Raw genomic sequence first — 143,089 nt, 5'->3', positions numbered from 1 at the left:
TTTTGATGGGGAGTACATTGAATCTGTAGATTACTTTTGGTAAAATTGCCATTTTTACTATGTTGGTCCTGCCTATCCATGAGCATGGGAGATCTTTCCATTTTCTGACATCTTCTTCAATTTCTTTTTTCAGGGACTTAAAGTTCTTGTCATATAGATCCTTCACTTGCTTGGTTAGTGTTACCCCAAGGTATTTTATGTCATTTGTGGCTATTGTAAAGGGTGATATATCTCTGATTTCATTCTCAGCCTGTTTGTCAATTGTATATAGGACGGCTACTGATTTTTTTGAGTTGATCTTGTATCCTGCTATGTTGCTGAAGGTGTTTATGAGCTTTATCAATTCCTGGGTGGAATCTTTGGGGTCACTCAAGTATACTATCATGTTATCTGCAAATAGGGAAAGCTTGACTTCTTCCTTTCCAATTTGTATCCACTTAATCTCCTTATGTTGTCTTATTGCTCTGCCTAGAACTTCAATGATTATATTGAATAAGTATGGGGAGAGCAGACAACCTTGCTTCATTTCTGATTTTAGTGGAAGTGCTTTGAGTTTCTCTCCACTTAATTTGATGTTGGCTGTTGGCTTGCTGTAAATTGCCTTTATTATGTTTAGGTATGTTCCCTGTATTCCTGATCGCTCCAAGACTTTTATCATGAAGGGGTGTTGGATTTTGTCAAATGCCTTTTCTGCATCTAGTGAGATGATCATGTAGTTTTTTTTCTTTGAGTTTGTTTATATGGTGTATTACATTGACAGACTTTCGTATGTTGAACCACCCTTGCATCCCTGGGATGAATCCTACTTGATCATGGTAGATAATTGTTCTGATGTGTTCTTGGAGTCTGTTTGCCAGTATTTTATTGAGTATTTTTGCATCAATGTTCATGAGGGAGATCGGTCTGTAGTTCTCCTTCTTTGTTGTATTCTTGTTTGGTTTAGGAATCAGAGTAATTGTAGCCTCATAGAAGGAGTTTGGTAATGTCCCTTCTGTTTCTATTGTGTGGAACAATTTAGAGAGTATTGGTATTAACTCTTCTTTGAATATCTGGTAGAATTCTGCACTGGTCCTGGGCTATTTTTGGTTGGGAGACTTTTAATTACTGTTTCTATTTCCTTAGGGGTTATGGACTATTTAAATAGTTTATCTGGTCTTGATTTAACTTAGGTATGTGGTACCTATCCAGAAAAATGTCCATTTCTTTTAGGTTTTCCAGTTTTGTGGAGTAGAGGTTTTTGAAATATGACCTCATAATTCTCTGTATTTCCGCAATGTCTGTTGTTATATCCCCCTTTTCACTTCTGATTTTGTTGATTTGGATTCTCTCTCTCTGTCTTTTGGTTAGTTTGGATAGGGGCTTGTTTATCTTGTTGATTTTCTCAAAGAACCAACTCTTTGTTTCATTAATTTTTGTATTGTTCTCTTAGTTTCTATTTTATTGAAATCACCTCTCACTTTGATAATTTCCTGGTGTCTATTCTTCCTGGGAGACTTTGCTTCTTCTTGTTCTAGTGCTTTCAGGTGTGCTGTTAAGTCACTAGTGTGAGATTTTTCCAACTTCTTTATGTGGACATTTAGTGCTATGAATTTCCCTCTTAGCACTGCTTTCATAGTGTCCCATAAGTTTGGGTATGTGGTGTCTTCATTTTCATTGATTTCTAGGAAGTCTTTAATTTCTTTCTTTATTTCTTCCTTAACCCATTAGTGATTCAGATGAGCATTATTCAGTTTCCATGAGATTTTAGGTTTTCTGTAGTTTTTGTTGTTGTTGAAATCTAACTTTAAACCATGGTGGTCTGAAAGAACACAGAAGGTTATTCTAATTGTTTTGTATTTGTTGAGATTTTCTTTGTGGCCAAGTATGTAGTCAATTTTAGAGAAAGTTCCATGGGGTGCTGAGAATAAGGTATATTCTTTCTTGTTAGGATGAAACGTTCTGTAGATACCTATTAGGTCCATTTGGGTCATGACATCAGTTAAGCCCTTTATTTCTCTGTTAAGTTTCAATTTGGGAGATCTGTACAGTGGTGAAAGTGGGGTGTTGAGATCTCTCACTATTAATGTGTGGGGTTTTATATGTGGTATAAGCTTTAGTAATGTTTCTTTTACATATGTGAGTGCCCTTGTATTTGGGGCATAAATGTTCAGAGTTGAAACTTCATCTTGGTGGATCTTTCTTGTGATGAGTATGTAATGCCCTTCTTGATCTCTTTTGATTGATTTTAGTTTGAAGTCTATTTTGCTGGATATTAGGATGGCTACACCCGCTTGTTTCTTAAGACCGTTTGATTGGAAAGTCTTTTCCCAGTCTTTTATTCTTAGGTAGTGTCTGTCTTTGAATTTGAGATATATTTCTTGTATGCAGCAGAAAGATGGGTCATGCTTTTGTATCCATTTCTCTAAGCCTCGTTCTTTTCATAGGTGAATTAAGTCCATTGATATTAAGGGATATTAATGACCAGTGATTGTTCATCCCTGTTATTTTTGGTGGTAGTCTGTGTGTACTTCTCTTCTTTGGGGTTTACTGCTGTGGCTTTATCTATTGCCTGTGTTTTCGAGTGTGTATCTGACTTCCTTAGTTTGGAATTTTCCTTCTAGTGCTTTCTGTAGGGCTGGGTTTGTGGATAAATATTGTTTAAATCTGGCTTTGTCTTGGAATGTCTTGTTCTTTCCTTCTGTGTTGATTTAAAGTTTGGCTGGGTATATTGGTCTGGGCTGACACCCATGGTCTCTTAGCCTCTGCATTACATCTGTCCAGGTCCTTCTGGCTTTCAAAGTCTCCATTGAGAAATCGGGTGTTATTCTGATGTGTTTGCCTTTATATGTCACTTGGCCTTTTTCCTTGGCTGCTTTTAATATTCTTTCTTTATTCTGTATGTTTAGTTGTTTAATTATTATGTGGCAAGGGAACTTTTTTGGGGTGTCTAGTCTGTTTGGTGTTCTATAGGCTTCTTGTATCTTCATAGGCATTTCCTTATTTAAGTTGGGGAAGTTTTCTTCTATGATTTTTGTTGAATATATTTTCTGTGCCTTTGAGTTGGTATTCTCCTTCTTCTATCCCTATTATTTGTAGGTTTCGTCTTTTCATGGTGTCCCAAATTTCTTGGACATTTTGGTTCATAACTTTGTTGACTTTAGTGTTTTCTTTGACTGATGAATCCATTTCTTCTACTTAATCTTCAATGCCAGAGATCCTCTCTTCCATCTCTTGCATTCTGTTGGTTATACTTGCATCTGAAGTTCCCGATCATTTACTCAAGTTTTCTATTTTCAGCATTCCCTCTGTTTGTGTCTTCCTCATTTTTTCTATTTCCCTTTTCAGGTCTTGGACTGTTTCCTTTATTTGTTTCATTGCTTTTTCATGATTTTCTTTCAGTACTTTATTGTTTTCTTCCAGTACTTTATTGTTTTCTTCTAATTTGTTTGTCCTTTCCTCTAGTTGTTTATAGCATTCTTCCCATTTTTTGTCTTTTCCTCTACACAAGCCTCTACCTTCTTCATGATGTTATTCATAAGGCTGTTTTCTTCTTCTTCTTCCAATTTTTGATGTTCAGTTCTAGATGTTGGAGGCAGGCTAGTTTCTGGTGATGCTGTATTGCTCTTCATTTTGTTGTATGTACTTCTGCCTTGACGTCTGCCCATCTCCTTGTGGTTCCTTCTTGGTCTTATCAGCTCACTTGGTTCAGACAGAGCTGACAGATTTAGGAACTCTCTCTCTCTTGTCCAGATGGGAGCGCTCTTGTCCAAATGGGAACTCTGGGGCAGGATGGGAGCTCTTATCCAGACCAGAAGTCCGGGCCATGATGGGCACTTTTGTCCAAACAGGAAGTCCGGGGCAGGATGGGGGCCCTTTCTGGTCCAAAAGGGAAGTCCGGGGCAGGATGGGAGCTCTCTCTCTCTCTCTCTGGTCTCTCTGGTCCAGAAGGGAAGTCTGGGGTAGGATCCAAATAGAAAAATTTTAAGAAAAAAAATATCACAACCAGTAATCTGTGGCTAGGCAGATCCTGGGGGAGAACTGCTATTATTACTCCACCAAAGGTCCACAGTATTAAACACATTCCTTACTATAGTACTCATAGATAAGAATACATCTCAACCAACATTAGAGATGCTTCCTTTTGCAGTAGATGGTGCTTAAAACAGAAACCCCCACATGTCAAAGTGCAGAGAATGGACTACAGAATGCTTAGTACTAAGTGGAACATCAATATCTCACCCCCATTTTTTCATGGCTCAGTGACTATTTTAGAAGAGGTGCAGAAAGATTCTAAGAGTCAGAGATGGTCCATGGCTACAAAGAAGCAGTATTCTCTGAACACTGCAGGGCAGATCACATATGAAATCACAGCAGTTATGACAGCATACATGAAGCCCTTGCAAGCTCAAGGCAAGCAAAGATAAAAAGCAATAGTGAGGGGACTTGGGCATGGAGTTTCACCTGTATCTGGGGAGTGTTGACAATTAATAGCTTTTTGCAGATGGCCAGTCAGGTTTCTTTAACAGCATGGCCCCATGTAGATGGATAACAATCCAATGAAGCCCAAACATGTAAATTTTTGTGGGCAGCATAAATTGGACTTGATAGATGTTTCATTTCTGAAAACTGAAAAGAGAACAAAAAGTTGTGTAGATATGGAAGTGGGTAAGGTTGAGGGGTTGGGCAGTGAATATGTTCAAAAGACATTTTTCAAAATTTTACAAATATTAATAAAAATGAGAAGAAACACAAAGAAAAGAGTCAGGATAAAGTAGTCTTCTTTCATCCTTGAATTTGTAAAATACAAAGAAATATTCTATGAGCTGTAAAATTTGTTATTTTCCATATACAAAACTATTCATAAACTTCTTCATGTGGAAAAGATAATATGTATATGTGACTTCACCTTGTTCTTTCTACTTTACAATAGTGGACCAACAAAATCAAAACTGTTTTTCCATCGTGTGTTTTTCTACCTCAGCCACTGCACACTGCATGGAGGTGCTGAAAATTTTGGAGGAAGGCTTTCCTAATTAATCAATTTTTCCTAAAAATATACTTACAGAGTTGCCCAAAGAGTTGCTTAGTTGATTCCAGGTCCAATAAAATTGCCACACACTTTAACCATCACAAGAACACAGTCAAAAATAAAAATAGAGAGAAAGTCTGGTGAGATTTCATGAAAAATCAAATCCTGACCCTCAGGTTAATATATTGACCATTCATGAGTTTGGTGACCAAAAAAAATAGAGGAATGAGTTGAGTCAAGACACTGATTCAAACATTTCTTATCATGCCCTGTGGCATATACCTATACCAAGCTCTACTCTTCTGTCAGATATGGACTCTGGGAAGGCATGACTGGTCACAGTCAGTAATTGCTATGATTAGAGTTTCCAAGGGTACCACTTGTGCTGCATGAAGCAAGAGGTTCTGGGCAGTAGATAGAACCGGCTTGCTGTGGATATAGAACTTATGAATTGTTGGTTCCACTTTGAGAATTATTGGTAAGAGTCCCAAATCTCAGACATTTTAAAAGGAAAATGAAGGATTGAATATGTTGGGATGTATTCATTCTAAGGAGACCAATTGATAAGAGAAGCTGACAGGTGGAGGAAGAAGGCTTTGTTTTTGATTTTTCCCAGTAGGATGGCTTTTAACAGCAGACCAAAAATGGCAAATGAGCAGGACATTGCTAGAACATTTGATCCCAGGACCTGTTTCCCACAGTTCTGGTTTACACCTCATAAAAGTCACAGCTATCTGACTGCATAGCTCTTATTTAATCTAGAATTCTATCTATAAGGACAATGTGAAACTGCCACATGAGAGTCATGGTTTAACACAATTCTTACCAAAGCCCAAAGGAACCTCCAATATCTTCAATGAAAACTATATGAACTGTAGAAATCATGGTGTACAATTATTGCAATTCCATCCATTTATATATCAGCACTGTTTCCCTGTGGCCAGCACCCCTCCCTTTCTTTGCCCACCTCTGGATCAACAACACTGCATCACACACTTGAAATCTGTCAAGTGTCTGTTAAATGCTTTTAGTGTAATAAATAAGTGAGCATAGGAAATGAAAATTATGTTACCTGAATGATGGTGGCACATGTCTTTAATTGCCTTTTTCTAGGAATCTTCACTGGGTTCATGCTGATATATTCCAGGGAACTTCCCTTACACCAGGTTTCTACCTCAACTTGGTATGACCACCTTTCCAGTTGGCTTTTTCAGCACTCTCCTTCCCACCAAATCCTCACCTGATCCCTCATGTTTCCATCTCCACCTTCTCAGTGTTTTTATTGGTGTGAAGAGACACAATGACCATGGAAACTCTTACAATATCTGAGCAATACTCCTTTGTGTATATACCACATTTTTTTTATCCGTTCTTCAGTTGAGGGACATAGAGGTTGCTTCCACATTCTGGCTATTACAGATAAAGCTGCTGTGAACACAGTTGAGCAAGTGTTCATGGTATGATTGAGAATCATTTGAGTATATGCTGAAAAAGTCGTATAGCTGGGTCTTGACATAGATTCATTCCCAATTTTCTGAAAAACCACCATATTGATTTCCTAAGCGGTTGTACAAGTTTGCACTCCTTCCAGCAATGGAGAAGTATTCCTTTGCTCCACATTCCCTCCAGTATGAGCTGTCACTTGGTTTTTTTATCTTAGACATTCTGACAGGTGAAAGGTGGAACCTCAGAGTCATCTTGATTTGCATTTCCCTCATGGCTAAGGATGTTGAACATTTCTTTAAGTATGTCTCAGCAATTTGAGATTCTTCTCTTGAGAAGTCTCTGTTTAGATCTGTGTCCCATTTTGTAATTGGATTAACTGGTTTTTTATGTCTAGTTTCTTGAGTCCTTTATATATTTTAGTTTGTGTATCAGGGTGACTGTGGCACCCTACAATGAATTGTGCAAGTTTCATTCTGTTTCTATTTTGTGTAAAAAGATTTAGTAATGTTGGTATTAGCTCTTCTTTGAAGCTGTGGTAGAATCCTGCACTGAAACCATTTCACCATTTTTTTTTTGGTTAGGAGACTTTTAATGATTGTGCATATTTTTCTTGGGTGATATAGGTCTATTTAAAATGTTTATTCGACCTTTATTTAACTTTGGTAAGTGGTATCTATTGAGAATTGTCCATTTCTTTTAGATTTTCCAAGTTTGTGGAGTACAAGTTTATGAACTATTATCTAATGATTTTTTTGGTTTCTTCAGTGCCTGTTGTGGCCATTTATGTTTCTGATTTTTTTCAATTTGCATATTCTCTCTGCCTTTTATTTAGATTGGTTAAATGTTTCTCTGTCTTATTGGTTTTCTCAAAGAACCTACTCTTTGTTTCATTGATTCTTTTTTATCATTCTCCTATTTTACTGATTTCAACCCATTGACTATTTCCTGCTGCCTACTCCTTTTGGGCGTGTCTCTTTATTTTTGTTTTAGAGCTTCCAGGTGTCCTGTTAAGTCACTGGTATGAGAATTCTCTAATTTCTTTCTGAAAGAGCTTAGTGTGGTGAAATGTCCTCTAACACTGCTTTCATTGTATCTTACAAGTTTGAATATATTCATTTTCATTGAATTTTAAAAAGTCTTTGATTTCTTTTTTTATTTCCTCCTTCATCCCGTGTTAATTCAGTGGATTTGTTCAGTTTCCATGAGTATGTTTGCCTCCTGTTGTTTCTGAAATCCAACTGTAATCCATGGTGGTCTGATAGCATACAGGGGCTTATTTCAATTTTTTTGTATATCTTGAGGCTTGATTTATTTCAAAGTACATGATCAATTTTTTGAGAAGATTACAGGAGGTACTGAGAAAAGGCATATACTTTCGTGTTTTTGTGAAATACTCTGTAGATATCGGTTAGGTCCATTTATGTCACAATACCTGTTATTTTCATTATTTCTATTTTAAGTTTCAGTCTGGAGTATGTATTTTATGTGAGTGAAGTGATAAAGCCTCTAACTATTAAGGTGTAGGGTTTGATGTGTGATTTACGCTTTAGCAATGTTTCTTTTACAGATGTGATGCCCTTGCATTTAGAGCATAGATCTTGGTTAATTTTTCCTTTGATGAGTAGGAACTGTCCTTCTACATTTCTTTTGTTTAATTTTTGGTTTGAAGCATCTTTTGTTAAATATTAGGATAGTTATATTTGATTGCCTGTTAGGACCATTTGATTGGAAAATGTTTTTCCAAATCTTCACTCTGAGTAATGTGTATCTTTGCTGTTGAGGTCTATTTCCTGTGTACAGCAGGAGGATGGATCCAGTTTTAATATAAATTCTGTTAGCTTGTGTCTTTTTATTGGTGAATTGAATTCATTGATATTGAGAGATATTAATGACCACGGATTGTTTGTTCCTGTTATTATTTTGTTAGTATTGTTGCTGTGTGTGTGTGTGTGTGTGTGTGTATTTCCCTTCTTTGGATTTAGTTGGCGTTAGGTGTAAAAAAATTTATCTATATTTACATTACTATTGTCTATATTTACATGGGTGATGTTAACTTCATGGGGTTGGATTTTCCTTTTAGAACCTTCTTTTGGACTGGATTTGTGGATATATATTGTTTAAATTTGAATTTGTTGTGAAATATCTTGCTTTCTCCATCTATAGTGAATTAAAATTTTCTTCAGTATATTAGTCTGGGCTGGTGTCCATTGTCTTTTAGAATCTGTAAGACATCTGTCCTTTTTGGTTCTTAAAGTATCCACTGAGAAGCTGGATGTGATTCTTTTTTTTTTTTTCGAGACAGGGTTTCTCTGTGTAGCTTTGCGCCTTTTTCCTGGAACTCACTTGGTAGCCCAGGCTGGTCTCGAACTCACAGAGATCCTCCTGCCTCTGCTTCCCGAGTGCTGGGATTAAAGGCGTGCGCCACCACCGCCCGGCTAAAGTACGTTTTTAATTGAAAGAATTACATCACTTTCATCCTCCCTTTTTGCCCTTCATCCCATCACTTTCATCCTCCCTTTCTGCCCTTTATCCCCCCCATGCCATCCCTTGAAGCTTTCCCATGCCCCGTCTCTCAAGGTGATAACCTTTGTTCTTTGTTATTATTACTTTATATTTGTGCCTGTGTGTGTTCATATATGCAAATACAATCTGATGAATCAGTTCTCTTGTGTTGTTTGTGTGTATATCATTTCAGAGTATCAATACCACATCTAGAAAGTCTATCTTTACAGCAACTGGAGATCATCACAAAAATCCTCACTGGGACACAATTCAGAGATCAACAGATCATGGGGATTCCATCCCCATCAGATACATCTACATCACAGCTCCTGATTCTATGACACAAGGGACATCGCAAAAGAAGGAACAGAAAGAATGTAAGAGCCAAAACATCAGGATTTCAACAGTGAAATAATTTCTCCTAGAAATGGCTTGATTGTTTTTCTAGAAATGAACAAGATCAGAACAATGCGGTATCAAAGAACATATTAATATGGAAGAGGAAACTTTTCATGGTGTCCCATGCTTAGACAGGGAACTACTGTCAACTAATGACCACTAGAAGAAGGAGAATTAGTTTCTCTAAGAATGAGCCTCTGGAATATTTCAGATAAGTGCAATGCCATTGGACAAGCTAATCATCATTTTACTACTACAGGAAATGCTATTGTCTCTCAACCTATTAAATTCTGGAACCAATGTATATATTGTATTTCCTATTTTGTGATCCGAATTGTTGAGATTAAATTCTACACCAACTTATACAGATTTTATTTGTAGTAATTTCTTGGGTTTTTTATTGCTTTATTTACTTACTGAGTGTGGGGAGCACACCAAGAAGTTAGGTGGAGGTCAGAGAATAAATCGTAGGAGTAAATTTTTTCCTTCCACTATATGTATCCTGCTGATTAAATTTAGGAAATCAGGCATGGTAGCAAGTGGCTTTACCTACTGACATATCTTATTGACCATAGTTTATTTATTTATTTTTGAGACAGGGTTTCTGTATCTTGTCCTGGCTTTTGTGGAGCTTACTATGTAGTCCAGGTTGGCCTCAGACATTAAAATTATGCAGTCTGTACCTGCTAAGTGCTTAGATGAAAGGCATTGGCCACCAAGCCATCCCCATTTATTTATTTTAACACAAGGTTTAGTGTGTTCCCACCTGACCTCTTAGTCCTATGGTATGTAGCTGAAGATTAATTATATTGACCTGCTGGTCCTCCTGTCAACACCTCCAAAGTGCTAGGATTTGGGGTGTATACCATCATACCCGGCCTTTGGTGGCTAATGTTTGAAGCATGTCTCAGTCTTGACTCTAGGTTAACATGCAATTCACTAGTTATCACAAGATGGCCACAAAACAAAGGTAATTCTCCTGCCTCAGCCTCCCTTGGGTTTGGATTACAGGTATGTGCAACTGTATGTGTAAGATTTCCTGTTTCATGGCATTGATAAGTAATATCATTAAAATTAGTAGTTAATATAAGACCGCCCTTCTATTTAATTTGATTTCATTTAATAATTGAATAATCTCATGCTTTATTTCCAAAATATTAAAAGTTAATCAAAATGCAGACATGTTTCACAAAAATTCCAAGAATCCCTTAGAGGTTTCCATTCAGCCTCCTTGCAGGCTGAGGCTCATTACTTTATGTTGTTTCCAATGGACTCTGGGTTAGTTACGGCCAGACCAGTATATAGACTGGCTCCTCTGGGACATCCCCTGCCTGCGAGGAAGGGGGTGCAGCTGTCTCCTGTCTGCGTGTCATGTTGAACAGCTGGGCATTGGTCACATCCTGGGCCTCTTCATATTGTGCAGTCTGGAGTAGGAGAGAGTGAGAGGAGCAGTTATGTCTTGGGGGAACATACAGGGCTAGGGAGGAACAGGACTCACCCGAGTGTCCATCAGTCTGTCCTTTTCTGCTTGTCCCTCTTTGGTGTCCAGGACTTCTCTTGACATGACAGGAGATAGGACAGCTCCTGCCCTCCTGAGACGGGAGGGTTTCACCTTGGCATGTATATCACCCAAGGGGCCTTCCTCAGTTGGTCTCTGTAGAACAGAAGTAGCAAGGTACAGATAGTGTATCCCTGTTCTCCTTGGCATCTCCTCTGGTAGGGTCTTCACAGCATGGCCAGACTGAGCTGGTTAGGCTTCCTTCCTACAGCTCCGGCTTCTAATCCTGACATTCTAACCCTTGCTGTCTTGTCTCCAGCCACACAGTCCAACTTCTATGGACACATGTTGATGTGGCGGGAAAGATGGCTGGCTCAGTTGTTAAGATCACTGGCTGCACTTGCAGAGCACCCAGGTCCCCACAACCCACATGGTACTCTGCAATCATTTTTAATTCCAGTTCAAAGAATGTGACATGCTTTTCTGACCTCTGCAACACCAGGGGGACATGTGGTATACAGATATGCATGAAGGCCAAACACCCATACACACAAAATGAACTACAAATGAAATGGTTCTTCCCAGTTCTTTGTTCTGCCGAGTCCCCTGCCTCCAGTTGGACCCTCTCAGGGGTCTGTCTCTGTGGTCTTGACCATGTGGGTTTCCTCCTCAAAAGACACATTTCAGAGGCCTCCCTTGTACTTCACACTGGCCCTCTGTTCCCACATACTCCACCCACTTCTTCTGCTTGGTTTCCCCAAACACTTGGCACTGCACACTCTCTGCATTTATTACCATGTTGATTGAAGGTGATGAGGGAGAGTGCTCTTTTCTCTAACTCAGATCTATGCAGGGAACGGTCAGGAGGGGCTTTCTTGTGAAGCTGTGTCAGTGAATGTGGGTATTGGGGGGGATCTGGATTACTTAGTCCTGTGACCACTGAGTTCCTAGGTGCATATTAACAACCAGACTGATGCTGAGCAGCCAAAGAGGTGACCTGAGGGACAAAGCAGTTGGTCCCAGGAAACCAAGGGAGAGTGAGGCCAGAGCACATGGGAGGCAGATGTTGTTTGCAGAAGGGAGTTGTCACCTGTGGGTTTGCTGAGGGCTTGGCGGGGAAGAACAAATAAGGACTCCTGGACTAATCTGGGCCCTAAGTCCTTAGCACTGCCAATAGAGACAGGGATCTCACCCATCGGTCCAGCTCCACACCATGCTCAGGCTGCATTTTCTCCACTGAATCATCTGTCATAGAAGAACAAACACAATGTCTTCAGAGCAGAGTCTAGGGCTATCTCAGACCCCTGGTTTCCTGCACGCCCCAGGTAGGACCAGAGAACAGGGAGTGTTTGGATATCCCTTAGTTGATAGTGTGAAGTTCAGGCCCAATTAGCAAAGACCCCAGAGCCTCTCCACCACCCCTGCAATGCTGAGTCCTCAGACATTTCCCTCCCCAGGACCCTCTTTATCTCACAAAGGTTTTCTTCCTGGGTGGCAGCAGCTGGGTTGGATCTGGAGAGACAAGAAGATGTCAGTTGTCAGTGAGGTGTTTCAGGCAGGTGGGGGACGATGTCTCGTGCCATGAGTTACCTCTTCTGGGGGCCTCTGTTCCTGGTTACTGGCTCCGCAGCTCCTGCAGGAAGTTGCAATTCTGTCTCTTTCTGGGCTGAAAGAGAAAGAAGAGTCTGATCTAGGAGGATAGTAAGCTCCAATCTCAGGCATATTCCCATGTAAGGAAGGAAAAGAACTTCATAACACAGGCATGAGTTAGCAAATGTCCCAGGACAGGGTAAAGCTCACAGAACATCTAAAATCCCACAGGTTCTGAGAGCCTGTGTTTCCTATCTGAGATCAGTGTGTCTAAGCTACTGCTCCCCCATTAGAGGTTTCCATAGTGCTAGTGTCCTGATTCCCTTCTTAGATGACCCACAGGGGAGCCTACCACCACCTGAGACCCCAGAAATCCACACCCTACTCACCATCTTTCCTGTATTTGCCCTGTTTTCTTTGCCAGAGGAGGAAGATGAGGATGAAGAGGGACAGGAGGAAGGCCACAGATGCTGCAATCAGAGCCTGCAGGTACGTTTCCAGTCCTGAGGCATGGCATAGGTGACATCATGGAGAGGATGCTTGCTGCTTACCTGAGTACCCACATTGTGCCAGGCCCATGCTAGACCATTGCACCCACCATTTCCCCTCCTCACAATCATGTAACAGGAATTGTCTGTTTTCTATCCAGCCAGGTGACCTGCCTCAGATCACCTGACTGGAAGAGGTAGAGCTGGGAGTTGAACACAGGGACTCTGATGTCCAGCCATGTTCTCCACACCAGAGCTGAGGATCAAATGCTGGGAAGGAGGAGCTGGAGTACACTGCCCTGGCCCTGAGCCCCACACTTGCACATGTCCCCACCACTGTGGGACAGCCCCACTGCAGAGTCAGGTTCTGGAGTCCTCCTCTATCAGGAAAGACATCAGTACAGGAAGACAGACCAAAGCAGACAAAAACTTAGACATGTGGGCCAGGATTCTCAGCTTTATACTCAAAGAAACAGCAGCCATCCCAGAAAAGGAAGGGATGGGCCAAGTCGGTATCTCCAGAAGCAGCTGTATCAAGCCTATAACCAGCTATTCCCCATCAGATTCCCACCTTCCAATAGAATATTTAGCTTTCTGGAATCTGACTCCATGCAGGTGAGAGTTTCATTCTCCCAGTCTTTGTGCCGGGATGGGGAGGTGAGTGTCTGGGTTCCCTGCTTTCCACCTCGTCCTCCTCCCTCATTCTCTAGGCTGAGACTAAACTTCTGTCTCTGGATGCCACCTTTCAATAGAATATTCAGCTTTCTGGATCCTGACTCCTTGCAGGTGAGAAGTTGATTCTCAGAGTCTTTGTGGCAGGATGGGGAGGTGAGTTTCTTGGTTTCCTGCTGTCCACCTCCCCCTCCCCCCTCAATCTCTAGGCTGAGACTAATCTTTTCTCCCTGGGTGCCACCTTCTGTAGCCTAAACTAAGTCTTGTGTTTCTGGAGTTTCATTTGGGATTTCTGCTTGTCTCCCACACTCAAGTGTTGAAATGACAGGGAAATGAATATTTCCTGGGGTAAGAGCTGTGAGGCAGCCTGGGGATGGAGCATACTCCCTGCACTGAGGTGCCTGATACTCACCAGCTCTTGTCATGGGCATTGAGGGTCCTAAGAAACAGAACAACAAAAAGACGATGTTTAGATGCTAACCCAGGGGTCCTAACTCTTCTCACTGTCATATATCTGTCTTAGAACCTCCCCATGATTCTCATGCTGTCTATCCTAACCTAGATTGCAGTAGAGCATGGAGTGGACATTACTTGAGAGACCATCACTGGCATCCACTTTTCTACTAGGGAAATTGCCTTCTGACTAACCCTTCCTAATGTCTGCCAAGTCAAGAGCTCTCTTAAGGTTTGAATTGTGAGTCAGACTGACAGTTCAGGGCAACCTCACCTGAGACAGTGAGCTCCACAGGGGCACTGGCATATGACAACAGGAATGGTGATGAGTTTCGAGAACCATAGCACCTGTAGCTTCCCGAAATGGCAGAGGTCACAGCACTCACGGAGAATTCTGCCTGGAAGTGTTGATCTTGGAACTTTGATTTTAGTCGCTGGGGTTGATAAACTGCCTCCTCCTTGTACAGAATGAAAGTATTCACATTTTCCCTTGACCAACACAGAAGGGTCACATTGTCTCCTGGATGTACTGTAGAGTTAGGCTTCACTGAGAGGAAAGGAGTGAAGGGAAGCTGTCCTAAAGAGAAGAGGAATGATGAGAGGTTGCCTTCATTGTTCTGAGCTGACACCACTCGTGAGCATCCCCTGAGTAGCAGGGATTCTGTCTCTTTTCTCAGATCGAGCTCCTCTCCTGCTGTCCTAACTCTGCATCAGTTCCTGCATCATTTCTTTGTCCCTTGTCCCAGCCACCACCTCTTAGGATCCCCTTGAAAGTCTATGCAGAGGACGTTACCTGATGAAATCTCCTTGGTTGCTCACCTGAGATCAGAATGTCCAAGGTGTCCCTGGAGGCTGACCACTCAGAGGAGAAGTTGTGTGCACCATAGCATATGTATTGGCCTCCAGTAGAACTGTTCACAGAGCCCAGTGTGAAGTTGGCCAAGGAGAGACCAGCCTGAGTCCATTTGTGATGATGCTGGGTGAAGTTAATTGTGCCCACCTTGTACAGAGCAAATCTGTCATAGTTGATGTCAGAGCAACACTGCAGTGTGAGACTCTTTCCAGGGTCCAGGATATGGCCTTGGTGACTTAACAGGGAGAGTGTCTTGGACAGCCCTAGAGGAAAGGTGACAGGCTAAGGACTGGAGAGCAACTTTTTATCAAACTCCTATCTGCTCTCTTCCTGTTCTGCACAAGTCGCTGCTTCTCTCCAGCTATGGGGCTCTGGCTTAGAAAACAGATTCTTCCTATAGTCCCTCTCTAACAGCAACTTTCCAGGTCGATAGTGTCCTGCCAAAGACTCAGGCTATCAACTGGTCAAGGATGGGGATGGCTCACCTGAGACGTGTATTTCCAGAGGGTCACTGGGTAGTGACCAGAACTGTGGGGTAACCTTGTAGTAACCATAACATCTGAATGTCCCTCTGTGTACTGGGGTCAAGGGACCTATAGAGAACATGGCTTGGTAGTGCCCATTATGGTGTATATACTGTGAATCCAGGGAGCTGGAGAACTTCTCATCTTCTTTGGAGAGAATAAACTTGCCATATGCCTCCAATGAAACACATTGGAGAGTCATGTTTTCGCCTAAGGTTGCCACAGGGCCTGGCAGAGCTAACAGGCTTGGTTTGTATGTGTGGATTCCTAGGAGAGAAGGAGAGAGCCTTTTACATGAGCTCACACTGCCATAATGTTCTCTCGCACTAGGATGTAGGAAGGGAATGCTCCTGAGGGCAGAATCTGACCCTAAGACTCTGACTGTCCTCTCACCTGTCACCACAATCTCCAGGGTGTCACTGGGCTCTGTCCAGCCAGCTGAGCTGTAACAGTAACAGCGATATTGTCCCCCATGTTGCTGTGTCACAGAAGGGATGGAGAACTTGGCCTTGTTCTCAGGCTTCTCTGGGGTCTGTGTGCCCAAGTATTCTGGGCTCCCCTCTTTATGCAGAACACATATTTCTGTATCCAGGGTCCCCTGACACCAGATGGTCACTGCACTTCTAGAGGCAATCACAGAGCCTGGCTCAGCCTTGATGGTGGGTTTGTGCACGGTCCCTGTAAGGAAGCAGGAGAGAAGGAGGTGGTTCTGGTTGAAAGTGGCACAGAGAAGGTCCCACTTGTAGATGGCAATTAGGTTGATACAAAGTATCAGAATGTTAAACTCCTGAACCTCCTGGGCTTTTCTGTCACCTTCTGCTTGGAATCTGTATCTCTGGTCCCTCTGTCTGCTCTGATCTGCTTCTATGCACTGAGGAGCCCTGTCTCCTCACATACACCACACACCAAGGCCTCCCTCCACACTTCTATTATTTCAACAGCATTCTCTGGAAAGGTTTTGATTCCTTACCTGAGAACAGGAGTTCCAGGGGATCACTAGGTTCTGACCACACCAGTGGTACGCTTAGGTTATTACTGTAGCATTGGAATGTCCTTCTTTGACTGGAGTTCACAGAACCCACAGAGAATAGAGCCTGGAATCGTCCAGTTAAGGAATTATACTGTGAGTCCAGAATCCAGGAGAGCTTCTGTGGTCCTTCCTTAGTCAGAATGAACCTGTCACATTGCTGCCATGAGTCACATTGGAGGGTGACATTCCCTCCTTCAGTCACCACAGGGCTGGGCTGGGCTGACAGACTGGGTTTACTCTGTGCTCCTAAGAGAGATGCTAGAATTGGATTAATGTATAAGGCCTCATTATCCTCCAGGGCTGTGAGGAGTGAGGACATCCCTGAGAGCAGACTCACTTCTTGAGAGTGAAGCCCAAGGATGGCAAAAGTTTTTTCCTCTCACCTGTCACCACAAGCTCCAAGGAGTCACTGTACTCAGACCATTCATGATGGGTCCGATAGCGACATTGATATCTCCCTGCATGGTGCTGGTCAGTTTTTGTGATGGAGAATTCAGCCTTGTTCCCAGACTTTAGGACAATCTCTGTGAACTGTGTATATTGACTTCCTTCTTTGTACATATAGTACTCTTTGGCTCCTGTTGTACCCTCACACAAGAAGGTCACATTAGTCTGTTTGGAGACCACAAGTTCTGGTTGTGCTCTGAGTACAGGCTTAGGGAGGGTCCCTGAAAGGAAATGAGAAGTTAGGACCCAAGGCATCGATTCTCAGATTGAAAGTATCAAACACATCACACTTCATTCAATCCCATGATCAGCACACAAGTCTTGTTTTTTATCCTCATTGCTCAGGCATGTCTCCTGGGTAATAGAGGTATAGGCAAATCAGGACAGCTGCAGATACTCACCAGTCAGAACTGTGGTCCCAGGGCATAGAGTCAGTCCTGGAAGAGAGTTCCCAGTGAGAAGTTGGTCCCTGAACCTTAAGCAGTTCCTCCCCTCCACAGAACCTCCTGAGACCCTGGGTTTTCCTGATGGGCCAGTGCTAGGCTGTGAGACAGGCTCGTTCCTTGGCCACTGTATCCCCTCCCCATTTTTAAAACTCACCGAGGCACAGCAGAGCTCTGAAGGAGAACATCATTACATCTGCTCCTGGAGGCTGCAACTGTGCTTATGGGCAGAGCTACAGAGTCTGCCTAGGGGGACAGGAAACTAGTGTGGCTTCTGGAGGCAGGCCCTCCTGATGACATAGCTGTACTTCATTGGTCCGGCAGTAAGGGGAGCCTTGCTCCTCACACACAAGGTTTTGACTTCCACAGTGCTGTGTCTAGGACAGGAACTAGACCCTCTGCAATCAGCTCTGACTTAGAGAACATTCCCACAACCCTGCCAATGTCGGCTGCATCTGTCCTCATCACACTCAGGTCCATACTGTAGCCATCAGGTGTGAATATTTCAAATAATACTCACAAATTTAAATGTGGTTTTGCCTTGTTGCTTCTCACATTTTTAGTTGAAATGCTTCCTCCTTTCCAACATTTTTTAAATGTTTCTTAGAAGGGTCTCAATGTCTATACCTGCATGGAATGCATTGGATAATCTTCTTCATCCCAGTCTCAAAGGCTGTGTCACTATCGAGGACTATGGGGGTCCAGCCCCTCGATAGTCCCCTCCCAGGGTCCGAGGAAGGCTCTATCAACCAGCAGAGAATCTTTAAGGTCGGTAAATCAGTCTACGCACACAGAGTTCTTTGGTCCATTCGCTTTAATTCCTCTGGCATAACATCCTTTATACACAGCTTCAGTTCTGTTCTCATGTCTAGCTCCTTTCTTGCCTGATTTCTCTATATTTATCTACTGTCCCCTCTAAGTTCTATCTTAATTCCTTTGTCTAGTTCCGCCCCTTCTAGGTTCTCATCCATCTTGTTCCTTCCCATATCATCTCCTCTCCAGTCTCCTTCTCTCTCATCTGGCTCTTCCTCATCTTCCATCTCGTTCCTCTAGTACTCTGCTGTAGCCCTTCAATCTACTTCTCTCCCATCTCAGTTTGTTCCTCTCAAGTTCTTACCCATCTAGTTCTTCCATTCTCTTCTCTTCTTCCTGTCCTCTGCTTTACAGTTATATATCTCCCCAAAATCACAATCCTCCCCTCCACCCAGGACACTCAGCCTGAACTTCCTCAGGCAGTGATTGTCCGCTATCAGGATCAAATGGAGGGTTGATAAGAATTACAAAGAGGGGCACTAGTTGTTAATTACCATTTGTGACCCAAAGGGGAAGTGACTAATGAATTAACTAAAGGCTAAATATGGGTAATATCTAAGAAGAGGGATCTTACGTGCACAACTATAATCTTAAATGTGTTTGGTAAAGGATGTTAAAAATCTATAAGTTGCTAGGTCAATGGGAGAAAATAAAACTGTCTTCTTTTTTCCTGTGGCTCCTATCTGTCCAAGCTGTCTGCCGTTTTTCTGCAGGGTGGGGGAAAGTGTGCTCAGTCTCTAGGCAACCTGTGTACAGCTAGATGCCCCTGGTGATAGTTAAAGGGAGATCTGGAACTGGAGGTAAGATTTGGGAAAGGAGGAAGTTAAGTTTAATTAGCACATCCACCAGGCCTTCTCAAACAGGTAGCCTGGATGCTTAAGTCTGTTCTTAGAGAGTACAGAGGTATCTCTGATAAGGTACTTTCCTCCATCCGGTGATGGACCTGGCCGGATGCTACCAATAATGATAATTACAGGGAGGCTTGAACTGGGAGTTCTGGCTGAGCATAGCTGTTAGCACAGAAGGTTATCTAAATATTCCTAGAAGTGGTTAGGTAAGTAGTTAGAGGTCTATAAAGTTAGTAAGGCTGTAAGAAAGGAGGGGTCTGAGCTAAATTGTGTAAAGCTATTACTTAATGTCTACCTGACCTAGGCGGTGTCCCCTTGTGGAATTTACCTTAAGTCAGGAGACTCGCCTATGGGTTGTTATCACTGTTAATCCTCGGAAATTGGGTGACCACCTGGGTGATGTCTCCTTTAGTCCTTGAAAATGGCTAGGGGAGATATCTGATTCCAGAGAAAGCCTTTCCTGAGGCTGTTCTCCAAATGCCTGGAATTTGTATGTCTAGAGAGTGATCAGTCCACATTGTTAGCCCTTCTTAGGGAAAAATCAATTGGGAAAACTATGAAGGCACACATGATTTTCATAACAGAATACAGCTGATATATAACAAGCCAAGTAACACCAAAAACTCCTTGGGATTTGGCTTCCTCTGGAGGAATTCCCTGATTCCTCCAGGTAGTGACTTTGCCATAACCAGCTGAGTTCTTCTGATATATTCCTGCGGCCCGCAGCACTGACTTCCTAGCCACTGACTTTTGTGGTCTTTCCACTCTCCTCTTCCGTGGTGTGCCCTGAGCCTTGGGTGCGGAGTTACCCTGCGGATCCACTAATGGAGGCTGGACACTAAACAATGGCTTGTCCTCTGCATTCTGATTGGCTGTGTCTGTCACAAAGAGAGATTTCCTTGATGAGGGGTGAGCACTACACTTATCTGTAGGTGTAAGGACAAATATTTAGAAATTATGCTGGTTTAGTACAGTGGAATTGTAGGCTCTCCTCTAAGATCCATGACCTCACCAGCCCTGAGTAGCTGGCTAGGTTTCCAGTACCAGGCCTGACTTCCCTCTTGAGGAGTAGACCTTAAGTCCATTATAGAGCTGATGGTTACTGCCAGGGTATGAGTGTTGCTACTGTACCCTTAGGGTTATTGTGACATGGTGGCCATTGTTGTAGTCCATAGGCACCATAGGTGGGCAGAATCACTGGTTGCTTCTGTCCCATGGAAGCTTGCGTGGCCCCTTCTGGTACCATGGACGCTGCTTCTCGTGTGGAGAGAAGGCTTTCAGTTTTTGTGTATGGGTGTTTTTGCCTGCATATATGTCTGTGTACCTGCAGAGGCCAGAAGAGGATGTAGGCTCCTCTGGAACTGGAGTTACATATGGTTGTGAGGCATCTGTAGGTACTGTGAATTGAAGTTGGCCCCCTAATAGAGCAACAAGTACTTTTAACCACTGAGACGTCTCTTCAGCTCCACCTTCAACTCTGTTAACTAAACAGACATATATACACGGAGATGTTATCATTTTTTAAAAAATATATATAATAAAAGGTTATAAGTTTTCTGTATTTCCTTTGCTTTGTAAAAACTTACAGTAGCAACCTAACTCAAATGAGTTCACTTAATCTTTGGGTGGATGGCTGTGGTGGTTTGAATAAGTATAGTCTCCATAAGCTCTTATATTTGAATGCTTAGTCATCAGGGAGTGGCACTACTTGAGAAGGATCAGGAGGTGTGGCCTTGTTGGAGGAAGTATTCCTGCAGTTTCAAAAGCCCATGCCAGGCCCAGTCTTTCTCTGTCAGCCTAAGGATCAGGATGTAGCTCTCAGCTACTTGTCTCACACCATGCCATGCCTGCCTGCCTCCATGCTCCCTGCCATGATGATAATGGGCTGAGCCCCTGAAGCTGTAAGCAAGCCCCCAATTAAATGCTTTCCTTTATAAGAGTTGCCTTGGTCGTGGTGTCTCTTCACAGCCATTAGAACAGTGAGTAAGACACTGATATTCTGTGCTGCTTAATATTCTATTGGGAGATGTACCTCAAATTATTGATGGATGTGCAGTTTGATCCTAGGTTTATGGCTCCACAAAAATGGCTGTGATGAAAATTCTTGTATGTTGGTTATTAGGTGCCAGTGTGCTTATTTCTGAGGGGTAACAGGAGTGAGATCACTGAGGCAAAGGTTTATATATTTTGAATGATAATGGGCCCTGGTAGATAGAGGGCATTCTCCATGGTCTGTATTGGATTCATAACTTCCAATGTCAGAGAAGAGCATGTTTGGTAACCCCATTACCACCAGCTACAGGGGTTAATATTCTTTTCAACTATTGAAATTCGATAAAAAGTGATTGCTGGGCTTTTCATTATTATTGATTCATTTTTATAATTTTCTTTTATAAGTTCACCTTGAATATGCACACAGTAGTTATGACTGGGGAAGATTAGGAGGAGCAGGGGCTCATTGTGTAGCTCAGGCTATCATTGTCTAGCTCAGGCTAGCTTGGGTGCTGGGTTAGAGACAGACTTATTATTACATAACAGGAAATAAGTATACTGTACCCAGGTTTGATCCTTGGAAGCCACATGCTAGAAGGAGAAAATGGATTCCTACAAGTTCTCTGCCCTCCACACATGCATATTCCACATATACTCCCACCCCACACATGTTCTGTTTTGTTTTTCTAACTTAAAAAAAAAATGAAACTTTTCCCTGTTGAGATATTGTTCACCTGGTGGGGCAGGTGTGGATCCACGAAGATTCAGAGAATGCATCACTGACGAGCTCGGAGGTAACAGACAACAACAACAACTGCATCTGAACCAGAATAAAAGGCCTTCCCTGAAGTGGTTCTTTCTCCTCCACCAGTGTGTAGGCTCCGGGAACTGAACTCTGGTAGTCGGGCACGGCAGAAAGACTCACAGCCCGAGTTCAATATGCAGAGCCCCCGTGATGGAGGGAACGAACTGACTTCCACAAGCTGTCCTCCGACGGCCACACACATGCACGCCATTGCATGGGCATCCCTGCACACACAGGCACACACACATAAGTGAATGTCAAAGAAAACATTTAAAATGTGTATCTAAAATTTTGCTCGGGAACGGTTAATGTTGATGGACTACATGCATGGTGGATAAACAGAGGAAGCCGACACAGACAAGAAATGGAGAAAGATAGGAAGACAAAGGAAAAGAAGACATGAGAGAGGCAGAGAGAAAAGATGTCATGTCCGACGTCCCAGCTCACAGGCCCTTGGAGCTCTGTGTGCCCACCACCACGCCACCAGGATGCTCTGTGTGCCCACAACCATGCCACCAGGATGCTCTGTGTGCCCACCATCATGCCCACAAGGATGCCTACTAGGATGCCCACCACCATACTCACCAGGATGCTCACCACCATGCCAAACACCACGCCTGCCAGGATGCCCACCACATGCCCACTGGGATGTATTCAGTAAGCTCTTGTCTTCACTGTGGCACATATGAGCGGGTTTGGGGTTTTTGTTCCTTATGAAACTCGAGACTGTGGTGGGACAGGAAGAAGAACGGCATGATCCTTATTCTATTTCAGTCCTGATAAAAAGTTGGGGCAAGGGAAGGTTGGGATATGGAGATATGCACCCAAAGGTTTCCCAGCAGCCAATGTAGTATAGAGTGTATGGGCTTGTATGTGCAGGTGTCCACACATAGATATCCATGTGCATGGAGGGGCAGGAAGACAACCTGAGATGTCATTCCTCTGGATTGGGCAGGGTCTCCCACTTGCCTGGAACTTATCAAGTATGCCAGACTGGCCCCAGTGATCCATCTGTTGACACCTTCCACACTAGGATCACAAGCATGCCTCTGGCTTTTTTCTTACATGGCTTCTGGGTACTGAACTCAAGTCTGCTAGCTTACAGTCTACCATGAAGGGAAGTCGAGGCAGGAACTGAAACACAGAGCACAGAGGAATGATGCTTACTGGCTTGTCCTCCACCTCTTGCTTAGCCTTCTTTCTCAGACCACCCAGGACCTGCACAGGGCTGGCACTGTTCCATGGCTGGGCTGTTCTTGGACTTTGTTTTGGGGACCACCAGCTCCCAAATAATGACATGGAGACTTTTTATTAATTACAAAAGCTTGGTCTTAGCTTAGGCTTGTTCACAAGCTCTTATATCTTAAATGAACTCATTTATATTAATCTACATTCTGCCATGTAGCTTGTTACCTTTCCACCGTAATGTATATCTGCCTGCCTCCTCATCTTGCTCATGAAATCTGCCTCCCACTGATTCTCTTCTGCCTAGCTATTGGCTGTTCAGCTCTTTATTAAACCAATCAGAAGGTACCTTGCAGGCAAGGTAAAATTGTGACACATTTTCACACAGTGTGATCAAATATCCCACAACACCAGGTCCTCCTCTATCAACCATTAATCAAGAAAATACCTGCAGGACAATCTGATGGAGGCATCTTCTCATTTTCTTTGCTTTCCCAAAGCGAGCAAGTCAGATGTTTTCAAATCCAGTGACCATGGCTAACGTAAGAGCATCTTCTTCAGCTCTAAAACAAGAACTCAGCCCGAGGACAGTCTTTCTTTTAAATTCCATCTCTGCTCAGAATAAATGAATCCTCTCCATTCTTTTTGTTTGTTTGTTTGTTTTGTTTTGTTTTTGAGACAGGGTTTTTTTGTGTGGCTTTGGTGCCTTTCCTGGATCTCGCTCTGTAGACCAGGCTGGTCTCGAACTCATGGAGATCCACCTGACTCTGCCTCCCGAGTGCTGGGATTAAAGGTGTGCACCACCACGGCCTGGCCTCCCCACTGTTAAAATTCCAGCTTAACGATCCCCATAAAAGTCATAGACTAACAAAAACTCCAGTACCAGGCACAAAAAAACCTCCTTTTGAGTTGTTGGTCAGGAGAGTCGAAAAGATTCCCAAAACAATGCAGACTATGGCGGTTGCCCTTGGTTGCCGCCCAGAAGCTGAAAGTCCCCAGTGCAGAAAACAGACATGCGCTTTGGACACAGGACGCAGAGGAGTCCGACCCAAAGCCTTCTCCCTGAGGACCAGCTTTCCTAACACCAGAAGGTGCTGTGTAAACTGCCCAAGGAGGCAATCATTCCGTAGTCCTACCCAGCCACAGTGATCATCCGTCCTGCACTCATGTAATAGCGGTACTTATATCCCGGGGTGGGGGTTGCGGGGTGTGTGTGTGGTGGTGTGTGTGTGTGTGTGTGTGTGTTACCAGCCGCTGTCTGACTGGACTTAAGCCTGCTGAACAGCAGGGAATTATCCCAGGCGCTCGCTTTCCTAAACCAGTGCAGTTATTCCTCAGTGCGTTCTAAATATTTATCTGGGTTTTTCTCCCTGTGGGCCTTATCTTTAAAGTTAATATTTGTAAGGTCTCTGAGAACAGAGGAAGTCTTTCATGTACATTTTGAATATCCTACAGTTGCCTTGCAGAAATGACTTTCAATAAAGGCGCGACCGGACTAAGGCTACCTAAGCCAGACCTAGGCTTGACTTCTGACTTAGATGTAGTTATACATTACTGAATGAAGGCCAACTCAGCTAAAACAAACAGGTAGTTTCCAATTGTCAAATTTCCCAGGGAACAGATTACTGCCTGTTGATAATGGCGGTAATTCTGAAGACCAATAGCAGACATCTGTGTGTGTGCTGGTCTAGGGCCAACAAGCCACTTTCTTAGACTTGTGCACCCTTGGCTTCAGCAAATGTGCTTCTATCGCATAAGTATGTTTATAGAATATGGCCACTCCATAAGAATGCACGTGTGCACACATACCACATACACACACACACATACACCACACATGGGTGTGCTGCGCACACTGTCCAGTTCTGCCTGGACTGGAACTCTGCGTAGACCAGGCTGGCCTCAAACTCACAGAGGTCTGCTTGCCTCTGCTGGGATTAAAGGTGTATGGTATCTCACCTATCCATATTTATTTTTTGAAATGTTAGTAGTAACCTGCCTTTCTTTCTGGTCAATTATACTATAAATGCTGTTGTGTATCATTCTCATGCATTTTTCCTTATTTTTGCCACATTGTATGTATCAATAATTACATATATTACCACAGTGATTGTTTTAAAAATTGAAATGCTATCTTTTCTCTTTATCATTTTGTAATCTCCACAATACATTCACAATATTTGTAAATTATTTCACTTATACTATACTCCAGAACATTTATTTTGATACCCAAGATTTAATTTTAGCAAATTCATTTTCTTATTGGTGCCCATTTAAATAACTTTCAGGTTTTCCAGGGTTCAAAACCCGCTGCAAAAACTCTTGCCTGTATCTACTTATGCACACAGGAGCTTCTCTATGGTGCATGTCTACAAAGACAATTTCTGGGTAAACATATCTTCAGCCTTCAATTTGGTAATGCCAACTAGCTCTCCAAAATGGCTGTCATAACCTAATGCACGAAGGCTCTCGTGTCTCCCCCATCCTCACTGATTGACACTGGAAGGCTCTGGTGTCTCCCACGTCCTCACTGATTGACGCTGGTTTTGTCAGTCGTGGTAGAGAGGCTTCGGTTCCACAACCTGTACTGCCCACGGTGTGACTCACAGGGATGGACACATTGTGCCCATCAGCTCTTCTCTGCTCATTTGCATTAATGCCATCAAGCTTCCTGCTTTATTTACTTGGCCAGCTGGTCTACCAGCTAAAGGAGAGCTTCCTCTTCAACTGAGTTCCAGGTTATCACCCTAATTAGATCATATTCTCTTTCTATTTTCAAACTGTTATTATTACTATTGTTTTGTTTTATTGCAATACTGAAGATTGAGCCAGGGCCTGTGTGTGCTAGGCACATGCTCTACCACTAAACTACGCCACATGTAAAGTTTGCTAGCCTCAAATTAAAAATCCACCTGCCTCAGCTTCCTGACATTACCTGTGCATGCCATCATCATGCCTAGCCAAAATTATGATTCCTAATTACTGTCTTTCCGGGGTTTCTCTGTGTAGTTTTTAGAGCCTGTCCTGGAACTCACTCTGTAGACCAGGCTGGTCTCGAACTCACAGAGATTCACCTGCCTCTGCCTCCTGAGTGCTGGGATTAAAGGCATGTGCCGCCGCCGCCACCCAGCTTGTTCTTTTTAATCATCATCATTATCATCATTATTATTATTATATATTTTTACTTTCAGGGTCAGTAGAACGGCTCCTCAGGTAAGGTGCTAGCTGCGTGCGCCTGATGACTGGAGTTCAGTCCCTGGAACTCATGTCAAGGTAGGAGAAACAACTTTACAAAGCTCTCCTGTGACCTCCATGTGCATGCCGTGGTATGTGTGAGCACGCATACACACATCATACACACATACAATAATAGTAAGTAAAATCCTTTTCTTAAAAGTTTACTTTTATCTTAAACAAGGCTTCTCATTTTATGTATGTGCACATGTGTGTGCCTGGTATAAGAAGAGGGCATCTGAGCCCCTGAAACTGGAGTTGTGGATGGTTGTGGAGCACCATGTGGGTGCTGGGAATTGAACCTGGGTTCTCTGCAAGAACAGCAAATGCTCTTAACTGCTGAGTCACCTCTCCAGCCCTGCTTCTCATTTTAAATTCCACTTGTCTGCTGTAAAGTCTGTTAAATGCTGTCAGCAGTCACATATATTCTTTATTGGTATATTTGTATTTCTATTTGGCTGTTTTGTTTTCAACTCTCCGGATGGTTTGGCATGTGCCTCTTGAGCCAGTTTTATTGTTTGGTTATGACATGGGTGCTCATGAAAGAGACGGTTCTGATCTTAGAGTGAGTGAGTTCTATCCAGTTAAAGCACAGTGATCTAGATCTAAAGGTCTCTGGTTTTACTATTCTTTTATTATTATAATTATTCCTTTTCTCTCTCCTTTAGGACGTATTGGATTCTCCTTGTCCTGGGTATTTGACTAGGTTTCTGGTACCAGGCATGTTTCCCTCTTGCTGAATGTATCTTAAGTCAATTAGAGAGTGTTGTGACCGCCAAGGTGCGTGTGTACCACTGCTGCATCCTTAGGGTTAGTGTGCCATGCTGGTCGTTGTTGTGGTTCATAGCAGTCATGGCCAGGTAGGACTGTTGGCTGTTTCCCTCCTTGAGAAACTTGCACGGCTCTTTCTGGACCATGAAAGCTGGTCCTCAGGGAGGAGGCTTTGAGGTCAGTTCCAGCTCAGAGTCCTCTCTTTCCTGTGTCCGAGGCACACAGTGTTTTCAACAATATTCTCTTTCCCACAGTTGTTGAATATGAAGCTATACATTGTACTTCTTTCCTGTCCTTCATTTCTTTAAAAAAATTATTATTATTATTATTATTACTATTATTGTGTGTGTGTCATGGCATTTGTGTGGAGCTCAGAGGACAGCTTGTGGGAGTCAGGTCTCTCCTACCACGCACGCAGGTCCTGAGGGTTGAACTCAGGTTGTCAGGCTTTGGAGAGAAGCGCCCCTACCTACTCAGCCACCTTGCTATCGTGATCTATAATTTTTTTAAAGACAAATTAATGCAAGGTTTAGAAATAAGTTGTAGGTGATAGAACTCTGCAGAGAACAAGTGATGACTGACAGCAAAAATCAAGATGTGCTCACTTTCAAGGGGAAAGAATTGGAATGGGAGCACGATGAGTAGAAGCCTGTGGGAGCACGGAGAGCAGAGGACCTGTGGGAGCACGGTGAGCTGAGGACCCGTGGGAGCACGGTGACCTGAGGACCCGTGGGAGCACGGTGACCTGAGGACCTGTGGGGGGGAGGGGGGGTGACCTGAGGACCGTGGGAGCACGGGAGGGGGGGGGGGGGGGGGGGGGGGGGGGGGGGGGGGGGGCCGTGGGAGCACGGTGACCTGAGGACCTGTGGGAGCACGGTGACCTGAGGACCTGTGGGAGCACGGAGAGCAGAGGACCTGTGGGAGCACGGTGACCTGAGGACCTGTGGGAGCACGGTGAGCAGAGGACCCGTGGGAGCACGGAGAGCAGAGGACCCGTGGGAGCACGGTGACCTGAGGACCCGTGGGAGCACGGTGACCTGAGGACCCGTGGGAGCACGGTGACCTGAGGACCCGTGGGAGCACGGTGACCTGAGGACCCGTGGGAGCACGGTGACCTGAGGACCTGTGGGAGCACGGAGAGCAGAGGACCTGTGGGAGCACGGAGAGCAGAGGACCTGTGGGAGCACGGAGAGCAGAGGACCTGTGGGAGCACGGAGAGCAGAGGACCTGTGGGAGCACGGAGAGCAGAGGACCTGTGGGAGCACGGTGAGCTGAGGACCAGTGGGAGCACGGAGAGCAGAGGACCTGTGGGAGCACGGTGAGCTGAGGACCTGTGGGAGCACGGTGAGCTGAGGACCTGTGGGAGCACGGTGACCTGAGGACCTGTGGCAAGGTTGAAGAAGATACCCAACTGTGTTCTAGTAGAGAATGAAACCAAGGTCTAGTTTTCAGAGAATTTACATCCTATTGAGAGATAACCAACAAGTGAATAATACAGCCTCGGTATCTCGGTTTTCTATGGCTATAAATAACTGAGTACCACAGACTGGGTCATCTACAAAGAAAGAAGCTAGACATAGAGATCCAACCTGCAATCCAGCGCGTTGAAGGTGGAGTCAAGAGGATCAGGAGTTCAAGATCAGTCTCAGTTACGTAATGAGTTTGGGGCCAGCCTGGGCTACATGAGCCTTGTCTCATAACTAACTAAATACACAAATGAGTTTATTAGCTCAGAGTTCTGGAGAGTAAGAAGTCCAAGAGCATGGCACTGGCTCCTGTGGAGGGTCTTGTCAACGCAGCAGCAAGAGAAGCTGAACAAGCGAGCCAGAGAGCACTTACTTTTACAGCACATCGCTTCCACAACAATCCAGCAATCCACCAGTGGAGTAACCATCCCTGATGGCAGAGCCCGCCTCCCCATAACCTCCCAAAGATGCCACCTCTCAGTACAGCTGCATGGGACCAGCTTTCCTGCACACGATTCTGGGACCATGCACACAGGACAACAGTCAGTTAGTGATAAATACTATCAGGAATAGAAAATAGAGTTGACTCCATGCCTCTAATTAAGCAACACTCAATATAAAATCATAAAATGTAATTATTTGATATCAATTGGTAACCATTTCTTTTTAATACATTATTTTTACTTCAACTTCTTTTTTAAAAAATATTTGTTTTTATTTGTATGGGTTTTTCCCTGCATGTATGTATGTGTATCACATGCCCACCTGGTACCCACAGGGGTCAGAAGAAGGGGCCAGATTCTCTGGAACTGGAGTTATGGATGGTTCTGAGCCACCATGTGGGTGCTGGGAATCAAACCCAGATCCTCTGGAAGAGCGGCCAGTGCTCTTAACCATTGAGCCATCTCTCCAGCCCCCTTACTTTAACTTCTTTATTATATTTCTCTCTTTTAAATCTATTTATTTATTGAACATGTATGGGTGTTTGCGTATCACATGTGGGCCTGGTGCCCTCAGAGGCCCTGGAACTGTAGTTACAGACGATTGTGAGTTGCTGTGTGGGTGCTAAGAATTGAACCCAGGTCCTCTGGAGAACAGCCAGTGTCCTTAATCACTGTGCCTTCTCTGGAGGCCCCGGCTCACTCTTCAAAAACGCTTGAACTATTTCCAATACTATAGGCCCTTAAGACAGAAAAGAAAAAGACGGAATGAAAAGAAATAAGAGTCACAAAAGCAAGGCTGTGTGTAGAGGAGAGCTAGGCCCACAGACATAAAGAAACCATATCCACGTGGCTAGATTTCGGTTACTAGATTACTGCAGCGACTCAGAAGCCCCACGTGACTACAGGTGTGTATCCTCTTCGTCTATGGTCACACCTGGAGACTGTCCCGCCTGTGGTCACTGGAGCTGCTGCTTTGCCTCAAGCCTTTCTCTGTGTGTACAAATACCCTTGGCAGAAGGGACACCGTCTAGGTGAAGACTATTTTTTTTTTCCCTGCAAACATAGTTTCAGCTATACCGTGAAAATTGTATTCGTGTGGATGCGGATGTGCAAATGCCGTGGCACGGGCCTGAAGTTCAGAGAGCTCTGCAGGGATGTGTTCTCGCCTTCCACTGTGTGGGTCCCGGGGATTGAACTCAGGTCAGCGGGCTTGGCGGCAGGGGCCTTTATCCCCTGAGCCACTTTGCAAGCTGATTGACAAAGAAAACGAAGGCCCGAGTAGAAGAATATTTACCCGTCTGTGGAGAAGATCGAAGGGTGGCGAGGCAAGCGCCCACTTCCGCGGGTGTGATCTGAGTGCCAGCGGTCCTCCTGGCTGGCGGCGCCACGGAGCAGGACCGGCGGCGGGGGCGGCGGGGGCGGCTGCTGAAGGACACCCTGGAGGTGTTCTCACCCTGTTCCCCTCGGAAGGTTTATTTTTAGCTCCGGGCTCCGGATGTAAAAAGGAAATCAATTTAGAGATGGAAGAAAACAAGAGGCTGTGGTTCGTGTCTTCCTCTTCTGGCAGCCTCCGTTCGTCCTGAGACTGCTGGATTTATTAGAAATTACTAAGTGAAAAAACACAAAAGAGCTCTCTCTCACCTAGAAATTCTGTACGTACTCAGGATTGACTTTATACATTTTTTTTTCTTGGTTTTTCGAGACAGGGTTTCTCTGTGTAGCTTTGCACCTTTCCTGGAACTCATTTGTAGCCAGGCTGCCTCGAACTCACAGAGATCCGCCTGGCTCTGCCTTCCGAGTGCTGGGATTAAAGGCGTGCGCCACCACCGGCCGGCCGACTTTATACATTTTTTATTTCAATTTTATTTAATGTGTATGGGTGTTTTGTCTGCCCACCACTTGTGTGCCTGGTACCCACTGCTCCCCTTCGTACATTTATTCTCACTGGTGAAGTTTAGAACTGTTTTGTCAAATCTCCAATGTTGAGCCCATGTTAAGAACATGTTTGTAGAGAATTAATATATTTCTGAATTTTCCCGGGGTTTACTGTTTCTCAGCTATGTTTTATATAGTTTTCCTCAAACATATCTACTATATATTCGATCCGTTTGTGTTTATCTATTTTATGTTTTTATGAGCTGTGTCTTGGCAACATGCGGTGTTCAGGAGGCTGAGGCAGGAGAATCGTGAGTTCAAAGTCAGCCTGGGTCCCACAGGGAGACGCTATCTTTTCAAAATTAAATCAGTTCTTGACCTTCTGATTAAAGTGAAGTGTATTTTGTGTTTGGATCTCAATGGCTATAGGAGAGGATTGTGTGTGTGTGAGTGTGTGTGAGTGTGTGTGAGTGTGAGTGTATGTGTGTGTGAGTGTGAGTGTATGAGTGTGTGAGTGTATGTGAGTGTGTGTGAGTGTGAGTGTATATGTGTGTGAGTGTGTATGAGTGTGTATGAGTGTGTGTGAGTGTGTGAGTGTGAGTGTATGAGTTTGTGTGTGTGAGTGTGTGAGTGTGTGTGAGTGTGTATGAGTGTGTGTGTGTGTGAGTGAGTGAGTGAGTGTGTGTGTGAGTGTATGTGAGTGTGTGAGTGTGAGTGTGTGTGTGTGAGTGTGTGAGTGTGTGTGTGTGTGTGTGTGTGTGTGTGTGTGTGTGTGAGTGTGTACATTGGTATGAGGTCAGGGGACAACTTGCCTGTCATCCTCAGGCATGTCATCCACCTCCTTTGAGACAGAGTCTCTCATCCCCCTGGAGGTCACCAATCAGACTATGCTGACTGGCCGGACAGCCCGGGGAGCTGCTCATCTCTGCCTCTCCAGTGCTGAGGCTACAAGTGTTCACCTCAGGCCTGGGAACCAGGGCTCCCACTCAGGTCCGATGCTCACAAGGCAAGCACTTTACCAATCCAGGAAGAAAAAAAATTTAACAGCATGACTGATAATTTGCAAGCATTCAGTAAGTACTAGATGAATATACAATACAGTAAAGGTGGAAAGCTGTGAAAACTTTTCTTTAACTACAACCTAAAAAACAAAACAAAACAAAACAAAACTTTCCTAAGGCTTGAACATTTTTGGACTAATTATACTAAAACCAAAAAAAAAAAAAAGTGTAATTAGGTTGGTTTGCTAAGTCTCATATCTAAAAGTAAATTTTGTACCAGGACACAAACTCAGGCCTTGAGGCGCCTTACCCTTGCCTGGTGCGTTTGATGCACTGCAAAGGAAATGCCTCCACTGTGCCTCACTGGTACCTAGAGTTCTGTGTCTTTGCTTTTCTAGTCCCTTCTCTAAAATGCAAACACTGTTGAAAAGCAGGCAGCAGGGCCTGGGAATACAGGCGTGCGCCATTGGTACCAGCACTCAGGAGGCAGAGGTAGGTGGAGCTCTGTGAGTCTGGGCTAGCCTGATCCACATAGCAAGCTCCAGGTTTGCCAGGGCTTCACAGTGAGATGCTGTCAAACAAAACAAGACTACGTTTAAACTATTGTCTTCTCTACATTAACATGAATCGACCAGCATTTTCTTCCCAGTTTACAGCTAATCAAAGAGTTTTTAGTAAACAAAATTAACAGAGCAAAGGGGCTAGAGACACGGCTCAGTGGTCGAGAGCACCGGCTGTTCATGCAGAGGACCCAGGTTCCATTCCCAACACCACACGGTGGCTCACAACCATCTGTAACTCCAGTTCCAGGGGATCCCATGCCCTCTTCTGGCTCCCACAGGGAGTGCATGCATGTAGTGCACAGACATACATGCAGACAAAACACCCATACACATAACATAAAATCTCAATTTTGGGTGGTGGTCGTGGAGACAGGGTTTTTCTCTGTAGCCTTGGCTGCCCTGGAACTTGTTCTGTAGACCAGGCTTGTCTTGAACTCACAAACATCCACCTACCTCTGCTTCCTGAGTACTGGGATTAAGGTGTGTATTAGTATCACAGCTTTCAATTTTCTTTTGTTAATAGAGCAAAGGGCAAGAGATACTAGTGTATTGGCTGTGTGAGTGTGTGTAGGTCTAAAAAGTCAAGAAAGGGAAGTGGAAAAATGTCAGGCAGGAATCTGCATACTTGATACATCCCATGGTGTGTGTGAAAGAGATGAGTTCGTGGATAAACAGATTCGCTCACTTTGTGGCTTTGCCTACGGCCTGATCTGCCCAAAGCCGCACACCCCAAGTTATTTTGGGGTGGCCACTAAGCTGCTACTTCGACTCCTTTCCTCAGAGTTACTCATGGGAGTGTGTGCCAGAATCTTACAGCTAACAGATGTGAGGCCTGTGCCATAACAGCTGCTAACACATTGTACACTAAAATAGAACAACTGAGTGTCTATTTATACGGTTTTAAGTGTCTCTCTGTAAGATACAGGAGTTCATTGTCGTCAGGGGCAGGGGCAGGTCCCTGATGAGCTCTTTCTCCTAGTCCTCAGGGGTCTGACCGATTCCAAGTGAGGTCCCGGGGAAGTCCTGGGAGAGTGAGGAATGTGCCCCCCTCTCAGTGGGTGTAGCCTTTCCACTCTTGGTATTTATGAATTCATTAGATGCAGAAAAACAATAACTCAAGCAAAGGCCTCTGCTTTCTCAACTCCTGTGGGACTTGGGGAAGAGAAGAGGAAAGCATTGCTGCTGACAGAGCTCAGTGCCACTGAGAACAAGCGATGGCACCTGACGCTAAAAAGAGCCAAAGTGGGGCCTGGGAGACGACTGTGCTGGTGAGTGCTTGTGGACCTGAGTTTGATTCCCAGAACCCATGTGTCAAACAAAACTGGACATGGTTGTGCAGGCTTTAGTCCCAGTGTGTATGTATGTGTGTGTGTGTGTGTGTGTGTGTGTGTGCGCGCGCGCTCACGCACGCGCACGAGTGGGGGTGTAGGGGGTGGGGGGCTCACTAGCTAGCCAGCCTAACCAAGTTAGTGAGCCCTGTCTGAGTCACTGTTCTATGGCTGTGATGAGACACCATGGCCAAGGCAACTCTTAGGAAAGAAAGAATTTAACTGGGGCTGGCTTACAGTTTCAGAGACTTAGTCCATTGTCATCAGGGTGGGGGACACAGCAGCATGCATGGTGCTGGAGCAGTAGCTGAGAGCTACACTCTGGTTTGCAAGCAGAGCGAGGGAGGGAAGGGGGAGGGGGAGGGAGAGAGAGGGGAAGAGAGGGAGGGAGAGAGGGAGGGAGACTCTGGGGCTAGGTACATCTCCGCCTGCTCTTGGCCTCAGGATGCTGAGGCCCACCGCCGGGGACCCAGGGCTCGTGCAGAAATAAATAATAAAAAAAAGATATTAGAACAGTTAGCAAGAAGCCTGCCATGGCCATACAGTTTGTAAGCAATATAAGTCTCTGTGTTTACTTTGAAACTTCAAAGCCCACCCCAGTGACACACCTCCTTCAACAAGGCCACACCTCTTAATCCTTCCAATCCTTTCAGATAGTGCTACTTCCTGGTGATTAGGCATTCAAATATATGAGCCTATGGGGGCCACTCTTATTCAAACCACCACAAACTCCAAACCAATGAGGGCCCTTGCCTTTCAAAAAAGCAAAACAAACAGGGTATAAGGCTCTAAGGAATGCCACTCAAGGTTGACCTCTGACCTCTACGTGCACACATTTGCACACATGCATCCCCTACATATCCTCCTCCCCCAACAAAAAATTAAATCGAGGGCTTTTTTTTTTTTTTTTTAGTAGTTTTTCAAGACAGGGTTTCTCTGTGTAGCTTTGCACCTTTCATGGAACTCATTCTGTAGACCAGGCTGTCCTTGAACTCACAGAGATCCACCTGCCTCTGCCTCCTGAGTGCTAAGATTAAAGGCGTGTGCCACCACCACCGCTGGGCAATTGAGGGCTTTTATTGCTAATAGTTTTTTTTTTTTCCCTAGTGATGAGAAATTTTAAATATTAAGTGACTAAAGTCTTTGTGAACCTGTCAATGATAGATATCAACTGCTGCTGTGGCTATTATTTATTGTGAGCGCCACAGAGCCCTGGTCTCTCCGGGGCCTGGCAGATGGTAGGTTCTTGGTAAAAAGCCGTTAGTGAGTGAGTAGCAGTCAGTACTCATTGCTTTCAATCGCCTCACTTCTCAGCCTTGGCCAAGGTCAAGTGCAACTCATTAGCTTTCTGGAAACAATGCAAAAACCTTTAACAAATATTTCTAAATAATTGGGTCCTTCAGGGTTGGAGAAGTGCTTTCTGGAATCAATTTTACACATGACAGACTGGGCCTTGCCTATTCTATCTTTTGGTTTCACAGTAAGTTGTCCTAAAAAAATCCACCCATGGGGTTGGGGATTTAGCTCAGTGGTAGAGCACTTGCCAGGAAAAAAAAAAAAGACAAAACAACAAAACAGATAAAAACAAAACAAAACAAAAAACCGAAAACCCCAAAACACACAAACAACTCCCCCCCAAAATAACCAAAAACACCTCCAAGTTAACTGGCACACACAACCTTTTAGCCAGGCAGCAGAGGCCCACACCTCTAATCCCAGCACTTGGGAGGCAGAGGCAGGTGGATCTCTGAGTTTGAGGCCAGTCTGATCTACAGAGAGAGTTCCAGAACAGCCAAGGCTATGCAGAGAACCCATCTCAAAAAACCTAAATAAATAAATACATAAAAAAATAAATAAAAAACATCCACCCTTGTCCAGTTGTCCTCTGGAGGTCATAACCTGGACTGTCTACACCAAATAATTATTGATGCTTTTACTAGTAAGATCCCAAGATGGCTTCTAACTCCACTCCCCTCTTCAAGGGTAGATGCAATCCCATTATACAAACCGCTGCTGGTCTTCAAAGGTGATTTTAAAAAGGTTTTCTTTTGGCTTAGAACAAATTGAAAAATTGATTTGAGGTAACAATGATTTTTTTTTTCAATAAAATATTACTCTGAGCCAGATGTGGTGGCTCATACATATCCCAGCACTTCGGAGGGTAAGGGCAGGAAGACTGCTGCAGGATCGAGACCAGCCTGGGCCACATGGTAAATCTAGGTCAGGCTGAAGAATGAAAGCCTGTCTCAAAAAACCAATAGAAAGTCACCCTGAAACTCAGCCAATGTTAGTTTCTGTTTTGTTCAATCAAGATAACTGTGTATCTTCCACTTTACATAAGTCTTTTGAGTATTGGCGCATGCCTTTAATCCTAGCACTTGGGAGCAGGGGCATGTCTGTGAGTTCTTTTGTTTTGGTTTGTTTTGTTTTCCTGAGACAGGGTTTCTTTATAGCTTTTGAGCCTGTCCTGGAACACAGGTTTTTTTTGTTTTTGTTTTTGGTTTTGGTTTTTTGTTTGTTTGTTTTTTTGTTTGTTTTTTTCGAGACAGGGTTTCTCTGTGTAGCTTTGCACCTTTCCTGGGACTCACTTGGTAGCCCAGGCTGGCCTCGAACTCACAGAGATCCGCCTGGCTCTGCCTCCTGAGTGCTGGGATTAAAGGCGTGTGCCACCACCGCCCTGCGGTTTTGTTGTTTTTAAAGGATGCGCTCACTCTGTAGCCCAAGCTGGCCTACGACAATATGGCTCATGTTAGCTTTAGATTCATGACAATCCTCCTGCATCAGCTTCCCAAGTGCTAGAATTACAGGTTTGCCTAGCACATGTTTTTGTTTGATCATTTGTTTTTGTTTATTTGTTTGCTTTGTACAAATTAAATAGTTGTTAAGGAAAAAGAAATGTGTGTGTGTATGTGGGGTGGGGTATAAAGTCTGTCCCAACAAAACTTTTTTTTTTTTTTTTGGTTTTTCAAGAGAGGGTTCTCTGTGTAGCTTTGCGCCTTTCATGGAACTCACTCTGTAGTCCAGGCTGGCCTCTAACTCACAGCGATCCACCTGCCTCTGCCTCCCGAGTGTTGGGATTAAAGGCGTGTGCCGCCGCCGCCACCACCGCCCTGCAACAACAAAACTTTTTTAAATCCCCCCAGCTCTAGCTGGCTATAAATCTGTCAGCATCAATTTTGGAGAGGCCACCATGGGGGAAAGGGAAAGGCTGTGTGGTGCACTCAGTCTTGTGGAACTGCATGGCAGATCTCATCACAGAGCAAATGTTATTTCTGCATTCAAAAGAAGTATGTCCTTGAGTCAAGTGGCAAGGTCCTGTGATGATTTATGTTCAAGAGCTGAAGGACTGTGGGGCAAAACACCTCCCCAAATGGTTGAACGTTGGAGAGCAAAGAAACAGGAAGTCTGGAGACAGCTCACTGATAAAGAGGCACGTCAGTCAGTTTGCTGCCTGCCAGAGAACAGCCCGGCTCTGACCAACAAATACTGTTAGGGCAGTTCCTTGCCCACATCTGGCAAGCCGGGATGGTTCACTTCCCTTGGGCACAGTTTAGTTCAAGGGGGTTAAATGGGAGCCCAACAGTTTGATTTTACTTCTTTCTAGAACATTTGGATTTTCATAGTGTGATGGCTAATCTTCAACTTGAGTTCCTGCCTTGGTTTTCCTGGATGATGGACTGTAACCTGTGAGATGCCATAGACTGCTTCCTCCTCAGGCTGTTTTTGGTCAATGGTGTTTATCGGATTAACAGGAATCAAACTAGCATGCATAGATATATCCACGGATAAAAGAACAGATAAAGGGCTAGCAATGCAGCTCAGTTGCCAGTGTTTATGAAGCCTGGATTTGGTCCCTAGCAAGGTAGAAACTGAGTGTGATGTTACATGCCTGTAATCCCAGCACTTGGAAGGTACAAGCAGGAGAATCCAAAATTCACAAGCATCTTTGGCAACATGGTGAGTTCAAGGCCAGCCTTGAGTACATGGGACTCTATATCAAAAAAAAAAAAAGGCAAAAAACAAAAACAAAAAAACACTAGGCAAGGTGTTGGTGCTTCAGAAATTAACTCTTGCAACTATCTACGGCATTTATGTGTGAGTCTTTTGGATATGGCTCACACTTCTTCAGCACATCTGGAGGCCAGATCATCTCAAATCACTTTTTTATGGAGTGCCTCATTTATTCCAATAACCCATGAAGTAGATGCTAACATTATCCTCATTTTATATGCTGAGGGAAGCTGGACTCTTGGAGGTCATGAACATTCCCCAAGAGTACCCAGGTGATAAATAATCCAGGCTGTCAGTTCCAGGGTCTACATCACAAGCCTGTGCATGCCCTGGGCTGGCTCTTGATATGACTACAGGCCTCCACCAGCTGTCAGCTCTCAACATGCCATTTTTTTTTTTTTTTTTTTTTTTTTTTTTGGTTTTTCGAGACAGGGTTTCTCTGTGTAGCTTTGTGCCTGTCCTGGAACTCACTTGGTAGCCCAGGCTGGCCTCGAATTCACAGAGATCCTCCTGCCTCTGCCTCCTGAGTGCTGGGATTAAAGGCGTTTGCCACCACCGGCCAGCTTAACATGTCCATTCTTTCTAGAGGGTTGGAGGCTGCCTATGGTGCCTCATGTGAGGCCATTGTGTAGGCAGAATAGTGAACCTCTTCCCCAAAGGTCAACGTCCGAATAGTCAGAACCTATGACTATATCTCCTTATACAACCTGCTAGCTCTAGTGCAACAAAAACCAGAGAGAAGTCAACCTAAAAAGAGGAAAGATGGTCCTGGAGAGATGGCCCAGCAGCTGAGAACACTTGCTGTTCTTGCAGAGGACGCGGTTCTGTTCCCAGGACCCATGCAGTGGCTCACAACCATCTGTTAACCCCAGTTCCAGGGGGTCCGATACCCTCATACCCTTTTCTGGTCTCCTGCAGGGACCAGGTACATGCAGTACACGGGCATGCATGCAGGCAAAACACTCATACACATAAAATAAAGATAAATCTTTTAAAAAGTGTAAGTAGAAAATAGATGAGCCACGGAGATGAGACAGAAGAAAGGGGAAGAGAGACTCGAAGCATGAGAGGAATTCATCCTGCTGCTAGCCCCGAAAAAGAGGAAGGAAGTGGACATTTCAGTCTTAGAACCCCAGGAACTGGATTCTGTCAGCCCCTCTAAGGAGCAAATAAATGGCTTTTCCCTGGCTCTCCAGGAGGGAACCAAGCCCTGAAAATGAGACCTTAACTCTAGTCCAGTAAGACTCGGGTCAGACTTCTGACACAGCTCTAAGATAATATAATTATGATGCCTTAAGTCACCACGTTCATGATAGTTTGCTACAGCAGCAATGGAGAATGAGAACTGATCAGTGTCTTTGTTCATCTTAACCAAGTGTCCTTGATGCCTAGGCGTGAAGAGATGCGCACAAAATTAACTTCCGGTTCTCCTCTTCAGTGAAGAGGTCCAAGGGGCCGAGAGGTGGGAGAGTGGGTAAGAACTCTTGCTGTGCAGTCATGAGACCCTCCATTCAAATTCCCAGTACCAACATAAAATAATAATAATAATAATAATAATAATAATAATAATAATAATAGTAAAAGCTGGGCGTGGCCCCATGAGTGCTCGTAACCCTAGTGCTGCTGGAGGCAGACAGGAAAATTCCCCGGGTCTGCTGGCCACCAGCCTCTTTCCAGGTTAGTGTGACTAAGAGGTGAGTGACAGAGTAAGAAGACCCTTGAGGCTCTCCTCCGGCCTCGGCACAGGCACTCTACCTGTGGACACAGTGACCTGTACCACACGTCCCGGGGGCATGGAGGAGGCAGTCAAAATTGCAAATCCAGGCTAACCTTTGCAGTCAAGGAGGAAATCTAAATGCAGGGTTTGTCAAAACTGGAACGACCAGTCATGATCCTGGAGCAACAATCTGCCACTGGCTTGTTATTGCTGGATGCCGCGGTGCAGGCACAACCGAGACACGAAAGGATGAGCTAAAGGACACGTTCGTGCCCAGTGGAAAAAACCTACGGATGGATGTGTAAGCAATAACCATGACATACGGCAGTGCGTCTGGAACAAAAATACGTTAGCTGAACTAGAGGATATTCGTGTTGGTTTGTTTCGACTTTCTAAAATGTAACTTTCTATTCGATAAATGGAAAAATATAATAAAAAGCTTTGCCTAAATTTTCAATAGAAAATGTGTAAAATAAGATAAATGAGGAAAATGACTTTATTCCAATGTATTCCATGAAGCATGGTAATTTTTACTTTTAATATTTGAAAGAAAATTTTTACTTCTTATTAGTGGTATGTGTATGGTTGAGGAAACAGAGCCGTGTACATGTGTGGAGGTCAGAGGGTAACTTTATGGACTTGGTTCTCTCATATGAGGGCTCCAGGGATCCAATTCTGGTCATCAGGCCTAGTGGCAAGGTCTTTACCACCTGAGCCATCTTGCTAGAGCCCTGTCTTGTCTTTTTTGAGATAGCCTCATGTAGCCCAGGCTAGCCTCAAACTCATGTAGCCAAGGAGAATGACTTTAAGCTTCTGATCTACCTGCCTCTACCTTCCAAATTCTGGGTTTGCCAGTATGCCACCATGTTCAGCTACGTTTTATTTCTTTAAATAATACTTTAAAATTTTTATTTATTCTCTTACAATTTCACACATATAGAAAATATTCTTTGACGAAAGTCTCCCCCATTGACCTCTCTTATCTCTTCCCCTCTCCCCCCAAACCCCTTCTTCTTCCCAAGTCCTCTCACTTTCTTTTGTGTGTCTGTAACACACATTTCCTACACTGCGTTCAGACCCCCCATTTGCCCCCAGCCGGTCCAGCATGGGGCATCTCAGATGCTGCTGACTTTGCTGAGGGTCTTCTGCAAAAGCTGGTTGTCTCATGGATGTCGGGTGACCATAAAGGATCTACGAATGAATGGGTGCTTAGTAAAGATTATCCGGCAAATTACGCCCCACCTCCTCCTGACACAGAACAAAATGACTTCAAATCCTCTCACCCTGCAAAAAAAATCCCTATCACAGTTCCCCAGGAGAAACCTCTCTACTTCAAGGAAGGGGTCGCAACAGCACTCGAGTCACCCCATGTCAGGTCGACTTCCTTCCTAGGACCTGCCAGAGTCAATCTGCTCCTGCCTGGGCCGAGCCTTCTCCCGGCCTTTCTAGACAGCAGTGTGGTCTCTGGGTCCCGGGCCTAACACCCTGGCACCAGAACAAAGCATACTGGGTAAATAGGAGTGCATGTGGGCTCTTCTTTTCTCATCTATGAAAAGTTTGTGGCGACTGCATGGGCTAAGGGTCTCACGCTTCTCCAGTCTGACTACAATTATCTAAAGGCAAAACTTAGGTACTATTTCTCTCATTCAATTTTAGCACCCAAATGGGGACCAAGAGTTGATATACGAGCCTGCAGGGAACATTTCTCGTTCCAACCACTGCATTACACACAGCAGGCATGTGTGTACAAGGTGTCTGGAGGACAGGGGTCAGCATCTACTCTCGACATCCCATGTCTTCCTCAGCTCTTTGCTGTCTTATTTTGAGGTAGATTCTCTCACTGAACCTGGTGCTCACCAGTTCAGCAGGCTGGCTGGCCAGCAAGCGCCAGCAAGCTCCCTCAGCAGTGAGGAGATGGGGAGGCTGCCACACACGTCTTTTTACCTTATGCTTGCCTCGCAAGCACTTTTTTGGTTGGGCCATCTGCCTAGTATGAGGCCATTCTTTAGAAAACAAAAAGTCACCCGAGGGTTAAGGACAGATACAGCACAATGTGACTCACTTTTATTGTTATTGTTTTCAGATTTTTATTCTGGAAACAATGAGATTTCTTTTTCTTTGTTTTTAGATTTATTTTTTAATTATTTGCATTTGTGTGTGCATGTGAGTGTAGGTGTCCACAGACTCCAGAAGAAGGCCTGGATCCCCTGGAACAAGAGATATCAGCTGGGTGCTGGGAACTACATCCTCTGCAAGAGCAGGAGGTGCTCCTAACCCCTGGGCCATTTCCCTAGTTCTGTTTGCTTTTCAAAAGTAGCTCAGGCTGGCCTCAAACTCCCTATATAGCTGAGGCTATCTTTCAACTACTGATCCTCCTGCCTCATCTTCCAAGAGCTGGGATTACAGTGATGCAAAACCGTGCCTAGCTTTGACCCACATTTTGTTCCTCTGACTGCAACATTGAGAATTAATTACAGGCTAATGGAGAGCTGGGTGTGGGTGCTATTATAATAATGCTATTAACATTATGGTTCAATTTCGTCAATGATTAACTGGATATTGGTGGGGGCAGCTGAGAAGAGTTGATTTAAGACCCTCATGGAAAAATTGGAGAAGGAGCTTGCAGATAAGGAAAATGGAGGGAGCAAGATTATCTACTCCACAGAAGACAATATGGGAACTAAATCAGTCTGGAACTGGAGGTGCAGGACAAAGAATGGTCGGGGCCAGTTTGTGCACGGGACCTCTCATTCTCTACTGAGAAACGGGATTCTACGTTGCCACTAAAGGCCTTTGAGTCTTATGCAATGAGGAAAGCCTGGCGGGAGTGGGATAAAGGGCGATTTCAGGAGCGTTCTGAAGGAATATGGGTGAAAGACCACTGGAGCCTAGGTTTAGGTGGAGGAGGAGTTTGGAACGCCACCCCACGCTGGCGGTAACCAGAGAGTGGTCTTAAGGCTTACACTCCGGGCTCACCTCTTCTTCAGGACAACTGTGCTTTTAGGGAACTGAAGATCGCCACCTCCACCGTGGAGCCAGGAAACATTTCCCTTCCCTGAGACCTCCAGGCAACACCAGGAGGTCTACCCGCTGAGCTTGCAAACAGTGTGCCCCAGAGGAGGGCATGTGAGCTTCCTCCAGGGGAGTTTTCAAAACTATGCCGAGTCTTGGCCCAGGAGGGAAGCAGGCCTTGCCCCCAGACTTCATCCAGGACCGTCACCCATTTCCATTTTTAGGTTAAAAATGCCTTCGTCGGTTTAGCTCCGGAGTGTATCCCCCCAAACTAGCCTGGCTCCGTTGCAGACATCAAGGTCACCCTCCCCTCTCCTGTCTTTTGGCACCGGGTGGGTTGTAAAAAGTCGGGCGGGCACCAGGAACCTCCTCCTGCCGTTTGCAGGGGGGAAGCGGGGGGAAGGCACCTCGCCGCCAGGGCGTTGGCCCAGCCCGGGCGTGGCAGCTGCGGAGAGCGCAGGGCGGGGGCGAGCGCGGGGCGCGCTCCCGGGAACCTCGTGCCCGCGCCGCGGGGCCGCCCGCCCCCGCCCCGCCCCGCCCCGCCCCGGTCAGCTGGGTTCCGCGTCCAGCCGGCGGCGGCGGAGCATCCCGGGCGGCGCGAACGGCCCAGCCATGTCCGCAGCCATGAGGGAGAGGTTCGACCGGTTCCTGCACGAGAAGAACTGCGTGACCGACCTCCTGGCCAAGCTCGAGGCCAAGACCGGAGTGAACCGGAGCTTCATCGCGCTCGGTGGGCGGCGGGGGACCCCCCCCATACCCCGAGAGCGGCGCGGGGCGCGGACGGAGGGCGGGCGGGCGGGAGGCCCCAGGCGCGTGGAGCCGGGGCCTGGCTCCGCGCGCGCGGCAGCGGGGACGCCAGGGACGCTGACGTGTCGCCTCCGCCGGGCGCGAGGGTCCGAGGAGCCGCAGCTCTGGACGCGGGGTCCCGCGGGGTGGAGGCCCGCCCTTCACCTCCCGGAGCCCTGGGCAGCCCGGCCTCGCGTGGACCATCCGCGCTCGCCCCGGGGACGCGCGCGCGGGGCTTCCCGGCCGGTGCACCGCGCGGGCCAGCTGGGAAGAAGGGGAGGCAGGGGACTGCCCTGGATGCCCGGTCCAGGCGGGCTTTCTCCCCCCACCCCCCCGCAGGGTGTTGAGGCCGGGGATTGCTCGCTATGCTCGGCCCTGCGGACCCTGTCCAAAGAGTTGAGGCAGGGCATTGTACGGTATGCGTAGCCTAGGCGGGCCCGGTTCAAGGAATTGAGGCAGGGGACTGCTCAGTCTGCCCAGTCTAGGAGGGCCCTGCCCAGGGAGGAGAGGCAGCGGACTCCCCGGTGTCCCCAACCCAAACGGCGCCCGATCGATGGGCAGGCCGGACCCCCTTGGGGTCGGTTTCTCTCCGGTAATCGAGGCAGGAGGAGAACGCCTAGGAAAGGCCTCACCTCGAAGTGTGGGTGTGGGCGGGGACTGTCTTTAGAATGTCTGCCCGGTCACCCAACCCCGCTTCTCTCGCCAGGTGTCATCGGGCTGGTGGCCTTGTATCTGGTGTTCGGTTATGGAGCCTCTCTCCTCTGCAACCTGATCGGGTTCGGATACCCAGCCTACATCTCGTAAGTGGCTCGCCCCGCAGCCGCCGGTCTGCCCCCCTCCTCCGCGTTCAGGGCTTGTGGGCTGTTCAGCCCGGGTTCTTGAGACCGAAGTCGCAGCTCCTTAACGTTAACGTACTGACTGCTTAAGGTTACACATTTGGGAGCCTTAACTTGGTCTCCGATCTCCTGTCAGCTGGCCAAAAGGTGTTTTATTTATTTATTTTTTTTTATCAGATTATACTGATAAGGAGTTGACCTTATCCAGGCCGCACAGAATGTGGTGGAGCTCAGTCCTCCACTTTCTGGCAGACGCACTAAAACAGCTATCGGGAGTGAACTGCACCCCACTGATGACTTATGGGGATTTCTACCATATGTTTTTGTACACAGTAAAACCCAGTTAAGAAGGTTAGACCTTTCTTGATTCAGAGTTCTATTGAGGGCAGGTGAAGGCTTTGGGCTTTATTTCTTGGATCCCGGCTCTCACACTGTAGCCCTGACTGGCTTAGAACTCGTGGTTTTTTTTGTAGCAGAGGCTGACCTCACCTAACCTTAGCTTTTCTAGGGCTGGGATTACAGACGTGAGTCACCAGCCTGGCTTAGCTTTTTGATTTTTTTAAAAAAAAGGCTAATTTAATTATTGGACCACTGAGATGGCTCAATGGTTTGCTGTTGGCCACCAAGACTGACGACCCGAGTTCAGTCCTGGCCACCCACATGGTAGGAGAGAGAAGTGAGCCCTCCAGGTTTCCTGTCTTCTCTCCATGCCTCCACGCCATTGACCTGCTGCTTCCCACCACAGGTGAATAAAGGTCATAGTGACAGAAATTTAAGGCTTTTTTTTTTTCATTTTAAAATTTAATTTTTTTTTTGTGTATGGGTGTTATGCCTATGCCTGGGCACCATATGTGTGCCTGGCACTGGAGGAGGCCAGGAAAGGGTGGTGGATTCCCTGGAACTGGAGTTTTATACAGCTGTGAGTCAGCCTGTGGGTTCTGGGAATCAACCCTGGGTCCTCTTAACTGCTGAGCCATTTCTCCAGCCTCAAGGCCAAATATCAAAAGCAAATTTGGACACACCATAACAAACCTTATAAAATACATTCATGACGTAGCTCCATGGTTAAATTATTCATGTAATCAGAAAACGAATCACAACATTAGGATCTAATGAGTATTATTTATTTTATAACTTAATGTTTATTTTTGAAGATATTTTATAATTTATCATTTTTTTCTGAGCAATCAGAATTGCTTTTCTCCCCACAAATGAATTTTATTTTATACTGTAATAAAGTTGGTGGGTTTCATCCATTCGGTTTCTGAAACTTCTCAACCATGGTGATAAAAATAAAGGGTGAAAACATTTCAGTTGGAGGCTAAGACATAGATAATATCATTCTACCATGTGACTATCATTGGCCAGATTGGAACTTAGAATATGCTGGGAGAGATAAAATGTTTTTATTGTTTTGTTGTGTTTCATTTTTGAGACAGTCTCAAATAGCTCAGGCTGGCCTCAGACTTGCCATGTAGCCGAGGATAGCCTCAAACTTCTGATTCCCCTGCCTCCGTCTCCCCAATGCTAGGATGATAGGCAGAGCTCTGCAAATTTGGTTTTAGACGTTAGTTGTTCTGGATAAAGGCCAGCTGCTGAGGGACGCGCTTGCTTGTGGAGTTGGAGACCCTCAGACGTCAAGCTGAGAAGGGGCTTTTGCTCCCCGGGCGGGCGTTACCTGCTAATGCACCGGTCCCCTGGCTCCTGTGATGATAGTATGGGGGATCACTAAGGCTGACTCGGAGGATTGGTTTGGCTTTCAGCAGTAAAGGTAGAGAGAGCCCTTCTAGTGATAGTTGATGTGAAATGCTGATAGCAACCTTGTTCAAAATCGCTCCCTGTGCGGTAACAAAGTTACCTTGTCGTGCACTCTTTCCCTGACTCTGGGTATTTCACTTGGAATTCTTTTAAAAAGGGAACTTTGTGAAGCATTTTCAGTGTGTGTCTTAGACTTGTTTCTCTCCTTCCACATGTGGGGTTGGCAGCAAGTCTTCTCCCATCGAGTCCCGCCTTCCCCAAGAATATGGAGTTTTTAAAACCTTGATGACATAATAACCTCTGTTTTCCTACATCAGTGCTACTTGATACATAATTGTGTGATAAATGTAACTAACTTCTCTGTTGGCACGAGTAGATTATTTATGTGAGCGGTAGAGAGTTAAGTCTGTTTCTTGGGGCTGGAGAGCCTTCTCAGCAATACAGAGCACTGGCTGCTCTTGCAGAGGGCCCAGGTTTGGTTCCCAGCTCCCTGATAGGGCTCAGAACTGCCTGTAACTCCAGTTCCAGGGGACTTATTGCTCTCCTCTGTCCTCCACAGACATCAGGCATGGGCATGGTACACATGCATACATACATTCGGGCAAAATATTTAAACAGACAAAATAATATTTTAAAAGATTTAAAAAAGTCTGTTTCTAAGCTAGGCGTGGTGGTGCATACCCTTACTCCTAGCACTTGGGAGGCAGAAGCAGGAGGATCTTAGTGAGTTCAAGGCTAGCCTGGTCTACATAGTGAGTTCCAAGCTACATAGTGAGACTGTCTCAAAAAAACAAAAGATCTGTTTTGGGTGGAACATGTAGGTCCATGTACATGTGCAAGTGCATGTGACCGAAAGTGAGGCCAGAACTAGGCTGTGTATTTCCTTGTCTAGAAGGAATCCTAGGCTGGGCTATTTTCAGTAATATTCAAAGTGATTTTTTTTTTTTTTTCTGAGACAGTGTTTCTTTGTGTAGTCCTGGCTGTCAAAGTGATTTTTAAGTTGCCGTTTTTCAGCCTTATTATTTCTTTGTTTATTCATTCATTGTCTACATGGTCGACTACAGATTATTGACTTTTTTTTTTTTAACTTACCAGATGTTCGGTGTTTCTGTTTGTTGCTAGAAGTTGTAACGGTAGACTGGTCATTTCTAAGTAGGAGGGGGTGGATTTTCCAGGCTTGAGAATGTGGTCAATAAGTGCATAGGCTTTATTTTCTTTTCAGTTTTTATATTCTGAGGCAAAGTGACCTTTGTAGTACAATTTAGTAAGAGTTAGGAAAACACATGTAATAAAGGACATTTAATGATTTAAGCAAAACTTCAGAAAGTAATATTCAGTGGTTCTGCTGCTCCCAGTGGAGTTTGTATGTATGAGGCTGGCCTTTCTGTAGGTCCAACTCTTGTCTTTAAAGTCAGCCTAGGATTCTGTGATTTGGGTAACCACTGGAGTCATTGGAGAGGCCTAAAAAATACTGATGGCTGCCTGGGTCTTTCCCCCATAGGTTCTGATCTGATCAGTCTGGGTACAGCCTGGGCTTGGGGGTTCTGAAAGGCCTATCAGTCTTTCGTACTTTTAAAGGAGTATAACGTGCAGAGAGTGCTGAGAGCCTCTGGTATAGCACAGCATTAGTAACCGCCACACAAGTGCCCTTTAAGTGTAAAGACTGCACAAGAGGGAGGGAAAAATAGCCTTCTGTTCCCGAGAGGAGTCGAGAGACGTCCTCAGTGCTCTGCTCTGTGTAGGAGGGTTCAAGAAAAAAATGGGATTTGTACACAGTAAAAAGCATACAGACCCCAGTCAGTAAACATTCAGGCAGCCAACATTAATTTAATTAAGTCTGTTCATTGTTTAGCCATGATTATTGTGATTGTACAGTTTTTCAGAAGAAAGGAGGTCCTTAACAAGGGTGGTTTTGAGTAGTGCTTAGACCATTGTTTGGCTGGGGTTGGGGAGACGTCTCAGTGGGTCAGAGTGCTTGCCGGGCAAGCATGAGTACACAGTGCCCACATACAGAGCTGGGCATGTGTGCATGTGCTTGTCACCCCGGCATTGCTGGGGTGAGGGCGGCACATCCCAGGAGCTCATTGGCCAGTCAGTCTAGCTGAAACAGCGAGCTTCTGATGCACTTAGAGGCTTTGTCTCAAGGAAGCGATATGGAGATGTAGAGGAGGACACACATCCTTCTCTGGCCTCTACATGGGCACACACAGACACAAACCCACACACTCTTGTGCATACACCATACCCATATTCACACATACACACACACACACACCCACCACCACCATGGTTTCTGCATGTCTCTGTCTGGTTGGGCTCATGTAACAGTAGGTGATTTATGAGTGAGGACATTTTTGTTCTGGCTTCTGAAGGCTGAGAATTCCAAGACCAAGCTGGCAGCTGATTTGGTGATCTGATAACTGTTGTCTGCTTCGGAAATGGCACCAACCTGTGGTGTGGTCACGCGGCAGAGGAGGCGAACAGGCACCCTCCAGCCACTCACATCAGGCAGAGCACTTACAACCTAATCACCTCCGGCAGGTCCCAACTCTTAGAACTGTCACATCGGGTAATGGGTTCCGCCAGACCGATTTTGGAGGCACTGAAATTCTAACCCTAGCCATTGTCTTCACTCAGCCTCCCCATTTCCAAACCTCACTGTTCTCTTCATTCCCTGGGATAGTTATTCTTCAAAATGGAGGTTCATCTGCTTCGCAGATGTCCACGTCAGCTGTGTACCCGTTGCTGGGTAGCCCTTCAGATGTGGCGATAAGGGAGACACCGTCCCTTTGCAGCAATCTGCTGGTGAGCAGGCGGGAAATAGGTAAAGTAATGGTGAACTCTCAAAAGAAAGAGCCAGGCTGCCGTGTGGTCAAGAGGAAAGGCTCTCTGGACGTTTATCCGCAGTGCTGTGTAAGACCTTAGGAGCGAGCTGGAGCCAGCCTGGCAGAGGAAGCCGAGCGGGCCATCCCTGAGGCAGCAGCAGCCTGAGCGGGAAGAAGGCCGAGGGAGGTTCCCAAGGGCTGCTGGTCTGCAGCGGGCAAAGCTGACCATGAATGAAGTGGCCTTTCACCCCCGATGGCTGTATTTTCCTGATTGTGCCGGAGAGGGTTGAAATAAGGGGTCACATGATAGGACTTCCCAGGTAGAATGTAAATGGCTGCTGAGCCCCCTGGATTGGTGATCTTGCTGAAGGTCTGCCAGAATTTATTTCCCTCTTTCCTTGCCTCTCGGCTTTGTTCCTGCTTCTCCTCCCCGGTGCCCTTACAGGAAGGGGCAGACCAGTGGCATCGAAAGGTCAGTGTTGGGCCTAGAGATTGCAGGGTGTGGAGATGAAATTTGGAAAGCTCATTTGGCCTCCTGCCTTTTTCCATTACTCACCCCCTTGAGAAATTCATGGGTGAGGCTCAGGTGCATCTGGCCCCCGGGCAGGACTCCCTGACTGCTGGAGCGTGGAAACAGTGATGTAGTGGGGAGCCGGAGCCCTCCCCCAGGCCCCCTTCCAGTGGTCATTCTGTTGTTCTGTGTACAGTTCTTGGTGCTCCCTAACATCTGTGTTCCTGTATACTTCGGCTGCCCTGGGGAGGTATCTGACAGCCAGTTCTAGTCCTTTCTGTTACCATGAACTGTTGACAGATTTGCCCTCATCCCCTTCCCTCCGTCACAGCAGACAAAAATAGAACCTCTTATAAGGATGGACCCACATTTTCCCCCATAAGCCAGTGTACACTTCAGTGGCCAGCATGTCCACAGACCTGTGCAGATGTCTCTACTGTCTAATTCGAAACATTTTGTCACCCCTAAAAGCAAATCATTAGCAGTCATTCCTCTGTCTCCCCTCTGAACTCCTGGGGGCCGTTAGCTGACATTCTGTCCCAGTGGATCTGCTCTGGGCATTTCACAAGGTGGAATCGTGTGCTCTGCGGCTTTTGTGACTCAGTGCGGCCCTGCCTTTAATGGCAGTGCTCAGTTGAGAGGCCCTGAGACCAGCAGAGAACGGCCTTCTGCACCTTCAGACACAAAGCCCGTGCCTGAGACCCGTGGGGACCCTTGGGCAGTGTGGCCGGTTCGGTGCTAGTTCAGCCAGGGGCACAAACCCTGTCCCTGCTTCTTTGTACAAGTGGAAGTGTGAGGCAGAGTCCAATGGCTTGGTTTTCTCTTCCTATTCCTGCCCTGCAGTGAGAAGGAAGGGGCGGGCTGCTCTTCTGCCCTACTCAGAAAGCTTTTGGTTTAAAATTCTGCACAAACATCTATGTCTTCCTCTCCGTCTATTTCATATGTGCTTAGGAAAACGAGGCTGCTGCCTTCCCACAGTTGTCAGAATTCAGCCTGAGAGGTCAGCAACTATCACGGTCCTTTAGTGTTGAGTGTGTTTCAGTTTGTTTCTGTAGGGTAAGGGGCTGAGCACAGGCCCTGTGCTTCTAAAGCACACTGCACTGCGCTGATCCACAGCTCCTTTTGGTTTGAAATGACATTCTGTGGTCAGCACAGGCAGCACACACCTGTCATCTAGCACTTAGAAAGTGGAGGCGGAATATCAGGAGTTCAAGGTTATGCTCAGCTGCATGGCAAGTTCAAGGCCAGCCTGAGACTCTGCTTGACCCCAAAGAAAAAACCAAAGAAGGAAGTTGAGGAAAGAGAAATGATAGTCCAGGGATGGCCACACACACACACACACACACATACACACACACACACGCACTCACCCACACACAAATGCACAGAGAGAAGGAGATAGAGATGCCGTGTTTCCCAAGGTTATACAGTGGCCAGGCTTGATCCTGAGCCAGCTACTACACAGGAATGTAACAGCACCTTCAGGCATGTTAGTGCTAATCTTCCAGACTGTAAACATGTTTACAGTTCATCACTATGGCATCTGTATTTAAAAGTTATGAAATCTTACTTCCACCTCAGAGACACGTTACTTTGTTTTTTGAATGTTCTCCAGCTCAGTTTAAATGAGGCACCAGTATAAAGAATTTTACTTTTTCTGGGCATGGTGGCATATTCCTTTTATTGTAGCACCGTGAAGGCAGAGGCAGGCAAAGCTCTGAGTTCAAGGCATCCTGTTCTATATAGTGAATTCTAAGCCAGCCAGGGTGAGACCATCTCTCAAAAAAGAAAAAGATGTTTTTTTTTTTCCTGAAAAGATTTGTTTTTATTATTTTAAATTGTGTGTCTGTGGGGGGGGTATATGTGAACATGAGTGGGTGTCCGAAGAGGCCAGAGGTGTTGGACCACCCGAAGCTGGAGTCTCAGGTGGCTGTGAGCCATCTGAGGGGGCTAGAAATTGAACTCTGATCCTCTGCAAGAGCAATATGAAATCCTAACTGCTGAACCGTCTCTCCAGCCCCAAGAATTTTGTCTTCGTGAAGATGCTGGACACTTGTGTACCATTTTATTTAGCTGAAAATTGCATGTATCTTTGTCTAAGGGCTTTACAGATATGGCTCATTTATGTTCATAACAATCCTATTATGTAAATGCTACGGTAATTCCCACTCTTACAGGTGGGGCGGAAGTAACAGTACCTGGATCACAGCTTTGCAGCCAGTGGGTGGGAACTGGTGAGCCAGCCCTGGGAGTCTGGCTCCCTAATCTGGATTTTAGTTAGATGCTTCCCATGTGGCCCTTCCACATGTCCTGTAGCTTCATGCAGTGACCTTATGTAGTGAAGAAAATTGAACTATGTTAACTCTTTTATTTAATCAGCTCTGTGAACACATTAGCTCTGTGCAGAATGTCCCCCTATCTCTCGGAGAATGTCCCCCCTGCCCATACCTGCACATGGAGGCATTAGCTGTGTTTTGTGAACACGAGCTAAAATTACTATTAACTTCTGTTGGTTACCTGTCATGTAGCTTTAATTTACCACAGCGCTGGGGATGCACCCAGGGTCTCCCGCTGTGCATACACACTCTACTGTTGACAGACCTGGCTTTTTGAGACCAGTCTCAATAAGTGATCGGGGCTGGTCTAGAACTCATTATCCCCAGCCTCTGCTCTTCTATCCTGGGACTTTAGGCACGCACCATACTACTTGGCTGAAGTTAAACGTTATGATACCATACTTGACACAGATATTTAGTTGTAAAGCCTTTGGCTGTATTGACAATGGTGGTACTGGTAGGAGTTGCTGTGGACTCACTTACACAGTGTGGGAGTCATTAAGTTGGCCATTGGAGCCTTTAGGGGAGAGTATTAAAAAGCGGATAAAGGCACCTGCCTCCAAGTCTGGTGACCTGAGTTCAATCCCTGCAACCCACGTGGTAGGAGAAGAGAGCAGACCTTTGTGTACTGACCCTCACGTGTGCACTGTAGCACACCCCCCCCCAAACAACAAGTCATAAGAATTTTAAAGATTAAAGGAACAAGTTACATTTTTCATTGTTTTGTATAGTTCCCCGAGAAGATAGTTTCACACAGGTAAGGCACTTACTAACTACTACTCATCTCATTTACATTGTTTTGTTTGGTGTGTGGTACATAGTATAAATAGTAAGTAAGTAAGTTAGTTGTATTGTATGACTCATTCTGCTGTTAGCCTTTCTTGTTCTCGGTCTTATCTCTTGCTTTGAAAACACATATGTTCTTCACTGGAAACAAAACAACAAAAAACAACAGCAAAGAGAGACCTTGGTGGTGGTGGCACACGCCTTTAGTCCCAGCAGTCCCAGCACTCGGGAGACAGAGGCAGGCAGACTCTGTGAGTTGGAGACCAGCCTGGGATACAAAGCCAGTTCCAGGACAACCACCTGGTGTAGATGCTGACTCGTCCAGGTTCTCTGCAAGAGCAGGAAGAGCTCTTAGCCACTGAGCCGTCCCTCCAGCCCCCTCCCCTCAGACCCTGTTTGGTGGCGGTTTCTCTGGTTTCCGACAGGGTGTTGTATGTGGGCAGCTAGCAATCTGACTGTGCTGTTTGTACCTCCATCTTGTGGCTGGAGTGCTGGGGATGGGGTGACAGTCAGGAGCGCCGTTTCACACGTGGGTGGCTGCAGGGGACGGACCTCGGGTTGTCTGGCTTTGCCACCCCAGCCATCTTGCTGGACTCCAGCTTACCTTTATAAAACTCAGTGTTCTTATGTGTAAAGAGCCACGGGAGCGGGCAATCTGTAAGGGCTGAATTCAGGGTCGTTTTTTTACTAGCGTACAAGGGAAAACTGACTTAGTCATCCTTGGGATTTTCCAACTTTACCTCATGGAACTTAGCATTCCCAAATGCTATTTTCTTTCTTTCCTTTTCTCTTCACTCATTTTTGTTATTTTTGTCATTTCCCCCCATGCTTAAACCATCTGCTAAAAAGCTCCTTATTCAAAGATGAAAAGAACTGTGACGTTTTATTCTTCAGTGTTGTGAGTTGGTGGCTTGTAGTTTTTTTCTGCCTTGGTTCAGTGGAACAGATTGTCCCCAGGCAGTCCATGTAAACTAACCTGGACAGACAAGGTTTGGACTTTAAATCCACTTTCTTTTCTTCTTTTTCGGGGCGGGGACTCCTAGTCTGATCATTTATTTTCCACTGGTCAAGACTTATTTCTGACCGGACTCAGACTCAGTAGAAGCTCTCAGCGGTAACCTGTTCCTGGTGGGATTCTTTGGCTTCCTGCATCCTCGCCAAAGTCAGCCATGTTCTGCAGCCTTCGCCAGGTTTTCTGTAGAACATTGTTTCCTCAGAGCGATGCGTCCGTGTTTGTGTTACAGGACACGTGGAGTAATAAGACGCTGATTCCTGCGTGCTTTGGTCCTGGGCTTCTTGCCGTCTCTCTCAAGGGCTTTCTCACAGCATGTTGTTGGACGACATCACCTTCTTTAGAGAGGTTGAAAGCTTTCAGATTCTGCTAGCTCCTTTGGGACTACTGAGCCACAGTAGTATCTGTCAGTCAGGAATACACCCCCTCTTGTGAGAACCTGGTTGAGAACGCTCAGATTGGCACCCACAGTGTATCCTGAGCAGACTGGGGCTTCCTCCCTCAGGCGCCCTCTGCTGAGGGTCAAATGCCTTGTTTGTTCGTTCCCATCACAGATTTGGACCACGTGGCCCTTCCATTCTTCACCCAGAGCACCCCCAACTCCATGGCCATGGCTTCTCATAGAATGTATGACGTTTGCATGCATCATCCACCTTAACATGTTTCTGACAGCCGGTAGGAAGGAGCTCGGCTTCATCCTGATGCGGACTACCGTATAGGAGGCACAACAAAGAGAGCTTTAGTCCTTTTCTCATAGCTTTTGTTTGCATTCATACTTGTTTTCTGTAATCTGCCTCTCTGACAGACTCCTCTCCCGCAAACACACGTACAGGCTAATTATTAGGAAGAGCGTTAGTCTTTATTTTGGGTGTCACTCCTTAGTACAGACCGGCTTTGAATTCGGGGTCTTTTCATCCCAGCCTACTGGGTGCCACATGCTTGTACCACCACACTGGCTCTGAAACTTTTTAGAAATTGATTTTAGGTCACAGAGAATCATTTAGGGCCTTATCCCAGTGTCAGGTACAACTGGTATTCTGAGGTGGGCTACCCAGTTCACATTATCCACATAGTGCAAATTTAATGGAGGGGATAAAAAAAAATCAAACAAACTGGAAATCTTATTTACTATTCTAAGAAAAAGTATATCAAAGTAAAGAAGACCAAGCCGTCAGTGTAGCCTGTTGATAAGTGCTTCTCCAGCACGTCGTGTGGCATACAGGACATAGGACTGGACAGCACTAAAATACGTGGGTTTTTAGATTCGTCTCCTGTGTCTCCTTTACCTTCCATTATGTGTAGTCCATAGGGAGAACGTACGTACGTGCGTGGTCACACGCACTCCACCGAGCATAGGAAGCTGACATTTTTCAGTTTAATGACATGAGGGGATGTTGATGTGCACACTGGGCAGGAATAACCTTTAGTCTGAAAGAGCTAATGTGTTGTTCAAGTGGGACATGGAGATAATTTAGCGGGTGGAGGCCCTTGCCCCCAAGCCTGACAACCTGAATTCAAACCCGGCACCAATATGGTAGAAGGAGGAAGCCAACTCCTGCAATTGTCCTCTGACCTTCACATGTGTGCTGTGGTATACGCACGCATGCATGCACGCACGCAGTAAAGTGCCTAATTGGTAGCTATATTCAGGAGAATGTATTGTCTGTCCCAAGGAAAGCGAATTGGTAGATGAAGAAAGTTTCAGTAACTACAACTATACAGATACTTCAGACAGAACATGCCCTTTCTTCCCATAGCTTCTTTTCCTGTGTGCTAATTTTACTTTGTTAATGATGTGAATAATAGCATTTTTATAATCTGAAATACTAGATAAAAGTTGAGCAGCATTAATTCATACGTTATTTACTGTAATTTAAAATCGCTTAACTTCTGCCTTGTGGTGCTGGACTCAGACCGGGGCCTGTGTGTGCCCTGCCAGTGGGACGCCACTAAACGACACCCCCCTGCCTCCTGCTTGTGCTGTGTCTTACTCTGAGAGACTTGTCCCGAAGGGAGACCTCGGCATGGAGGAGGTGAATAGGCTGCGCCGTTGGCGTGTGAACCTGGAAATGTGGGGTGCTGACCAAGAGCAGACGGGTCGAGTAGAGGGCGCACGGAGTGCAGAGGTTGGCAGTCTGGGGCGGGAGCAGGGGTCCTCCTCATTGCCTCTGCTTTGGTTTCGGCTGTGATTTGTTTGTGACGCTGGGGTCGAATGCAGCGCCAGCGCCTCGCACATACATGCTAGGCAGATGCTGCACCCGAGAGCCACATCTGGTCGGGAAGCCGGAAAAAGAGACCATCTTAGAAAATGTGTCCTTACGTCGTTAGACATAAGTTCCTCCCCATGTCACTGGTCACGGCTGTGCCGCCTGAACCCCCCTAACGGTTAGGCGTCTCGGAATTGTCAAGCAAAGGCACTGGGGTCACCACGGTGGGTTGAGGTTCATCTCCTGGGCCTGGCTTCCCCAGTCAAGGCATCTCTGCCCGTTATCCACACACAGTGCTGTGAGTGTGCCACGAAGGGATGGTTACCAAGTAGGGAGGAAGGAACAGTGTCTGCCACGCGTCTGAGAGTCTTCACTGGCCTGAGGGGCTTGGGGCTGTTAGAATTTCTGATGCAGCAGCAGCAGCATTAGCAGCATTGCTATGAAGGTTTGACGGTGCAGTGACCGCCAGTTAGAGATGGCCGCAGATAGTCAGTCACAGGTGCGTACACAGAGGAAAAGATGTGCTCCGTCTTCCTCAGAACAGCTGAAACAGAACCAGCTGTGACCGCACACACCTGCCTAAGAGATGGGGCTCAGCGGGAGATCAGTTCAGAGAGAGCCTCGGTTACGTGTCACGTTTGAGGCCAGCCTGGGCTACATGAGACCCGATCTTTAAAAAAAAGGTGGTGGCACACACCTGTGGACGCTGCGGTGAGAAAGTCTCAGGTTCCAGCCCAGCCCAGGCTACAGAGCTGAACCCTGTCTCTAAAGACTGGGGTGGGGTGGGGAGGGAAGGGGGAGTTTATTAATTCCTGGAACTCAGGTGAGACAGTGGCCTCGACCTACTCACACATAGTACATAAAAGAAATAGATAAGTAAATAAATAAATGCTTTTTTAAAATCACTAAATTACATTTTCCACTTACAAAGTTTTTTGAAACTGTTTTTTCATCCAGCCCAGTATGTTGCTGAATCTGGCCTGGATCCTCCGGCCCTCCCCACCCATCGGCGTTCCTTGCTTTACATTACATTTTAAACACTTATTTCTCTCTCTCTCTCTCTCTCTCTCTCTCTCTCTCTCTCTCTCTCTCTCTCTGTGTGTGTGTGTGTGTGTGTGTGTGTGCGCGCGCGCGCGCACGCGCGCGCATGTGGAAGTCAGTACGTCCTGTAGCAGTCAGCTCTTTCACTCTGTTATGTGGGCTCCAGAGTTTAAACTCAGCTAGGCAAGGCAGCCAGCTCTTGGACTCACTGACCCACCACATAGGTTCTAACAGCTTTGAGATCTCACAAAGTTGCTGTGTAATTCTTGCATTCCAGGTATAATTCTTCACCTCAGACTCGCAAGTGCTGGATTATAGCCCTGTGCCAACCCTTTGGCTTCACTGTGTTTTTATGCCTTTCAAAGTTGTCCTGTGGGTTTTGTGCCCCAAATCCCGTTTTTCCGCTTCAGACTCCCAAGTACTGGGCTTACAAGTGTGCGCCCTCACGGACCTGACCCAGCATTGTTATGTTTTCCTTTTTCTGACACGGTGTTGAACATGAGCAGTGAGAGGAAGCGAGTTCCCTTCCTAACTCCTGAGTTGTCCAGTAAGCACACTCTCTTTTCAAACAGTAACCTATGGTGTGGGTCACACACTTTTAATCCCAATGCCCAGCAGGCAGAGGCAGGTGGACCTCTGTGAGTTCAAGGCCAGCCTGAGCTACAGAGTGAGTTCCAGGACAGCCAGAGCTGTTACACAAAGAAACCCTGTCTCAAAAAACAACAACAACAAAAATTTATGTGTATGAGTGCCTGCATGCCCATATGTACACCACTTGCGTGCTTGGTGGTGTCCAGGGAGGCCTGACGAGGGTGTCCATCACTTGGAGGTACAGATGGTTGTGACGTCGTGTAGCTGCAAGTCCAGTAAGCGCTCTCGACTGCTGAGCCATCGATCCGGCACCTGGTACTTTTAAAACTTTTTCCGCTTGTTATACCTTTTGACCCAAGACTTTATTTATTTTTCGAGACAGGATTTCTCTGTATAATCCTTGCTGTTCTGGAACTCTTTGTAGACCAGGCTGGCCTCAAACTCGGATGCCTGCCTCTGCCCGAGTGCTGGGACTAAAGGCGTGCACCACCATGCCCAGCCTGACCCAAGACATTTTATAGCATCCTAAGTATATAGGTATGTAAGCACAGAGACAGGCAGATCTCTGTGAGTTCAAGGCCATTGTGGTCTACATACGGAGTTCCAGGCCAGCTAGAGCTACACGGAGACCGTGTCTCTAAACAAACAAAGCCAAGGATATAGGTTTGTAAAGTAGGTATGCAAATCAAACATGTACTGGTAATAAATCTATTAGAAACTTATTTTAGAACAGTACTTTGAAACACAAATAATTTTACCATTATTAAAAATGCAGACAAAAAAGAAAAAGTTGCTGGGTGGTGCACACCTTTAATCCCCAGCATTTGGAGGCAGAGACAGGCGGATCTGAGTTTGAGGCCAGCCTGGTCTACACAAGAGAGTTCCAGGACAGCCAGGGCTGTGCAGAGAAACCTATCTTGGAAAACAAACAAAACAGTAACAAAGAAAGTAAACAGCACTTACCCCAAAATCCCAAACAAAAATGGTATAATAGTAATGTAAGAATTTTTAAAATCTGATACTACAAAATGCCTAATTTGTAAGTAGAATTTTCTTTTTAAGTAGCCTGTTTTTGTTTTTTTTTTTAAAAAAGATTAATTAATTATATATACAGTGTTCTGTCTGCAGGTATACCTGCAGGTCAGAAGAGGGCATCAGACCTCATTACAGATGGTCATGAGCCATGTGGTTGCTGGGAATTGAACTCAGGACCTCTGGAAGAACGAGCAGTGCTCTTAACCACTGAGCCATCTCTCCAGCCCTAAGTAGCCGGTTTTTTAAGAGTAATTATAGACCCATAGCAAAACTGAGCAGACGGACAAGAAATGTCCGCATGCCCCTGTCTCTCTCCTGTCAGCATCCCCACCAGAGTGGAGTGTGTTTCAGCCGCCCCCAGATGGATACCTCGTTATCACCCGAGACTTGCAGCCTGGTCAGTCTGCATCAGGGAGTGCTCTCTGCTCTCGTGGTGACGTTTGGCTTGGGAGGGAGAGGGGTGGGTGGCTCAGGACCATCTCAGCTCTGGTTTTCTTCCTGTGTGTTTGGTGCTGTCCTTGGAACATCCTCAGTCCTCAGCTTTGTCTCAACAAGCAAACAAACCCAGCTGTGGAGCCGTGAACAGTAGGTGGGCCAGCAAGGAGGGAGTCAGCCAGCACCAACTGTTGACCCCTGTGGGCTGGCAGACTCAGGAGTGCCCCGTGTGGATAGGACCAGTTCAGTGCCCAAGAAAGTAGTTTCCCAGTGTTTCTTCCAGAGTTGGCCCAAAGAATGTTTCACCGGTATCCAAATGTCCCTACTAACCTGCAAACAGGACTTTGGGAATTTCGGCTAACTCTTTATTCTTAGAGCACAGAGGATTGGGGGTATAATTAAAATCCATCTATAATTCTCTATTATCCTTTTAGCCTTCTTAACTGATCACATTCCTCTACCAGCTCTTAGTCAGAGAACTAGTGGTCTTTTTCTGCCTCTGACTGCTCACCTCCCTAGGAGTACTACAAGCATTACCGTACTATAATTATTGCCTACTACGGACATATTTATTCTGTTCCATTCAGTGTTACAAATGCATTACATATACTAAGCACTGTAATTGTCACAGCAACACAGTAAGGTGTATCACTTGGTAGATAGCAAGCGAAAGCCCAGGGAGAATGAATACCCGCCCCAGGTTTGAATGGGTGGTGTGGGCGGGGTGGTCAAGTGGTGTCCGGTTACCCTGACTTAGAGTAAGTTTTGATAGTTCATTTTGTTCAAGTAGAAATTCAGATGAGTCCATTTAACCCGATGGGCTTTTCATCTCTCCTGTTTCTCTGTGTGTGTATCGAAGGCTTTTAATCCCCAAAGCACAGACTGTGACATTGTTAGAGAAGACTGTTTATAAGGAAATCTATTAGCTCTTTCCTCAAGAGAGAATTACATGAGTATGTTCACTTCAGTGTTTCTAGCGAAGCTCCAGAGAGAACTGGCCTCATAGGAAGCAGTAGTTACAGTGTGGAGCTCAGGGTTTTTAGATAGAACTCTCCTCTGCCCCTTCATCCTGCTCATTACAGAGACCCCGATACTCAGGACTGATTTATACTTAAGCTTTCTGGACACCTGTCTTGGTTTGTCAGCACACTCAAACATGTCTTTTATCTGTTTGCCTGTTTCGTTTTAATACAAAATTAGAATGTTTTTATACTTAGCAATGTATCTAGGACATCTTTGTTGTCCTTTATAAAGGTGTCAGAATATTAAAAATGTGTTTAGACCATTCCCCCTTTAAAAATGTGTTGTGTGGAGCCCCTATAATCTCTTAATGAATTAGAATGCATTTTGATACCACTCTGTCCTCTTTGACCTCCTTGTTCTCTCTCTCTCTCTCTCTCTCTCTCTCTCTCTTCTCTCTCTCTCGCTCTCGCTCTCTCTCTCTCTCTCTCTCTCTCACACACACACACACACACACACACACACACACACACACACACACACTCTAGCATGGCCAGGTGTGCCAGTGCGTTCCTACAATCCCAGCACTTGGGATGCAGAGGCAGGAGGATGAGCAGTCCAAGGCCAGCCTCAGCTGTGTAGCAAATTTGGAGCCAGCCTGGACTACACGAAAACCTGTCTGAAAATACCAAAAAGATAAAAATTTTAAAATGGAGAATTTTAGTTAATTCATCTCTGAGGTGCCTCCAACTCAACATTTGTGGTTCCTTATTCCCCATGAATTTGTAGAATTGCCGACCCCCCCCCCAGCAGTGAGCCGTCTTTCCCACGGTAGCTCTGCCTGTCATTCACCCAGCCCCCCTTCTCCCTTGCCGTCTGCTCTAGGGAAGAGGCGCTCCATTCCTCCATGGTAAGTGGCTCAGGACAGAGAAGAAAGAGGCCGCAGTGCCGAGCAGAGGTGGTCAGGCTTTGGATCAGTGGTAGAATTGGTAGTGTAGACCTGCAGAGGGTAATGGACCTGAGGGACCACAGTGTGTCCAGGAGAGTCTGTATTTACTCCAGGAGCTCAGGATCGGTGTCTGCCTCTTCCAATGAAGCCAGGCCAGCGCAGAGAGCCGCAGTCATTGCCAGGGGCTTCTGGATTGTTCCAGAACTCCTCTGGAGTTTAGCTGGAAACTGAAAAGAACCAGAGACTTTGCTCCAGCAAAGCAAATAGAGGGCTTTTAGATGTAGTTGTTAAAATCTTGGTGAACGGTTTTAAATGAGTCTCAAGTTCCTTACACACTTGAGAGTTCAGGTGTGCATTCCGGGCTGGTGGATGGGTTTATTGCAGCTGTAAGTTCTCTTCAGGAGTGTCTTCTGTGTACCTTTTTCTCGGTCTACTCAGTGCTGGGAAAGGTGACTGTCCTCCAGCGCAGCCCCTGGGAAACCACTTGGGCTACCGTGGACCAGGCTTTTCTTTCGGCCACTGACCAGCTCCCAAGTCATGACACGGAGATTTACTGCTTATGAATGCTCAGCCTTAGCTTAGCTCATTTCTGGCCAGCTCTTTTAACTTAAATTAACCTGATTCTCTCTGTCTACCTTTTGCCTCAGGGCTTTTTACCTTCCTTCTGTATATCTTACTTCCACTGCTTCTTGTGGCTGGTTGGCAGCTGCCTGGCTTCTTGTCCGGGCATGTCCCTCTCTTTCTCTTTTTTTTTCTCCTCTTTTTTTTTTTTTTGTTTTTGTTTTTGTTTTTTTTCGAGACAGGGTTTCTCTGTGTAGCTTTGCGCCTTTCCTGGACTCACTTGTAGCCCAGCTGCCTCGAATCACAGAGATCCGCCTGGCTCTGCCTCTCGAGTGCTGGGATTAAAGGCGTGCGCCACCACCGCCCGGCCTTTCTCCTCTTTTCCAGGTCTAGATTTCCCCTCCTACTTACTCTCTTTGTCTGCCATCCCCCTTCCTCCAATCCCTGTGTGCTTAGCTGTTGGCCATTCAGCTCTGTTAGACCAATCGGGTGCCTTAGGCCAGCAAGGTGAAGCAAATGCAACTCATCTTTACATAATTAAACAGATACAGCACACAGGAATGTAACACATCTGTACATCGCTAAGGAAGGCAGCAGAAACAAATGTAACACATAGTTTATGTAGTTAAATATTCTGTAGAACTGCTGGGGTTTTCTTAGAAATGAGTAGGTAGGGTAGTGTTGTTTTACCAAGTGCTGCAGGTGGTGTAGACGGTCATCCTCTACGTTTGTGAGTCAGCGGTCTGGAACACCAACTCCGACCCTCACCCTTTCAGTTCTGATGGAACCCTCCCCTGCCCAAGTAAGGAGGGGAGGACAGACTGGTCTCCTGGACTTTGAGACTGTGACCTTTTCTTTACTCTTTCTGCTCTGTGACCAATTTGTGGGCTGTGGCTTTTTCTAGTCCAGGACAAAATCTCAGTGGTATCTTCCCAAAGCAGGTTAAAAACCTCCCATTGTACTTAGGTTAATTAGTAAATATTAAGTGTCCACCTTGTGCAGACATTTTGCCGGGTGCTGTCCAGTGTCTAATGAAGAGAATGGCAGGTTACAGTAAACACTGGCTTTGGAGGTGGTCCAGGTACAGACCCATCTCCGCTACTTGTAACACATGCTGTTTCTCCTCTCTAAGCTACAGTGTCTTTCTCTAAAAGACAAAACCGAACCAAAAAGGTATCCCAGGAGCTGTTGCGGAGGTTTTATTTATTTTTATTGTTTTTGACAGTGTCTCGTTATGTAGCCCAGGCTGGCCTGGAACTCAGAGATCCTCCTGCCTCTGGCCCCTGAGAGCTGGAGGTGAAGTTTGCCACAGTTGATCCATCTGCCTGATGTTGGAGAACAGGCTGTGAAGGAATAATGAATCTCACTAATTCACAACGTATTTTCTTTTGCGTTGCTTTTCAGAATGAAAGCCATCGAGAGTCCCAACAAAGACGATGACACCCAGTGGCTGACTTACTGGGTGGTGTACGGCGTGTTCAGCATTGCCGAATTCTTCTCGGACCTCTTCCTGTCCTGGTTTCCCTTCTACTACATGCTGAAGGTACAGTGGCTTCTAATGGGCCGTCGCCTCCACGGCTGTCTCCTTTCCCTCTCTCGGACTCCGTCTCCGGGCCCTGTACCAGGAATAGTAGGAGCAGGGACTTAAATGTTGGCTGCCAGGGCTCTTGTCTCCCATTACAGCTGAGAAAGCAGCATTCATGGCTCCCTTTCTCCCTCCCTCCCTTCCTTTGTTTGAGGCCTTGGAAGAGCCGGGACAGCTTGTGTCAAAAGGTGTGTTGGGCAGTTGCAGGGATTGGAAGCACTGTGACTTGACGCAAGTGTTGCCATTGACCTTCATGCAGTGACGTGTGACGCAGCAAAGAAATGTCAGCATGTTTGCAGCATTCATAGTGCAGGACAGGAGTCGTTATTTGGGGGAAAACCATGTCATTCCCATGATAGACTTGGAGAAGAAAATGTCCCGTTGCTTCTGAAAGTCATCTTGGTAACTTTGGCTGGTGTAGTAGTCAGAGCTCAGCCCTGCCAAACCTTGTTTTTGGCACAGGACAAGCCCAGCTGCCAACATTTGGGGAAGTGGACAGGAAGCTGAAACTCATAGCTGGATCTCTGTGGGCTTCTGGTTTGTACCCGAGGTGAACAGGAGGGGAAAGGTGTCCATTTCGTGGATATGGATTCCTCTCCCCGGGTGGTTTCCCACGTGTCTTCCACGGAAGAGGCCCTGCTCTCTCTCGTCAGTGGGTGGCATGTACCTAACCCCTCTGGGCCCCAGAGTGCAGAGTTGGCAAGCTAGCGAAGGTGCCGTGTCCGGCCGTGAGGGACTCTAGGCTGTCCCCCTCACTTGTAGTCATTTTAACGCGCAGTACTCGGGGCATAGTTTAAAGGGTCAAGTCGTTCTGAAAGGTTTTGAAAAAAAAAAAATCCATTCTGCACTTTGCTTAAAAACAACCATGTCAGAGCTGGAGAGATGGCTCAGTGGTTGAGAGCATTTGCTCCACTTGCAGAGATCCAGGTTCGATTCCCAGCACCCACACAGCTGCTCACAACAGTCAGTTCCAGGGGATCTGATGCCTCTTCTGGCCTCCATGGTTACCAGGCACACATAAGCTGAACACTCATATACATAGAATAAGAATAAATATTTTTAAAAAACAAAAAGGCTCACTTTCACCTCATTTATGGCAATTTAGTTTTGTCATTTACCTCTATCTCTAAATAATACTTGGCTTAGTTGCTTTTTTATATTTTACACGTATCTCTTGATTCCCATTGAAAAATGATTGGCTCTTCTCCCCGACCCCCATCCTACCTGATGCTACACCCTTCCATGTCCCTATCGTTCCCACTTACAGAATTATGACTTTGAAAATGCCTTTCAGTCTGCTCATATAGTCGGCATGCAGCACCCCTGGAGTTTTCTTTACACCTGGTCATTGTTCCTCATATATCTTTAACTCACTTACAGTCGTTTTTATTTTTATTTATATATATTCGCATACTTCATTTTTAATCTAAGAAAGCTTGGGTGTGGGTGATTAGATAATGGCACCCTTTTCTTTTTTTCTTTTTTTTTAAGATTTATTTATTATGTATACAGTGTTCTGCTTGCAGGCCGGAAGAGGGCAATAGATCTCATTACGGATGGTTGTGAGCCACCATGTGGTTGATGGGAATTGAACTCAGGACCTCTGAAAGAAGAGTCAGTGCTCTTAACTGCTGAGCCATCTCTCCAGCCCCCAGAATTTTTATTTATTTATATTTTATGTATGAGTGTTCTGCTTGTATACCTGCACACCAGAAGAGGGCATCAGATCTTATTATAGATGATCCTGAGCCACCATGTGGGTGCTGGGAACTGAACTCAGGACCTCTGGAAGAGCAGTCAGGGCTCTTAACCCCTGAGCCATCTCTCCAGCCCAATGGAACCCTTTTCATTCTTCAGTTTCTTTTTTTGTTTTTGTTTTTTTTCTGGGTGGGGAGTTGAACCAGGGTTTGCATGGGTTAGGTGAGTGCTCTACCACTGAGATACCCTGCCAGCTCCTTTATCTTGATTTTTAATTTTGACATATAAGAAACGTAGTTTTCCTTTGCTATTTGATCTTAGCCTTTATTTAAAAAAAAATCTGTCCATATGTCCCTCTTTCCTGTCTGTATGTCTAGTTCTTACATTTGCTCATAGTTACAACCATTCTTCAATTAATGCCATGTGTGGTGATTTTTATTTCAGCTATCATAATTTTCAAGCCTGGCTGTTTATTCTAGGCTCTTACTTTAATTTTAACTTACTTGTGTGAGTGTACACTTTGGACAGCCCAGGACACCTCCAGGAGTCGGGTCTCTCCTTCCATCCAGGCTCCTGCATCAGCTCTCGGGCTCTGGCCACGAGGCTCGCACAGCCGTTTGACTCCTTTGAGCTGGAAACAGTCCGCTGTAAAATTCCGTGTCATTCAGTTGTGGTTTCGCTCCTGACAGTCTGTAGTTGATTATCTTGTTTTTCTTCAGAAACAGTGTACTCATCAAGTGTCTTATTATTTTGGTCTGAAAACCAATTTTCCTCCAAGGGATTCATAAACTCTGGCTGTGGAATAAAGGCCACACCCATTTATGCTAGAGTTGGGGTGGGTGAGTCCATTCTATCTTGGGGAGACTGAGGCAGCAGAAGAAACAGTGAATGAGTGACTCCCCCTCCATCTTCCCCTCCCCAACCTCAAAGATGCCTCGAAGTTGTACCTGCCAGATCCTGAGGAGTGAGGAAATCATGATCTTTGGTTGGTCCCTCCCCCACCTTTTTTTTTTTTTTTTTTTTTTTGAACTTCGAGGTCTGGAAACAAGAAAAAATGTAAAAGTCCCAAAAAAGATTTGATAAATTTGACAAAATTAATTTTTTTTTTTGGGGGGGGGGTTTCGACACAGGGTTTCTCTGTGTAGCTTTGTGCCTTTCCTGGATTTCACTCTGTAGACCAGGCTGGCCTCGAACTCACAAAGATCCGCCTGGCTCTGCCTCCCGAGTGCTGGGATTAAAGGCGTGTGCCACCAACACCTGGCCAAAATAAACATTTTAATAACTCAATTTCTGTATGATAACAGGTGGCATAAAACTACATCAAAATAATGACAGACCAGGAGGATATATTTACAACATTTATATCAAATAAGGAACTGATATACAAAATATATAAAAATTTCTGTAAAGAAAGAAACAGGCAGAATTTCTATATAGCAAAAAGAAAAAAATGTAAGGATGAGTGTCTGGGAAGCACCCTCCCCAGTGACATGGGGGTTGGGGTGTCTTAGTTAAAACACTGTCCGGAAGCAGCCTGGAGAGGAAAAGCTTTGTCTTACAGCTTACAGTCAGTCTATTGTGGAGGGAAGTCGAGGCAGGAATCTGGAGGCAGGAGCTGAAGCAGAAGCCGTGGAAGGCTGCTGTTTCCTTGGCTTGCTTGTCTGGCTTACTCAGCCTGCTTTCTTACCCAGACCGGGACTACCTGCCTGGGGGACACAGCCCACAGCAGGCTGCGCCCTCCCATATCCATTATTAATCAGGAAAATTCTCACAGAATTGTGTAGAGACCAATCTGGTGGGGGTATTTTCTCAATTAAGATTCCCTCTTCTGGGGCTGAAGAGATAAGAACACTGGCTATTCTGGAAAAGGCACCAGGGTTCAATTCCCAGCACCCATGTGGCAGGTCATAACCGTGTATAACTCCAGTCCCAGGGGATCCAGTGCCCTCTTCTGGCTTCCACCAGTACCAGACATGTACATGATGCAAAGACATACAGATAGGTAAAACACTTGGACATGTAAAACAAAATAAAAAATAGTTTAAAAGATTCCCTCTTCCCAGGTTTGTGTCTAGTTGACAAAAACTACCAACTCAGGGAGTTAAAATAATAAAGCCTCATATTGTAGTCACTAAATTGACAGATTTTTTTTGAGACAGTCTCTTGTGACTTTGGCTGACCTTGAACTTGCTGTGCAGTAAACTGTAGGCAGAAGTTTCTGTTCCAGCAGCAATTCCTAAATACCCAGCAGCCAATTCCCAAATTACCACACAGAGGCTTATATTTAATTATAAATGCTCGGCTGGTAGCTCAGGCTTATTACTAACTAGCTCTTACACTTAAATTAACCCATAATTCTTATCATGTTTAGCCACATAGCTGAGTACCTTTTCTCAGTATGGCATTCTCATCTTGCTTTCTCTGTGTTTGGCTGGCGACTCCTGACCCCACCCTTCCTCTTCCCAGCATTCTTAGTTTGGTCATCCCACCTGTACTTCCTGCCTAGCTACTGGCCAATCAGTGTTTTATTAAACCAATTCAAGTGACAAATCTTCACAGTGTGCAAGAGGATTATTCCACAGGAGTAAATGCTGGTGTGTGTCACCAAGCTCGGCCTGGCAGACAGTTTAAAGATTGAAAATCCTTGGTGTGGATAAGCGCACAGGGAATTAGACATGTAATGTGCTGGCAGTGAACAGTGTGTCATTAAAACAAACATGAGAGTTTCTTGTTGAATTGAAAAATGATGGCCTCACAATATAACCCCAAGGAAATGTCCACAGTGCATGAGGGTTGCACAAGATGCTTTTCCTTTTGTGGGTGAAGAACGTGATAAGATTTCTTTTTTTTGTGTGTGTGTGTGTGTGTGTGTGTGTGTGTGTGTGTGTGTGTGTCCGTGTCCCCGTGTGTGTGTGTATCCGTCCGTCCGTCTCTGTCCCCTGTCCTCATATATGGGCACAATGTGTGGAGGACAGAAGTTGATATCAGTGTTTTCCTCAATTGCTTCCTATTTCATTTACTGAGGCTCAGTCTCTTGCTGAACCCAGAGCTCATCAGTTCTGCTAGCCAGCTTGCTCTGGGGGAAGCCTGTCTCCACCTGCCGAGCACAGGGAGTACAGCCCACCCAGCTTTGCACATGGGTCCCAGGGGCCACACTTCCACGTCAGGTGCTTTAGGTACTGAGCCATCTCTCCCCAGAGCCACTGTTTCTCATTTTAACTTGGTCCTCCTTGGCGTTGAGTGTGGACTTGACCCGATCTAGAGTGACCGGAGAAGTGGGTTTCAATTGACTGACCTGTGGGCGTGCCTTGGGGGTGTTTCTTGATTGCTGATTGTTGTAGGTGAGCCCGGGCCACCTGTGGGTAAGAAAGCTAGTTGAACTTGAGACTGTGGTGAGCAGCAAGCATGTTCCTCCACGGTCTCTGCCTTGCCTTCCCTCAGGGAAGGACCTGGAAAGTGAAACATACCCTTTCCTTCCCTAAGTTGCTTTTTGTCAGACTGTGTTATCACAGGAACAGAAGTAAAAATAGGATGCTTTAGTAGGATACAAACTCTTACCCCTTCTCTGCTCCTTGTCATTTTATTTGTGGTTCAGGAAGAACGGTCACTTTTGTTTTACATGTCCCTAAAGACAGGGTTTTACTGTGTGGCTCAGGTGACCTCAAATTTTTGTGCACAGTTTGAACAGATGACTTTATTTTCTTTATTTTTTGAACAGTTGATTTTAAATTTAACCTGACACCTTTCTGTGGCTATATTGAAAAGGCTTTCCAAAATCTAGATTTATGTGTTTATTTTCTTCCTTCCTTAATTATACAGGTTTACATAAGGCCATTCACGCAAGTACATGTTGTAATCTGAGCATATTTCTTCTCTTTGGTTCTCCAGACAGTTTCTCTTCTATTTTCATGTTATCAAAACATAAATGGTAGACCTAGGTTTCTGACCAGTTCATTGTAGCAGAGTAGGAAAAGTTGATACATAAAACCAGGCATTCGTGTCTGTCTGTCTGTCTGTCTGTCTGTCTCTCTGTGTGTGTGTGTGTGTGTGTGTGCGCGCACGCGCGCGCGCGCTGCTGGGGGTTGAACCCTGGGCCTGGTGTATTTCAGACAAGTGCTGTGTCATTGAGCTACATCTCCAGCCCTCGGGATACATTTTCTCTGGCGTTAGCTTTAAATTCTGACAGGATGGTCCCTGACTATCAGTTGTGCCCCTACAACTAGCTTTGGAGCCGCAGACAGAAGTCTGGCTGTTGGCGTGTGGATTCATTGTGTCAGTGCTGATGTCGAAGTGGTCCAGTTAAAGCAGTATGTGTCTTTCATCTGAACTGTCGGTAAGAGTGGGCTTGTGTGTACCTCTGGGAGAGTTATCATTGGGCACTCGGAGGAGAGCTTGATGGAAAATGAGGTCACATCTGTGTGAGAAACAGTTAACATAGATTAAGGTGGAGTTTTGAAAGCTGGTAGCTGGGTATTACCTTGAGAGTTGAATGGTAATTAACCTTATTTTTAATATGAGAACTGGAAAATGCTGAGAATGTAGATACAGAGCAGTAATTATTTTACTGTCCCAAGACAGTGGCTAAGGGTACCAGGAAGTACCAAGGGGATCTCTGGCTGTGTATTCCACAGTGATTACATCGAGAACAGAGCTGGAGACATCTGGCTCCACCCATCCGTCAGTCCTGCCTTAATTCCTGCAGAAAAGAGAGCCTGCCCGCTGGAGTCTCTGTAGGTGGATGGCGTTTCAGAGGGTTCCACTAATAAATAGTGAGAACTTTAGATGATACTGTTGCTCTACTGCTAGCTGATAAAAAACACTGTGGGGCTGGAGAGATGGATCAACAGTGAAGAGCACTGACTGCTCCTCCAGAGGACCCAGGGTCGATTCCCAGCACCCACATGATGGCTCACAGCCACCCGTAAGTCTGTTTCCAGAGGGATCTGACCTCTGTAGGCACTGTATGAACATATGTCGCAATACATACTTGGTGTGAACATACGTCGCAATACATACTTGCAGGCAAAGCAGTTGTCCATATAAAGTAAATAAATAAATGTAAAAAAAAAAAAAAAAAAAAAAAAAAAAAAAAAAAAAAACCAATCATGATTTCCCTAAGACCCTATAGAACAGAAAAGGACTCAAACATGCTGAGTTGCTTAAACTCATGAAATGGACTTTTTGATTCTTAATCTGGTGGGTCTTTTGTGCCTCACTTTAATGCCATCTTTTGAAGTGAATATCTGTCTCTTTATGAATAATTTATTCCTGAAAACCAGACATCCTATGTAAAACTACTAGCCAGAGACATGTCCCTCTCCTTTCTTTGAAGTTTTGCTTTTTGCCCATGTTGACCTCAATCTTGTATGTTAAAAGTGCTCAGCCTGCCGCTGAGTATCTGAGTATCTGTGTGTAGGGTGTGTGTGCTCACCTGCATGTGTCCCCCCACACACACACTCAGGTCCCATGCTTGTGCAGCAAGCCATCTCCCCGCCCTTATTCACTGGTTTTTATTAGTGGGTAGTCACTTTAAGAAAAGGTTTCCGCTGACAAGATGGCCGGGGGTGACAGTGTTGGCTGTGAAGACTGGCAGCCTGCACTTGATTCACAGAACCCACAGTGGAGGGAGAGAACTGATTCCTCAAAGTTGGCCTTTGAGCTCCACGTGTGCCCCTACACTCACGTGCACCGTATTTCAGATCACACACACACACACACACACACATACACACACACACACACACACACACTTTAAAACATGAAGGGTTCATGATGACATATTTATATTCCCTTTACTTTCCTGTCATTCTCCCCACCTCCCGTTCTTGTTTGTTTTATTTATCTGCTTATTTTAGACATGGTCCCACATATCCCATGGCTTCAACTTCCCTGTGTAGTTGAGCATGACCTTGAATGTCTGGTCCTCTTGCTCCACCTCCACAGGCGGCTGGAATTATGGGCTGGCCCCACCGTACCTAGTGTTTGGGGTGCTAGGGACTGAACACAGGGTTTTGATTGGGCTAGGCTAGCACTGTAACAGCTGAACTGTGTTCCCAGCTCCCCCTTTTCCTCTTCCTTCTTTTTTGAGACAGTCTCTTTGTGTAGCTCCTGCTGGTTCAGGAATGGTTGTGTGGTTTTCTGTCTAAGAAAAGCCTCCAGTTAGCCTTCAGAGAACCCCGGAAACACCAGTGGAGATGTCAGAAACAGCAGCTATCCCCAGAGCGGTGGGGGCGTGAGTATGTTCCCCGAGTGCCCAGGTCCCTGCTCACCGTGCTCTGCCCCTGCAGTGTGGCTTCCTGCTGTGGTGCATGGCCCCGAGCCCGTCCAACGGGGCTGAGCTGCTCTACAGACGCATCATCCGGCCCATCTTCCTGAAGCACGAGTCCCAGGTAGACAACGTGGTGAAGGACGTGAAAGACAAAGCCAAAGAGACCGCAGACGCCATCACTAAAGAAGGTAAGGCCTAGGAGACTTGTGCGGTGTGTGGAGTGTGATGCCCCGGGCTCCAACAGCAGGCTTATTGGCCTCCTTGTCCTCTCCGCTTCCTCAGCGACACGTTCAGCCCAGCCTTCAGCCATCACGTTAGGAAAGTGTCTTGTCCACCTGAGGCAGATATTTTAGAGTATCGTCGACCGTTCGATAAATATCTGTAGGTCAATTCAGGCTGACCCGGTTAGCATGCCATTGTGATTGTTTCTGCTGCTGGGTGTCGTGTACGTGACCGCAACCTCAGCGTTTGGGAGGCAGAAGCTAGAAGAGCCGTTTGTTTACAATAGAGACATCAGGAAGTCCTCACCAGGCGGCCGTGCTAGCTTGGTTTTCTGCCGCTGTGATAAACTGTTTCCATCAGAAACCAGCTTGGGAAGGAGAGGTTGGCAACTTGGCAGGGACTCCCAGGCAGGAGCTGGCCGCAGAGGTCAGGGAGGAGGCTGCTGGCTGGCTGGCTTCTGGGTTTGTGTTGAGCTCTTTCTTTCTTCTACGACAGGGGGTGGGCTCTCTGCATCAATTAACAGTCAAGCAAATGCCCCCAGAGACATGCCCACAGGCTCCCATGACCGGGGTTCCGTCTTCCCAGGTGTGCTGGTTGAAAACCAAGATAGCCGTCACATAGGCTGTCCTGAGTCAGGCTTGGAAAGTAGCAGGGAACCGAAGGGTAGATGGTCCAGGAACTGCTTGTGGGGAAGCTTGGAGGGAGCAGCAGGAAAGGAAACATGGAGGGATAGCAGGAGACAGAGACAGAGGTGGGTAGGAGGCAGAGGGGGGCTGCCCAGGGGCCAGGGGCGCTGGCTTCGACTGTGTGTGAGAAAGGTGCTGCGGAGAGGGCTGAGCAGAGAGCAGTGTGGGCTGTGGCCGCTGCGTCAGGAGCCGAGTGCAGGGCTGGGGTTTAGCTCAGTGGGAGAGCATTTGCTTAGCAAGCACAAGGAGCTGGTGGGTTCAGTCCTCAGCTCTGGGGGGAAGGTGGGGAATGGACTCAGGAAGGAAGGAAATCAGGCTGGAGAGATGGCTCAGTGGTTAAGAGCACTGGCTGTTCTTCCAGAGGTCCTGAGTTCAATTCCCAGCACCCACATGGTGGCTCCCAACTATCTGTAATGAGATCTGGCGCCCTCTTCTGGCCTGCAGGCAGAACACAGTATTCATAATAAGTAAACCTTATTAAAAAAAAAAAAGGAAGGAAATCAATAGTTGGGATGTTGTGATCTGGGTAGCGATGTAGCTTCAGGATTTGCAGTAGTGACAGTGAGGTAGCAATAATAAGTACGAGAGTGGGCTTTTTAAGGTAGGGACGGTAGGATTTGTGTATGAATTAGGCTTTTGGAGAGAGAGAGAAGCCAGACCAGGCTCTACAGCCTCAACAGTTGAAAGGATAGACGTGCCTTTGAGGCGGGAAGACTGGGTAGTGGGAAATACAGAATCCGGTCCTGGGCAGATGTCTGAATGTCTGTTAGATAGATACCTGCATGGAGCACTTAGACAGCCTCGTGGATACAGATGTTGAGAGCCCAGGAGGCAGGTTTACATGGAGGGCATAAGATGGAAGTGCATCAGCAGCCGGGTGTACCGGCAGGGAGAAGCAGATTAGGATAGCAGGAAAGCCAGAGTCTGGTCTAAGTGAGGTGTCGTTGGCCACCTGGCAGGAGGGTTAGGTCAGATGAAGAAGACCAAGAGAGAGCCAGCAGACTTAGCAACAAGGACAGATTAGTGGCCTGAAGAGGACAATTATGGGTAGTGGGAGCGATCATCTGAAGAGATTTGAGAGAACGGGAAAGATCCGCAAGGAGGAAGCAGGGTCTTGAGACTTCAGAGGCCTTTCTTAAGTAGGAGAATCAAGCATGCTTGAGAGTGAATGGGGAATGATCGGTAGAGAACACAGGCTGGTGGTCAGAGGGGTGAGCTACCCACAACCACGTCCTCAGGCAGACTGGGAGGGAGCGTCTACCCAGTGTGCCGCAGAGGGAATGGCCAGGGCCGGGACGTTGTAAACAGGGAAATGGAGGTTGTGCCAGAGAAGTGGGGGTGAGCGTGTGCCTGGGGGTTTCAGGAAGTGGAGAAAGAGAGATGGTAGTGACGGGCGTGGATGGAAGGAAGAGGCCTGGATAGCTGTCTAGAAAGAGGCTGCCATAGAAGGGACATACCGTGACTAGTTCAGGTGACATGGGCTATCAGATCTGTCTCAACTGCTCAGGGCCAGCTTTGGACCATGAAAGCAGACCCCAAAGAGGACTTTAGAAATTGGAGGAAAGGGGGGCCGGCTCCCTGGCTCGCTGTTCACTAGATGGTTCAGATCCACTGGGTAGTTCTCACACAGCTAGTTGAGGAAGAAAGACTCCTTCCTTGTCAGCTCTGTCTGGTGATTTTAAGTGGGTGAATGGAAAAGAGCTGCCAGCTCCTTGTGGACAGGGGGTTCTTGGCTGTCATGAGGAGACCACTCTGGGCTCCATGGAACACAGCTTCCATCTGTGGATTCTCACCGGAGCTTCCAGAAGACTCTGCCTCACCTCCGTCTCATCCGGCACTTCCTGTCCTGCGGGGACAGAGGCACAGTGAGCAGGTCTGGATGTTTACAGTGCTGGCGTGGGCCCTTTCTCTGACTCTGGTCACCGTGACAGACAGTTCAGGTGATGATGTCATACAAGCATTGAGGCTAGATGACCTTCGAGAATGCTGCTTAAGTCTGGAGGATGTGTGCTCTAAAGAGGCACCTTGTCCGTTTCCCGGAAGCCCTCTTAGCCTTGGTGTGTGCTCAGCTGCACAGGTCACCCACCCTAGTCACCCACTCAGCCACACAGGTCACCCACCCTAGTCACCCACTCAGCCGCACAGGTCACCCACCCTAGTCACCCACTCAGCTGCACAGGTCACAGCACCTCACCCACTCAGCGACAGGTCACCCACCCTAGTCACCCACTCAGCCACACAGGTCACCCACCCTAGTCACCCACTCAGCTGCACAGGTCACCTACCCTAGTCACCCACTCAGCCGCACAGGTCACCCACCCTAGTCACCCACTCAGCTGCACAGGTCACCCACCCTAGTCACCCACTCAGCCGCACAGGTCACCCACCCTAGTCACCCACTCAGCCGCACAGGTCACCCACCCTAGTCACCCACTCAGCCGCACAGGTCACCCACCCTAGTCACCCACTCAGCTGCACAGTCACCCATCCTAGTCACCCACCCAGCTGCACAGGTCACCCATCCTAGTCACCCACTCAGCTGCACTGGTCACCCACCCTAGTCACCCACTCAGCCGCACAGGTCACCCACCCTAGTCACCCACTCAGCCGCACAGGTCACCCACCCTAGTCACCCACTCAGCCGCACAGGTCACCCACCCTGTCACCCACTCAGCTGCACAGATCACCCACCCTAGTCACCCACTCAGCTGCACAGATCACCCACCCTAGTCACCCACTCAGCCGCACAGGTCACCCACCCTAGTCACCCACTCAGCCGCACAGGTCACCCACCCTAGTCACCCACCCAGCTGCACGGGTCACCCACCCTAGTCACCCACTCAGCCTACAGGTCACCCACCCTAGTCACCCACTTCATCCAGTGTCCAGGAAGCATGGAGCTTACACTATAAAAACTTCTGATACAATGTTCTTTCCCCCAACAGTCAAGAAAGCTACGGTGAACTTACTGGGTGAAGAAAAGAAGAGCACCTGAGCCCTGCTGGACGGTCCCCACCCCCACCCACACTCCCTCAGAGCTCCGTGTTACGTTAGGGACAGTGGCAGAGTCGGTGAATAATGTTGCCTTGGAAACTTTGATGTATTAAAAATGGAATGTGTTGTAAGCTGTTTTGCTTTTATTGTCGTGTATGTAGGGAGTGTTTTCATTTAAATCTAACACAGTGGGAAATATCTAAAAATTTTTAAATATTTTGCTGAGAAGGAAGACATGTCACTATACTCCAGGAAATACAAACCGAGATTGGAAATCTATGTCCATAAGCCCTTTGCTCTGTGGGCCTTACCCTGCATGCATTCTCTTGTACTGACAACTAGGAAATCAGTATGATTCTGCTTTATGTGGTGTATGATTTTATATAGTTCTGTGTTTTTAGTGTATTTGTGCATCTATATACATATATACAGGGGAATGTTATTATTGTTTGGCCAGAACATGCATAGTGCTTGACCGGAAGAGGCCAGGAGAAGGTTGTGTATGTCACGTGTAACCTGTGAAATAAGACCTCCTGCTGAGGCTGAAGATGCTGTTCTGATGGTGTGAGCTTCCAAAGAACATTTCAGAAAATCAGTGCAAGCGAGTAATACCCGGATGAACACAGTGAGAAATGATGCGAAAGGGAGTTGGCTGTTCTGTGTTCTGAACACCAGTGCTGAATGCCAGGACGGTCTGTTGAGCAAGTAGCCACCCTAGTGATAAACAGGAAAGTACATGCACACACCAGTGCCCAGCTCCAGTTCCCTGCAGAAACAGTAATACCATCTCACCTGCTTGAGTTTTGCCTGGTTTTGAGATGCCGAAATGTCACCCATCCCGTTTTACCTTCACAACTGGATGACAAGTTGCCTCAGCCCCTCTCCTCCCCATATTCTTGTAAAACCAATTATTATTATGTCACGGTACCTCCCGAGACATGCCCACCTCCGCTTACAGCTTTCTTCGTAGTGCATTCTGCGGGAAACATGCTACTATGTAATGGAAGTGGACGCTCCTGGGAGAAGCTCTGAGCTGACTCCTGCCTGCCTGGTTTTCCCAGATAAGGTAATAGCATGACTTAGAGTGTTAAGTGAACTGAGCTTGTGTCTGGCTGGAAGCAAAGCATTTCTTTGTATCTGAGTGGTATTGCAAAGGCATGTAAAGTTACAGAATCCCTACGAAACTTTAAATGTTTCAAGGAGTTCATGCAGCAACTGCTTCCCTGCTTCAGTCGTTCAGATTGGCAGTACTGCTGTTTGGGGAAAAAGTCCTCTCTCCACACCTGCAGGAATGGTCATCCCCTGTAAGTAACTATTGCCTGTCCTCAAGATGTGTGTGCCACACCAAACAGAAATGGTTGTGCTGCAGACCCTTCTTCTGTGTCCTCAGACTCCCCTGGGTGCCTGAAACTGTACTGAACCTTGTGAACTGTTCTTTCCTGTGTGTACGTCTGTGACAAAGTTTATTGATTGAACAAAGTAAGAATTAGAATAAGAGAAGAATTATGACTATACACTCTAATAAAGATTATGTTTATCTGGTCTCTCAAAGTATCTGAAAGATGTTTTTATTACACTTAGTATGTATATGTGTGTGTTATATGTGTGGGTGTAGGCGTACATGCCACAGAGCACTTGTGGAGGTCAAAGGTGAACTTGTAGAAGTTGGTTCTCTCCATGTGGTGGGACCAGACTCAGGCTGTCAGGCTTGATGGCCAGCCCTTTACACACAGAGCCTCAGGCCTCAGGATGTGTGGCAGTGCTGGGCTGTGTTTCAGAGCGGCTGACCTCTCATAACTGAAACCCCAGACAAAATAAAACGAAATCTAATAGTTAAATGAGCATTGAATTTTATTAACTTCATCCCTCACTTGGTTTATACTTTTCCTTCAGAGGTTGCTTTATTAAAGGCTCCCTAAAGAAAGCATTCCAACTGATCGCAATGATCAGCCTAGATTGATCTACAATGATCTACAATGACCGAGATTGGCAGGAAACGACTTATTGCTTGTGTCTGCACAGAACATCACTGCCACCCCTCAGCTCCCCAGGCTAGGATTACAGGCATGTGACACTACCTCAACACTTCCTCCATGGGTCTCTAAATAGTTCTGTGACCACAATGGAAAGGAAGGAGGAGGAAAACAAAGCCCCCCACAACCTGTCAGTGTTCTTGGAAACCTACCTTCTGTCGTGGAGCCTAGTATTGTGTGGGGCACCACGCTTCATTAGCACCAAAGCCAAACAGGATGCAGTAGATAGAGGATGCGCTCTGGTCAGTGCTTTCTTCAGCTATGGTGTTTTTAAACTAAATCTCAATCTTAGGATTTTACTAATAAAGACCCGAGGAGTTGAGGAGCAACCAGCTGACCTTCATCCCCAGAAAGCCAGCATCTCAGAAAGACAGCTCTCTTCCCCTGTCCCAAGCCAAAAAAGCCATCGGACTCAAAGGCCCATCTCACTATTTCCTGTGCGTCTCTGTCCATTTTCCCGACTCCCCTCTTACTCGCTATGGCTACTTCCTGTCAACGAGTTGCTGGCTCCACCTCTTGACCCAAGATTGATTTTATTGAACTCAATCTCAGGGTTCACAATGTGATCAAACATCCCACAACACAGCTGCTTTCCTTATGTGTCTGATCACGGTGTTTGGTGGGACAGGCACGATTCGGGTCCTGAGCTAACACGGTTCTGTTGATGGGACAGAGAAGTAAACGTATTTGAAAATGACCTTTGGGTTTTTCTGGCTTCTAACTATAATATTAACTCAGTCTCTCATAAAATGGTTGACAGGCTGCAGCCTCACCTTCACAACAGAAGTATCAGGTGTGTTGCTGCATGGTGAGGTGGGTGACATTGGAGAACACTGGGATCCAGAGAGATGCTGGAACCTTGTTAGACCTAGTGACTTGGAGCAACCTAGAAAATACTCCCGACACCTGCACCTAGCTCTAGAGCCAGAGCCCAGTGAGAGCCCCACACTGGTGCTGGGAAGCACCCGGGGTTGCAGGACACTCGGGGAAAATCTGCACAGCAGCTTGACTTGGGGAAAGGACTGGCCGTTATCTCCCAGCAAACGCAGGGTGCTGGGACCGGGAGCCATCTTGAGAAGGGGGATGCCGATTGAATTTAAACTGCTGTAGGAGTCAGACTCCCTAGCATGTCACCATCGCTGGGACCCCACAGGAATTACACTGCACTGTCCTGTGGAATGTCTGCTTTATGAATCCAACTTGGACCAGCAGAATAGCTGACCCAAGCTAACAGGGACTATGGGGTCCAACCCCTCGATAGTCCCCTCCCAGGGTCCGGGAAGAATCTGCAACCAGCTGATAATTTAATCTTTGATGATATGAAATGAATCTACGTACACAAAACTCCTCAGTCCATGCATACACTCTACTATTCTGTCAGTTCTCTCTCTACACAGCATCTATTCTGCTCTCATGCCTACCTCCTTTCTTGCCTGATTTCTCTCTACATTTATCTGCTGTCCCCTCTAAGTTCTATCTTAATTTTCTCATCTTAGTTCTGCCCCATCTAGGTTCTTATCCATCTAGTTCCTTCCCATCTCAGCTCCTCTCCCATCTCCTTCTTTCCCATCTTGTTCTTCCCCATCTGGCTCTTCCTCATCTTCCATCTCATCCCTCTAGTGCTCTCTTCTAACCCTTCAGTCTAGTTCTTCTCCGTCTCAGTACATTCCTCTCCAGTTCTTACCCATCTAGTTCTTCCATTCTCTTTTCTCTTCTCCATCCCCTCCTCTGAAAATAAAACTGCCTTTTATCCCTCTGACCCTTATTTCTCCAAGCTATCTTTCTTCTCGCTGTTTCTGGCAAGTGTGCTCAGTTGCTAGGCAACTTGGCTGGGCAACTTCTGTGACAGCTTGATGTACCTGTAAGTAGAAACCCTTCAGTTCTGAGTTAATAGTTAAAGGTAGATCTAAAACTAGAGATAAGACTTTGGAAAGGGAGAAAGTTAGGCTTAATTAGCACATCCGCCAGGCCCTCTCAAACAGGTAGCCTGGATGCTTAAGTCTGTTCTTGTTGCGGTAACGCCCGCGTTACCGATAACCGTTCACCTTGCCTGAGCGAAGGGCTGCGGATTAAAAAATAGAGACAAAAGACAGCGGGTCATCCGTACGATTGGATGTCGAATGCCGTTTATTGAAAGAGGGAAGAAACCTTAAATACGTACAGGCTTACAGCACAAATGGAGGAACCCCCGGAGGGCAGAAGTTCGCTGTCAATGGTCCACATTCCAGACTCAATGTTCTATATTCTTGCATCTAAGTAGTTAACTGCCCAAAATGCAGGATACACAACAAGGAACTTCCCTTAAGCATTCAGAAGGGTGGATACCGGTAGGGAATCCGAATAGGGAGGACACAAGGAACTTCCCTTAAGCATTCAGAAGGGTGGATACCGGTAGGGAATCCGAATAGGGAGGACATCTGATCAAGGTCAAGCAAGCAAGGCTGCAGCCACTCCCAGTCGGGGGCCGGGGGCCAGGGCCCATGGCGCCCACAGTTCCCCCCTTTTTATTAAATGAGCTTCTGACTTAGGTTGCGTGGGACCAGCAGACCACCTTACCCGTCATAGAGACACTTGCCCAGGCCACACAAGTGCTCTGTCTTAGGTTGGTGGCAGCCCCCCAAGCATTACCCGTCTCTGAATACTCATTATCATACAGACTCAACCATGTGAGCTGTAGAGTGACTGCTGCCAAAGATCTCAAAGTGGCACTGGGCTTGCAATCTGTGCGACACAGAAAAGACCAACAGAAGTCCGAACCCACCCATAGCCAGGAGGCTAAAGGCAATTGAACCATTCCCTTCTTAAACGAGCCTTACTGCAAATTGGAGTCCTTGTAAGGTGGTATCCCATAAGCAAATGGAACTTGAGTTTTAATAATTTTACAACTTTCAAAGCCAATTATAATGTATAAAAGTGGAATTAAATTTGTCATGCCCAATAAGAAGAAAGATTAACTAACTGTTGTAGCTACTTTTGCTGCCAGGGTCTCCATTGTGCTAGCTGTAGTAACCAAATATGAAATAGCAATCCCAGAAACAATAGCAGCAGTGGCCACCACTGCTATAACAGCAACAACAGCAACAGCGATGTCAGAGTCTCTTCTGGAGCGTGCGAGCATCATCTGTGTCTAGCTGCCACGGTCCACTGGCATGGACACGGCTCCAGGAACACGAACCACCAAGGCCCATTTTTTTGATCCCAGCACTACTTAGGCTGGCAGGTCTGCAAGAGAACAACTGAGAAACAAAGAAAACAGAAAACAAAAACAGCAAACAAGGAGCAGAACTAATGGCCTCAATAATGGCCACATTCAGGCTCACAAATTTTGAGGTATCTTCAAAAAGGCTAGATGAATTTCAGGAGGCAAATAAATGTTGCACAGAGCCATTCCTGAAAAGTAGGTACTACACCAGCTTGAGGGGGGTTGCAAAATGTGAAAAAGGCTTAGCTGGTATGCTACTGTTTACAACTGAAGTTCATTGACCTTCAGAGTTATCCTTAATCTCCAAGGTGTGGTACATTCTCAATGTTTTTTGAAAAAAGTTACCATACATTACCTTCTGAGGAATCCAACCACATGGCTACAGTTCCTAGGCTAGAATAATGTTTGCCAAGGCTGGCCGTATTGGGCTCTCAATCCCCATTGGCATCAGAAGGGGAGAGTTTTTTACGAAGGCCCAATAGGTCTCTGCCATGTTGGGATTCAGCAGCAGCCACAGGGCGCACACAGCGTTCAGGAACCCACAGAGGAACTTCATTGTCCTGTGGAAAGACACAAACAGATCCCCGGGCCCACACCAACACCGGATCGGGTCCCCTCCAAGTGCCAGTAGAAAGATCTTTCCATCGCACCAGAGGATGATTTGCAACAGGAGCCCTCCAGTGCTTATCTGCAGCAGATACTCCAGCAGAATCCACCGATAAAAAATTTAAAATATATAAAACAAGGGAAAGAATAGAATGTGGAGAGGAAAGATGAGCCCCTAACTCCCCCTTTTTTACTTTAGCAATATAAGTTTTTAAGGTACGATGGCAGCGTTCTACTATAGCCTGCCCTTGAGGATTATAAGGAATACCAGTCTTATTAACAATAGAAAAATCTTGGCAGAATTTTGAAAATCCCGTACTACTGTAGGCGGGACCATTATCAGTTTTTATGCATTTTGGCACTCCCATGTAAGCAAAAGCATGAAAACAATGATTTTTTACATCCTTAACCTTTTCCCCTGAATGGACAGAAGCAAAAATTAGAGAAGAATATGTATCAATAGACACATGGACATATTGTAATTTTCCAAAGGAAGGCACGTGCGTGACGTCCATCTGCCACACATGATTAGGTAAAAGTCCTCGAGGATTAACTCCCAAATGAGGAACAGGTAAAAATTCCACACAAATAGGGCATGATTTAACTATCTGGATAGCTTGTTCCCGGGTTATGCCTGTATGATATCGGAGAGATCCAGCATTAAGATGGTAACGCTGATGCAACTGAGTAGCCTTATCAAAGGCAGAACAGACTAATGTGACAGCCATACGAGTAATGGCGTCAGCCCTCTGATTACCTTCACTTAGAGGTCCAGGCAATTGAGTATGAGCTCTAATATGGCCCACATAAAGGTTATGTGAGCGGGACCATATAAGTCCTTGCACTTGCAATAAGTATTCATGAATGGAAGAAATGGATGGTATGTAGGCTGTTGTTTCCAAAGGCATAATGGCATGTGCCACATATTGACTATCAGTATAAATATTTACACTCTCATCAGAAAACATCTGTAAAGCAAGCAACAGCGCCTGTACCTCTGCCACCTGGGCAGAAGTGCCCTGGACCTTTATTCTCTTTACTATGTTACCAGAAACCACCACAGCAAAACCACGTGAAGTGCCATCAGTAAATACCACACGGGCCTGAGGAATAGGAGTCATTTGTACTATCTTGGGAAATATAACAGGATGCAATTTAAAAAATTGACACACATCATTGGAGGGGTAGTGAGTATCAAACTGACCCTGCATGGAGCATGTCAATATGGCCCAATCATTATCATTAGCTTGCAACCATGCTATTTGAGACTGGGTGTATGGGGTCACCACAATATCTGGCTCTTTACCAAAAGTTTGAACACTGGTCTTGATTCCTTTAAATATAATCTGAGCGACAGCCTGTGGATAAGGAGTGATGATTTTTGCTGGAGAAGCTGGGGAATGTACCCATAAAATAGGACCTGTTTGCCAAAACACTCCAGTAGGTGAATGAGTAAAACAAAATATCAAATACAATAAGGAGAATTAAGATCTATATACTGTACGTGAGCCTGTTCCAGGGCCTCTTGCACACGTTGTAGGGCTACACGTCCTTCAGCTGTTAATTTACGGGGAGATGAAGGGTCAGGGTCGCCCTTTAAGACATCATACAAGGGGCGAAGCTGACCTGTTGGAATTTTTAAAGTGGGCCGAAGCCATTGAATATCTCCCAGAAAGGTTTGGAAATCATTAAGTGTGCGTAGCTGATCCATACGCAGAGTAATCTTTTGTGGGCGTATGCCCGTGCGTAACAATTCATGACCTAAATAATGATAGGGAAAAGATACCTGTACCTTTTCTGGGGCTATCTGTAAGTTAGCCAAGCTAAGAACCTCTTGTAAATAAGAAAAGGCATCAAAAACAAGTTTTTTATCTTTAGCAGCCATTAATATATCATCCATATAGTGAATTATATAAACACCTGGAAAAGCTTTTCGAACTGGAGCTAGGGCCAAAGACACATAAATTTGACATATAGTAGGGCTATTAGCCATTCCTTGAGGCAATACCACCCACTGATATCTCTGATAAGGTTCCTTAAGATTTTCTGAAGGAACACTGAAAGCAAAGCGAGGACTGTCCTCAGGATGTAAAGGTATGGTGAAGAAACAATCCCTCAAGTCAACCACAATTAAATGCCAATGTTTAGGAATTGCCACAGGGGCAGGCAAGCCAGGCTGTGTTGCTCCCATGAGAAGCATGGTTTTATTTACAGCTCTAAGATCCTGTAACAGCCTCCATTTTCCTGATTTCTTTTTAATAACAAATATAGGTGAGTTCCAAGGTGAAGTGGAAGGAATGATATGTCCAGCATCTAACTGCTCCTTAACCAATGCATACGCAGCCTCCAATTTTTCCTTAGCAAGGGGCCACTGCTCCACCCATACAGGGTCATCACTCTTCCAAGTGATTTTTATCGGTTGTATTATTGAAGGCTGCTGTGCAGTGACCCCTATGGAAAAGATCCTAATCCTCTAGTATCGCCAGGACCCCTAGTGACACAGCTTTTGTCTGCCACAGGGAGCGGGTCTCCTTGCAACATTTTCCCTAAGCCTTTGTCCGGGCAGTAGCCCTGACTCTTCAGCATCTGTTGTACAGGCTGTGTAGTAAGCACCGCTCCCATGTCATCCAACACATCCCGTCCCCACAAGTTCACTGGAATGTCAGGTAGTACAAATGGTTGAAAAGTTCCTGCATGACCTTCCTCATCCTTTTAATTTAAAAGTAGCTTGCTCTGTAATGGCGTCTGAGCTGTGTCGATACCTTGTAGGTGAGAGGTAGAATCTTTAAGGGGCCAAGCTTCGGGCCAATGTTTTAAAGAAATAACTGAAGTGTCAGCGCCAGTATCTAAAAGACCCCGAAAACTGTGATCATTAACTTTTAAATTTAGCATGGGTCTTTGTTCTAAGGTGGAAACCCAGCATGCTAGAGGGCCCGTAGAGCCAAATCCACCCTCACCTCTATGTGTTTTAAGAAAAGGATTATTAGTATGAAAGCGGGGCATCAAAAGCAGTTGTGCTATGCGAGCACCCTGGGGAATAATTGTCACCCCTTTACCAGCCTCAACCATAATTCTAATTTCCCCTTCAGAGTCTTCATCTATCACTCCTGGAATTACTCTAATCCCTTGCATAAGAGTGCTGCTCCTGCCCAGAATCAGTCCTAAAGACCCTGCAGGTAGTGGACCCATAACTCCAGTACCGAGAGCCTGGGGACCCATCTGAGGTGTTAATACTGTTCTGGTGGAGGAACAGAGGTCCAATCCTGCGCTTCCAGGGGTGCCTCTGATAAGGTCTTGGACAAAAAGGGGTTCCTTCGAGGAACAAACTGGATGGGATGGTGGGAAACTGGGGATGGGGCAGGTGTATCCAGGGCTCCGTACACCTGGCTTCGGGGGGTCCGGAGCGGACCCCGCTGCCCGTTTCCCGACGGTGGTAACATATTTCCCTGAGCATAAACCTTAGATCGGCACTCATTACTCCAGTGATGTCCCTTTTTACATCGCGGGCAAAGTCCCGTGTCTTTGCCGTTGCTTGGGCTCCAGGACAATTATTCTTAATATGACCTTGCTTGCCGCATCCAAAACAGGTTTTTGGGCGGTTTCCTCCAGAATTAATCCCCCTCATGGCTGAGGCCATTACCTGTCCCATGATGTGATGCCCATCTATATCTCTACATAGTTTAAGATAATCATTTAAGCTCTTATTTTTATGAGGCCTAATGGCCTCCTTGCAATATTTATTGGCATTTTCAAAGGCCAGTTGCTTTACTATGGGCATGGCTTGATCAACATCCCCAAACACTCTTCCTGCTAGTTGAAGCAGGCGATCTACAAATTCTGCAAATGGTTCTGACGGCCCTTGAATGACTTTAGATAGTTGTTCACCAGCAGCTTTATTAGGTAGCCCTTTCCACGCTCTGGTAGCGGCCACACTAATCTGTGCATAAACTGCAGGATCATACAAAATCTGTGCTTGTAAAGTGGCATACTGCCCTGCACCCGTGAGCATCTCAAGATTACGAGCCGGGAAGCCTGCAGCAGCATTTCTATTAGCTGTAGTTTGACAATGTTCTTGAAACTCACTCCTCCAAATTAAATAATCCCCCCCAGAGAGAGCAGCGCGACACAGCTGCATCCAATCGCTAGGGGTGCAATTTAAGGCAGAAAAAGATTCAAGTATAGCGATGGTAAAAGGAGCATGGGGCCCATATGACATCACAGCTTCCTTGAGCTGTTTGATGCTTTTAAAATCTAGAGGATTGTGCTCCTTTGTCTCTGTCCTTGAGCATTTTGAGTCTCTATGACCGGGTAAGCAACTCCCCCCGTCAATCCCTCCATGGGTGCGGAAGGAAGGACCTCCGTGTTGCAAAAGTCAAGGTTATGGGCTGGAGGTCTATCCTTGCGAGAAATCTGTGATTTCCCTCTTAGGCATCTAGCATCCTTTTTTGATCTGATTTCTACATCATCACCCTCTGAAGATGACTCTGCAGAATCGGAAGACGACTCTGCCGAATCAGAAACATCAGAAGTTTTAAGGGTTTTGAGAGCCTCCTCTATCTGAGACTCCTCCAACACAGTTTTAGCTTCATTTAAGTGTTTTTGGACTTCAATATCTTCACTAAGCAATGCATCCTTAACCAAGCGCCACAAAGAAAAAGTGGCTAAGGATATGGAATCAGGCCCTTCTTTATGCAAATATTTCTGTAAGTCAATCTTGACCTGTTCCCAATCTGGTATATTAAATCCTCCGGAGACCAGAAACCAAGGACTAGCATTCTGGAGGATTTGAACAAAATCTTTAGCCATCTTGCTCTTAATAATAGTGCCTTGCCGCCTCAACAGTCCAATTAACTGTTCCTCGAGGAGTGACTGTGAGCTAGCGGCCCCCATTCCAATCCACTCTTACCTTAAAATGCCGGCCGGCCTTCCAAGAGTGTCCGTCAGCTGGTCCTCCTTACTCAGACCTCGGTAGGAACCTCCATTTGTTGCGGTAACGCCCGCGTTACCGATAACCGTTCACCTTGCCTGAGCGAAGGGCTGCGGATTAAAAAATAGAGACAAAAGACAGCGGGTCATCCGTACGATTGGATGTCGAATGCCGTTTATTGAAAGAGGGAAGAAACCTTAAATACGTACAGGCTTACAGCACAAATGGAGGAACCCCCGGAGGGCAGAAGTTCGCTGTCAATGGTCCACATTCCAGACTCAATGTTCTATATTCTTGCATCTAAGTAGTTAACTGCCCAAAATGCAGGATACACAACAAGGAACTTCCCTTAAGCATTCAGAAGGGTGGATACCGGTAGGGAATCCGAATAGGGAGGACATCTGATCAAGGTCAAGCAAGCAAGGCTGAAGCCACTCCCAGTCGGGGGCCGGGGGCCAGGGCCCATGGCGCCCACATGTTCTTAGAGAGTACAGAGGTGTCTCTGATAAGATACTTTCGTCCGTCCGGGGGATGGTTCTGGCCGGATGCTGCTAACGACGATAATGACAGAGAGGCCTGAAATTTGGGATCCTGGCTGCGCTGCTGCACAGAAGGTTATCTAAATATTCCTCTAGTAGAGGAGAGATCGTGCCCAATGAATGATGGAAAAGCTACAGTAACACATGAGAAATTCATAGCAGGAAACGGCTGATAATCAAAAGCCAATATCACCAAGACTCTTTAAGCCTCAGTTTGACCTCTGGAAGGCCCATGGCTTCTTTCAGGTGTTAGCTTGTCCTAATCAGCTGAAATCCTACTTCATATATTTTTTTTGCGGCTTGCAGCACCATGGGGAAAAGAATCAGATGGGGAACTTGTTCTCTGAAACCACCATGTGGCCAGTGCTGTGGATTTGCTCCATTGCCAGGCCGAGGGCATTACGGGTCCTGCTCCCCTTCTGTTGCACTGAGCTTGGGCACTGTTAATGCACGGGTGGGATGGGAGCGGGGGGGGGGGGCACTGTTAATGCACGGGTGGGGTGGGAGCAGCGGGGGGGCACTGTTAATGCACGGGTGGGGTGGGAGCAGCGGGGGGGGGGCACTGGTGCACACGTTTGGGGGGTTCTGAGAGGAACGTGACCCACTGAAGCCCCACTCCCAGGTAGAAACTGCTACCAAAGCAGAAGAGAAACGGATTCTGGCTGCTCACCTATGTGGTCCCCACTTCAGCCCTCCTCTCCCTCGTCCATGTTAGGAGTGGGTGTGAGAGCCGCATGGATGCTGATCCTGTGGCCGCCTCTCCCCATGTAGCATTCAGGCCCACACTGTTGACTGCTGGGCTCAGGGGCATTTGCTAGTTGCACAGATGGCTTTGAACTCATGGTGATCCTCCTGTCTCAGTCTCCCTAGTGCTGGGATTAGAGATGTGACAGCTACTGCTTACTCTTGGCTGTGCAGTAGGCTTTTAAAATTACATTGTGTGTGTGTGTGTGTGTGTGTGTGTGTGTGTGTAGCAAATGCAGGAGCATGCACATGGGGCCATGCATGCACGGAGGTCTGGGGATAATGTGATGGAAGTCAGTTCTCTCCTTCCAACCTCTGGGTTCCAGGAATCGAACTCACATCGCCAGGCCTGTACAGCAAGCGTTGAAGCCACTGACTCCTCTCTGGCCCTGAGAGAACGTTTTGACAACTGATCATTTGTAGTTGAATTGGTGTCATGTTTTTAAAACTAAGCAAATAAAAGTACAAAATATTCAATTCCAAAGAAAACAGGTTTCCACTTAAAAGAACAAAATATATTTTATAATTATGAGAGACCAATACATCCAGAAAATAATAATAAAAGACCAACATACTTCATAGTTTCTCCAACTTTAATACATGTAAGAATTGCCGAGGGAGTCTCTTCAGGGCATTTGAAGTCTAGGCTGGGCCTGCGCTCTTGACAAGTTCCCAGGGGAGGTGCTAGTGGGTCTTTGATAGTCCCTCCCTCCCTCCCTCCCCCCTCCCTCCCTCCCTCCCCCCCCCCTCCCTCCCTCCCTCCCCCCCTCCCTCCCTCCCTCTCCATCTCCCCACCTCCCCACCCCCTTCGTCTTGTTCTTGGTATCCCACCTTGCACCTGTGAGGTGAGCACTTACCCCTGAGCTACGTCCTCAAACCTTCTCCACGCTCAGCGGTAGAGGCACCGGGACCCAGCTGCGGACGGACTGAATGTCTACGGGCAGTGGTTAAACCAGGAAATGTGTAGGACAGGAAGATGCCAAGCACACACGCGTATGCCGGGAAAGGGAGGAAACAACCAAATCCTCTTTTTCTGCAGATGAGAGTTAAGGCCTCACGTGGAAAGGTCGCTGGGCATGGCCACGTGCAGGGTCCCTGAAGGCCCCCCCTCCATTCCGAGCAAGCTCCAGCTGATCTCAGGACAGAGCAGCTAAGAGGGTAAACGTTAGCAAGGTCCAACAGACTGAGAGGACCCCACGGCTGTCGTAACTGTTTCTCAAAGGGTCAACATTGTCCAGCGGTGTGGGTGCGAGGTACTCCCTCGGCCCTCCCCGTTCACAGCCGTTCTCTGTGAGCCATCCTGCCTCTTCATCCTGGGCTGTGGCCACAGGGCTGCCAGGCATCTCCCCGCCAACAGGCCCAGTGGGGCAGGGCTGGCTGGCATCGCTCTAAGGCCAAGCAGGAGAGCGGCTGTGCCTTCATGTGGCTGTGTTTGATCTGGTAGTCCCTGACCCGAGCTGTAGCTTGCTGCCGAGACAGCCCTGGGCTGGGTAAACAGATTCCTCCCCAGGAGACTTGCTTGTGCAAGACGAATTTGCACAGCTCCTATCTCATAAAGACTGTGTTTGCACTCAGTAAAACCACTAAGGCCTCACACCAGTCTCCAGGTCCCTGATGAATTCATCTTTTTTATTTTTTTATTTATGGCTTATGGGTGTTTTGCCTGCATGGATGCCTGTGCACCACGTGTGTGCCTGGTACCTGAGGAAGCCACAACAGGGCAATGGATCCCCAGGAACCAGGGTTAAGATGGTTGTGAGCTGCCATGTGGGTGCTGGGAAGAGCAGCCAGGGTTCTGAACCACTGGGCTGTCTCTTGAGCCCATCACATCTTTTAGCTCTCCTGTAAACACGGTTTGATCCCAGCCCAGTGAGCGGGGCATCAAATATGTTCTTTCAGTAGTGCTGGTCCTCTCTCTTGTCCTCCAGTCCCTGATATCGATGGGGCCTCCACTGGTGCTAACCGACTGTCTCATGGGTCCTGTGGGCCAATCCGCCAGGGTCTGGTTTTCCTCGTATCACCTCAGATCATGCATCTGCACCCATGTCCCACTGTCTTGAGAGCCATGCTGGGACAGGCTTTCTCTTTTCATCTTAGGTTCGTGAGATGTCTCAGTGGGTGAAGGCACTTGCCGTCAGGAATGACGGATGACCTAAGTTTGATCCCCTGGGACCCACACAGTGGAAGCAGAGACTCAACCTCTGCAAGCTGTCCTCTGACTTACACATGTGTCCCATGCATACATTCATACAACAAATAAATAATATAAAACAATTAGATGTCTTCCTTGGAGCTGACAAGGTAGCTCAGTGGGTCGAGGTACTTGCTACCCATCCAGACAACCTGAGTTTGATCTCCAGGACCCCCATAGTGAAAGGAGAGAGCTGGTTCTTGCAAGTCATTCTTTGGCTTCCATATCCATGTCCCCATATGCTCACATGCGTGCGCACACACACACACAGAGGAATAATTAAAATACTCTTTTTAGTCTTTCTGCCGGAGATGCGGGGACGTAGCTCAGTTGGTAGAATGCTGGCCTAGTGTGCATTAGGCCTGGGCTCAATCCCCAGTACCACATATGCCAGGCTGGTGGCGCTCGGGCCTGTAATCCCAGCCAGTTCAAGGTCACCCCCAGCCTCAGCTTGTTTCTGGCCTGTGTGGGCTACCTGAGTCCTTGTCCCCAGACAGTAAGTCTTTTCCAAACCAACCAGTTCCAAGGCAGACTACTTGGTTCTCACAGTGTCCTTATGTTGTACCACGGACTGTCCCGTACACTGCCCACACTTCAACTGGTTGTATTCCGTTCATCTCCTCTACTGGAATTAACTGCTTCATAAGTGAAAGCTACAGAAGTCAGTTTAAATTGTTTATTTCAGTAACTTAAAAGGTGAACAAAATGTGTATTTCAAATTTTATTAAACTTATTTACCTGAAATATATGTTTACATAGAGGACAAACAGATACAGGATTTCAAGTAACTTACGGGACAGTCATTATCTGTTAAAAATAGTCTTCTTTCTTCCGCACACACGCCTTTCCTTTGACAGTATAAAAGCTGGATGCAGACTTTGGATGTAAACTTATCTCATTGTTAACTGCTGATGAAGACGGGAGACACACTGTTCACAGTTCAGTTAAATGACAGACACAAGAGCTGTTCCCTCCGACACAAAGATGCCCAGGTCTCTCGCAGAGGACTGTGTGCGTCACGTTCACACCGCATCATTTCTTCTTCTTCCCCTTCCCCTTTTTACTCCCCTCTCCTTGCTGAAGACTGGGGTCAGCACCGCCGGTTTTTTGTGTCCTTGTTTTTAGCTTGGGAATCATTTCTGCTACATACAGCATCACTGACTTCCCTAGAAACCAGAAGCCAGGTTTAGTGTAACATTCTTAGAAACAAGACACAACATGTCACTGACTTCAACATCGTTGGGTAGGGAACTGGACAGTGATTTTAAAAATCCAATGGCTGAGGACTGCGATCTGCTCAAGGGGCACCTCCTGAACAGAGTGTGGGAGCAGGAACAGCACTGAACTGCCTCAGTGAGCAAGATGGAAATAGAAAACACTAAGTCTGAACCAAGAGTTCCTGTCTTGGTCCCAGCAACTGGCCTCCTCACCTGGAAACCCAAATGGCACTAAGTAACTAACAGTGGCTCTCATTCCTAGGCTCAGAACACAGACACACACACACACACACACACACACACACACACACACACACACACACACACACACACATTCACTCACATTCTGCGGCAGCTCTCACATAGCTCTTCACAGCCGTCTCTCTGCTGCTCCACAGCCAAACTCTTGACGATTATGGGTTACATTTTCAGGGCCCTACCCGTTCTCACAACACAAGACAAGTCACACAGTTTCTCTCAGGCTAGTAATGTCACACTGACCCATGCACGTAGCTCTAGGTTGGTGAGGGATCCCAGACATTAAACAGCTGGCTGAACCTTGAGCGGTCAGGGTACGTGCAGGAAAGGAGCTCCTGTAAGGACCGTGTCTTGATGTAGACAGCCTGGCCTTGATTTAGCAATAAACAACACCTGGGAATTACTCTTTTTGAATTTTCTGCAGGGGCAGCTAGTCTGTATTGAATTTGTTCTAAGATCTTTGCAAAACGTATAAAAGGTTGTCTTTGAGACTGAGAGTACTGTGACTTTCCTGTGTCAGTAAAGAAGAACATTCTGGTAATATTTCTGTTCATCAGAATTATACAGCTTAAACAGAAATCCACAGCTAACTGTGTGCCCAGAGATGTAAAACACACTACCAAAGGGCTGGAGAAAGAACCCCAGAGCCGTTCTTATTAGGGAGGAAAGCAGTGACGCCCGAGAAAGTTACAGACAGAAAACAACTGGTTTCCACAGCCAGTGACCCCTCGATTTGCCAGGTGGGCTCCCCACCAGGGAGTGATATGTCTGGTGGGTCGACCTGTCAAACACTACCGTCACCTACTGTCACCTACTGTATCCTCTCACGGCCTCGGGACTAAATGTTTTTGAACTAAAACCATCATCCTGTGTGTGTATTCATGCACGTGATGCCTGTGCAGGAATGCATGCCGGGGTGCACATGTGAAGGTCAGAGGGAGAGCTCTGTGGAGTCTGCCTGTTCTTTTCACCTGCACATGGCTACAGGATTGAACAATGGTCACCAAGTGCCTTTGTCCTCTAAGCCATCTTCCAGCCCTCCATGTTCTCTGACCATTAGTCCCTTGATCTCTATCCTTCCTTCCCCTACTTTACCACTCACCGTGAGGTAACTGCTGTCTTAAAAGTGGGTATTGTAGCTCCTGGCCCACTTAAAGCAGTACTGGTACAGGTATCCATCAACAAACAGCAGTATTAACATTCAAGTTTGCACAGTGGTGCCGCCCCGTGGGCATGTCTGCTTCCTCTGCTCCACAGTGCCCCTTGGACTGCATTTCCTCATTCCTTCTGCGGTCCTGGGGCTTGGACCCAGGACCCTGTGCATGCCGGGCAGTCTACCACTCAGCTAATCTCTGGATTTCTGAAGTTTTCTATTCTGAGACAAGGTCTTACAAAGTTGCTCAGGTTGGTCTTGAACTCATTCCGGAGCCCACACAGGTACTGAACTTGCAGCAATCTTTCTGCCTCAGTTTCCTGAGTGCTGGGGCTAGAGCTGTGTGGTATTTGTACCCTTCATACAAGACAAACTACCCCAGAGCCCTACGCATCTGTTTGAAGCTTACGTGAGGGGAACTGCACCAGACAGAGGCTGCCGTCCTCCTGTTTGAGCTGCACCCGGACTCGGCCCCTGTACTGCACATCGCGGTTCCATTCTCTGGAGTACATTTTGTTTTTCTAACACAAATAAGACAAACAAAAACAGGCTTTCAGAGAGTTGTTACATCACTGAGGTGAGTATTAAACAGTGATGAGAGAGTCGCATCATACCTCCAGAAATGCATTCAGTCCAACTGCTGAGCACACGTCCTGGATCTCAGTAGCCGTAGGGTTTTCTACAGCCTGAACAATTAAAAACAAAAACACTCAGCAGCAGCTCAGTTCTAAGTGAGCATTACTATACGATTGTGTAAGTCATTTCTACTATCATGACCTAAACAAAGACTGAACCCTACTGTCCTTTTTACTAAGCCCACTTATTTCTACTGTAATTGTAAAAACCCTCGGGAATAACACAGTTGTGCGCTTTTCTCTCTCTTTCAACCTAACTGTGCGAGAGAAAGGACTCCATCAGTACACAGCCTAGCACCGAGCATGGTGTTCTGAACACAGGAGAAGCTGAATGCGAACTGACTGGTTGAACCATGACACATAAAGCCATTCTAGAACACTGACTGTTATCTCCTACAGCTGAACGTGGTTCCCTGTGGCCCTGCAGTCCAGGTATGTATTCAACGGAAGTGCAAAAGACAAACTCAAGCATGTTCACAGTAGCACTACGTACCTGTCTTATTTACTTTCAGCATTTATTTATTTTATGTGTGTGTCTGTGCACCACAGTTGTGCAGTGCCCACAGAGGCCAGAAGAGACCATGGACCCCCGGAACTGGAGTTATAGATGGTTGTGAGCCACCATGTGGGTGCTGGGAACAGGTCTTTTGCAAAAGCAGTAAGTATTCCTAACTGCTGAGCCATCTCTCTAGTCCCACCGCACTACTTGTAAGCCTCAAACTAGAAACAAAAGAAAGCAGTGTGGGGTTCACACAATGCAGCTCTGCAGAGCAGGACTTTGTAGCAGGGAAGTTTACACTCGCTGTACTCCAGGAACGTTTGGTCACGTTGGGAGACAGTTCTGCTTCAAGATAAGCCAAGAAAGGGAACTGTGATCTAGCAGGTAGAGACCAGGGATGTTATCATGCACCTTACAATGCACAGTCGCCTACGACAAACAATTACCTGACTTGGAAATGTCAAAGGGGGTTGGAGAGACTGCCCAGCAGCTTGTACTGCTCTTGCGGGGACCCACGTTCAGTTCTTAGCACCCCTATCAGGAAGTGACCTCTTCTGGCCTCCAGAGTACCTGCATTCGCATGTGCCCACCCCACACACAGAACACTTATATACACACAATAAAAACAGAATCAATCTTTAAAACACACAAAAACTGTCAATGGTGCTGCTGCTAAGAAACTCTTGCTTGGAGCAAGTAGAGTTAAACTACACTGGGGTGTTGCTTAGCAACAGAGCACTTGCTTGGCCTATTTGAGGTCGTGCATTCGTTCCCAAGCAACAGAACATGCAAAAAATTCCAGTAAGAATATGAATAAATCTCTAACTTTATAAAGATGTGAGAAAGACAGAAAGGTACATAATGAATAACTCCATACATATAAAATAAGAACCAGCCCGAGGTAACATATGGTGCTGGAAATCAGAACAATGCTCCCTTATATGAGTGAGCACAGGAAAGAGATAGAGATGGAGACAGACGGACTCTTCGGCACGCTGTTTCTTAAATCTGGGTGCTATAACCAGCTAGCTGTACTCCCTGTATGAAAATTATTCAATTTATGTACTTAAAGACTTTTGTTAAGTTTGTTAGCTACATGTCAGTGAATTTTCTTAAAAAAAAATTTTTTTTTTCAAAGAGCATCTGGGGGTGGCGGTCAGAACCCTGTCACTGTGCCTGATGCTGGGCCTTATTCAACAGCGCCTGGGAGGAGGCAAGGTGGATTTTACTCTTCATAATAACAGCCAAATGAGAGATGCTCATATAAAAATAGCTAATTCTTTGCTTTGACCTCATTTCATTATACAACTTGATGACTCTAAAACTAGAATATTACATAAAAATTCCATGAGATCTCTCATTTAGCACTGGGCATTTTCTAAGTTTTAGTCACCAGCCCAGCCCCAAATTAGGGTTTTCCTGCCCAAAGATCACATCTTTTAGAACCGTAAATCCAACAACCTGCCTAATCGTGCTCTCCTGGACTGGGGCTTCAAACTTAGGGCCTTCCTCATGTTGTGCTGAGAGCCCTACCATGGAGCTACACCCCACCCTCTAATTCTACTTTCCAAAAGTACCACTTTGAATTGATTTTATACTCCTTAAAAAAAGTAGTAAAGTCAGGGGGTGGGGGTGGGGTGGCACACTCCTGTAATCCCAGCACTCAGGAGGCAGAGCTGGGCGGATCTCTGTGAGTTCGAGGCCAGCCTGGTCTACAGAGTGAGTTCCAGGACAGGCACCAAAACTACACGGAGACACCCTGTCTCGATAACAAAACAAAACAAAACAAACAAACAAAAGTAATAAAGACAAAACCCAAAAAGCTGCAGCTTGTACAAACCTTTAGTCCTACACATTAAAAAAGCGAGTCTGCATCCAGCACATTGTGCTTTACAATGCCATCACTTTGCTTTTATTGAGAAGACTGTCATAATCTCGATTTTAAAACGTGAGAACTCTACACTTATTTATACACCTTTTATTCACCAACAGGTCATTACGAATCCTCTTTCTTCTCCAAGTGTCTTTAGTGCCTTTCCGGTTTCACCAATGTTAAGGGAAACACCGCAACCCTTGGCTACTGTGCTCTTCAGTCAAGAAGGGCAGTAAAAAACAAACAGTTGTGACCAGGACAAGGCAACCTTCCCCAAGCCTTCATGGGCCTTTACTCACCTTACTTATGGGAATCCGCCTCCCCTCCGCTATGGTCTTCTTATTATTTAAGTAAGCGGGGTAGATACAAATAAACCTGCCACAAAAACACAAAAAGGCGCAGCTAGGTAACTCAAGTGGTAATTTTAAAGGGGTAATTTCATTGTCACTGCAGAGACATCTTACTTTACTTATATACCATATTATTATATGTAATATATAATATATATATATTATATATATATATGTATATATATATTATATAAATATATATATATGATATATAAATGTATAGTGACTGAAGCCAACAATGCGGCGACTGTTACTCCGACACCACAGCCCGTTCAGGAGCTGCTAAGGCTGGGACGCGCTCTTACACGGGAAGGAAAAATCCCGAAGGCAGGCGGCGGGCGAGCCTCCCCGAGAGCCTCACTAATCAGAGGCGGCCCTCGCGGCGCGACTGTTCCCTAACGCCAGCTCCTGACGGCACCGCACCCCCCGCCACGGCTGCAGGGGACCGGGTGCTACCGGGGCTCGGAAGCAGCGGAACAGCGGGGTTCCGGCGGAGGGGAAGCCCCGAGCCCAGCGGCGGCGGCGCGGCCAGCCTTGCCGAGGACCCACCTGTCCTGGTCGGCCGGGGACCGCGCGGCTGCGCACGCCATCTCCGCGGGAGTCCCCACGGCCCCGCCGGCGCTCCGGGCCCCACACCAGCCGGAAGTTGACGCGGTGTTCGGAGGCCGACCGCCCTTCCGGCGGAAGTCCTATCCCCAAAGCGGCCGGCTGCGGGGGGTTTCCTTCACAGCTTGGTTCCGGCACGGAGTGACGTGGCTTGTAAAGCTGTGTTCTCGCGAGACCGGTGCAGCCCCGGTTCAGGTACGGGTCCCTTGGAGCTTCGGGGTCGTTCGTCCAGCTGAGTCTGGGTAGTTTGGAGCGAGGTACTGGTCAGATCCGGTCAGATCCGGTACCTCTGTGCTCACGTATGTACTCCTGGTTCCCGCAGCTTGCTTTCGACTCGGTCAAGGTAAATTTTTCAGAGCGATGCACTGAGCAGTATTTTTGGCATAAATATAAATGCTCGACATTTAACTAGTGACCTCCTGTCTCTACCTCCCAAGTGCTGGATTACGTAGGCATTGTGGGCCATTATGCCTGGACTTTGATGTTCACTTTTACAGATGAAAAACCAACTGAAAAGAAAAACCCTCCAAAAGTGTAAGCTGCAATAAGGTCGGGTAATTTGTCTCCTTACACCGAGTACAGATGAGTGAGTGCAGGTGCTCAGTTAGCCCTGAACTTGTGTCCATCATTTTACTTCCTTAGTACATGAGATTTGGTTCTGATACAAATAAAAATTCTCTCCCTCCCCCCTCCCCTCCTCCTCCTCCTCTTTCTCTTCCACCTCCTCCCCTCTCTCTCCTCTCCTTTCTCCCCTCCACCCCCCTCTTCCTTTCTCTTGTTTCACGTTGGTGTCAGGCTCAACATCCTCCTGCCTCAGTGTCCTGCCCACAAATCTAGGATTTTAAGTATGTGCAACCATGCTCTGTTTCTTACTTCTTTTTAAAGCATACACGGTTCCTGGAAAAGCGTGTCATTCCAGGCACCTGGGAGCCTGGAGCTGGCAAGGAGGCTGACTCTCCCCATCTGGCACCTGTTCTTCCTTTGTCTAATGCCCAGGGTCATTTAAGCACACCAGCTCTCTCCTGCTGTGTCTAGGCTCTGAAACCTACATGGTAGAAGGAAAAGAACCAGCTTCCTCCTTGTCCTCAGGTCACATGTGTGCTGTGGCCACGTGCAACACATGCACACATAGTAAATGTAAAAAAATGAATGAACAGGATCCATCTGTTGTTTTCTCCATGACACAGGCCTCAAAACCAAGGGCAGATGCAACCTTTAGGTGAGAGGATGAAAATTTTAACATGTATACACTGAACACTGGTGCATCCAAGTTCATAAAACAAATCCTAATGCCAAAAGCCTACCTTAGAGAGAAGACAGCTTCTTTAACAAATGGTAGGAAAAGAAATAATCTAGACCGCTCTCTCTCCCTCTTCAAAACTCAACTCCAAATGGACCAAGTACCATAGGTCTGAAATCTGAAACTTGAAGAAAAATATAGGCATAGGTAAGAATTTTCTAAGTAGGACTTTGGTCATCCAGAAAGTAACGTCAACAACTGACAAATGGGACCTCAGGAAACTAAAGGCTTTTGTGTAGCAAAGGAAACAGTTGGTCGAATGAAGAGCCAGCCTGTAGAATGAGAGAAAAATCTTTGCTAGTTGTACACCTTGACAGGATTAATATCTAGAATACACAACTCAAAAACTAAACAAGAAATCAACCCAATAAATAGGCTTATGAAACGGATAGTTCTCAGATGGAATGCAAATGGCAATACATATATGAATACGTATTCAACCCCACAAGCAACCAGAGGATTATAAACTGAAACTGTCAAGATTGCATCTCAAAAATGCATGAAGAACTGTAGGGAGGGTATTAAAAGAATAAGATGCCATCTCACCTCAGAACTGCATTTGTTAAGGAAAAATAGACATGGCTGAGGCCTTCGCTCAGTGCAGAGCACCGGCCCCTCACACATTAGGCCCTGGGTTCAATCTCTAGCACTGTTAGGAGAATGAACACACAACAAAAAACGAATGTGGCAAGAATATGGGCAAAAGAGAACCCTGCACACTGCTGGTGGGGATGTAACCTAGTCCAGCCACTATGGTGATTGGGAAAAAGGTAGATCTGACCCAGGTAAACCACTCTTAGATGGTTATTTACCCAAAGGACTCTAAGTCACTGTATTGGAGATCCTTGCACATCAATGATTATTGCAGCACTAGTCAGACTAAGTAAGTTATGGAACAATGTAGTGTCCATTGATAGGACATTGGATAAAGAAAATGTACCCACTGTAGGGAGAAGGGGCTGGCTAAAGAAACCCACCCTGACCCGGAGCCCAGAACTAGGGAAAGATGGCTCAGAGAAGGCCAGTGAAAGACACACAGTTTGGCTCAAATCAGAGCCATCTCTGCCCCTGGCCAACTGACTTGTGAAGCCAACCAATCACAGAGCAGGACAGTAGAACCCTGGCCCTGGAGCGCAGAACCAGGGAAAGAAACACAGCCTGGGATTGGGACCTGAGCCAGAGAAATGAACACTTTATCCCCAAACCCAGAACCAAGGAAACATTCCCTGACTATGAAACCAGTACCAAAGAAATACTCTTGGTCCCTAGAATCAGAGTCAGTGAAAGAAATGTGCCCTGTCCTTAGAATTAGTGTCAAAAAGCTAAGTAAGGCCAGTGAAAGAAACACAGTTTGGCTCGGATCAGAGCCATCTCTGCCCCTAGCCAACTGACTTGTGAAAACCAACCAGTCACAAAGTAGCACCCTGGCCCTGGGCTCAGTGAGATCAGAGCCATCTCTGCCCCTGGCCAACTGACTTGTGAAACCAACCAATCACAGAGCAGGAAGCCCTGGGGGCCCAGGACCAGGGAAAGAAACACAGCCTGGGATTGGGACCTGAGCCAGAGAAATGAACATTTTTATCCCCAAACCCAGAACCAAGGAAACATGCCCTGACTCTGAAACTAGTGCCAAAGTAACACTCTTGGTCCCTAGAATCCGAGTCAGTGAAAGAAATGTGCCCTGGCCTTAGAGGTACTGTCAAAAAGCCAAGAAAGGCCAGTGAAAGAAACACAGTTTGGCTCTGAAATCAGGGCTATCTCTGTCCCTACCTCACAAAACTGGCCAATCCCTGGGCAGAAAAAAACTAACCAATAACTGGTTGACTGCACCCCCAAGACATCCTATATAAACCGCCCTGCCTGGTCAGTTGTGGGCTGTTCTCTCCACCCTGGTAGAGGCAGCTACTCTCCAAGACTCCTCCTTCCCAAATAAATCTCTTTTTCAAAAGAGTTTTGGGTGTGAAGATCTTCATTCACTGGCTTGGAGAAGATCCTTGCTAAGACGTCCCTTAGTGTACAGAGCAAGGGAGAGCTAAAAGAGCCGATAAAGTAACTTTTCTCTGGAGCCAGAGGAGACTGCTACATTTCTGCAGGGGTTTCCCCTTTTGCACAGTGAAACAAAAGAAGCAACATCTTAGGCCAGAGAAGCAGAGCTCTGCTAGGAAAGCCTCCTTAAGTGGGGGCTGAGCAAAGCTCAGCTGCAGCGGCTCTCCAGGAGAGGAGCAGTATTGCTATATCCTGCGGGGAGACCATCCCCCATCACACCAGGTATACCCTGACTTTCCGGGAACAGTCAGGATATTCTTCCCTGCTGAAGCAGTTCCAGGCCTGACTCTCTCCAGCAGTCAGAAAAATTTCCCCTCCAGGGCAGAGCTGCCCCAAGTGGCTCAAGGTACCGGGAATACCTCGCCCTCCAGCCGTCAGAGCTGTCCTAAGTAGCATCCTCATCCTCCAGGGCTGCTGTCTCATCACAGCTCCAGCCATCGCCTGACTCCCAAGTCAGGATACCCCTTCCCAGAGTTGCAAAACTCATGTTTTGGTGCCGAAATCCAGGACCAAACCCACAGAGTTTCAACAAATTTACTTAAACACACGGTGGATTTTTTTCAGCTATAAAAAAGAATTAAGCGGTCATTTGCAATTAAATGGATGCAACTGGAGATAATCATATTAGGCGAATTAAACCAGTTTCAGAAAAACAATGATTGCTCTTGTGCTTCTTACATTTTTGTATAGATGCATAAAATCACAGATGTATACGTGACATGGGAGGGGAGCAGTATCTAGAGCAGTGGTTCTCAACCTCCCTAACAACACAGCTCTTTCATACAGCTCCTCACGTTGTGGTGACCTCCAACCATAACATTATTTTCGTTGCTACTTCATAATTGTAATTTTGCAACTGTTATGAATCTTAATATAAACATCTGATGTTCAACCCCCTAATGGAGGTGGGAAGGGCCAACAAAGGGGCCGTTAAAGAGGTGTGGGGGAATATGCTTGACATGCAAAGACAGGTGCATGAAGTTGTCTGTAACACAGCACCTGTACAATGAATATACACAATGAAAAAAAGTTATACAATGACTGAAAATAGAGGAATACTTTGAGGGGTGAAATTAATCCAAACTTTAAAAATAATTCTACTTTCCAAATAGTTTACCTGTTTTAGGATTTATTTGTAAATGTTTATGAAAATGTGGAAAATGAGCAAGACAGTCAGAAACCTAATAGCCCATTCATTCACCATGGCTTTCTTGGCACCATGTATGCAGATGGAGACATTTTCAAATGCATAAGGGATTAATGCCAGGGATGGGGCAGCTAAGCTGAGTGCCCTCCTCAGCCAGACCCATACTCTCACCCAGCTCTACATCACTGCTGAAATACTTCGGGAGGGAGACAGGCCCGATTTCCAGTACTGCTGCTGCTGTGGTGGCGCATGCCTCCAGCACTCGGGGGGTGGAGGGAGGAGGACCAGGAACTCAAGTTTGAGGCCAGCTGGGCTGTTCAGTGTCCTTCCTCCCACAAAGAGCCGACACTGCAAAGCGAGAGAAGGCATCGGAGGGCAGGAGAACCAGTTACATGAGGACACTTGCTGCAAACTGTTGAAAAGACTCAGTGTGGAAAGACAGGCTTGTGAGGAAAAATAAACAGCTACGCGTGGGCCAGGAAAACTGAAAACTAAACCCATGGCCCAGTGAGACGGCTCAGTGGCCAAGGGGGCTTGCCACCAAGGCTGACAACCCGAGTTCAATCCCTGGGACCTGTTACATAGTGGACGGAGAGAACTGACTCCCACAAATTGTCCTGATGTCCACACACATGCAGTGGCACACGTACACACACACATGCAGTGGCACACGTACACACACACATGCAGTGGCACACGTACACACACACACACACGCAGTGGCACACGTACACACACACAGGCAGTGGCACACGTACACACACACACACACACGCAGTGGCACACGTACACACACACACAGGCAGTGGCACACGTACACACACACACACATGCAGTGGCACACATACACACACACATGCAGTGGCACACGTACACACACACATGCAGTGGCACACGTACACACACACATGCAGTGGCACACGTACACACACACACATGCAGTGGCACACGTACACACACACATGCAGTGGCACACGTACACACACACATGCAGTGGCACACGTACACACACACCACACACCCCATGCAGTGGCACACATACACACACACATGCAGTGGCACACGTACACACACATGCAGTGGCACACGTACACCCCACACAATGCATATATACATCCATAATAAAACAAATGTAACACATAACTACTATAAAGTGCAGGTATGAGAAAACCACTAGGAGATTTGAACTCACCAATGGTAAATGGCAGAAACGAGAGCTCTGAGGAGGAAGAAGAAATATGACCAAAATTGTGATCCAAATTATTACTGTGTGAGAGCAATTTTAAAGCAAGTGTAGATTTAGAAAGGTTATTCATAATTTAGCTTTTCTGAAAAAGCAATTACTTGAGGAAATTTCCCAACCATGCCAAATTAATGAAAACAAAGAAAAGCAAGGGCCTATGCTGAAGAGAAAACGGTGGTGAATATTGAAATCTAGCGTATGCTTACAGTTAATAACTTGTTGACAATACGAGAAACTAGTATTACTAGTTAAGGACATAGCCTGAAAATTAAAAACAAGAGAACAAGGTGGGAGTGGTGTACACCTTCAATCCCTGCATGGGGCGACTGAGGCAGGAGGATCGGGAGTTCACGGCCAGCCTGTGCTAAATAGTTCTAATTGGTTTCAACAACAGCAACAAAAAGCTCCACAAAATAAATCACTGAAAACAACACAAACAAAACAAGCGACAGCGACAAACCCCACAAGGGATAAATTAAGTCACAGATTAAAAAAAAAATCTGCGGTTCTGAGTGACAGCGTCTGTTTCCCCCGCCCCGCCCCGCCCCGCCCGCCCCGCCTCCTGTCCCGCCCCCCCCCGCCTCCTGTCCCGCCCACCCCGCCTCCTGTCCCGCCCCACCTCGCCTCCTGTCCCTCCCCGCCCGCCTCCTGTCCCGCTCGCCCCGCCCCTGTCCCGCCCGCCCCGCCTCCTGTCCCGCCCCACCCCGCCTCCTGTCCCGCCCCACCCCGCCTCCTGTCCCGCCCCACCCCGCCTCCTGTCCCGCCCCGCCTCGCCTCCTGTCCCGCCCCGCCCCGCCTCCTGTCCCGCCCCGCCCCGCCTCCTGTCCCGCCCGCCCCGCCTCCTGTCCCGCCCGCCCGCCTCCTGTCCCGCCCCGCCCCCTGTCCCGCCCCGCCTCCTGTCCCACCCCGCCCCTGTCCCGCCCCGCCCCTGTCCCGCCCCGCCTCCTGTCCCGCCCGCCTCCTGTCCCACCCCGCCCCTGTCCCGCCCCGCCCCCTGTCCCGCCCGCCCCGCCTCCTGTCCCGCCCGCCCCGCCTCCTGTCCCGCCCCGCCCCGCCTCCTGTCCCGCTCGCCCCGCCCCCTGTCCCGCCCGCCCCGCCTGCTCGCCCCGCTCGCCCCGCCTCCTGTCCCGCCCGCCCCGCCTCCTGGACCATCACAAAGGTGCCGCTTCCCGTTTCCTTTCACTTTCTCCCATTTCTCTCATTCCTGGACTGCGCTAAGAATTCCAAATTCTGTTTATCATAAGGAAAACTAGTAGATTTTCCCCAATCTCCACATCCAAACTCCAGGGCTAGCTGTACGGACGGATCTCACACCTGTCAAGGTCTTCACGAAAGAACCCTCTGAGGAAGTTTCAATGAACGGGACCCGTTCTTTCAAAACCAAGTTGTAGGCAACTTTTTCTTCTCTCATAGACTAAGTCCTTTCTCAGGCAAACTCAATGCCTTGTTTTCTTTTTTGGGGCAGGGTCTCACTATGTAGCCCTGGCTGGCAGGGAACCCACCGTGTACATGAAGCTGCCTGCCTCTGCCTCCTGAGCCACTATTTTTTTTTTTTTTTTAAGACAAGGAAGGGCTCCACTATCCAGGCCAGACTGGCTGTGAACTTGCCTTGCTAAGGCTCTCAAGTGCATACGATCCTGTCCAAATCGGTTTCTCTGTGTGCCATCTGGCACGTGAGGAGAGCTTAGGTGCCATGTTAAATGCCTTTCCTCCAGAACCATAGTAGTTCTGCATAGATAGGCCATTGCATAGATAGGCCATTGCTGCTTCCTCTGCACTTGAGAGGTAGGTACTGCCGTCTTGTTTTTACTCTGGGTCATTTAGTGTCTGTTAATGGAGGATTTTTACTTTATCCGGTTTGGTAGCGATTAATCATATGCCTAATACACTTATATGTTATTACTCTATCATTTTATGCATTATAACTAATTCTCCTTCCCTCATCTGCTCTTAGTTATCATGTCTTTGTTTTAGTGATTTACTATCTAAAAGATGACATGATTATTTTTAAATGTTTTATTAGCATATCTCTGTATTAGTTACACAAAACAATGGGTTTTACTGACAATTTCATACACACACATAATGTATCGAGATGTTAACTCTCCAGTACCTTCTGGTCCCCCTCCCACGCCTTAATGCCCTTCCTCTTCCCAACTAGCCCCTCTTCGGCTTTGATGACCCAATGAATTTCACTAGAGTTGTGTAAGGAGCATGTGTGACTCACCAGTGTTTTCCTCCCCAGTCACCTGTTACCTGTGGAGAAACCCTTCGGATTTATAAGCTTCAACACTTCACTTCTAACCCTTGTTTTCCAGTTTGGGTTGGAATGATATAATTTTTAGTGTAAGATTAAAATTACTTAGCATTTCATTTTTCCTGTTTTGAGTTTGTGGTAGTCTGAATGTCATTGGCCTCCATAAACTCACTGGGAGTGGCACTATTAGGAGGCATGGCTTTGTTGGAGTAGGTGTGCCCTTGTTGGAGGAAGAGTGTCACTGTAGGGGTGGGCTTTGAGGTCTCCTGTGCTCAAGACATGCCCAGTGTTTCAGTTCACTTCCTATTGCCTACAGATCAAGATGCAAAACTCTCAGCTCCTTCTCCAGCAGGATGTCTGCCTGCATGCCGCCATGTTGCCCACCGTGATGATAATGGACTGAACCTCTGAACTGTAAGCCACCCAATTTAATGTTTTCCTTCCTAAGAGTTGCTGTGGTCATGGTTCTCTTCACAGCAATAGAAACCCTAACTAAGACAGAAGTATTTGGATTGAGAGTCACATTTATTTACCTATTTATTCACTCTTAAGAGTTCTGATTGTTCCAACTGTTACCTTTCTATTTCTTTTAACTGATGCTGTGATGTGGCTGTGTCATGGTCTCTGGTTTCCCAGTGCTTTTTAAAAGCCCCCAAGGAGATCCAGACAATCCATATCTTACAAATCTAGCCTCCTTCATAGCGACATCTTAAGTGTGTAACCTATCATCTGCCATTCACTCTCACCAAAGCAAGACTTCAGTGGGGAGCAAGCAGTGTGAAATGAGTGCCACACCCCATTTTACGCTGGTGTCAGGAGCCCAGTGTTCAGGAGCAGCAGCTAGGTCCTCACGGTAGTCCGTCTGTTCTGGAGACAGTTTCTATCGTAGTTCTCAAGACTTCTGTGTCTAGCCCTCAGGTTCTGTGAGCTATCCGATATTCTCAACATACACCTTGTATGCTGGATCATTTTAGGTCAGTTTGACACAGTTAAAGTCATCTGAGAGGAGGGAACCTCAACTGAGAAAATGCCTCCATAATATTGGGCTGTAGGTAAGCCTGTAGGGCATTTTCTTAATTAATGATTAATGGAGGAGGGCCCAGCCCATTATGGGCGGGGCCATCCCTGGGCTGGTGGTTCTGGGTTTTGTAAGAAATTAGGCTGAGCAAGCCAATAAGCAGTACCCCTCCATAGCCTCTGCATCAGCATCTTCAGATTCCTGCCCTGCTTGAATTCCTGCCCTCGCGGCTTTGGATGATTACACTATCATATAGAACTGTGAGTGACATAAACCCTTTCCTCCCCATGGTGCTTTTTTTTTGTTTTTGTCTTTTGAGACAGGGTTTCTCTGTGTAGTTTTGGTGCCTATCCTGGATCTTGCTCTGTAGACCAGGCTGGCCTCGAACTCAGAGATCCGCCTGGCTCTGCCTCCCGAGTGATGGGATTAAAGGCGTGCGCCACCACTGCCACCCAGCCCAAGTGCTTTTGGTCACTGTGTTTCGTCACTGCAATAGTCACCCTACCTAAAGACAGCTTGTCAGTCAGAGGAGTCAGGGAAAACTTTAAAGAATCTCAAATGATAAAAGTACTTTAGACAAATGGAATGTGTTCTTTTCTTCCCAGGGCCACAAATATTGCTTCCCTCTCTGTGGTAATCTTATCATTCAGTATTGTGGAAATGTGACATCATTCCATTTCTTTTGGCTATGACTCCTCTTCTTCCCTCTAGTTTTGAAATTAAGATTCAGGCTGGGGCCGGGCGGTGGTGGCGCACGCCTTTAATCCCAGCACTCGGGAGGCAGAGGCAGGCGGATCTCTGTGAGTTTGAGGCCAGCCTGGGCTACAGAGCGAGTTCCAGGACAACTGGGGTTGTTACGCAGAGAAACCCTGTCTCGAGAGGAAAAAAAGAATTCCGGCTGAGTGTGGATCCCTGGTAGAAGTACTTGCTTTGCTTTGCACACTTGATTCTCCACCACTAGCAAAGCCCAACTATGACGTGTTCGAGTGGGGCTTTGCTGGCTTCCAGTTACTTCAGGAATGCGGGCTGGCTCACAAACGCCAAGTCAGGAAAAGAGAAGGGGGGGGGGTAACTAGCGGCCAGTGATCGTCTCCTAATCGCTCTTTCCTGACTCTGCTCCCTTCTTCTTCCCTGGCCTCTTACACTGCCCCAAGGCAGTCACAGCAGCCAGCATGTGGTCTGCAGAGACTCCCTGACAGCTCCCACCAGCCCAAACTTGTGTGTGGTGTAGACGCACATGGGTGGTCAGGCCTCTGCGCACATGGCGGTCAGAGGAAGAGGTCCGAGTCCTACTCTGCCACTCTGCATCAATCCCTTGAGACAGGGTCTCTCACTGAACCTGGAGGTAGGCTGGGACCAGCAGGTACCCCAGGTTGGCCTCCACCCCACAACTAAAGATGACCTTGAACTCCAGACCCTCTTACTTCCACCCCGCAAAATGCCAGAAGTGTGTGTTACCACACCAGGCCAGAAAATATGTGACTTTTATCTGTAATTGACGAGCCTAGTCAATTTAGTTTTTATCTAAGCCAGGCCATATGGGTCTTCAGGTATGACCAGGATGAGGGAAAAAACTGGGTCGACGGTTCAGTGGTTCATCAGTGGGATAAAGTGTTTAGGTCCCAAACAAAAGAATGTGTAAACGGGCAGGTAATGCTGGCGTTTCTTTCAACAGAGGTCTCTTCCTAGTGTGGCTTATATTCAACGGCAACCTTTACTAGTATACATTAAGTATTTTTAATTAAAAATAACAATCAGGTAACTTCAAGAACAGAAATATAGAGAAAAATCATCCTGAATATCAGAGGAAAGAGTATATTTAGCACCAAGAACAGTATTACACATACAGAACACAGTTTGAAAGATGCATCCATGACCTAACAGAAAGCAGACCGTATTTTTATAGACCAGAGTTAGGAGAACAGCAGGAAAATGACCTGGGTCATTTACAGAAGTCACAGTTCAGATGTTCACATTACAAAGCAGTATTCTAAGTCGGCATGGGAGGGAGCAGGCTCACTACAAAGTGAGAAAGAACACACACTCTATTTTAGCCTCCTACTCTTGGAAAGTTGTTTGGTAGGTTTAATTATCTGACCATGCAAACCCGTCTTCAGCTTTAGGCAGTTTAATCCTTGCATTTCTGGGACTCTATTCTTTTCTTTTCTTTTTTTTTTTTTTTTTTTTTTTTGGTTTTTCGAGACAGGGTTTCTCTGTGTAGCTTTGCGCCTTTTCTGGAACTCACTTGGTAGCCCAGGCTGGCCTCGAACTCACAGAGATCCACCTGCCTCTGCCTCCCGAGTGCTGGGATTAAAGGCGTGCGCCACCACCGCCCGGCTCTCTATTCTTTTCTTAGCTGCAAAGAAACCCTGGCAACTGTCTCCTGTTTTCAGCAGCAAACTCATTTTTCAATTAACTGTGGTAAGATGATCCATTTTACACAATAAAGAAAATTCTGACCGTACTCACAGTGCTGGTTGGTACCCATTTCATTATTTACCTCATTAGTGCCCTGGTAACCTGCAAAGTTTATTATCAATTAATCACTTTTACTAACACACCGATTATTTTCCTTTCACCTACAACCAATCTTCCCTCATCTCAAATTTCCCTTTTCATAGTCTCTCACTGCATACCCAAATTACATGTTGGTAAGGCTCATTTTACAGGCGCTGTTTCAAAGGGGCCACGAGCTGCTCCTCAGATGCAGGGGGTGTGTTGGTAAGTGCGTGTTCCTTAGTGCGAGTTTACTGCTACTGTGAGTTGACACAGGCTAGGAAATCAGACAAGTCAGTATTCAAGTCTTTCATGCCAAGGAGAGTGAACTCGGCAGATTAAAAGTCCAGCTCTTTCTTTAGGCGTTAAGAGCTGTGCCGTGGCTATGAAGGACAGTAATTCTCCAAGTATGGTCCCCATACCCTAAGCCCAATATCACCCTAAACTCATTAGAGATGCAAATTCTTAATAGCCCTCTCCAGGTCAACTCTATCAAACTGGGGTTATGTGGCCCCGCTGTGATTTCACAAGTATTTCTTTCTGGTGATCCAAACACGCCCGTCTGAAAACTGCTACCTTTCGTTTTCTTTGCTGTGGTCCTAGCCTAAACAGGCTCCTGCCCTCTCACTAGCGTCCCAACCAGTAAGCAATCCTCAACACTGGGCTTAGTGTGCCGTCACAGAAGCAGAAGTCGGAGCACTCGGCTTCTACCCGTTAAGACATCACCCAGTGCACTTCTCAAAGCAGAACTGAGGCAAACCTCCTTAGCCACAGGGTCTCAGGCAACTTCATCCTCAAGGGACAACACGGAGCCTTCCCAGTGAGGCTGCCATGGGAAATCAGTCTCCAACGGGTGGAGTGAACTCTTTGTACTTCCAACATTGATTTTTAAAGACATGTACTAAAAAGCAATTTATTCTAACTAACACTTCATCTCTTTCCACAGAACTACTTGAAGTGGCGTATTAAAAACTGGCGTGCAGTAATTCTAACGGAAAACTAGGAATGAAAGAAAGACAGTCTGACCTATATTCCCATCTCCCATTGCTTATGGCAGCCTCGGAGAACATGATGGAATATTGTTTAAAAAAAAAAAGCTTCAGATAAAGCTTGACAAAAATCGAAAGTCTTGGCTAATGAAGTGTATCAGTGTGTTCTCATGATGGACTCTCTCTGCCATACGGGAAGTGGGCACTTAAAACATTCCACCACTGTACCCATTAAAAATAGTTGTCCTTAGAGGGTAGGAATTAAGGAAATCTTTTGACTTTCCATTTATTAATTATGGCACATGTGTGGAGGTTAGAGGGCAGCTTCCACTTTTACTTGGTTTCTGGGGACAGGCCTCAGGTCACCAGGCTTCACCTGCTGCGCCATCTTGTTACCCCTAGATACCCTTTTGAAGAGCTTATGAAATTGTGTGCACACACACACGTACACGCACGCACATGTGGCATGGCAGGGGTGTGGCAGTCAGGATAACTTCAGAGAGTTGGTTCTTTTCTTTGACCTTGTGGGTGGGTCCCGTGAACTGAACTGGGTCTTCAGGCTTGGTGGCAATCACCCTTAGCCACTGAGCCATCTCACTGGCCCTTTTGAATATCTTTCTTCAAAAATTATCCTAACAGTATTACGTTTTTCTTTTTGACATTTCGTTGACTTTTTTGAGTATGAGAAAATACTGATTATACCTGGCTGCCAAAAATCTGCTTTAACATACAGGGTGGTAATAGGCATTGATTTCAGACCCAGTGTCAACGTGGAGGAGATGACAGGGTCAGACGGTTGCACTGTGAAGCTGAAAGACACGACTGGTACCTGTCAAAGGTCAATGTTTCAAGTATGAATCTTATCAAGGAAAAGGAGATATTCTATGTGGGCCTATGTGTCCAGTGCCTAGTCTTGTGCTATTATAGGCATTTGTTTTAATCAAACTCCAAAGGATTAAAAAAAAGTGGAGAAATACCAAACATTGAGAGGTGCTAATTACATAAAAATAAATTCTAGGAATGGTGAAGTGCCAACAATCTTCTTCAATTGTCTTTATTACAGTAAGAGGAAATTTTACTCTTAATGCATAGAATCTGAAGAAAAAAATTTACATTTAGCTTTTAAAAGAGGCCCTTTTGACAATTATTAATACAAATGTGAAATAAGACCCTCCAAACAAATACCAATTTCAGTAATAGTTTACATACAGCAATAATTTATTCTGAAATGTTCATTTAGTTTGAGACACAATTCATGTCTCATTAATAAAAGAGCAGCCATCTCACCTCAAATACCAGAATATACAACAGTTACAGCATAGCAAAAATTCTACCTACTTTCGATAAAATCTAGTTCAGTTAAAATAGTTCCATTCATGTTTTACAGTTACACAGATCTGAGCACAAAATAGTGTGAATCGTTACACTGTACTATCCTATGCACACCATGTGATCACAGACTCATTAATCATTACTTCTGAAATTCAACCACCAGTTTCATCCATGCACTAAAGCAAAGCAGGCTGGGGAAACAATTCACCGGGAACCATATTACTGTGAATTTCACAGCCACATGATTAATCATGACATTAGATGGATTCACAAGGGCTATTTTTTGCATAAATACCAATTTCTCCCTGATGTAAGTTTATTTTATAATCTAGAAATGATTGATAACAGCAATATATCATATAGTTTCTATCTGTAGTGTTAAGACAAGCGATGATTAAAGGACATGGAATGGATGCTTCTTAAATACATGGAAAACGTACTGTACAAATATACTTGCTTACCGTTTTTGTTTTCTTCTTCCTACCTAACAAGAGTGCCTTCCAAAATGACCAGGGAGGACAAAGTGGACTATCAAATATGATTTCCAGAACAAAACCCCTCTAACGAGAAGCAAAGCTATTTACACAACTTTTCCACCTTTCAAGTCTTCTTTGAAATAGTCTCTATACAGCAGTTGTGATGAAGGCCGGCTTTTCCTGCGTGTTAGACAGACGTCACGAGGTAAGACCCAGAATGGCGCTTCGGACTCTGGGCCCCACTGGGTTCGGAGCTGTCGGTCTTGGAGTCTCGCTTCTTGGTGCTGCTGCTCACCGGGGTTGGGATCTGAGACGGCCGGGCCGAGGTGCTGTCCGCACTGCTCTTCCTCGGGCTCGGGTTGTAATTGAAAGGCGTCACTCGGGCAGCGACAGTCCCGCTGGGGGAGCTGTGTTTGCTGGAGCTGCTGGAACTGAAGGGGGTGCCGCGCTCCACTACACAGGTCTCAGCCCCCGTCTCCGCGGCAGGGGCAGGGTTACTGGGTCCCGGCTTCGTCTCCGCCCCTCTCTGTTCTGGGGCGTCCACCTGAATAAAGGAGTTGAGGCGGTTCTCCAGACCCGCCGCGTGCACAGGACTGCCACCGCCCACACTCTGTTTTCCCTGGGCATCTTTTGACTCTTTAATGCTTGGATTTCCCTTTTCTGAAAGACCGTCAATCACTGGGGGAGTGTTCCCTGTGGGAGATCTTCCAGATCTAGGGTTGTTAATGGGGCAGTCCTCAATCCTCACCCAAACATCCTCTGTTTTAGAAACAGCAGGTGCCATCTGATAAATCAGAGTCTTCGATTCAGCACCATTGGCAGCACCTGAGGAAGCGGTCTGAGAAACCATGTTGGTGGGGGAAATTTCACTCTCTTTTATTTTCCTCCACGTCCCCTTGGCGGGCACCTGGGTTTCTTTCACCTGTCTGGGTCCTGGCACGGCGCTCACGTGCTTCTCATCCTCGCTTTTGGCTTTTTCACTGGACTCGGAGGAGGCGGAGAGAATGGAGGAGGAGCTTCCGGTCCTTCTCCAGGTGCTCACGCGGGGAAGGGAGGAGGAGTGCTTGCTGTGCTCCCGCTTCCAGGTCCCCGCGCGGTTGATGGGCAGTCGGGAAGGGCTCTCCGAGTGGGAGCGGGCGATGTCGTGCCGCTTGGCTGTCCTCCCGTCGTTATACTCGATGGTGGGGCTGAGATTGGGTGGGAGCTTCCGCCATCCCCCGGCCTGAACAGATGGATGTGTGGACAGAGACATGTCAGGAAGAGAAGGACTTAAGACCGGGGTTGGAGCCTGGGACCTGGTGGGAGAATCGGGTCTAGAAGACGGAGAGAGGGATTCAAATGAGGCCGATTCCTCCAGTTTCCTCCGGAGGGTCGGGCTTGGGGCTTCTTTGATGAAAGTAGACTGGCGTACTAATGCAGGCCTTTCTGATCTATCTGATTCACTTCCACTTGACTTAGTTGAAGACATTCTGGAAAGTTCTACCTTTTTATTAGCTCCATTGCCGTTACTCATCTGATTCAGTCCTTTAGACGCGGACTCGCTTCTTGGGATGCTACTGGCATTCTTGGATAAGCCTGTTTGTTTGGTAAGGTTTTGTTGGCTCATCTGCCTGCCTGGGGATGTATAGGGCATTTTCCCAGAACCCGAGGACTTAGTTGAAGCAGTGCTCGGGGATGATGTTCTGGGCAGCTGAGACAGTTTGTTAGGAGGGCTTATTCCATTTCTACCAGGGGAGATGGAGTTTCGCCCTGGGGACTGCATTGGCCTACTTAACGGCTGCTGTGCAGGTCTTGAGGGGGTGGAGTCTCTAGACCCTGATCTCGAAGGTCCCTTGTTTGACACACTGATTTGGGAAGTTTGCCTGGTAATAGGGCTCAGCTCTGATTTCACCGATGGCTTGTTTCCTCTGGGGGAAGTGGAGGCTGCTGGGGCCTCACTGGGGCTTTTGGAGGCTGGAGTCTTGAGGGGTGGGCCTTTTTTAGAAACAGGACTTGTACTGGAGGAGCTATTCCGAACCCCTGGGATGTGAATCATGGTCCTGCCCCTCGAGATTGAAGGCATGTTTGCCTGGAGGGGCTGTTTCATTTGGCTGGAAATTTCTGAATTAGATCGAATCTTTCCAGTAATCAAACTTTTATAGACCTTCTTCCCACCTTTGATTCCTTTATTTTCAGATTCTATCTTTTTTGCTTCTAATGTGCTCTTCTCCCCAGGTTTGAGAATTCTTGGGCCTTTATTACTTGTGAAGGGCTTTTCCTCTTGATCAGGTGTAAGATGAAAAGGTGACCCCAGGGAAATGCCTGACTTCAGTGACAGAATGGAATCTGAATCAGATGAAGCCTGTCTAGATAAACATGCAGCAGCAGCAGCAGCCTGGTGCAGACTACTTACTATGGAGTTTGCACCTTCTTGAATGGCTTTCCAGTCAAAGTTTTCTGAATCAGGAGATAAACCATGTTCCGAATCTGGCCTCTGGCTATCTTTCAAGTCAAGGGACAGATCTTCAGCTAGAATGCCACCCATGTTTCTGGGACTGTGCTTTTCACTCTCACCCTTGAGTCTTGAGGGCCTTCTCTTTTTTGGCATTGCAGAACTTATACACTCCTGCAACAGGTCATCTTCCGAGTCAATGCTGAGAGAACTGAGAGAGCTGTTTCTTGAGAAGCAGACAGGGGTGTCTTCAACATGAAAAGACTTGGGCGCATACCCAGATGCCTGAGGCTTACTCGGTTCTCCTGGTGCATTAGTAGGTTCAGCTTCTTTAATTGGTTCATTTTCTTTGTTATTGTTGTTTTCTTGGTCGATGTCACTGAGGGAACTCAGAGAGGAATTTCGAGAAAAGCAAACTGGAGTATTTTCAATAGCAAAACTCTGCAGTTTCTCATCTGTGGCTGCCCCCCTGTCTGGCAAGTCTTTGGAGGACTGGGGGAAGGTGGGTTGTTTCTGAAGCATTGGTTTAGACTGTCCCCGATTTATTGGATGTTTTGCACTAGCCTGTGACTTACCAGCTGACTGCTGACTTGAGGTTGGTTCTGTGTGGCAGGTAGCTTTGGCTTCGGAATCCTTACTTTCTTTCCCCTTTCTTAACTCGGCCTTTTCCCGGGAAAGGTCCACATCGTCGTCATCAAAATCTAGAGAACTCAAAGAGTCATTCCGTGAGAAGCAGTACGGAGTTCCTTCAATAGGAGTGTAGTGATGTGGTGAGTCGAAGGGAAAGCTTCCTCGGACTCGGTCGTCATTGTTTGGTACCTGATCATTGAAGTCCTTGGGGTTGTTTTTCAAGTTCTGTTTCTTTGAGTCTTTGTTGTCTGAGAAAGTTTCTTCAACATTTACGTTACCTTTTGAGTCTGTATTCTTCCTCACACGTGTTCTGTATTCAGTATTTTGTGGCATGGGTTTTACTGGTGAAGTAGGCTTCTTTTTCTTAGTGTCTACTTGATTTTTGTTAGTTCCAGATGATGTCACTGATGCTTGTTGGACCTGGTCCATTATCTTCTTCACTCGGAAAGGCTTGTGGCTTTTCCCCTTGGGCATAGCAGAGTTGATGCATTCTGCAAGAATATCCCCCTCCTCCGCTTTGCCGTCGTCCAGGTCTGGTGTAACTACAGATGAGCTTTTCCCCCTCTGGGCTTCGTCTGTACTTCTGCCCTCTGTAGGAATGGTATCTCGCTTTTCAAATTCACCTGACTGTGGACCTGCTCTAACCCCGTCTCCAGCAGCCAACTCATTTGGAGGGGATTCTATGGTCAGGTCACTTAGAGATGTCGCTGTGGAAAAGTTTATAGGTGTCCCTTCTACACAGTACACGCGGGGCACATCATCTCCTGGTGTAAAGCTAACATGCTTTTGTGCCTGCAGCCTGTTCTGTGATGGCAGAAGTTTGTACACAGGCAACTGACTTGGTTTCCTTGCCACAGGTGGAGGTAATTTTGAAGCAGTCTGGGCTAGCTTTTTGGCTTTGCGTGATGACTTGGTTGGCATGGCTGAAATAATACATTCTTCTAATATTTCGATATCATCGTCATCTGAATCATCTAATAAGTCTTTTTCAGAATCAGGCTTTTCTACCTCTTTGTCCTGGTTTTCATTTGAGTCCTCAGGCTGCTCCGGGTCGGTCTCGTTCCCGTTGTCATTCTCCTGGACTGGAGGCATTCTTCTGAACTCCACATCTTTCTGTATAAATGGTTCATCGAGGCTCAGAGCGCTCAGGCTAGATGAACAAGAAAAGCCGTCTGGAGTACTTTCTGTGGCAAAGTGCAGTAGAGTATCGGCGTCTGGAAGGACCTGGACCCTCTGGACCGCAGTGTTGACAGCAGTCTGCTTAGGGCCGCTCTCTCTCTTCTCAGCAGCGGGGACCTTCGTTTTTGGTGCCTCTCTCTTGGTCTGGACTGTCTGTGGAGGAGGCGGAGGGGTTTTGCTTCTACTTGGTGGCATGGTCTGCCCAGGGCTATCGGGAAGGTCACTGGGGCTTATGATGCCACTCACCATTCCACTGCATGGCTCACTCTGAACGGAGCTAGCGATGGAACGACTCTCGAAACTGTCAAGGGAGCTGACGGAAGTACATCTGCTGAACACCAGTGGCGTCTCCTGGACATAGTGTTCTGGGGGACTTTTGGGTGTCTGAGCACCACTTTTGGAGGGAGACTTGGCCCCTGAAGAAAATTCAACAGCCTTATGTCTGGTTGATTCTGAAGGTAAGCCAGAAGCCTGGAGTCTGCTGGGCTTCGTTCTAGCATTCTGAGACACAGCTGGAACTTCACTTGCAGGATCTTCAGTGGATCCCCGAGTTCCGTCATTCTCTTTGATCTCTGCTATCTGCAGGGTGTTAGCAGAATCTGCCTCCTGTGGTGTCTGATCACATCCGATTTCATCTTCAGCCGATGACAGAGACGATAACGAACTGCACCTGGAGAAACATATGGGGGTGTCTTCGACACAGTAAGTCTGTATTGTTTCTTGGTTGATGGAGGGGGCTTTGCAAGTGGCCCCTTTCTGAGTCTGACCATTTCTTTGTGCTGAACTTGGATGCAGCTGATTCTGCCTTTTGGCGTTAGATGAAGGTGTGGATGTATTCTCGCTGCTTGGAGAGAGATGTTCGGTTTTAGTGCTTTGTGCTGATGAGTTCTTTGAGAATGGAAACGATGGCTTCTGTGAGGAAGAAATGTCGGTGGCATATTTTAAGCTGTAGTCAATAGGCTGGTCCACATGGTGCTTTTCTTCGTTGTATTTTATACTATAGTCCGTCGGCCTCTCCTCCTCTTCTTCGTGTTGCTCTTCCTCAGAATAACGCTCGCTGTAGTTCGTGGGCTTGTCATCTTCATAGTCGTCTTCCTGACACAAAGGCTGGCTTACATTCTGATTGACTGCATGACTAGAACCCATGCGACTGGTTTCTGAACCACTGGTTCCCCTAGACCTGTACGGGGAAACACACTCCTGTTGTCCAAAATGTGGCTGGAACTTGAGGTGTTTGTCGTCAGCGTTCTCGGAGTAGACAGGATAACTGGCGTTCTGGCTCCTTGACTGTCTTTGCTCATTTTGCTTTATTTCATCTTCTATTACATGCTTCGGTCTTGCCCATCTTTCATTCTGTGAGGGACTCTGCCTTCCAGAGTTCAACTGCTCATCCGAGTATTTCAGACTGTAATTTATTGGTGTATCCAGTTCTCCATCATTATCATCCATATGATTTGCACTATGTATTTTATGGGCTAGGTCAGCTGGATACTGACCATAACTGCAAAACTTGCTTTCGTCATCTTCAGAGTAGGATTCGACCGAGGGTTTCATCTGACCTCTCTTACCATACCCATCGCTACTGTTGACACTATTTAAACTGTCATTGGAAGATCTCTTATACTCCACTTTGGCATAAGGCATGGAACATGTCCTATTAGAATTTTCCGATTTTGGAAAGTTGTATGTGTTTGGATGGGTATGGGGGGCAGAGCTTCTTCGCGATGCATTCCTCTCCTCCGTCACACAGTGGAACTCAGTGGCAGAAGCTGGGCTTCGGTCTTCCTGGGAGGCATGAATGGCTGACACTTCTTCCATAACTTTGGCGATCTGGGCTGCACTGCCAGAGATCTGCAAGCCTCGTTTGGAAGAGGTTCCTGGATTTTCTGTTGCTGAATGGTAAGTGCTGAGGCCAATACCTCGATCTCTCTCTAAACTTCTGTCTTTTTCAGAACGAGAACTGTCTAAACTTCCCCTGGATGACGAAGAGCTGGGCAATACTGTAGTGTTTAAATATGGTGAAAGAACAGTCATGTTTCCAGTATTAAAACCATCTGACCTATTCTCATCATGTCGACTGGTGTCAAAAACATAGTCACCATAAAGATTTGGCTTGTGTCTCTGCTTATTACGATGAGATGCCTTGGGACTTAAATTGTCAATGTTGTCAAAGGTTTCTGATAAATGCTGAGCATCTAACTCTGCTTCCAGGGCCTTTTGTTTCCTGACATGAAGAGATGGCAGACTTGAACCAGGAGACATGATATTGGCGTCCTTGTACTTTGCAGGCCTGTTTGCCATGAGGTTCCTTAGAGCTGCAGCACTTCCCATGGCGATCATTTTGTGCTTTGAATGAATGAGGTTCTTGAGCATGCTCACTGCCCCCATGTCCCACAAAGCCTCCTGGTCTTTAGGGTTTCTTGCTGAGAGATTCCACAGAGTTCCACACGCATTACTGACTATTGTCAAGCTGTGAGATTTCAAGTGCTGCAGTAAAGTCTGCAGGCAATTGTTCTCTCTTAGGATTTGCCTGAATTAAAATATGAGAACACAGGACGAAGGGAAATGTGATTAGTGACAACCAATAAGGGACAGCAAACAGGCTTGCACACAAAGATGATGACTAAATACAGTAGGCACGACATGAGTGCATCAACTATCTGGTGAACTCCATGTCACCTCTCCTTTTGTTCTCTGGGTTCACTTAATGTTTACTGGTTCAAGGTATCCATCTGTCAGCCCAAAAGGAGTAAAAGTGAGTGTTAGGTTTCATTTATTCTGTGTCCTATTCTGATCCACTAGAAGAAAAAAGAATCGTTTTTGAACAGATACATTTTCTCCATTCACACAGTAATAGTTCTCTAACTTAAAACCTACAAACACATAATGAAATCTTAAACAGGGACTGTGGCAATTTAATATAGGCAACCATGTTGAATACTGAGATATCTTGGAAGCAGAAGACAAGTGATTGACAGATCTTTCTGTAGTCAGGGAGCACGCTATGCTTCTAGCCCAGCAAGGAGTCTCTGACTCTGTGATAGCGCCATGTCCTCGGCAAGTGCCCTTTGGCAGACTGTATATACTCATTATTTAAAAAATAACATGAAGTATGTAAAAGGCTAACAGTCAACATAATAAACTCTGGGTCTTGGAGAGACCTATAGCCTTTTAAATATAAGGAAAACTAACATCTAGTGATAGGATGTTCTACTTTAGTGGACTTTAAAATTCTTTGTCCAGGGTATACAATAAGCATCAATACTATCTTCTCCAGTGGAAGAAAGAAGGAGACAAGAGAAAGTAAATATGATCACAATACAAAACCCAATGTTTTGTACAATAATATATACTAAAAAAAAAAAAAAAAAAAAAAAATGAATGGAAAAAAAAAGCAAAGAGCCATGGTGGCTATTCCTTAGTTCAGCATCAACTGAGGACTTAACTGAACTGAACTGGTGTTCTCTGCACAGCACAAAGTGACGTGAAACTTCCAGTCAAAATTGATATGCACTATGAAAATGCACCATTTACAGGAGAACAACACGTGTCCTGCTCTGACTTCTGAAGCCTCACAGTTCAGTAGACTGGATAAACAGCTGATGATTAAGTAATCTAGTGACTGGGGTCAAGACACCTCAGTGTCATTAGAAAAATGAATGCTGAGCCTTTATGCTTCCTAGGTCATACTCAGGAGTTTTTTCTTTGCTTAAAAATTAATTTTATATTCCTTTATGTAATTTAAATAGGTAGGGAAAATTAAAAGTATTTTGACTTTTATTCGTTTTTTCTACAGATGAGAGGTACAGCCTAACTACCACTTATGATTTATTTGAGGGTTTCTATTGAGATACTTCAGACTTTACTAGCAAAACCATGCAAACGAGTTATACTAGGAGTTGTAACTGCACTGCAATAAGGACATTTTGCTTAAAGCTTTCATAATGACAGAAAACATTTTACAATCAGGTCTTTCTAAAGAAATAATAATAATAGTGATAGTAATAACAATCCATTTAAAAGGAATATAAAACTTGTTATGTACCTGTGGTCTTCATTTGTAGCTATCAAGCTGGACACATTTCGTAATATTCCACCTCCACTTTCGATAATGGCTAAAGTATTTGTCTGGCTTCGGTAAGTGAGCGTGCCAACCAAAAATGCAAGTGCTCCGTCCACAGCACAGATGTCAGCTTTATTCTCGGTGCAGTGAGCGGACAGGTTCCATAAGGCACTCAAGACACTTTTCAGGGTCGATTCCTATTAATGATGAACAGAGGATGTATCATTTAGTTAGACTCTTTTTTTCTTTTTGTCTCCCTTCTGCACATCCCTCACCAGGAAATCAGGAATTTTTCAGTTACACTTTCATGCAATGTCAAATAAAATTTAGGTCAATGCTGTTCCTATACAACACAGCATTAAACTAATGACCTTCATTCTAAGTGTTTAGATGTTAGACATATATCTTTAATGAACCAGAGTATAAAGTAGACTTGATATTCACTATCATAAGATAATATTGTCAGGATAACAGAAACTCAATTAAAACACCTTCATATACTACACGAGGATATAGAAGGATATTTAAGTACTAAATGGCAACACACTGCAGAGCAGGTTACATAATTAAAAACAAATGTATTCATGTGCTGTTGATTAAAAAAATGTAACTTCTGAAAAGTACTAGAAGATGTACAAATTCTTAAAATTCCTAAGGAAACAATGTAACTATGAAAAGGCACAAGTCCCCTAATATAAAAAAAAAATTAGAAATGCCACAGAAACACTCTGGTACACCATTAATGATATCCGGTCATAATTTGTCACACTCAAAACGTGTGTTTCTTTCTGTGATACCATCAAGGAATCTTCACTGGAAATGTATTTGTTCCTATCACAGCAAGAAACACTCCCGACAATACAGATGCGATACAGTACTCTAAAAAGAAGGCTAGTGCAGCCCGAATTTCATATAAATCCCACACAAAGGGACAACACTGTAGGCAGATAAGGCAGACGGTGTAGGGAGGAAACACTGGAAACAAAAGTTCACTTCCCAACAGGGTCTTAATTACTTTACTTGGAGTCTGGACCCTGTGTCTTGTGCAGACATACGGAGCCTTACCTAAACGGCCAGTTTCAGGGAACTCATTAGCTAGGGGTGGTGGCTGATGCCTGCGAATCCCAGCACTTGGGAGGCTAAGACAGGGATCGGTATAAAATCAAAGCCAGCCTCTCTAATGAGACCCAGAATCAAAACAACAAGAACAAACAAAAGGACAACGACAAAACCCCAACGCACCCACGCACACACCAGTGAGGAGGTCCTGAGTCCAGTTCTAGTCACAGTGTGAAAGTAAAAGTAAAGGAAGGATGATCAACAGGAAAAGTGTCAGAAACTTCGAGTGAGCAAAACTGCAACTGCGGAAGACAAAGGCACAAGAACACAGACGCTCCCGCGACCACAGGCCACGGGCTGCCACAGGCCACGGGCCGCCACGGGCCGCCACAGGCCACGGGCCACAGGCCGCCACGGGCCACCGGTCTGCGTCAAACAAGCTCTCCAGCAGATATGCCGGGAGGCAGGATGATTCCAGGTGGAGCGGGGCGGACTGCCATGGGTGCAGCAGACATGGGACGGAGACACGGGACGGGATGAGAGCCGACGCAGAGAAGGGCTTGAGAAGGAGAAGAAATGATCAGAGGGTAGAAATAAGGAAAGGGACTTCGGAACAGTGACTGATGGGGAAGGGGAGAAAACCTAACTGGATGAACCGAAGTCGATGTTGAGACAAAGGAAAAGGTTTCAGGAGTAAATTGGAGGGACTGACGCTGTGACCCACTCAGGACTTTGGCTGTTATAGGACAAGAAATACTCCAGTAATTACAAGCCATAGGGAATTTTTTATTTTTAAAGTATGTGGGTTTTTGTGGACAGCTGGAACATAAGAAAGGTCTAGAGACGAAGACAGCAGGGAAAGGAACAACAGCTCTAAGTAAAGAGCAGAGTGTGCGGCACTTTGACGTAAATACAGACTCCAATCAAGTAACAAACCTTAGCATCTCCCAAGGTTCCTTCAGATGCCTCTCAACCTCTCTTTTCATTCCACCCCAGGCCCTGGACAGCTACTGCCTTGCTTCTGACACGAGCCTCCTCCTCAAGAGGCCAAGGGTTAGCTAGCGCTCTCCCTCTGCGGGCTTCTATCTGGTGCTGCTGTCCGAGTTTCAGTAAGTACAAGCTAAAGAGAACTCTGGGAACAAAAGAAACCACACAGGCTGCAGATGACTGTCGAGCCACTCAAATGGTAACCGGTGGGCTGGCAGGACAGTTCACATAAGCCTGATGACCTGAGGTCAACTCCTGGAGCCCACAGTGGGAAGAGAGCATCAACTCTTGAGATTCTCTGACCTCCACATGTGTCCACATAGGCATGCACAAAAGCACACACATGCATGCATGCACACAAACAAAAACAAAGTTAATTGGAGAAGTCTTTTTAAAATAATCTTGTTATTTTTCAATAATTTGCTTTGGGCTGGGAGATGGTTCATCTGGTAACATGCCTGCCACACAACCCTGAGTGCCTGAGTTTGATTCTCCCAAAACCCCCGTAAAGCTGGCTGTGGCAGTGTGTCCTGGGAAGGTGAAGACAGGAAGATGTCTAGCCAGTCTAGCTGAATAGACAAGCTCCAGGTTCACTGAGAGGACTTTACCAGAAACGGGCTGGAGAGAGGGCTCAGCAGTTAAGAGCACTGGCTGCTCTTCCAGAGGACCCAACACCCTCTTTCTGGGCTCTGAGGGCACCAGGCACGCATGTGATACACAGACACACATATAAAAAATAAGGTGGAGGGCTACAGATATGGCTCAGCAGATAAGAGTGCCTGCTTAGCATGCACAAAACCCTGGGTTTGATCCTGGGACCATGTAAAACAAGGGGTGGGGCACATGCCTGTAATCCTAGCACTTGGGAGGTGGAGGCATGAGGGTCCCAAGTTCTAGGTCATCCTTGGCTGCAAGGTGAGTTCCAGCCTGTGCTACATGAGACCTAGTCTTGAAAAGAAACAAACAAAAAACCAGGTGAAGGGGATTGAGGAAGACATCCTATAGTCTGCACATGCACTCATGAACACACACACACAGACATAAACACACATGACAGACACAAACACGCACAATACCATTTCTCATTTTTAAAGCTATTTTTAAACTCTACTATGTTTCCTGGGATGGTCTTGAACTCCTAGGCTTGACTAATCCTCCCACCATACCCTGCTGGATAGGCTGGGGCTACAGGAATGTAATACTTTGTTTAACCAGTTCATTCTTTTAATAGCTGTGAAGAATTTCATTATGCTTCACTTCAGGGCTTGCTAACCGTTTACCCAATGACAGTCATTACAGTCACTTCTGACTTTTGGCCATTACAAAATTATGAAGAACATCCATGTTTAAATCTCTGTGAGAACATTAGTTTTTGTTCCCATGAGTAAATGCTTAAGAATGGAATGCCTGGGTAGTTTGGAAGGTGTATGTTTAACCTAATTAAATGTTTAATCCCATCCAAATGTTTTCCTAAGTCTTACACAATTTCACATTCCCAACAACAGTACGGAATGCCTCCAGCTGGTCAACAACCTTGATGTGTGGTTTATTTTTTATCTTTAAGTCAGTATGGTATGTATTATAACATCTCACTGTAGTTTTAGTAACAAATGATATCCTGTATCCTTTTCAGCATTTTGTGGCTATTCATATCTTTCCTGAAGAATCAGTCCTGGTCACCTATTTAGCAGTTTCAAAGGTATCTTTATACAGAACCTATGTACACATAAACATGGCTCTGTGTCCATGTGTACGATGAGTATGCAGGTGTTTGTGAGAGTTGTGTGAGTATAGGTGTGTGCGTGCCACCACGTGCCAGTCACGGAGGACAGCCAGCCTCTGGTGCTGGTTCTTGTCTCCCACCTTGCTTTAGACAGGGTCTCTTGGGTGGTGCACACCTTTAATTCCAGCACTAGGGAGGCAGAGGCAGGTGGATTGCCTATTACAGTACTGGACATTATAAACGTTACCTTTTTAACTTCCAAAGCACATTCCATCAATGCTTTCACACTTCCAACTTCTCGCAATGTCTTTTTGCTATTTACGTCTGCTCGCCAAGACAAATTCCTCAAAACACTTGCAATAACCTGCAAATAATCAAGTTTAGAATAATTTGCATATAAAATGATTCATACTAGTGACCTTTTTGTTTCTAATGCTAGAGGTAAGAGTTGGTATCTAATACAATTTAAATACATCTTATCTAAATGCTTGGCATCGAAGTGTTTTGATTTTAAAACTGGCTTTTTGAATATCTGTATATGTGTGAGATTCCCTGGGAATGACATTATGTTCCACATGTATGAATCTTACACGTATAACCCAACGGTAACTTTTTACAGCATTTTAATAACTTAGTGCATAGAACAGTTTCAGAACACAGATTTTCCCCAGCAGCATAGTTTCAGATTCTGGATTAGGAATGTTCCAGCTACATGATCAAAGTATGGTATTTGTATGTATTGAAAGGTCGCAGGTGAAACTCCCTGATTTGTACAATAAATGATTGATTATAATAAGAAAAATAGGAATTTTATGCCTATAGTAAATTTTTCATACATGTTACTAGGGTGCCAAAAGAAATTATTTCAATATAATTACTTTCCTTTCCTTTAGTGTTAATGGAACCATACTTTAACATAAACTACTGAATACTGAGCCAAAGCTTAATATCACCCAGCACATTAGCCCGTTACTATGCAGGAAAAACATTAGCAATTCTAAGCAGTACCTGCTGTAAGTCTTCACTTTCCGACTTTAACTGGGCCACGAGTGCTCTCATGCAGCCTTTCATCGAACACAGCGTAGCCTGTAACGGGACACGTGGAGCAGGGACATCAGCCAGCCAGCCTGAAATGGCTGCTTTCTAGCTACTGAATTTCAAACCTGGGCTTTTTACTTCAATCATAAATGTTATTTTACCTGTATGAGACCCAGAACAAGATTACCTAAATGAAAGACAGACGTCTCCCGTTTCTGTTGTCTACTTCCTCTACCTCACTGGAAAACCCCAACAAAATCCTGAGAACGGTAAGCAAAGAACAGAGCCTGGTGCTGTCTGATGGACTCAGTATGTGAACTGTTTGTCACAGCACTTTACTCTCACGCCTGGGACAGGGTTTTGTTAGTTGTTATTTTCTATAGTGCCGGCGATCTGCACTTTCTGGGTGAATGAACTGCCACTTCTGCCACATCCCCAGGCTGAGGACCAGTGCTGTTGGTGCAGCTGTCTGTAGTGAGTGTAGTGCCCTCTTCAGGTGCACAGCTGTCTGTAGTGAGTGTAGTGCCCTCTTCAGGTGCACAGCTGTCTGTAGTGAGTGTAGTGCCCTCTTCAGGTGCACAGCTGTCTGTAGTGAGTATAGTGTTCTCTTCAGGTGCACAGCTGTCTGTAGTGAGTGTAGTGCCCTCTTCAGGTGCACAGCTGTCTGTAGTGAGTGTAGTGCCCTCTTCAGGTGCACAGCTGTCTGTAGTGAGTGTAGTGTCCTCTTCAGGTGCACAGCTGTCTGTAGTGAGTGTAGTGCCCTCTTCAGGTGCACAGCTGTCTGTAGTGAGTGTAGTGCCCTCTTCAGGTGCACAGCTGTCTGTAGTGAGTGTAGTGTCTTCAGGTGCACAGCTGTCTGTAGTGAGTGTAGTGTCCTCTTCAGGTGCACAGCTGTCTGTAGTGAGTGTAGTGTCCTCTTCAGGTGCACAGCTGTCTGTAGTGAGTATAGTGCCCTCTTCAGGTGCACAGCTGTCTGTAGTGAGTATAGTGTCCTCTTCAGGTGCACAGCTGTCTGTAGTGAGTATAGTGTCCTCTTCAGGTGCACAGCTGTCTGTAGTGAGTGTAGTGCCCTCTTCAGGTGCACATTTGCTTTGTTTAGGCAAGAGACAACCCACTAAGTAGGGATACGCAGTGGGGAAACGGTGCTCTTTTTTTATTAGTCATTGTTCAACTGGGGTGGGGTGGGAGACACCAAAAAAATCAGAAGTAATTCTTTGTTTCCTTAGTTCGAAAAGTTGTTTTTATGAAAATAAATTAACTCCTAACTGAGCTACCTTAAGAAGTAAATCTTATAAAAGACATACCTTGTTGGCAACATCTCCAAAGGTCAAGTTTGTCAGAGCCATCCCCGCATACCGTCTCAAAGTAATACTGTAGTGGTCATTAGTGAGCCCATACATCTCACAGTCCACCTGTAATAATTCTGCAATGGCCTGCAGTCCCCCTAAGTTAACAAGGGTAAAAGGAAAAATATAATCATCTAGAATCAGATAAACTGGAACTTAAAAACCAGGGAAAAATCTCAAAGAATGAAAATACATGATTTAAATTGGCTTCTAGAATTAAAAGCCACAGAACTGTTGTAAACAGTTTTTGTGTCATAGAAAGTACAGCTGACAATGATTACACTCTCTGCCAGTGTCTCCACCCGCCAGCCTCTAGCTTTCCTGAATGAAATACATCATTTTCTGTTCACTGACACACACTGTGACTTGCCAACAGTAAAAGCTATTTTGTTAACACTGGTCTTCCTAAACCTAAACAGAAAAATTAACTTACTGCTATTATAGGGGCTTTAAAACTACTTCCCATTGTCAGATACTGTGGCCTAAAACTTTTTTAATGTGTCAAGTAAGTATCCTTAGGGATAATGAAACTTTTAAATGAAACTGTGCTTGAAGCAAGACTTACTTCATGAAAAGAATGGTCTATTCAACCAACTACAAAGTTTCTTTTAAAAAAATTACTCTTAATTCCCTTTGATACTACAACATATTAACCATCCCAGGCTTCAGTGTTTTTCTTCTAATACTTAACTAGCAGGTGTGCTTGACAATGCTCACAGTGGTCAACACTAGGAAGGAAGGAAGGAAGGAAGGAAGGAAGGAAGGAAGGAAGGAAGGAAGGAAGGGAGGGAGGGAGGGAGAAAATATAAGGGAAGGAAAAGGAAAGACAATAAAGGAAGGGGCTGTAAAACAAAGTGAAGCAAATGGTGAGGATGAGGATAAAAGAAAGATAAAAATGCACACGAACGGTTAGAGGGTCACTCATCATCAACATCAATCACCACGGGACTTGGGATGTTGTTTTGTTAGAGAGGTTGCTCAAGCATTTAAAAAAATGTGCTTGTAAGTCTCAGCAGGGTGCAAGCCTGAAAGCCCAGGGCACTAACATTTTATGAAGAACACGAAGATCAGCAGGAGAATTTGCAAACTTAGGACACTGAGTTCTACACTGAGCTCAGAACTGTATCTAGAGTACAGAGGATTCATGCAGGCCTTTATGACAAGAAGAGATGACAGGCAATTCTCTGAACACTGGCAAGCAAATTAATTTGTATAGAGAAAATCCAAACCATATTTATGAAGATTTTCCTTCATCTATTTGCAATTATGAGTAAGTACAGTCACCAAGTTTAAGGTGAAACTTAATGGATGACTGAGTATCTAACAAAGTAAGGGCAAGGAAGACAAAGAAGTCCTCTGGGCAGGAAAACAGTATGTGTAAGGGCCCAACAAGGAGGGGCCACCAACTGAACCTACAAAAATGAGCAGATAAGGACGTTAGGAAAAGGAGTATAATTAGAGGCACACTGTAAGTAGAGTATGATGAGTGCAGTGTGAAGAATGGCTGAGGACTGGAAGTACTACAAAGTACGTAGAACCAGAGAGACAATGGTGTCCTATGTCACAATGAGAAACAGCAATTATATGTTCACTCGTACGTACGGACACACACACACACACACGGACACACACGGACACACACACACACACACACACACACACACACACACACACACGTTGTTGTTTTTGAGACGGTCTCACTATGCATCCCCGACAGACTTGGAACTCCCTATGTAGACCAGACCGGTCTTGAACTCATAGAGATCAACCCCATCTGCCTCCCAAGCACTAGGATTCCAGGTATGTGCCACCATGACTGACTTGAGATATACTCAAGAAACAGGATTAAAGTGCTAGGTATTAAATGTAGGAGATGCCAATGCAGTCATGGATGATTTTCCTAAGATTTTGATTTGAGCAACTGGGTTATTAGAATGCCAAAAGGAACCTTGGGACAGACAGATTTGGGGGTGGAGGTGACAAATTCCATTTGTGAGAGTTCAGTTAGAAGTGTCTAGAATACTATATAAAAAAGGAAGATGACAGATAAGTAGAATGAAAACACATGAAGGGTTTGGTGGTAGTTTGCCTAGCACACATAAAACTTAGGAGGGAAAAGTTAGATTGAAATGTGAATCAGAAAAACACTGGCTGAACAGTGATTAATACAGTAAGTATTAAGGAGCCCTAGGAATAGACGATACAGCAGAGGGACAGAGATCGGGAGCTTAAGGCCTAGCTTCAATGAACGTCAGTATTTTGTAAGGAGAAGTACAGCCAGAGTAAAGGAGAAGGAGCCAGGAACATAACCGATGCTTTGGTGCAAGGCACTGACTAGGGAGTTCACTGAAGACCTGAAGATTGTGGCCCGGACACTGACACTGATGAGATGCTCCAGATGTGGAGAGCTGTGAAGCAGGTCTCACTATCAAGGTAAAACACACTGCTCTGGTTTTGCATAAAATCTTGCCTAGTGTAGTATCTAGATTACTTCCTAAGAAAGTTAAAATGGTCTAAAGAAAGTGCTAAGAAGGCATTCAATTGTCAGAGAACTCTTGTATCCAAATATACCAATTTTAGGATTTGATTTTAAATAAAGATTAAAGCAAGATATGCTGATGAAAAAACTAGTAAAACTTGGAATATTAGATAAAAGAGATCCCTTAATAATTTTAGGCAAGTAAAAAGAAAAAAGTTCAGTGAATTCTGAGGCAAAGACTATATAATTCATAGTTAAGACTATAAAAGGATTCACTGAAATATGATGCAAATTCACAGCTGGCAGAATAAAAAAGTGGATTGCCCTATGAAAAATGAGTATGTTTCAATGCGAAGGTGAGTCTATCCTCCTGTATCTTTGGTATCTGTTAGGAAATAGTGGTCTAGATGGGCTTATTATTGATATGATGTTTCATTACCTTACAGACAAGGAAGATTCAGTTGCTTCAAATGATATTAAACAGAACCCATACTTTAGACTCTTAAACTAAAACTAAGATATTTAATTTTTAAAAGTATAGGTTTTTTTTTGTTTTTTGTTTTTAATCATATGGCTTAGCTAGCCATCATTAGCAGGGGCTGCCCTATTCTAAAATGAGTATTAGGGGTCCACATCAATATTTTGTAGACTGATATTCCAGTTTCACAATCATAAGCATCACATAGACTGTTTATTAAATGGGATTCCTAGGGTCCTACTCTGGGGTCTGTGTGCTACAAGACTGGAAAATCTATCTGGCCTGGCAAGAGCTTCTGCTGACTGTTATGATCTAGAAATGTTGTGAAATATTAATGTAAATAAATTATGTTTTACTGGAAACCAGGGAATGTCTTAATCATTTGACAACTCCAGGGTCTAGCACACTTTCTGGGACAGGCTTGGGAACTAACACTATCTGTCATGATAGCACAATCTGAACGTCTGGTACTGACCAGCCCTGACAGACAGGCGCCAGGGCTCGCTGACTGGGTTTAAGAACTCTCCTCCTCTAACAGGGACTGACACCTTCCTTACTCTTCCCTGCCGGATCCCTGTGCTCGCACACTCTCCTGTGACTCACAAACCTTACTCTCCTTCTGTCCCAGTGGAAACTGAAGGCAGGAGTGAGAGGAAGGTGACCCCTGTGGCTACGTCCCCACAGTCACACCCAGAGGCCCCATCCTGCTCCTCACCTGAAAGCCCCTGACCTAGCTCCTGTGATGAAATGCCCCGGGGAGCCTTCCTACCTGAAGAAGAAGAGGAACAAACACTGAGTCTAAGTTTTATTCTGAAATTCAGATAATTAATGTGTCAGTCCTAGTCTCTAGTCCATTGGAACATATGAACACTTACAGAGAAATCTTTGCAATATCTTAAAACTGAGTACTTTTCCTGTTGTTAGTTTTACCCCTTTTCATAATTATTGGCATTAGGGAAAAAAATTCACAAATGCTGAGATTGTACTGAACTGGGGAAACCCCTAAGATTAAATAAGGTTTCACAGAAAGAGGATCGGCTGGGCCTTCGGGAAGAAAAGCATGGCTGGAGGGCAGGCAGGCCGGCCTCAACCACAGAGCACAGAGTTCCTTCCGCCCAGGGACACTCCTGCAGGGCAGTCTGGACTCCACAGCACGTGATGAACGACACCGACGAGGGTGGAAGAACACAGCAGGGCCAGGACGTAAGGGACACAACAGCACAAAAGCATGGGGACAGCGCTCGCTCCCAAGACAGAAACTGTGTGTGCCTCCTGGGTGTGGGTGCCTGCGGAATCTCGCTGAGATGGCTCAGCGGGACACAAGTGGTAAACGTGTGTGCAAGATCAATCTAGAAATGAAAGAAAAACCATTTCATGAAAAAAAAAATGGGTGCTCAATGGCTACACAGGGTTTAGAGGATATGATAATATGTACCTAAAAAGGAGTACTTTCTCCAAAATTAATGAAATACTTCTAACTTCAATTAGAATATGTTTTTCTACATATACTAGTTTTAACCATGGTGGAAATCCAGTAAAATACTGATAGCCATTAAGGGAAATTAAAATGTTAATAACTCTTCATCTAAAGTGACTGACAAATTGTATGAGCAATAATTTTTTTCCCCCTGAGACAGGGTTTCTCTGTGTAGCCCTGGCTGTCCTGGAACTTGCTATGTAGACCAGGCTGGCCTTGAACTCAGAGATCCGCCTGCCTCTGCCTCCCAAGCACTGGGATTAAAGGCGTGCACCATCCTGCCTGGCCAAAAACAATGATGTTTTAACAAATAATTCAAACTGTCCTCTTCATCAGAGGTGACACAGGATCTACCTGGGCAACAGGGACAGGGGTGGTCCACTTGGAAGTTTTTCCAATCTTTGGTTAAGATTTTAAAAATTGAAGTTGGTTTGTAGGAGAGTAGACATTTCTGTGATTCAGGACCCTTTCTCCCACGGAGACCAGGGTCCAGTGCTATTTTTCTTTTTTCCTATGCGGATGGAAGCAGCCGATCAAAGTTAGTAGCCTTACATTATCTCGACTTATCTGTCTACATTTAGAATAATGACAAATTTCTTTTGTTGTTTTAAAAATTCAGCAGTATTTATCTATCTGGCATTAAGAAACCTTTTTATCTTACCAAGTTCATTCATTGCATGTCTATGCTCTTCATCAAATGAAAGTTTCATTAGAACACACACAGCAGGACAGATCTGATGTTCAACAGGAGCAGGCACTGAAAAATAAAATCACCTAAGCCGTGACCTCTGTTAGCTTAGAAGGATGCTATTAGACTTCTCAGATGTGCAGCGTTAGTACTATGTCCCGAATGTATAGAAGGGTAGCAGATGGACAAGTCTCTGCTGAATGACGAATACACACCACAGCTGCGGAACAGCAACCGTGTCAAGGGTCCTGTGCCGCAGCATGCTCACCGCCTGCCAGCCTTGAGCAAGCCTGCCAGACTACTCTCCCACAGGTTTTGCTCTAGCTCATGTGTGTAATCATTTTAAATGATTTTTCTATGAAAGAAAAAGCACACTTTGGTATAACACTGTTGGATTTTGTTTCTAAGGTAAGTGTAAGCCACCATGATGGTTATGGATTAAAAGCTATGGTTGCATATAAATGTGATACCTAGCAGAAAGTTTCCTATATAGACATATACATAGTAAAAATGATATCCAAAATTCACTTACATCTTTAATATCATATGCAAGGTCTCAAGTCACTATTTGACACAAAGTATTTTTAAAGTTTTTTTTCAGGAGCAATAATATGACTTATTAAATAATTGTGGGTACCCCACCATCAATCAAGAAAGGAATGTTCTCCAAACAAAGTGTCTATTAGCTCTCACTCCAAGGCTCCCTAAGTGGATTAAAAACCATCATCCCAGCTCTTTTTCTTATACATTTTTAAGATTTGAAATAATTGTTACATTAAGCTTAGAAAAACTGTGCTATATAGGTTCAAGGACATATGCCAATGTTTTTAGCTAAGCCTCATTTCTAAGTTTCATTTCTCAATGGAGACGCTAACAATGTCCTTGTACTACATCAAGGCTACTGTGAGGACCAAGAAACAAGAGGTAGTGTGGGCTCAGGGAATGCTGATAAGGAAATGTACAGGTCACGGCTTCATTGCTAACAGCTGAAGGAACTCATGTAAAACCACCTTCCGCTCACAAGGCCACTCAACTGCTCACACTGATTTCAGCTCTACTAAGCACCCTTTTCTTTCTGTGGCGCTTTGCAACAGGGTCTCATGACAGAGGCTGACTCTGAATTCTGTTTAGTCCAAGATGACCTTGAACTCCTAAACCTCTTGTCTTCATCTCTCAAATGCTAAGATCACACACATGAGCCATCAAAGCAGCTAGCTTTAAGTTTTCATGACTACAGATTTCTTTTGGCTTGTTCTTCTGGAAAGCTTGCCTGAGGTTCTAGCAGGGACTGCGCTTCTTATAGATCCCTGACTGAATGAAGGTCCCCCTCTTCTAGGGAAGGTCCCCCTCTTCTAGGGAAGGTCCTCCTCTTCTAGGGAAGGTCCCCCTCTTCTAGGGAAGGTCCCCCTCTTCTAGGGAAGGTCCTCCTCTTCTAGGGAAGGTCCCTCTCTTCTAGGGAAGGTCCCCCTCTTCTAGGAAGGTCCCCTCTTCTAGGGAAGGTCCTCCTCTTCTAGGGAAGGTCCTCCTCTTCTAGGGAAGGTCCTCCTCTTCTAGGGAAGGTCCTCCTCTTCTAGGGAAGGTCCTCCTCTTCTAGGGAAGGTCCTCCTCTTCTAGGGAAGGTCCCCTCTTCTAGGGAAGGTCCTCCTCTTCTAGGGAAGGTCCCCTCTTCTAGGGAAGGTCCCCTCTTCTAGGGAAGGTCCCCTCTTCTAGGAAGGTCCCCTCTTCTAGGGAAGGTCCCCTCTTCTAGGGAAGGTCCCCTCTTCTAGGGAAGGTCGTCCTCCTCAACTGCATACTCAGTTTGGGGGAAGCAATAAAGCAGTGTGGGAGCAAAGGACCGCCTGCCCAGCCATATCACCCTCACATCTGATTTGCTTGTTCTGTTTTGATTGCACAGTAGTACACATAACATTTTCCTTTGTTAAACATTTTTAGGGCAATGCAGATTTAAGCCTTTAATGTGTTAGCAGCATTAGCTAGCTAATACAGATCCCTTCTATTCATAAAGACAGCATTCTAACTAAAAAGAGTTTCTAACCTACAGCTTACATATGTATGCTTTGAAACATGCAATGCGATGTATACTACGGAGAACATACTTGGATTTTTGTCCTGGTCCATGCCTTGTTCATGGGCTTCCTGCCACTCCCAACAGGTTTCACAGTAAGCGCGTATCTGTTCCAAAAGATGAAGGACTCGGATTTCACGCCTGCCTCTCTTGTCGTCAGGCTGTGAGTGGATGATGTTGTGGAGTGCTGCACTGGCCCTGGCCCGAGCCTCTTTACTGCCCCGGGAATTTCCCAACAATACCGAGTCTTTGTCATTGCCATGTAAAAGCTGGATGAGGAGAGGAAGACATCCAGACTGTCGCATGGATATACAGCTGTCTTGGGAGCTAGACATAGCTAGCAAAGTTCGCGACATATCGTCCTTATCATGAGTACCAAGCATTGACAACAATGAGTACACCATTTCCACCTGTGGGCCAAATGAGTTTAGAAACACATTATGACTTTAATACCCAAAAGCCAGATTAATGAAGTGATGAATGGGATTATTTACTAAATTTATTAAAAATTAAAACAAAACAAAATAGAAAAAAAAAACCTTTCTGGATGAAGTGATGAGTGCTATTTCAAGATAACATCCACAGTTGATTTATGTGAATAAATAATAATATTGCAAACTGTTGAAAAAAAAAAGTAGGTTCTTACAGGATTGAAATTGCTATTTGCCTGCATCAGCTAAAGCTAACTGATTACTATGAATGAAAATAATTAATTTTTCCTTTCTCTCACATACCCACTGATTCACATTCTCTCTCTTTCTCTGAATGTGTTTTAATTTAAATTTTCTATATAATTTAAAACTTCATTTTACTTCTAAGCAATAGAAAATGCTTTGCAACAATTATAATCTACTAAATGCTAATTCTTTGCAATCATTACATTTCATCAGGATTATAATTACATTTAAATTTGTATGATCTGTTATCATATAAAATTATTTTGTCATAAAAAGAAAAATGCCACAACCACATAGAGAGTGGCAAAGCCAAGAATTGTTATTTTCTATTTTTTTTTAAAACAATTGGTAAGCATTAGTAGCTTTAGCAATAATTAGAAGGATTAACTTAGAAGCAAATTAGAAATAGAAAAACAGCATCCAGTTAGCATGGATTGTTATCAGTTTCCCTTCAAAGTTAGAGGATATTCCATAAAAAAGGAGAGTATTACATGAAGAATGCATCATCTGTTTAAGTCAGAGATCCACAAGAACACATCTGACTGTATCTTCAGACATATTTTTGGTCTTAATAACAGTGGTATATTAGTGTTAGGGGCATCTTGTAGGTAGAGGCCAGGAGTGTTGCTTAATACCCCACAGTGTAACAAAGAACGCCTAGCCCATGTTGCTGAGGTTGCAAAATGCTGCTCTGAATGTGTAAGCACACTTTCCAGTGGTGCTGGTTCTATTATGGCAGTGATGGGACTGTGGATAATGTGTTCTCATCAGATCTAGGTTCAAAGTTTGGCTCCATCTCTTTTAAGAAGCTCTGTGATACTGGTTAGTTTACGTGATGTCTCTTGAGCATCAGTTTTCTGAGCTGCAAAGTGGAGGGACTTACATTACACAGAAAACTATATAAAAATAACAGTCTGGCATTCAAATTGTATAGCAAAGCCTGGCTATTCTTATGCACCAATCACTTCTAAAGGAAATGCACCCTGACTGCCAGTGTCCATGTGCCAAGAGTCAATACTGTGTTGATGCTGAACCAATCCGGTCAGCTGTCAATGCTAATGTCCCAGGCAGCTTCTTCCTTTTCAATTTCTCCCTCAGAGGGATAAGAATACAAGTGTTTGAGAGAATTGGGGAGAATGTAGAGGCAACTCCTTACTGGCATACCTCGGAGCAGTCCCAAATAGAAACTATCATGGATTAGCACTGATTACTCAAGTTCATTTCTTTAATTTTTAATGTTTCTTCTTCTTAATAAATCGAGTCCAGAGCCTTGGGCATGCTAGGCAAGCATTCTACCAATGATTTCTATCCCTAGCCCTAAAATTCATTTCTTAAATTAATTGTTTTTTTCAGTGATCTCTAAGCACTGCCATATTATTTGAAGAGAACACAGAGTATGCTAGGAAGACAATGTAATTATTTAGTTCTGACTGAAAGCATATCGCTCAGAATTCCATCTTAGTAAAATATTAAAGTGATTTACTTCTCACACATTTCCCCTAATCTTAAAATATTGGTTGCACTGCTAATGTTCAATTTCAATAATTTTTTCTCTCCATTTCAATAAATATTCATTAACAATCATTTGCAGATACTATCGATGCTGAAGACAGAGAAAAACAATCTGTTTTCTAAGACAGAGTTTCCTGCCAACTGTTAATGATAGGGACAAAGGAAGCAAAGGGCTAAGGGGACTCGAGGAACTAAGAAACGTCTTCTGGAGACGCGTGCTCAAGTCCTGGGCTGTGCCAAGTCAGCGGCAGGCACAGCACAGGAGAGGACAGGCACGGGGTGGGGTGGAAAAGTCAGTCTGGCTGGAGCTTGGGATGCTAGCAGGTAAGTGAATAATGAGCTGAAAAAGAAATCAACAGGCACCTAATTCGGGAGTTTTTGTAAGTCTCATTTTCTCTTGTTTATGTTTCTTTGTATAAAAACGTCACTCCCCCCCAGGAGACTGAGTCAGCATCTTTAGAGAATGTCCATAAAGACCATCTTAGCAAAGCATTCCTAGCCGTGGCAAGAGGATTTGCAATCTGGCATTACCTTGGTCCCCAGATGACTTGTCAGCCTTCGAGGAGCAGAGTGTGTGCTGCCAGAACTCAGAACATTGGCTGTTTCATGATCCACTCGTGTGGCTGAACTCTAGAAATGAAGCAGATTCCAAACAGTGTAATTTAGACACAAATACAGGCGACTCCTAAGCTCTCCCAGTTTAGAAGGGCTCACTGAAATTCTATGAGGGAAAGAGGAAAACAAGTAACTGCAGTATGACCTAAGTCAGCGCCCAGCAGAAGACTGCACAAAATCCCGGAGGGAAGCAGGAGGCGGCAGTGACGGCTGTGGATGATGAGAGCTGCATTTATAACAACGAAGGCAGCGCTGCAGACAAACATGGAGAGCGGGGTGGATTAAATAATTGGGGGGGGGGCTTTAAAAGATGTTATATTCAAGCTGCGGGTACTGAACTGTAGGGGGCAGACCAACAAAATCAGAATTATATTTTAAAAAGGACAAAGGACAGGATGGAAAAGCCAAGAGATCAGAAAAGATTTTAGATATAAACCAACAAATTCATGGTCCTTATCTAGGCTCAAAGTCAAATAAAATATGATAAACACATTTGTGAAACAATAGCAAATGAATCAGGACAGGCTATCCAGTGCTATGAAGGAACCACTGGTTTCTTTGGGAATATAATAATAATGCGCACTTTTTCAGGCAGCGGTTCATGAGTGAGTGTTGTCTGAAATAAGAAGTGTTCTTAGTTTGGAAATGCACAGTAAAATATTAATGAAACAAACGATGGAATATTCTTCAGAAACAAAATGGGTAGTTGCTGTGGATATTGCTCTGTATAAATAAAATGCTGATTGGCTAGTAGCCAGGCAGGAAGCATAGGCAGGACAAGCAGAGAGAGAATTCTGGGAAGTGGAAGGCTGAGGCAGAGAGATGCTGCCAGCCGCCACCATGAAAAGATGTTAAGATACCGGTAAGCCACGAGCCACGTGGCAACTTATAAATTAATAGAAATGGGTTAATTTAAGATATAAGAATAGCTAGCAAGAAGCCTGCCATGGCCATATAGTTTATAAATAATATAAGTCTCTGTGTGTTTACTTGGTTGGGTCTGAGCACCTGAGGGATTGGCAGATGAGAGAGATTTGTCCTGACCGTGGGGCAGGCAGGACAGGAAAAAACTCTAGCTACAGGTAGGCAAAGTGGATGTGACCTATATGGGTCACTATTACTTTGCCTTTGTGCCATTTGGAATCACCCATGCATGGCTTCCCCCCTCGTCTATCTTCCTGGACTTGTGCTTGAACTTTACGACTACCTACAGACGTTACCAAAGATCTTCAAACAGACAAGCTGAGACCCCATCAAGGAATGGATTCTATATAAACAAGCAGGGACTAGCCTGAGTCATTTACTTGTAGCCTTTCCTACCATTTAACTTTCTGAGGAAATAAACACAGATCAAGAAATCCTCTTCCTAGCAAAGATATTAGTCTCCTTTATAACCACTAGTCATACACTCAATTATTTAACTATCAATTATTTATCAGGGACTGTGGTATATAAACACAAACTAGACAGGATTTTTTTTTTTTTTAAAAGACAGGGTCTCAATATGTAGCTTTGGCTGGCCTCAAAGAACGCTTGCCTCTGCCTCTTGAGTGCTGGGATTAAAGGTGTGTGCCACTATGCCCGGCATAAATTCTTATTTTTTTTTTTTTTTTTTTTCGAGACAGGGTTTCTCTGTGTAGCTTTGCGCCCTTCCTGGAACTCACTTGGTAGCCCAGGCTGGCCTTGAACTCACAGAGATCCGCCTGCCTCTGTCTCCCGAGTGCTGGGATTAAAAAGTGTGTGCCACCACCACCCAGCTCATAAATTCTTTATATTTGAGGCAGGGTCTTGTTATGTGACCCAGGCTATCCTCAAACTCAGTCTTCCTGACTCAATCTTCCCAGGCTGTGATTACAGGTGTCCACCAGCACTCTTGGCATGACAGAATTTCTGCATTTCTGGAGCTTGTAGTCTAGTGGGAGAAATAAACCTATCAACCAAATAGTCAGACAAATAAATGTAAACCTGAAAGTGTGGGAGTTTTCCAAGGAAGGAGCATGCTATGATGGCCTGCCTCTAACTGAGTGTTGATCAAGTCTGTCTGAAACACACAGGAACGGGGTTAATGGAGCAATAGGAGATGAGAACAGCACTACCCGGAACAGACAGAAGGGTATTTACTGCAGAAAGAGGAAGCCCAGTAAATATGAGGGATCCAGAGGGCACAGTGGCTCAAGTGGTGAGAACAGGCTCTGCCCTGCAGCTGACTGTACATACGGTCAAGAGAAAGATGGTCAAGAATTATCTTTAGTCTAAGAACTAAGAGAGTGTTGGAAAAAGCAATTCACAAGGAGTAGAGTATTTGTCAAGATCATTCTCACAGAGTAAACGGAAGGCAAGTCAGGGTGAGAAGGGGTAAAGAAAGGGCATGTTGTAGGTGGTGCAAGTAACCTATGAAGGCTGGCGCTTGGGGACTCATCTGTGATGCTGAGGACATCAATGAGTTTTCATTCTTAACGAATGCCAGTTTTTATTTCTGGAACAAATACTAAAGTAAATTAATAAGCCTCAAGATGCTGTAATGTATGCAGATTCTATCAAGGTAGGTTGAAAGGCCAGGTCTGGTGGTGCATGCATCAGCCTTTCAAATGGCTGGGACTACGTTTAAAGAAACCTGGCAAAATAAACACTAGGTGCACTGGTGAAGACTACTTGTCTACATTAGGATTTGAAAGCAGTGACTGACAATAGTAACTAAATACACAGTGTTGGTGGATTAGTGTCAAACAAAACAAAAGGATTCATTATTTGAAGGAGGACTAAGTACTGGGTCCTGAATCACTGCTTTCTTTTTTCTCGACAGTGTGTCTCCCTGTGTAGTTCAGGCTGGCCTGGAACTCACTCTGGACTTTTCACTTGCCATCCTAGCTCAGCTTTCACAGTGTTGGGATCACCGGTACGCGCCACCTTGACTCATTTACCCCTTTTAGTAGATCCCTCCTCGGCCATTCTCACACTAAATGAATAACACGAGGCTTCAAACAGGACTCTGGGGAAACCTTACATGACAGAAATGGAAATCAGCACAGTATTTTCTTCTATTTTCCCAAAATAAAAACGCTTTATAGTTGTCATACACTGTAAAGACCTGACACTTACTAAAAAGTTAACAAATGTATAAACAGTAAAACAAAAGCTACAACAATCTCAACAAATGATGACAGCTACCTGTGACACTGACCTAGACATTTCTCTATACAGATGCACATAAACATATGTACAGTGAATTATCTCACTAGCCTTCTTGTGCCCATTTTGAAGCATCTTTAAATAGCTGACTTGTATATATATTTTTAAATAGCTAACTTTTATATATCTTTTAAATTTTTTTGCTTTCTATAAATGTTTGAAAATAATATAATCTTGACTTTTTTGCTGTTGCTCTGAGACAAGGTCTTTTGTAACATAGGCAGGCCTCTAACTGTCTTTGTAGCCAACAGTAGCCTGAACTCCTGATTTTACTGTTTCTACCTCCCAAGTTCTAGGATTATAGACACGTGCTACTATGCCCAACTTTGATCTTGACTTTTTATTTTATTTATTTATTTGTTTGTTTGTTTATTTTTTGGTTTTTCGAGACAGGGTTCTGTGTTGCCCTGGTTGTCCTGGAACTCACCACTGCCCAGCTGATCTTGACTTCTAAAGGTCAAGCTCCTCCTTGAGGACTAACTTTCAGAAAAGATGTTATTCAAGTTGTTAAGTGATGGAAGCAACCAACAATCCTACCCAGGTGTGACGTCTATGAACCATAACAAAAACCAGCGTGGTAAGGGAGCTGGGAGGTGGTAGTGAACACCTTTAATCCCAGCACTCAGGAGGCAGAGGGAGGTGAATCTCTGAGTTCGAGGCCAGCCTGGTCTACAGAGCGAGTTTCAGGACAGCCAGGGCTCCATGGAGAAACCCTGTCTGAAAACAACAAAACAAAACACAACAAAAGAACTCCCTGAGGGTGCACAGTGGCACTCACAGCTTGGCATAACCAACAGTTGCCTAACTGGACTTAAGGCCTGCTAAACAGGAGGGAAATGAAATCATGCCTGGAACTGGAAACCTAGCCAGCTACCCAGGGCAAGTGAGATAATGGATCTTAGAGGAGACTATTACCAATGAATAGTTTACTAAACCAGCAAACTTCCTAACTGCACTCTAGATACTTATCTTTATACCTGCAGATCAGTGTCGCTCTCATCCGTCATCAAAGAAGCTTCTCTTTGAAACAGATGGAGACCATTATAAAAAAGTCAAAATGCAGAAAAACTGACTGTGTGGTGCCTAGCACCCGTGAACACATCTACAACACAACTCTTGACCCTAAAGCACAGGGAACATCTCGGAAGAGACCAGGAAATCTGCTATGAGACTGTGTCTCTTTAGAAAAAACTAGGAAGCTTCAGTCATGATGCACAACAATATGGTTGCTTAAACAAGATCTGAACAAGGACAACATGAACAACCAGGCTAATGTGGAAGGGGTTATCTAGTGGGTGGGGTGGGGAAGAGGCATGCTTAGATAAAGAACTACAGGCAACTAAAAATTTGGAGAGTGGAAGAATTAGTGTTTTTCAGGATGAGTCCCATAATTGGTTATCCAATACCAAGTGGTCAGCCCTGCAATCATGTACATTCAAGCAACACTACACAGAACGAGCAGATTCTGTTTATATACGTCTGTGTTATATATATGCATATATATGTAGTAATAAAAAGAAAAAGAGGTCATGAATTTGAGGGACGGGCACAGATAGATGAACAGTGGAGAGACTGAAGGGCAGAAAGGGAAGGGGGAAAATGATGTAATTATATTTTAAAAAAGATAAAAGCAAAAAAATAATTCCACTTGTAAAAATTTTAATTAAATAACTCATTTTACATTTATGAGTGTGTTGTGGAATACTAGTTTAAGATGTGTTACATTCATTTATGCTGTGGAATATTTGTTTAATGATGCAAAGAGGTGTTGCATTTGTTTAACTCTGTAAAGCTTTGTTACCTTGCCTGCCTAAAACATCTGATTGGTCTAATAAAGAACTGACTGGCCAATAACTAGGCAGGAGAGAGAACTAGGTAGAGCTGGCAGACAGAGAGAATAAATAGAAGGAGAAATCTAGGGAAGAGATTGAGGAGTGAGAAAAGGAGGAGAGGAGAACACCAGGGGCCAGCTACCCAACCACACAGCCAGCCACATAGTAAGAGGGAAAGAAAGATATATAGAATTAAGAAAGGTAAAAAGCCTGGAGGCAAAACGTCGTTAAAGAGAAACAGGATAATTTAAGTTAGAAAGCTGGCTAGAAACAAGCCAAGCTAAGGCCAGGCATTCATAAGTAAGAATAAGTCTCCATATATTTATTTGGGAGCTGGGTTGTGGGGCCCCCAAAGAGTAAAATTAAAACAAACAAACAAAAACAACTACATGGGTGTTTTGTCTGCATGTATGTCTGTGTTTTACATGAATGCTTGGTGCCCTTGAAAGCCAGAAAAGGACATTGGATCCCCTGGGAGTGAAGTGAGCCCTCAGGGGGCTGCTGGGACTTGAACCTGGGTCCTTTGGGAGAATGGGTCAGTGCTGTTAACTGCTGTCCTGTCTCTCCAGCACCTGATCGTGACTTCTGTTGTCTAACAATTTTGTTTCGACGTCCTCAGATACTGAAGTATTCACATTCTTCTGAAACCTACTGATGCTTCTTTTGTGGTTTTTCCACCCACTTCATCATAAAGATTTCCTTCTAATCTTTTTATATTTGCAAGTCTCCATTTGGGATATTTAGTATAATTAACTTTAACTGAACTCTTCTTCCTTCTACACTGTAGGAATACTTAGTTCTCAAAAAAAAAAAAAAAAAAAAAACACAAAACAAAACAAACACAAAAAAAAAAACCACCCAAGAAAACCCCAAAAAACAAAAACACTCAAAACTTCTACTTAACTCTCATTATTCTATCCTACTTCACCACTAAATAATCTTCCTGTATCGTGCTAACTAGTGATGCAGAATGAAGTCCCTGCTTTAGCTCAGTAAAAGGAAACCTTTAAACAGGAAATATTTTAAGCTTTATATATTAATGAATTAATAAAACAGTCTCTTTTTTGGGTATAAACAGAATTATCAAAAGTAACCAAGAAAGACTAAACTAATCTTTTTATTAATAGTAGAAAAATTACCTTATAGTCAATTTAGTGAAATTCTATTTTTCAAATATCATTCATTTACAACATAAAGTGTCTGCTGAAGGAAATTTGAGAAATATAGGACACACCAATGAAAAGCTGTCATATTATTTCGATAAACCACTAATTGAAAATTGGTGGCAATTTGTACAGATGGTAAAAAATAACAGCTAAACACGATAAAGTATATAGCTTATTGTTTATAAGCACCAGAATAACCAGTTATTTTACAGGTAAGATTTATTTCTAGATTTGTGTAATCCTGAAGTACATCAGAAAGTAAAAACTGTAAGAGCCTTTGTGATCATTACAAACCCAGGAAAATGTCTCTGTACCAAGAGCCTTGGAGGAAAGCAGAACTATGCCAATGCAGCAGCAACAGGGTCAACCACTCGGAACTAACCGCTCTCCAAAACTATGCACACCGGGCATGGCGACCAACACAGGAACATCATCGAAGCACAAAAATAGTCCAGCAAACTCAGAAAGTGTATTTCAATGAAACAAGGAGAAAGGGATAGTACTCTGATCCTGAATGTTTCCAGAGACACACATTCTAAGCAAACAGGATTTGTGGATCATCCACCCAACACTCCTTTTTAAATTCTGAGTCAACCTGAAAAATGACATAATGGTTCATACCTGGCCACTACCAGAAGTTGCCATGTTGCTTTCGGCCACTCCTTGACCTTCATGCTGCCGTTCAGCTTCATGGGAGGCAGCTTCATGCTTGCTCTGAGATGACCTCTGTTAACATGGAGTTAGCGTCATTACGTACAAAATGGTGGATGCTTTTACAGCTCACAGCTTCACTTTTCTTCCAAGCTCCTAATGAATCAATTATACAGGCTGACAAAGACACAGAAGTGCATGCTACACTTGCAACTTCCAGCACGGCCTGCAGTCGACTACCCTGGTAAGAGGGAAGAGAAGTCTTCCCCTAGCATTGAGCTGCCTAAGACAAAGGGTTTTCTGAGGGTCACAGAAGCACATCCTCCACCAGACGTGCCCCTCCCACTATCAGGAGTACAACCCTTTCCGCAGGGTCATGTGACCGGGGCATTTAATGGAGCTGCAAATACGCAGTTAAACTACCGCCTAAGCTTACAAACAGCTCCTGCGCAGGCATACTTTACAAAGAATATGTGCACATCTGCTAATGTCATATGAAACCAAATGATAAGGTCTTTGAAACTGATAAACAAAAGAGAAAACTCTGCTAATGTAGTCACCATCTGTTATATGAAATAAAAGTGACATATTATAGCCAGTAAATGTAGTCATTTCAAAATAGATAATACATGGTGACCACTTTGTAAAATAGCATCACAGGATATAAGAAATAAAATAATCTACCACCATCTTTTATAGAAACTCTTATTTTCTTGCTTTAGGAAAATGCTACTCCATTAATATAAAGATTATGCTTTAGAAAGCTGACATAAAAGTGTATCACTATATTTAAAAATGCTTTCCCTAGAATTTTAACCCTTAAGCCATTTAAGAATATGACTTAAAAAATAACTTTACGTGTTCCACTTTCACCATAAACTAGCAACAGCTGTAGCTAAGCAAAGGGAAGTGATTTGGTAATTCAGCAGCAGCAGACCCACATCAACCAGAGTAGAAACACACGGTCTCCCTATGACAAACCGAGCCCAAGATTATGAAGACCACGCAGACACAGCAGCAGGACAAGTGGAGATGTCAATGTGTCTGCAGACAAACACATCACCGCATCCGGCCTAGGCGCCAGGGGACACGGTGCCACTAACCCAGCCTGTCACCCTTCCCTCTCAGCTCGGTCTAGTGGGACGCTGGCAGACAAGGGAAGCAGTAACAAGAGCTCAAAGCCTGACAGGGCTACGAAGGAAAGCTGTGAGGCTACGGCGGTCAGTGCAGCAGTGCTCTTAGAAGTGCCGCTGGAAGGAAGGCGGATGACTAGGAGAAAGAAGACTCTAGGAAAACCAGGGACACGTGCAAAGGAGCAGGAGCAGGAGCAAGTGTGACCTCTTGTAGGTTATCAAAAGGTCACCACATTGCTGAAGTGCACAAGTAAAATGGTGAGCAGAATTGCTCACTGGTTAAGGGCACTGGCTTCCAGAGGCCCCAAGCTAGAGCTCCGGCACCCACAAGGTGGCTTACAACTGTCTACAACTCCAGTCCTAGGGGTCTGCTGATTTCTTCCGGCTCCCACTGACACACAGCAGGCAAAGACACTCATACACATAAAATAATTTAAGCTGGGCAGTGGTGGTGCACACCTTTAATCCCAGCACTTGGGAGGCAGAGGCAGGTGGATCTCTGAGTTCAAGGCCAGCATGGTCTACAAGGCAAATTCTAGGATAGCCAGAGCTACATAGAGAAGCCCTGTCTCCAAAAAAAAAAAAAGAAAAAAAAAAAAAAAAAAAGAAAGAAAGGTAGTTTTTAAAGTGTACTGATTTTGTTGGATTTGCCTTTTCCAAGTTATTCTGAGGCTACCACACCATTGTCTTCACTTTCTTCACTCATAGACAGTCTCATGTAACCCAGGCTGGCCTCACACTTGGATTGAGGATCAGTACAGGCAAATGTCCGAAAAGTGAGAGGCTGGCTAATGAGAAGTCACCTTGCTTGAGAACCACCACGGAAAGTGTTTCCCAGGTTCTGCTGCCAGGGTGCACAGATAGGGTAAGAACTAGTCAGGCTACCCACCCCTCATACTGGCAATACAACTGGATGGGGCTGCCCATGTGGTTCTGCAGGCATGCAACTTCAAGATTTACAGCTCATGAAAACTTGCACTAAGAGTCCAGGAAGCCACTGGGGACATGTGGCAGAGGTAAAGTCCCTGCGAGGAA

At 45.6% G+C, this 143,089-nt stretch overlaps 4 protein-coding genes across 11 annotated transcripts in view; 1 reads left to right on the top strand and 3 right to left on the bottom strand.

Moving 5' to 3' along the window:
- Positions 1-10,473: 10,473 nt before the first annotated feature.
- Positions 10,474-17,849, bottom strand: LOC114705122 (leukocyte immunoglobulin-like receptor subfamily B member 3). Of its 4 annotated transcripts, none has more exons than XM_037197052.1 (15): positions 17,511-17,849; positions 17,312-17,347; positions 16,847-17,131; positions 16,404-16,721; positions 15,827-16,111; positions 15,395-15,700; positions 14,876-15,172; positions 14,331-14,633; positions 14,016-14,042; positions 12,833-12,946; positions 12,444-12,519; positions 12,328-12,365; positions 12,046-12,098; positions 10,854-11,009; positions 10,474-10,779 (listed from the first exon to the last, which is right to left on the bottom strand). In XM_037197052.1, the coding sequence occupies exons 1-15, from the start codon at positions 17,542-17,544 to the stop codon at positions 10,639-10,641; spliced, it is 2,469 nt and encodes an 822-aa protein (XP_037052947.1). In that variant the 5' UTR covers positions 17,545-17,849; the 3' UTR covers positions 10,474-10,638. The 4 variants fall into 4 exon arrangements, with proteins under 4 accessions (XP_037052947.1, XP_028742650.1, XP_037052948.1 ...); XM_028886817.2 differs by having other exon boundaries at positions 16,404-16,709; positions 17,511-17,848; XM_037197053.1 differs by lacking the exon at positions 14,016-14,042.
- Positions 17,850-42,935: 25,086 nt separating this feature from the next.
- Positions 42,936-76,050, top strand: Reep5 (receptor accessory protein 5). The gene is made up of 5 exons (XM_028886820.1): positions 42,936-43,147; positions 43,910-44,003; positions 62,451-62,589; positions 70,617-70,785; positions 74,451-76,050. Exons 1-5 carry the CDS (start codon positions 43,030-43,032, stop codon positions 74,498-74,500), a joined length of 570 nt encoding a protein of 189 aa, XP_028742653.1. The 5' UTR covers positions 42,936-43,029; the 3' UTR covers positions 74,501-76,050.
- Positions 76,051-89,403: 13,353 nt separating this feature from the next.
- Srp19 (signal recognition particle 19) lies at positions 89,404-95,403 on the bottom strand. The gene is made up of 5 exons (XM_028886821.2): positions 95,276-95,403; positions 94,676-94,751; positions 91,984-92,055; positions 91,779-91,890; positions 89,404-89,907 (listed from the first exon to the last, which is right to left on the bottom strand). Exons 1-5 carry the CDS (start codon positions 95,314-95,316, stop codon positions 89,774-89,776), a joined length of 435 nt encoding a protein of 144 aa, XP_028742654.1. The 5' UTR covers positions 95,317-95,403; the 3' UTR covers positions 89,404-89,773.
- A 13,461-nt stretch (positions 95,404-108,864) lies between these two features.
- The window catches only part of Apc (APC regulator of WNT signaling pathway), a 58,777-nt gene continuing 24,552 nt past the window's right edge, over positions 108,865-143,089 (bottom strand). Inside the window, exons 7-16 of one of the 5 annotated variants that reach the window (XM_037197050.1) lie at positions 140,892-140,996; positions 134,000-134,098; positions 131,311-131,386; positions 129,188-129,283; positions 127,765-127,818; positions 124,051-124,190; positions 122,717-122,794; positions 121,956-122,072; positions 117,922-118,136; positions 108,865-116,406 (exon numbers count right to left, since the gene is read on the bottom strand). In XM_037197050.1, the coding sequence (XP_037052945.1) occupies positions 109,824-116,406; positions 117,922-118,136; positions 121,956-122,072; positions 122,717-122,794; positions 124,051-124,190; positions 127,765-127,818; positions 129,188-129,283; positions 131,311-131,386; positions 134,000-134,098; positions 140,892-140,996 (7,563 nt within the window). In that variant the 3' untranslated portion in view covers positions 108,865-109,823. Of the gene's footprint in view, positions 116,407-117,921; positions 118,137-121,955; positions 122,073-122,716; positions 122,795-124,050; positions 124,191-127,764; positions 127,819-129,187; positions 129,284-131,310; positions 131,690-133,999; positions 134,099-140,891; positions 140,997-143,089 lie in introns of all 5 variants that reach the window. The other 4 variants (XM_037197047.1, XM_037197049.1, XM_037197048.1 and 1 more) reach the window with 4 other exon arrangements.

This window comes from Peromyscus leucopus, chromosome 19, assembly GCF_004664715.2.
Source record: "Peromyscus leucopus breed LL Stock chromosome 19, UCI_PerLeu_2.1, whole genome shotgun sequence".
NCBI lineage: Eukaryota > Metazoa > Chordata > Mammalia > Rodentia > Cricetidae > Peromyscus > Peromyscus leucopus.
Note: the sequence above shows the minus strand (reverse complement) of the source record. Positions and strands in the feature narration are given on the sequence as shown.

Coding starts and splice junctions, on each gene's coding strand:
- LOC114705122 (XM_037197052.1), bottom strand. CDS start 17,544: ATGATGTTCTCCTTCAGAGCTCTGCTGTGCCTCG. Junction 16,112..16,403: donor CCTGGAACTCCTGTTCTCAG/GTAAGGAATCAA, acceptor GCTTCCTTACAG/GGACCGTGCACAAACCCACC. Junction 11,010..12,045: donor GTGTGGAGCTGGACCGATGG/GTGAGATCCCTG, acceptor TCTGTTCTACAG/AGACCAACTGAGGAAGGCCC.
- Reep5 (XM_028886820.1), top strand. CDS start 43,030: ATGTCCGCAGCCATGAGGGAGAGGTTCGACCGGTTCCTGCACGAGAAG. Junction 43,148..43,909: donor CCGGAGCTTCATCGCGCTCG/GTGGGCGGCGGG, acceptor TTCTCTCGCCAG/GTGTCATCGGGCTGGTGGCC. Junction 44,004..62,450: donor GGATACCCAGCCTACATCTC/GTAAGTGGCTCG, acceptor GTTGCTTTTCAG/AATGAAAGCCATCGAGAGTC.
- Srp19 (XM_028886821.2), bottom strand. CDS start 95,316: ATGGCGTGCGCAGCCGCGCGGTCCCCGGCCGACCAGGACAG. Junction 94,752..95,275: donor TCCCCGGCCGACCAGGACAG/GTGGGTCCTCGG, acceptor TTTTTGTGGCAG/GTTTATTTGTATCTACCCCG. Junction 91,891..91,983: donor GACTGAATGCATTTCTGGAG/GTATGATGCGAC, acceptor TATTTGTGTTAG/AAAAACAAAATGTACTCCAG.